At 37.7% G+C, this 132869-nt stretch overlaps 11 protein-coding genes and 2 long non-coding RNA genes across 31 annotated transcripts; 9 read left to right on the forward strand and 4 right to left on the reverse strand.

Moving 5' to 3' along the window:
- The first annotated feature begins 717 nt into the window (after positions 1–717).
- Positions 718–3127, forward strand: LOC149647250 (uncharacterized). 2 transcript variants are annotated; one of them, XM_089850130.1, is made up of 4 exons: positions 718–1092; positions 1159–1322; positions 1390–2461; positions 2534–3127. In XM_089850130.1, exons 1-4 carry the CDS (start codon positions 813–815, stop codon positions 2953–2955), a joined length of 1938 nt encoding a protein of 645 aa, XP_089706256.1. In that variant the 5' UTR covers positions 718–812; the 3' UTR covers positions 2956–3127. The 2 variants fall into 2 exon arrangements, with proteins under 2 accessions (XP_089706256.1, XP_089706255.1); XM_089850129.1 differs by having other exon boundaries at positions 1390–3127.
- LOC149647251 (uncharacterized) lies at positions 3080–5459 on the reverse strand. 6 transcript variants are annotated; one of them, XM_089850125.1, is made up of 4 exons: positions 5391–5459; positions 4910–5333; positions 3843–4847; positions 3080–3767 (listed from the first exon to the last, which is right to left on the reverse strand). In XM_089850125.1, the coding sequence occupies exons 1-4, from the start codon at positions 5429–5431 to the stop codon at positions 3225–3227; spliced, it is 2013 nt and encodes a 670-aa protein (XP_089706251.1). In that variant the 5' UTR covers positions 5432–5459; the 3' UTR covers positions 3080–3224. The 6 variants fall into 6 exon arrangements, with proteins under 6 accessions (XP_089706251.1, XP_089706252.1, XP_089706250.1 ...); XM_089850126.1 differs by having other exon boundaries at positions 3083–4690; positions 4784–4847; XM_089850124.1 differs by having other exon boundaries at positions 3083–4717; positions 4784–4847.
- A 7133-nt stretch (positions 5460–12592) lies between these two features.
- On the forward strand, positions 12593–19340 carry LOC149647252 (uncharacterized). Its single transcript, XM_089849612.1, has 5 exons — positions 12593–12733; positions 13282–13450; positions 15056–15276; positions 18137–18408; positions 18924–19340. The coding sequence occupies exons 1-5, from the start codon at positions 12593–12595 to the stop codon at positions 19195–19197; spliced, it is 1077 nt and encodes a 358-aa protein (XP_089705738.1). The 3' UTR covers positions 19198–19340.
- Positions 19341–25249: 5909 nt separating this feature from the next.
- On the reverse strand, positions 25250–31122 carry LOC149647253 (uncharacterized). Its single transcript, XM_089849613.1, has 5 exons — positions 31066–31122; positions 29707–29898; positions 28451–28850; positions 27656–27918; positions 25250–26265 (listed from the first exon to the last, which is right to left on the reverse strand). Exons 1-5 carry the CDS (start codon positions 31120–31122, stop codon positions 25351–25353), a joined length of 1827 nt encoding a protein of 608 aa, XP_089705739.1. The 3' UTR covers positions 25250–25350.
- A 5901-nt stretch (positions 31123–37023) lies between these two features.
- On the forward strand, positions 37024–37563 carry LOC149647254 (uncharacterized). The gene is made up of 3 exons (XR_016371804.1): positions 37024–37155; positions 37228–37345; positions 37415–37563. It is a non-coding gene; the product is annotated as an uncharacterized LOC149647254 (long non-coding RNA).
- Positions 37564–52407: 14844 nt separating this feature from the next.
- Positions 52408–63762, reverse strand: LOC149647255 (ATP-binding cassette sub-family C member 1-like). The gene is made up of 20 exons (XM_089850131.1): positions 63628–63762; positions 62939–63115; positions 62349–62462; positions 62133–62270; positions 61637–61774; positions 61488–61552; positions 60827–61105; positions 59850–60024; positions 59539–59793; positions 59175–59378; positions 58436–58582; positions 57995–58085; positions 57033–57400; positions 56735–56902; positions 56469–56644; positions 55942–56047; positions 54899–55423; positions 53972–54171; positions 53352–53478; positions 52408–53273 (listed from the first exon to the last, which is right to left on the reverse strand). Exons 1-20 carry the CDS (start codon positions 63670–63672, stop codon positions 52494–52496), a joined length of 4278 nt encoding a protein of 1425 aa, XP_089706257.1. The 5' UTR covers positions 63673–63762; the 3' UTR covers positions 52408–52493.
- LOC149647256 (uncharacterized) lies at positions 59835–64974 on the forward strand. Of its 2 annotated transcripts, XR_016371907.1 has the most exons (4): positions 59835–59963; positions 60838–61124; positions 62184–63124; positions 63586–64974. It is a non-coding gene; the product is annotated as an uncharacterized LOC149647256 (long non-coding RNA). The 2 variants fall into 2 exon arrangements; XR_016371906.1 differs by having other exon boundaries at positions 62184–64974.
- Positions 64975–67123: 2149 nt separating this feature from the next.
- On the forward strand, positions 67124–69129 carry LOC149647257 (uncharacterized). 3 transcript variants are annotated; one of them, XM_089849720.1, is made up of 4 exons: positions 67124–67838; positions 67903–68082; positions 68429–68651; positions 68691–69129. In XM_089849720.1, exons 2-4 carry the CDS (start codon positions 68068–68070, stop codon positions 68987–68989), a joined length of 537 nt encoding a protein of 178 aa, XP_089705846.1. In that variant the 5' UTR covers positions 67124–67838; positions 67903–68067; the 3' UTR covers positions 68990–69129. The 3 variants fall into 3 exon arrangements, with proteins under 3 accessions (XP_089705846.1, XP_089705847.1, XP_089705848.1); XM_089849721.1 differs by having other exon boundaries at positions 67124–67797; XM_089849722.1 differs by having other exon boundaries at positions 67146–68082; positions 68691–68762; positions 68805–69129.
- Positions 69130–72666: 3537 nt separating this feature from the next.
- LOC149647258 (uncharacterized) lies at positions 72667–76954 on the forward strand. Its single transcript, XM_089849614.1, has 5 exons — positions 72667–72739; positions 74015–74196; positions 74683–74983; positions 75718–75866; positions 76546–76954. The coding sequence occupies exons 1-5, from the start codon at positions 72667–72669 to the stop codon at positions 76888–76890; spliced, it is 1050 nt and encodes a 349-aa protein (XP_089705740.1). The 3' UTR covers positions 76891–76954.
- A 540-nt stretch (positions 76955–77494) lies between these two features.
- On the reverse strand, positions 77495–92844 carry LOC149647259 (putative glutamate receptor). Of its 2 annotated transcripts, XM_089850140.1 has the most exons (8): positions 91915–92844; positions 90534–90634; positions 90374–90461; positions 89851–90012; positions 81127–81283; positions 80143–80281; positions 78956–79236; positions 77495–78223 (listed from the first exon to the last, which is right to left on the reverse strand). In XM_089850140.1, exons 1-6 carry the CDS (start codon positions 91936–91938, stop codon positions 80274–80276), a joined length of 540 nt encoding a protein of 179 aa, XP_089706266.1. In that variant the 5' UTR covers positions 91939–92844; the 3' UTR covers positions 77495–78223; positions 78956–79236; positions 80143–80273. The 2 variants fall into 2 exon arrangements, with proteins under 2 accessions (XP_089706266.1, XP_089706265.1); XM_089850139.1 differs by lacking the exons at positions 81127–81283; positions 89851–90012; positions 90374–90461; positions 90534–90634; positions 91915–92844 and adding an exon at positions 80522–80805 and having other exon boundaries at positions 80143–80366.
- On the forward strand, positions 82598–89356 carry LOC149647260 (uncharacterized). Of its 7 annotated transcripts, none has more exons than XM_089850134.1 (9): positions 82598–82899; positions 82963–84474; positions 87093–87478; positions 87563–87778; positions 88011–88189; positions 88261–88486; positions 88567–88683; positions 88763–88864; positions 89010–89356. In XM_089850134.1, exons 2-9 carry the CDS (start codon positions 83556–83558, stop codon positions 89337–89339), a joined length of 2475 nt encoding a protein of 824 aa, XP_089706260.1. In that variant the 5' UTR covers positions 82598–82899; positions 82963–83555; the 3' UTR covers positions 89340–89356. The 7 variants fall into 7 exon arrangements, with proteins under 7 accessions (XP_089706260.1, XP_089706264.1, XP_089706263.1 ...); XM_089850138.1 differs by having other exon boundaries at positions 82963–83820; XM_089850137.1 differs by lacking the exons at positions 87093–87478; positions 87563–87778; positions 88011–88189; ... (2 more) ...; positions 88763–88864; positions 89010–89356 and having other exon boundaries at positions 82963–83820; positions 84193–86884.
- A 2416-nt stretch (positions 92845–95260) lies between the features above and the next one.
- LOC149647261 (uncharacterized) lies at positions 95261–117908 on the forward strand. Of its 3 annotated transcripts, XM_089850141.1 has the most exons (10): positions 95261–95308; positions 95388–95669; positions 95756–96885; positions 110711–110858; positions 111736–111960; positions 112039–112100; positions 114079–114191; positions 115072–115175; positions 115475–116182; positions 117536–117908. In XM_089850141.1, exons 3-10 carry the CDS (start codon positions 96865–96867, stop codon positions 117703–117705), a joined length of 1551 nt encoding a protein of 516 aa, XP_089706267.1. In that variant the 5' UTR covers positions 95261–95308; positions 95388–95669; positions 95756–96864; the 3' UTR covers positions 117706–117908. The 3 variants fall into 3 exon arrangements, with proteins under 3 accessions (XP_089706267.1, XP_089706268.1, XP_089706269.1); XM_089850142.1 differs by lacking the exons at positions 95261–95308; positions 95388–95669; positions 95756–96885 and adding an exon at positions 110351–110546; XM_089850143.1 differs by lacking the exons at positions 95261–95308; positions 95388–95669; positions 95756–96885 and adding an exon at positions 110354–110447.
- Positions 117909–121454: 3546 nt separating this feature from the next.
- On the forward strand, positions 121455–129786 carry LOC149647262 (uncharacterized). The gene is made up of 9 exons (XM_089850144.1): positions 121455–123279; positions 123351–123437; positions 123702–123775; positions 124648–124702; positions 125495–125677; positions 126198–126339; positions 127044–127255; positions 127321–127583; positions 128117–129786. Exons 2-9 carry the CDS (start codon positions 123390–123392, stop codon positions 128373–128375), a joined length of 1236 nt encoding a protein of 411 aa, XP_089706270.1. The 5' UTR covers positions 121455–123279; positions 123351–123389; the 3' UTR covers positions 128376–129786.
- Positions 129787–132869: the final 3083 nt, after the last annotated feature.

The following is a 132869-nucleotide window of genomic DNA, read 5'->3' on the forward strand; positions in this document are numbered from 1 at the left end:
CAACCAAGCCCCTTTCATTCCAGGAGGTACCCGTCGCTTTTCAAATAATGTTAACAAGCACCTTAATCACCGTCGGAGAGTTTGTACTTGAATTTATCATGGAATTGATGAAAAGACGTAACCAAAGGTCCCGAAAGCAAATACGTAGAAACTACGTCAAAAAGAAGTATTAGACTATCAGAAAGTATTTAACTCAGCGTTTGAAATATTGTCTAATGCTTGATGCTCCCTAAATCCAATATTTTCAAACATCAAAACTTTCTTTTGTTGGTTCAATAAAAAGAGTATAAAAAATCACGTTTTCCTGTTTTTACTAAGAAAACGTTCAGGGCTTCAGCTACAAATGGGACAGTTGTTGGTCGAAATATTTTTAGTCTATGGTTTATAATGTCCATGTTCAGTGCCCTTGTAACAGATACTGATTGCGCAGAGAGCGGAAACGTATTCGGGACGGAGTCGGACTATTACAGTAATGATCCATAAACCATGGTGCATTATTATTAATTTTTATTTATGATATTCTCTAATTTACAAAGTGCTTTTAGTAATTGAAACAGTAATAAAATATGCGAGATTGCCAGTTGGAATTAGCATCTTTATTGAATTGTCTGTGTTATAACTGGCCGAGATCCGTTATTGCCTGAACTTGACGCAGATACCTCTAAATCCGACATGATCTCCTCCATCGTTATTAGGGCACTTAATAAGAGATGAAAATATTATAGGGCGACAGCAGAAAGACATATGGTGACGTCACGCAATTTGAATTTTGCTTTCGCGCCACAGTTAGCAGCGCCGCGTCTAGTCTTTAAATGGCAGTTTTCTCGGCCACCATCTTTGTGGAGTTTAATTGGGTTGTTTTAAGGCGGTTTGTTCATAAAATGGTTAGGACCTGTTGTTTGAAGAGCTGTAAAAGTATTAGTACCAAGGAAAAGTTAAGTTTTTTTAGTATACCCGGTATTATAACAAACCAAGATGAGGCAACGCGAGAATTATCCTCTAAACGTCGTAAACTTTGGATGAAAAGGTTAAGCCTTGGCCCTGATGTCGTAACAAAAAATACTAGAGTTTGTTCTAAGCATTTTTTCTCTGGTAAGTGATAAGAATTTAATTCAAATTGATCCTGTTATTAACTATATAATCTATGTTTTATTTAAGCAAAACCTTCCGCGCTATTCGATAAAACTAACCCCGATTGGGCTCCAAATAAGAGTCTAAACCCACTAAGTGTTTCAAGTGATGCTTTTCTTCAAAAGTCGGTCGCAAGATATCAACGCAAAAAGAGACGTTCTGCACTAGGGTATATTACAAACAAGATACATGTATGTATTCATTTCCCTTTGTTTTTAATAAGCCTATCTCATAATGATTTGTATAAATCTTTATCAGAGCACAAACATTGGAAATAACTCTACTGCATGTATTATGGAAACGGAAGAGAGTCAAGCTTCAAGTACTTTCCTTGGTCATGAAAGTGACACAATTTTAAGAAGTTTCGAAGAGACAAACATAGAACATTGTACAACAGAAAATACAATTAATGAAGACGATATTGTCACTAATGAACTCTCTGCCATTATGGAACAAGAAGAAACACAACTCGTAGAAAATTCTCCGAAGATTGAGGATGACCAAAGTGCTCTTGTTTCTTCCAGCCCAGGGCCTTTAAAATTATTTGTTGATGGTAGTATGCAAACTACAATTAGGGTTTACGCTGATAAGGAGGTTCAAACTTATTCTGAATTTGATTTAATATCTGATTCAAAACCCAATGTAAAGGAAAGTGAAATGCAAACATTTCTAGAAAAAGTTGATTGTGAAACGCAAACTTATTTAGAAAAGTTTGATGGCGAAACTCAAACTTTATTTAGAGTGGTGGAACAGTTTGAATTAGAATATGTTGAGTATGAATTGGAAAAATCCCAAAAATTGTTTGAGGGTCTAAATGAGAAATATGAACAAGCTAATGAGCAAATAAGAAATTACATATCCGAAAACCGAAAGTTGCTTGGTAAAATTGATGCTTTGCAGTCAGAATTGGCAAATTCAAACTACAGTGAAACCTATTTTAAAGGCAATAACGATAAAATTAAATATTTTACGGGCCTAGAAAGTATGGGGGTGGTTTTGACAGTTTTAAAACGGATTCGACCGTTTCTTTTTAATAATTCTAAGCTCGATCATTTTCAACAACTAATATTAACCCTAATGAAAATGAGACTAGCGGTAACAAACTTGGATTTGGCCTATAGGTTTAACATCTCAGACCGAACCGTTGGTCGACTTTTTCACAACACTTTAAACATTTTGTATAAACTTTTCCAAAAAAGTATTATATGGCCTGAGAGAGATATCCTTCAGGCCACTATGCCGATGTGTTTCCAGGTGAATTTTGGGAAAAGGGTGGCTACAATCATTGACTGTTTCGAAATCTTTACTGAAAAGCCATCAAATGTATTAAGTAAGGCAGAAACCTGGTCAAGCTATAAACACAGTAACACTGTAAAATATTTAATTGCAATTACACCCCAAGGGACGATAAGTTTTGTGTCCAAAGGATGGGGAGGCCGCGTAAGCGATAAACACCTGACTGAAAATTGCGGATTTTTGAACAATCTCTTGCCTGGAGATGTTGTCTTAGCTGATAGGGGTTTTAATATTGCTGATTCTGTTAGCATGTTCTATGCGTCAGTAAAATTACCGGCTTTCACAAAAGGAAAGGCACAGTTAAATCCGGAAGAAATTGAAGATACCCGTAAAATAGCTAATGTTAGAATTCATGTTGAGAGGGTTATTGGTTTATTGCGCCAGAAGTATCAAATTCTACACACAAAAATACCAATTGAACTCTTGCATGAAGCTCCTGAAGATGAAACTATAGCTATAATTGATAAGATTGTTGTTTCCGCATGTGGATTAACAAATCTGACATCCCCCGTTATCCCAATAGAGTAAAAATATTTCAAAAAAACAGTGTTTTTATTTGTTCATTAAAATTATCGCAATTTTTATATGTTCATTAGAATTATCACAATTTTTATTTGTTCATTAAAATTATCACAATTTTTATTTGTTCATTAAAATTATCACAATTTTTATTTGCTCATTAAAATTATCACAAATCACAGTTTTTATCTGATCATTAAAATTATCACAATTTTTATTTGATCATTAAAATTATTTGGATTAAGCACAAATTGACAGTTTGACTAGGGTAAAATATTTTAAATTTTTTTTAATGGTTTCTTATTAACCTTATTTAAAATTTTGTCAGCACGAATGATCTTTTTGCAGTCGGGGCAAAACCATTTTCTTTTAGGAATCTGCCTCATTTTTAGACATTTTATGTGGAACCATTTGATGTTACAGTTTTCTTGTTCACAAAAAATCATTTTCCCTTTTTCTCCCTCTTTACAGTAGCACCATTTTTCACCATCATTCACTAGATTTAAATCTTCATTACTTTCATTGCTGTTTTTACTTGGCGATAGAATTTTAGAGACCACAATGGAATCACTTGTATCTAGTGTACCGGCTTTTGAAGTACACGAAACTTTGGGTCGTTTGCTTTCAGAAGTTACTTCTCTTGTGAAATACTTGGCAATTAATTCTGGCAATAATGCTGTTCTAAAAAACTCATTAGCTCTAGAATTGGCTGTATCCCACAGGGCTTCATCTGGCTCTATTCGTTCAATGTGGTGGTCTACAGGTGTCCATACACAGAAATCTGCGTAGCTCCTCTCAGACAAGAACATCTGCGCTTGGACCTGGTAGTAATATTCATGTTCTTTTTTCAATTTAAGACCATCAGGTGTGCTTTCTAGACAAAAAGTCTTGTTCACCTCCTTAACTGATTTGGTTCTCATTGAATAGGGACACTTTATTTCAATTACCCCTTTTCCACAGCATTGACATTCTACTAATCCATCTGGCGATGCCCCAAGGTGTGGATATTTAGGATTTAAAAAAAGGCCTGACTCTTCGAACTTCAAATTCTGATGTTTTTCTTTCATTACAGTTAGATAAACCTTTTTCATTGTACGTTCATGATTTATTCCCCAGTCAGTAGCCTCAGAACTGAATGACGTTTTTCCGGGGTAACATATTGTTTCAATTAAAGAAACCGAGGGCATTGAGGGATCTGTTTGACATGCTTTTCGTAAATTTGATGCAGTAATTCTGCCAGCTCTAAATCTATGCCAACTTTTAGATTTAGCTTGAGATTTTGTTTCCATCTGAACTCTTTTGGCTTGTTCTTGGGTGAATGATACTTCTACTACTTCTGAATGGATTAACAGTTCCCCAAATGATAATTTTGATAAATGTTCTTTATAAAGTTCCGTTAAAACTAATGGATATACTTCCTTGTTCATGTAGGTTGGAATACATTTTTCATGATACTTGGGAAGAACCCTAAAAATAGCCAAGTTCGGGGATTCGCTATAAATTTCATCCCAAAATTCACTCATTTCTTGCGCGCTGAAATCAGGAACCTCTTTTAGCGGCTTGCGAACGAGCGATTTGGGTTTTGACGGAGTAAGGCCCTCTACATTCGCATCTAACGCTTTTTTCTTTGCTTTCGCTGAACTCAAATCCATTTGGCAAACAGGCGAATACGATGGCTCTTTGGTTATAGGAACCATCCAGTAAGCTTTCTGGCCAGTAACAGTTACTTTTTCTCGGAATCTTACTGCGTATTCAACATAGAAAAGTAGCGCTGCAATGTGGGTACAGCATTCGTCTAAGCCGGCCATACATGTGCAATGTCCACAATGAATCGTACCTGAACTTCCTGCTATCACCCATGGTTCTAGCACTTTCTCTCTGAGTCTTTGCGAATGCATAACCTAAATTTAGATATTCATAAATAACTACTCGAGCAGAGTATCAAAGTAATATGTAAACTTACTTGGCATTTGATCAGCACTTTGTCGTCATTATCATCCCTAGGGAAGGTTTTGAGCCCTACGTTTCTTACGAAACCACAAACAAACTGATCGTAAGCCTCAAGTGCTTTATAATTTTTCAGTTGCATATGAGTGAAAGGGGACTGTCCAGAAATTAAATAAACATACATATCAGGAAAACTAACAGGTGGTAGCAAGTCAAACGAGTTGCTCGTTTCACCACCGGTGTCTTGGGCATTCAAAAACTTCAAATCTTTTTTTTTTATTAAATAAGGGTCTGTATCACCTATTAAACTTGTTTTTTCTCTATACCTTTTCTTAATATGTTCATTAAGAGTTTCAAAATATGTTAATTTAGGCTCCTTACTAGTTATTTTAGACGTATTCATTATTGAAGCCTTTGATCCCGCTCCCCAAATATGGCGGCTAGATAAAATTTTGAATCTTGTCAAAAAAACGAACTTTCTTTATACTGAGCCTTACTAGATGGCGCGACTGTATTCTGAAGCTGTGACGTATGCCATTTATTTTAATGCCCTTTCTGCTGTCGCCCTATAGGCCTGATTAAAAAGTGCGTGATCATAGTCGGTTTGGTTGCTGGAAGTTGAAACGTCAAAAAACACCGCTACCGATGAGCGGTTTTTCAATGTCACTCTCTTTAGATCTATGGTATAGTTAAGGGTTTCCCCTTATTTCAAACTAAGACTATTAAACACAGATTAACTGGAATGGAGATAGGGTGTGTGGTTCTTTTAGGGCAGCGCCACGCCAGGACCAATCTAGGAGGATATAGGGGTGAAGGAGTCTTCGACTGCCCGATTTCCCATTGAAACGCGCTTACAGATTATCGGCCGTGGTTTCCCCCCCCGTTCTCTCTCGTTCTGGGAGATTCATAGCCGCGCAACTAGTTCCGCGCAGATCGTCATCGGGCGTCGTCTTTTCTTTTGATTTCATTTTTGGTAAAGGCTGCATTTTTTAGTGCTTTAACGGAACATTTATCATTATTTAATATTTTATTAATTGTAAATTATTTGTTCTTTGATAAAACTATTTTAGAGGGAACGCTTTTTTACTCTATCCCTAAACCAAAAACTTAAGTAAAAAAGTGTTTAAGGTGGATTAAAGCCTGATGGTAGAGTAGAGTTAACACCCGATAACATTAAAAATATCATTCTTTCCCCAAATCTCTTACTTTTTTTACGCCGCCTACATAAAGGCGGTGTTGCTTCTAAGGCCTAAGATAGCATGAAAAACCCGCTCTTTTTTGAATTGGGATTTGCGTGGTCACGTGATGCGCGTAACCAAGGTCACTAGGTGCGCGTGAACGAATCTCCCATGGGAGAGGCCGAAACCTGAGCTCTAAGAACGGGCAGTCGAAGACTCCTTCACCCCTATATCCTCCTAGGACCAATATTGAAACCTTTTCCAATCAAAGAAAAAACAAGATGGCACCGGCCAGTTTACACTTTTGCGCTGCCTCTAGTGACTAGAATTAGTATTACTATATTCATTATAAGATGACCTCGGCAAATTTATAATTTTCGACTTTTTTCCATTGTTTATAAAAGAGCATTCCGATTATGAATAAAAGAATTTGGTTTACAGTTTAAGTGAATCACGGCCGTTGCCAGGCGACGATTATCTCTTCACGAAATACGCTTTACCAAATAATTGTAGTTTCTCAACATACTTCCATGGCTCAGCTTGATAAGTCATCAATCTGAGGAGAAAAGTGGGGATCCGCAGGGCGTGGGATCGGTTCCCGGTAGGGATGTAAATAATTTCTTAAATAAAAAATAATATTGATGTTGCAGAGTCACCTCAGGGTGGTTCTGTGAACTATTTGCAAATATCCGACCGTGTACGCGAAGAAAGGGGGAAATGGGGGATTGAAAAGGTGCTCAGCCTGCCAGCAAGGGTCGGAACAATACTTTCGCCAGCTCTAAAGAGCGCGAAAGTAAAAATCTTAAAACTTAACCGGACAATCATAAAAAACCACAGCTTTAGCCTATAAAATAATAAAAAATTAATAAACCTATTAAGGAGTATAAAGAGAAGACTTAAAATGTGTAATAATAAAACTGAACTAAAGGGGAAACGGTAAAAAAGGAACATTAACTATTGTATACTGATAATACTAAAAAAATGTACAACAAAAAACAAATTTAATACCTACAGAGAAGAGGGCGTTCTCTTGCTCACGAAGGAAAATTTATTTAAAAACAGTCAAGTTTTGAAATCCATGAAAACAACTACTACCTTTTAGAATTTTAGAAAAATAAAGACAAATTTTTGTTAAACGACTCGTAATCATTTTTAGTTCGCGAAATACGACAACGTAGTTAGCCTAAACCACTCGAATCCGCGGTGTTTCAGTCCGCCGAAACTAATTCTCCCAATCGGAAAACTCGGAACAACAACCCCACTCCAATTAAGACCGGACAAAACAAAATAGAATAGTCCATGTCAAAAAGACGGCTACAGATGAAAAGATTTTAGTCGTACCGAATTTTTATCGTTGGGGCTTATAACGTTTAAGCAAAATAAGCGAACACCAGCGTACGGGTCATGGTTATTCATTAATTCGGAGTTATCAACAAGAACTCGGCCACACTGGAGATTTGGTCTTATTACATATTGGTCCAGCTAAATCGAATAAGAAATTACAATCAACGTACGTTTGTAATTCGCATTGATCTGAAGACACTCGTAGAACGCTCTGAGTTCATCCTTCGTAGCCATTGAATCTGCAACAGGTTAGTATAAATCAATATTTTGTTTGTAATGCATTGTTCAAATTGCAAACTATTGAAAGACTTTAGTCTTGCCATACATAGACAAAAGTAAACCATAAACAAGAAGGAAAACAACATTGAGAGTAAAAACACATTACTATCAATCGTGTTTTTCAAAATGACGTTGGAAAAACGTCATAGATTCTTGTAAAGCGACGCCTGGTGAGGCGCTGTCAAAGGCTTAGGAAGAGTATAGGCAATTCTCGCGTCGGTCTCGAGCGTTACTAAGTATAGGTAGTGTCATGCTTATGGAACATATATTATAAACTTATGACAAGTTGGGAAACCAAAATTAGCCTCTCCGAGTCGAGACGCAATTAAGAGGTTTTTCTTGAAAATTTAAATAAGTATACTTAATTGATATTAATTGTAAAGAAGGCATCGGCGGTGGGTTAAATGATTTGAAACACGTCATAGGCCCGTGACTGAGGAAAAGCATGGTTCAAAGAAACTTAGTTCGTTTTATTTCGAAAACTACACCACTTCGTAGAATTGGCGCTGCAATCTCGCAGAAAAACTGGGGCTAGGTGTGCAGGGAACTCCATGTGGAGTCTTTGTATCTAGGAGTCACGTGGTGCTTGTGACGTATTTAATGCTTTTCTTTTTACCCCGGTCCTTTTAATAAAAATATTTTTTATTGAAAACTGTTCGGGGCATCATGTACAGGGTTTAGAATATTATGTTTATATGGTTTTAAATGTAACGTCTGCAGTTGCTTATAAAAAACACTTGGAGAGGTTAAATTTTGCTTTCCCAACTTGTTATGTTTTGAAACTTTCGCTTGAAACTACTTTTATCGAAGTATATAAAGAACCATGTCTCTCCAAATAAAAGAACAATAGTTACTAACAGACAAACCAAGTTCAAAATATAGAAAAAGCAAAAGCTTTTAATGAACAGTTTTCCAATCATGGTTTTTTCCGTTTACAGACAAACATTTTTATCGAGAAAACAATCTGTTTTTGTCAAAAATGATATTTCTAAATTTCTTCGCCAATAAAGCATAAAAATAGTTCAATTCCAAATAGATTATCGAATTTTAATAATGAGGGATATATCTTTCAAGTGTCGGTGTCAAGTTACTTCTAAATTTTAACAAATGCACTTCTAGAAAGAAAGTGTTTCTTCACTTATGGTACACTTTTACACCATAAGTTTTTAAGATATGTTCCATAAGTATGACACAACCTATATTTGGTAATGCTAGAGAATTACTGATCTCGAGCTAGTTCGAGAACGACAAGCGGGAATTGACAACACTCGGTTTTGCAGTCCATCATCCTATTTAGTCTGCATTAAGCCTTTGACAGGGCTTCACCTGGCGTCGTTTAACGAGAATCGGTGACCTACGTCACTTCATGACAAGCCAGTGACAAACTTATGGAACATATGGTCTGGCAAATGGCAAAGGTACTTCATTTACTTCTAAGCAATTGCATATGTATAATATCACCATACTTCAGTAAATGTTGTTAGACAATGTTTATCAAATTCCGAGCACTTGTCAGTGGCACTTTAAAGATACATATAATGCATAGAAAATTACTTTATAAGTACAAAATCATCGTAAACATAGACTAATGCTTTTCATCGTTAAAACATCGTATTTTGGTAATTGAATCGAGATGGGATTATTTCATTGGGTTTTAAAAGGGAGTTGGCGTTAGGTCTTTTCTTGACAAAGTCGGCTTCGTTCCCCATGAACGGTTAGCTTAAACGAAGTAACAATGAATATGTTACGAGTCGTTGTCATTAAGGTACTGTAACGTTAAATCTCATATATAACTGAGACTCTGGCTTCTTTGCTTGACTTTATGTTATATCATTATGTACCTTCAAAATTCCTAGGCGAATTTGACCCAAAACTAGGGTATCATTGGTTTGGTTTAGGTCCTCAATGCTGGGTCCGAAGAACGCCTGGCCATTAAGCCTGTAAACAACGTCATATTCTAGACGCGTAGGATTAAATCCTGATTAAGCATTGTGTTATGGAAAAATTGCGAAAAAACTTTGTTTCTTATAAAAACATAATCATGCAGATATTTGATCTGAGTCGCCGAAAAGGAGGGTTCGAAAAAAAACAGATCACCGGGTTTTTGGGCCTTTATCTATAGCAGTTGCGTGCATTGTATAATTTTTCATTCAAAAGTCACTGCTTAATTTAAAAAAATCTTAAAATGTTTCATTAAAGTAATTATTATTATTAAATATTAATTTTGAAGTTGAAACAATAAATATCTTAAATTATCTTTAAAATGAAATTATTCATCAAAATTGAAGATTTTAGTGATGGGTTTTATTAAGAGGGTTTTTGGGGGCAGGAGCTGGGTTTTTTAATTCGAACCCTCTCGAAAAGGGTGGTCGCCCGTTTCCGCACAGTTAAAATCACACGTTAAAATCTTATAGCCCCTTTCCGCACAATTTTTCATAACTCATTTCCGCACACTTTGCAAATAAAACATTTTTATTATCATGTTGATTACATTTTGAAACCCTGAAACTCATGCTGCTGGTCCGTTGGACCGAATATAGCCAAAATGTGAGGTTTTATCATCATGAATTTTTCGGCGCAATTTAACGAGATATATTTTTAATGCAGTTTTTACAAACGGAATTAAAGAATACATCTTTTGCTTTAATTTTTAACAAAAACACTCTTGTTTTAATTCTTATGTTTATGGTCAAATCACAAGTTTAATAGCAAGCCTCTTTTGTAGCATAGAATTACCTAACCCTCACCGAACCAAACCTAACCGAATGAACAAGAAAATAACAAGACTCCCCAAGGGCTCGTAATACTAGCCACATCGTACCGTACTACACGGAGTACAGAATATTTGAGTGATTAGCCCCCGATGCGTATTTTCAACAGTGGTAAAAAGAAATACCCTTAAAAGAAGTACAGAAAATCAGTGTGAATAGCCCCTCGCTGCCCTAACAAAAATAAGAAAAATATAACCCTTAATCCTTACTTCAATAAATTTACTTACGTTATAATTGTAATATCCACGGGGCCACAAGCTAGTATTTTCTTTTGCTTTTAAAATTCTTCTCGATTTGTGGTGAAATACACGTAACTTTCAATGATAAACACCGCCTTAAGCCCTCCAGTTCTTTAAATCACTCCAGCCAACGGGGTGATTTAGTGAACATTTAGTAGCATTTAAAATTTTTGCAAGAGGAGCTCTTATAAGAAAAAGTTCCTTTAAGTAATGGTTTTAAAATGTATCAATGAATTCCATTCCAATTGATTTTAGCGTATAAACATTCCAGCATCTCTTTTCGAGTGTTGCAGCGGAGCCTCCGGGATGAACTAGGCCCATGCATGTCAAATTTTATGTGGGGAAATATCCAGTTTGTTAGGAAAAATATTTTCACCATAGATGGTGCTTATTTTTCCGTTGTGACAGGGGTCTTCCTTAAATTATCGTTGATATTTTAGGGGTCAATCATAAAATTTTTATGATAGAGAAAAGTTTCATCCTAAAATTAACGTAAATGTTTTTGGGGCTATTCACTTTTTACTGAATCTTTCGGTTAGATGGTATTGATGACAACAAAATAAATTATTTCAATTAAAATAATTCAGTAAGAGTTATAAAAACGTATACTTACAATCCGCGACCTTGATCCAAATACTTAAGCAGTCACGGGGTTGAACTTTGTTTATTTTTCGGTCGTATCAGCGCCCCCAAACGGGAAAACACGGCGAACTAAATTAGTTAAAAAAAAATATTCTCGCTTCGCCACACGCATGGGCCTAGTTCATCCCGGAGGCTCCGGTTGCAGTCTGAAAAACAATAGTGCATATCTGAAATTCTGAATGTTTAACATAATTCGTAAAAATCAATTAGAGCGATTTCTTGTTTCACAACCTTAAAAATCTTGTCTTGTGACTAGATTTCTACATTATGAAATCTAAATTTTATGCTTGAACATGGACTGTTATTAAAATTCAACTACAATAAAAGTTAAAGAAAAATTATTTCAGTATGCGCCGTTTATCAATCTGACAACGGATGAGAATGGTAACTTGAAAGTGCTGGGCCGCATGAGCAACTACTATAATGTATTGACAAGAAATACAAACCGATTTAACCATTCAACGTGAGTTTTAATCTATTTTCTTGTATTTACGTCGTTATTCTCGCAGTTAATATAGAACTAGTGTTCAAATTTGCACAAGGTTCGTTTTAGAAACTTATTGAAAAACATGTGCTGTACCTACATGTTGCCAGAAAGGGGTAATAGAAGAAGTGTAACATGATTATTCCCAGCATGCTCACCCTTTTTGTTTCATTTCCCGCTCATGAAACTTCAGATGTGCATCGCACTAAAGTTGTATATAACTGTTAAAGAACTTACTTTTATAAGATATGTTTCGTAAGATTTTCACTGGTTACTGAGAACTTGTCATGACATATAGTGACGTATAAAACGTGATAGATTCTCATAAAGCGACGCCTGGTGAGGTGTTGTCAAAGCTTTAGTACAGACTAAATAGGAAGATGGACTGCATAACCAAGTGTAGTCAATTCTCGCGTCGGTCTCGAACTAGCTCTCAGTAAGTCTCTAGCATTAAGAAGTATAGGTAGTCTTATAGACTTTTAGTAGTTCCAAAGAGGAATGAAGGGTTTAAATTATCCTGGCTTACGTACTGTAGACAAGGAGTACTTAATTTTTCTAACCGACTGTTTTTAATGTTCAATCAAGCTGGCAAGTTAAACTGGTGCAGCCTCAAATCCTACGTAAAACCCTTGAAATGCTCAACAATGTACGTATTATTGGTTCAAAATACGAGGTAGTAGTAAAGCGCGGCTCCTCTACAACATTTTACACTTTGGAAATTATTTTTGTCAGAGTGCGGATCTAATTTTATTTCCATTGTCTATGACCCTTCCGAGGTTTAAGTGGATGGATTTCACCACTCCAATTGGATCGACTTACGTCACTGTTCTCTCCAAAATAATCTATAATGGCAAAGGAGTAAAATCGTCGTCCCTTTATTCCATGGACGCTGTACAGAACGAAGTAATTCGATTTCTAATTACAAAGACAAATAGAAATGATAGAACGTCGGAAGCTTTGTCCACATCAGGCTCGCGGTCGCGTGTTCGTATCTTCGCTGCAGATCAGATCACGAGAAACATTTGCTTTATACTATTCAGATACACGCAAATATTTTGCTTTTCCTATTCTGAGAGCCAATGAAATTTCAGCAATCATTGCGCTGTCTACCCTTGTCCATATTTATTAATAGTCACTCAACTGATTCGCTGAGCAGCTGCACTCTGCTTCCGCCATTTTGAAACTAATCGACGTCCTCCACAACAAACTCTTCCTCTCGTTTGTGAATGGTGCTTTTCTCGCGAAGGCGCGAAATTCTTGGCCTATAGTCCCGTGAAATTTGTATCTTCGCGAGGTGAGGACGCGAAGTAGCGAAAACTCTGTTGGCAGTAGTGCGATCGTGCAAACAAGAAAAGCGAAGATACGAACGCTCAAAATGTGTCAGTCGCCACTCTTTCATGTTAACCATATCGTCATTATTATTTCTCTAAAACAAGGAAATTTATGAATAGGTTTGGTTGGCGATGTTGCTATTCATGATGGGCATTTTCCTTATTTACTATTTCACTCGTAACGTTCAATCGGTGAATGTCAAGTTGCGCTTGAAACGCTTGAAACGCAAATCAAAAAGTCGACTCTTTGAATATTTTTTCGCTTTGTTTGTGACGTTATTCCTTCAAGGTATGTGCATTTACAAAATGTAAGGAAAAACTTTTTATAATTAGAGAGTCACAACATAAGTTGATAAGATATGTTCCATAAGTTTGTCACTGGTTAATGAAAGCTTGTCATGAAATGACGTAGGTTAAACCAGAAGAAAATAGGCGAAGTGGGTAGCCGTAGCCTTGAGCCATACAAGTCGTCCAGTGATTCTCACTTACAATGGTCGATTCCCCTACCACCCTTAAAATTTGAATCTGGCCAATCGGCGCGGAGCATAAAATAGTACCAGATTTCATTGCGAACGCCACCATGTAGCGAACTGTGGAACTAACTTGTGTAGTCTGCTTATATTTCTGCTGTGCTTCAGTTTGAGTTAGGGTTATGTCAGGCAACGGGTTAATGCGGATATTGGTTTAATTAAGGACGGAAATTCGGTTATTTAATAAAATGAATGTCGTTAAGAGTACGCAGTGTGATTTAACGTACAAGGAAACTACCGATAAGAAAACTCAGGCTGTGTTGAAAGGAAAAGTAAGATCTACCCAAAACAATCCCAATGTTAAAAATCAAACTACAACAACTTGGATACAACTTTATTACTTTGAACTCTTCCCTATCACAGTTTAAAACTTCGGACAAGTTAATTTTTTCCCTGGAACTTAGAAATACCATTGTATTTAAAAATAAAGACATATTTTAAAATAAGTTATGAATTTAGTACTTACCACTCGATTCGAGCCTCTGCCATTCTGCCTGAGTGCCTCACTGCCTCTAGCAGACGCCTCTAGTCAGTTGGAAGGCGTAGGACCGTACTGTCCACAGAATCACGTCACTCGTGTGTTAATGCGCGTAAAAATCCTATCTCTCTTCACCCCCACGGGGAGGGAAATGGCGCGAAAAATCCGTAAACGGGACGCCTCGCGAAGTTGCCCAAGCTACCCACTTCCCCTATTTTCTTCTGGTTAAACGTCATAGATTTTCGAGAAACGACACCTGATGAGACTCTGTCAAAAGGCTTAGTACAGGCTAAATACGACGATGGACTGCAAAACCGAGTGTAGTCAATAGACCCAACCAACAAATAAACAAGTTGGCTTGGTCTCGTCTCCATCTAAGGAATAGGATCACGTGACTAACGAAGTTGACTCTAGTACCATCTTTCGTTGAGCAACGCAAATAAGTCTCTTATTTTTCTGATTGGATTAGAGTCTGACTCTTGGGGTAAAACAGGTTCTGCGCATGGCAAAATCAAGCCAATCAGGTTATCCCTTTCTCGCCTCAAAACCCGCGAACGAGATCAGAGCCGCTATAAAAATTCAAACGATTTGTTGGTTGGGTCTATTCTCGCTTGTCGTTCTCTGCGACAATAAACGTCTCTGAGAGTACCTTAGAATTTACTGTGTCATTCAGTTTCTCAGTCAAATTTAAGGGGTCATCCATTAAACACTCCACTCATAACTTTAAAACAATGGCCCTTATAGAAAAATATCACTCAAAATCACTCAAAAAAACACACATCCTGCAACCCTATTTGGATCACTCTAAAGATAGGCCTAGATCACAAACCGTTCACAATTCAAAAGGTGTGAGTAATTAAGTAATATTAAGTTTATATTGTTTCAGGAATTTTTATTCAGAAACACTTTAAGGCGTTCGGTCACCGCTTTCTGTATTTTTCATGGATGTGCGGAGTGGTGCTCATTATTAGCGTCGTCTGCACCTCGACTATTTCTCGCTTAACCATATCTGATGAAGAACGTATTGAAAGCCTTACGGACATCGTGAAATATCCTCATCTGAAACCCATAATCACGAGAAATTCTAGCATTTTCAAGTATATACAAGTAAGCTTCTTTTCAACACCTGGAAATTTTTTCTTCGTAATACTGTTGTTATTAGTAGAAGCTTATTCTAGGAGAGCGATAGCTCTCTTAGATAAGACTTCATACTGCTCTTAATGTATAAGGAGAGTTTTTTGTTTGGATGTAACTTTTTTTGTATTGTTTCAACTGTTTTGAAAATATTCCACAGAACTACAATTCGGGCCCTCAATATGTGGTTAAAATTTCAAAAAGATCCATTAAATAGTTAATTTTATAAAAAATAATGTTGCTAAGGGTGGTTTTCATTTCAATAAAATTAGTCAGTGTTTTTGGTGAAAAAGTTAAATTTTCCCATAGAAATAACATGGAGTTTTTCTCAAATTTAGCCATTTTGTGGCCACCCTTTTGATATGAAATAATCGTTTGTTTCGTTAGGGAACGGTTTTATATCAAAATATAAACCTATTTCTAGGACCATTTTTAAGGTTTTTGAGAAAAATTAAGTTTAAGTGCTAAATTTCATGTTTTTTAATCATGCTTTGACTTACGTTGTTGCACCCTATATGTCATACTGTTGGACTTACGGCGTTTTACCGTGGATAAAGCCGAGGAGAAAGCCACTCTTGCACATACGCTGTTTTACCGCGGACTTTTATCTGATTTTTCTCTCTTTCGTTGCAAAAACTAAATGATTTTAGGTAATTAAGCTAGACTAACGATTACAGGTAATTAAGCTAGATTAACGATTACAGGTAATTAAGCTAGATTAACGATTACAGGTAATTAAGCTAGATTAACGATTACAGGTAATTAAGCTAGATTAACGATTACGGGTAATTAAGCTAGATTAACGATTACGGGTAATTAAGCTAGATTAACGATTACGGGTAATTAAGCTAAATTAACGATTACGGGTAATTAAGCTAGATTACCGATGGCGGGTAATTAAGCTAGATTACCGATGGCGGGTAATTAAGCTACACTGCCGATAAGCATATGACTTGTGTTGGTGCACAATTCTTGGACATCTGTTGGTGCTCAGATCTATGGAATGCTCAGGTCTACTTAATCTTTTTGTGGTATAACTACCGCTTGCTCTGTGATTTGCATGTGAAAATGACGGGAAAGCAATTTTAGTTTGACTGGACGTTGATTGTCAAGTCAAGCAGTGAGGTTTGAAGTTATGTAATAGATGCTTCGTCAGTTCAAAAGCTTTAACTAATGTAAGTGCAACGCCGTAAAACGTTTTCTCACCTAAGGTTTCTAAACTATTATAATTAATATTAAGACTGAAGTAACAGATATTAATAAAAACTGTCTTTGTAGACAAAGACGGAAAAAAGTAAGAGATAAGTGTAGAAAATTAAATGCCTGAAGTAACAGATATTAAATTTTCACTTTTGAACACATGATTATAAAACATCAATTATTTGAAAAAATTCTTAACTTAGTTTTTTTCACCAAAATTTCATATGCGGAAAATGTTTTTAACATTATTTACCCTAGTATTTTGTTCCCAATATTAGCTCTAGAAAAAGGCTTCTTCAAGAATTTTTTAAAGGATACTAGCTTGATACTACGTTTTACCAGGGAGGAGAGACTGACACGGTCTTTAAGAAGGTTCAAATACTTACATATCTGAAAAAATTGAGATTTACGAGTTTCATTTTTGTATTTTTAAATGAGAAATATTGCGAAGCGGAAAGTAACATAGGCAGTTTTATTGTGATGTTGATATTAGTGTGGAAAAGATCTGTAGATTGATCGTGATCTTTAGAGAGCTATACATTACGTCAATTTTTGAAACTTCGAAAACTTTGAAATTAACGAACACTTCTTGTTTTGATACGGTTTTTACTTTATCAGCTATTAATGTTTTTCTGTCCATTTTATTCTCCTTATAGGGCTGAACCTGATTGGAATATTTGAGAGAAAAAATGGAAAACGCGTATTATTTTAAAAATGATATATAAGTGTCATATTAAAATATTTTTACTAAAGTAATTTTGGTGAAAAAAACTAAGTTAAGAATTTTTTCAAATAATTGAGGTTTTATAATCATGTGTTCAAAAGTGAAAATTTAATATCTGTTACTTCAGGCATTTAATTTTCTACACTTATCTCTTACTTTTTCCCGTCTTTGTCTACAAAGACAGTTTTTATTAATAGGATCTATGTAAGCTTACATCGAAAGTCAGTCGAGCAAATGAAACTGAGAGACGCGTGGCTAATTTTAGAGTAGGAATAAATTGTGGGTGCTAGAGCGTTGGTGCTTAGTTTTTATTCACTTCGATCGTTTGACAGTCCATCTCTTCATTGGCTCAACTAGTTGTTTCTTGTCTTTGACGACGTAAACATTACCTTGGCCTAGTTCACGCCAAGAATTTTTCACTTATACATACGACCCCATCTTAGGCTGTAAAGTTTCTATAGGCACTGAGGCGAGTCGAGAGAAGAAGACAGAAACGAGCTTCATAAAATCCGCTGAAAAATGGGGAAATAGGCGGTAGTGAAAACAATTTTTGGTACGTTTAGTTTCAGGACGCATATTCTTAGCGCATGGGGGAGGAACCATAGTCTTTTCTCTGTCATCCCTACGTCAACTATGCGCGAGAAAGCTGCGCTCTGGCGCTGTGGCGTACCGTAGATTTACCCCCGTTCCCACCAAGTATGGACCACAGCTGCCTATACTGATTCTCTCTTCTCTTTGTCGAGAGGATGCTCTCGAGGGAGAGAATTTTACCCACAAACCCGTAATGCATATGATGTTGAACCCGTCAAGCTCTTTTATTACCTTGTAGCACAGATGATGATGTGCTGTTGGAGACAATAGTGACAAGTATGGTTTGATATTTGTTACAAACAATTATGGTATTTTTAGGGTTCAAGTGACGTGAGGCTAAAAGCCCTCTACAAGCAGATCAACGATAAGGGAGTAGTGGTTTCTGTGACAGACATTCGCAACATTTCCGGCGTTTTAGATGGTACTTCAGTCCTCATTTCTGGAAAAATTCCACTGAAAAATATGTTAATCGAAAACTGTAGGAAAGAAAAAGGACTTCATTTGGCAAGAAAAAAATTATTTAAAATCAATACCGCCATCGCTTTTCGGAAAACATTACCCAATCGCGTAAAACAAGAAATCAACCTGAGGTAAACAAGCCCCGGGGACTGTAAAGAAGTCGGCGAACCGTTGAATTGTTTTGTAATTCACCCCCCCCCAATCATTGACGTCATCAGCTGATGTAAAACGCGTCAAAAGTAAATATTTCGGGGTTGTTAAGTGGTTGTGAGCCCTCTTCAGGGCTACCCCAGTCCCCCTTCCCGAGGGTTCGAGACCCCCGCTGCGTTTGCTAAAACCGTCGACCATAGCAAAGGCGCCGATAAGGCTGAATAACATAAAAGTAGGAAAGTACCTAAATACCTTTTTCACGAGAAGAAGGAAAGACTTTCGTTTGCTTAACCCTCGGAGGGGGGCTGTGACGTCAATAACGGCTTTTTCAAAAAAACATTCAACGGTCCTCCGACCCCTTTACAGACCTTTTAAGAAGTGCAAAAGTATCCTAAACTCCGACCTAGGTTAAATGGGTATTTTTGAACTGCCACTTCAATGCATTGCAGTAGAATTGAACCAATTTGATTTAACACTAAGCTTTATCGTTATTTAGAACTTCGTGGTACTTTGAATCTGGATTAATGACTAAGGATTTGAAAGGGAAATCAATCTCAAAATATTGTGGCAGAGAGAAGGACTCAGATCAGGAACACGCAACCAAGCCCCTTTCATTCCATGAACTCTCTGTTGCTTTTCAAATAATGTTAACATGCACATCAATCACCGTCGGAGAACTTGTACTTGAATTTGTCATGGAATTGATGAAAAGACGAAAGCAAAGGCGCCGTAGGCAAATACGTAGAAACTACGTCAAAAAGAAGTATTAGACCAACAGAAAGAATAACAAACATCAGTATTGATCTCAGCTTTGAAATATTGTGTAATAGGTAGCTAGAACTTGATGCTCTCTAAACCTGTGTGGCCTTATGTGTAATATCATAATTCCTAAAGGGTAAGGAGAGTTGACAGTGTCTGAAGTGAAATGAATGCAACACCAATTAAGTTGATTAGCATCAATTGACTTGATTTAAAACCATAATTATGATATTAGTTCGCTTTAATGTGTCAATTTAAACCCTCATTTCTCTAAAATGTGTCTACCAAAATAATCCACTCCTCATTAATTTTCTCTTTCTTGTAACAAGTATAAGGAGCTTTCATGTTATCAGTAAGCGAAGCGATGTGTCTGTCCGAGATTAATAGTTACCCACTCGCAATGTGTTCAACCACATGAATCAAGAACGTCTGGCAAAAAACGAATTGCCAAGTCCTAGCATGGAAGAACTAAGCCTAGTCCTTCCACGGTGATAGTATACCATATAAGCTGATAAGACATGTTCCATAAGTTTGTCACTGGTTACTTTGAGCTGGTCATGAAGTGACGCAAGTGAAGCGTCATATATTCTAGTAAAGCGACGCCTGGTGAGGCGTTGTCAAAGGCTTATTTAGTACAGACTGAATATTAAGATGGACCACAAAATTAACCGAGTGTTCGTTATCGTTCTCGAACTAGCTCGAACTGTAAGTCTCTAGCATTACTAACTATAGGTAGTGTCATACTTATGGAACATATCTTGTAAACTTATGCTAGAATCTATAAATTTCTAGTTTAGCCTGTAACAAGAGTAACTTACGTACACCTAGCAATGTTGTACGTATTGAACTTGGAACCACTATTTATTCCTTTCTAGATCTAAAACAAAGTTACGTGTGTCTAAAAATCTATTTCATCCTTACAACACGTCTATGGAGTAAAGCTTTTCTTTTTTCGTGATGCTTTTTAATAAATTTTGAAACCTTAAACCTCGAGGGAAAGAAACGTTGCGGACCTGGTTATTTTAACGCCTTTTTCCTTTAAAAGCTTTCTTTTGTAAAATAATGGTCAACTACCTACGTGTAGCGAATACTTCGTAAGACATTTTGGAAATAAACCGAAAGCGAAATAAGCCGGCCTCTTATTGGGTCATATATTTTTGGGTAAAATTTAAAGAACGTTTCCGGAATACCAAAATCAAGGGTGAAACTAAAACTCATAGAGCTATAACAATGGAGATGTCTTCTTAGTGTGGCGTTATAATTTTCCCATTCTACTTGATGAATAACATTAAACCCCAGTTAATTTTCTTGGTTAAAGGTGTATTGTAGCGATTTTTACCTCTCCAAGTGACGATGACGTCACGGAGAGGTATTACACTGGACGTGTCTGTGTGTCTGTCACCGCTTTCGCAGTTGACAAATTGGAGCAAACGTATACGCAATTAGCAAATTGGAGTTAAAGTATTCGCAATACCCGAATCGCGTTCGAAGTTCACAGATGGCAACTTTGGCTTCTACTCCATTATCATCGTTAGGGTTAAGATGTACGCGGCGATCGGCTTGGGTTACGAGAAACGCTTAGCCTCCCAATGGCATGGTTTCCACCAAAGGGTCACGCAATTGCGGCTTTTCTTATCAATCATTGCAAATCAATCGCCTTATATCCCCTAATTTTCCAAAAAATGTTAAAGAGGCATACGCTAGAATTCAAACGTCAAAAATAGCTATGTTTAAAATTAGTTTAGGAATAACGTTTCCTAAATCGACTTAACTAGAATTAAGGTAGATTACTGACGATTAAAATAATTAATACCAATTATATTTATTTAATTATTGAAGAAAAACCTTTTAATTGGCGAGATAACCCTGGTCTCGACTCGGAGAGGTTCATTTTGGTTTCCCAACTTGTTTCTCACAAAAGTCCTACCACACTTCTCTGGCCAACCCCTGGTAGATGGAAACCATGGAAAAAATTCGCAATACATCGCCCTTATCATTGCTCTATTGCAAAAACGTGGGGTCGCCTTTTGTTAGGCTGTTCGAACCGGGACTTGAATCGAAAACGGTTATAATACGTGTATTGCTTGGAGAAAAGCTGCCATTCTTTCCAAGGAAAGAATGGGAGTGATTGCTTTATTCCATTTTCAATCGAATTCGAAAATAGCTACTTTTTTTATTACTTCTAAAAGTATGGGGTTTAAGAGACTTATTATATTTCTCTATTATATGTTAAGCTCCTGCAAGATTGTTTCTAACCGACTGCTAGGCCAGGAATTAAATTTTCCTCAAAGCACAACTAGACTTCAAGGATTTCTCTAAATGGATCAAACTATTTTCGACAGAATATAGGTGAAGATCAGTGTATTATAGGCACAAATATATTTTTGAAAAACTGGTGTTCATATTTTGCCATATTGATAAAAATTTCTCCTATTATAATGATTTGTAAAGTAGTTCAATAGACATACTCTGCTGCCACCTATTTGCAAGCTATTAAGTAAGATTAATACAAGGATAGACGAAGATAGATAAAAATTGTTCAAGAAATCTATACCTTATAAATGTTTTGACCAAATAGCATCGCATGATCTTCAACTTTGGCAGGAGAGAAAAATCACGGGTGATTTCCATTTTCATTTATAAATTAAGTGTAACCACATATAGGTTCTTGCAGAAGTGAGATGAGACTAGAAGTGAAGGGCTCTAGCATTGATAGTAGATCCTGGCACTAGTGAACAAATTTGAGGATTTTATGCCGCTTCCCACGCGCCTACACTACTGAAAAAAAATTGGTCGAGATCCAAAAACATTTCCTACCCCTTCCCCTCAACCGAAAACGGCGGAACACGGACGCGGGCGCTTGAATCTAGTTCGGCCGTCTACCGCCGCGAGCGTCTCACGTTTTGGAGGGGAAAATCTGAAACCGCTACTAGAAGGCCAACCGTTCTTGTGTTATCAAGAATATTCACTTTCGCCAACGTGAAGAATTTGGCTAGCTCAGTACTTCTGGTCTCATCTCACTTCTGGTTCTTGTGAAATGAAGTGCAAACGTCTGTTATCCATAATCCTACTACAGCTTAGCTATCTCAGGTCTTTTATCGAAAATGAACGGGAAGTTTTGAGCTAGATTGTTTAAGGCTATCACGCTTGTCTCAACAGTCCTATAAGCAATTAATAATAATTGGTTCTTAAGTTCTTTTGGATATTTTATTCCAGTATTGCTGACGTCAATGATGGCACCAGTTAAAGCATCGGTTCTAGCACTTGAAGTTAGTAAATCCCTACGTTGCTATTTCAATTTTTACGTTGGAGGGACTGGTATTAAAAATGATTCAGAAAAACCATAAGTTTATAAGATATGTTCCATAAGTATAACACTACCTATTCTTCATAATGCTAGAGAATAACGACGCGAGAAATGACTAAACTCGGTGGTTAATTTTGTAGGACTCCCATCTTCCTATTTAGTCTGTACAAAGCCTTTGACAGCACCTCACCAGGCGTCGCTTTACCCTGAATCTATAACGTTTCACCTACCTCACTTCGTGACAAGCTTTCAGTAACCATACTTTTCGAACATATCATTTGAAGTTATGGAAAATCAATCGGCTGCGATCCAGGTTGCTTTAGTGCAAGAAGTAGAGGAAATGAATGTTGTACGCAAAATAAAAACGTTTCGGCATAGTAAGTTTAGCTCAACCATAACCAACCAAGATAACGGATACAAACCATAGCAACAAAAGTAAATAGATATCAAAAAGTTAATAGCTTTAAGTCAATCATACCTTCCCGCCTGCATGCTATGTAAAATGAGTATCGAGTATCACGTGGCTTGCTTGTAACCAATAGGATGTTCGCATGACGTCATAGAAGCGACAAGAGATATTGGAAAGCAGTACAAATTACTGAGCATCATGGGAGTAAATTTAGGGCAATATCATTGGTAGCCGTAGTAGTGCGGGTAATTGCTGAATTATGGTAAATTATATTAAAATACTAAAGTCTAAAACTGTAATTAGTTTCATAATGCCGCGTAAAAAACGATTATAGTTTCGCCTTCGGTATCGACCCAGTGCAATTTTTATCTGAAACCTACGATTAATACCATAATACCGCATACTCTTCCATCATGTTGCAAACAAAAGTTTTCAAACGTCCTTGGCTCTCCCAACATTGTAGTATTGTTTTACGTTCATCTTTTTGTTTCACGAATTCGTCATAATCATATTCCTTATCCATTTTTCATATTACTATTTTATCACATTCATAGGCAATCACATGTAGTCTTCACAGATTTTGTACTAGGCCTAGACTATACTGTCACAGAATTACAGCAGACAGCTGATTGAAATTACCTTTAGAACGCATGCGCGTCGATTAAACCTTCAACAACCCGCACTACTTTGTCTGAGCGGCGCGACACTAGATACGTTAGGTACATGTCAAGTGGTTCGCTAGGTGCTACGCCATTTGTGCGCTGCCGCGGAATAGGAGCGGGAATCTCAACTTTCATAACGCGCCCATGCCGGGGAGATATTAACTTCTTGTTTATAATCTATTTACTTCTGATAGCAGTAGCTCTCTCTCAAACAAATAAGGCTGGGAGTGCGCAATCACTATGCGCAGTGTAAAACTCAAGCTGGAACTGATATCTTGCTGTGAATTTTATTAAGAATTTTATTAGTCCGAAGTTTCTGCATGACTGTGGTTTTATGTGTTCAAAAAGCAAACACAGTTGATAGTAATTTTTATTTTAATCTACTATAAAATTAAAATTATTTTATTAAATACATACAGTAGTTAAATTAATTTATTACGTAAAATTAGTCATTTTAAACGTTAATTAAAATTCATCGCTACGATATATTTCTATTCATCTAAATCAATATCGAAACTTTTATATATAAACTTAGCAATGAAAATATAACCATTTATATAAATTATAGCATAAGTTTATAAGACATGTTCCGTAAGTTTGTCACTGGTTACAAACTGGAGCTTGTTATGAAGTAACGTTGGTCATTGATTCTGGGTAAAGCGACGCCTGGTGACTGGGGCGCTGTCAAAGTCTTAGTAGAGACTAAACAGGACGATGGTCTGTAAAACCGAGTGTAGTCGATTCTCGCACATCCTTCTCGAACTGTCTCTTAGTAATTCTCTAGCATTAGCATTACGAAGTATAGGTAGTTTCATACTTATGGAACATACCTTATAAATTTATGGTTATAGTAATAAAAAATACGACTATATCACAGTATATTTTGCATACCAGTATAATTATCATAGAATATCATGATTCATTAGACGTAATTGATTTTAAAGTAATTATTATCACGAGACAAGGCCCATAAATGTTTATTTTTCAACATAATTTTTATTTACTGATTAATGGACCAAATCTTAGTTATCTTTTTACCCAATTTACGAATTTTTTCTTTACATTCGGTTTTCTTTTTTTATTTAAATTCTTAAATTGATTTTTTAAGTGACGTTTACATAGACTCCAATGTTGAAATTTTCATCAAAATTAAGGGTCTTATTTATCTTGTCAACAGAAAAATTCAATGTCTCATGACACATTGTCAAAAATATTTGAACTCACAAAAATTAAAATTCGAATAATTTCTACAAATCGAAGAAAATGAAGACCACTTGGGAAACCAAAATAAACCTCTCCGAGTCGAAACGCATTTAAGAGGGTTTTCTTAACAAATCAAGTAAATATAATTGATATTAATTATTATAATCGTCATTAATTTAGCTTAATTCTAGTTCAATCGTTTTAAGAAACGTTATTCCTAAAATTATTTTAAACATAGCTATTGTTGACGTTTGAATTCAAGAGTATGCCTCTTAAACAATTTTTGGAACTGCGAACACGGTGACAGACACACAGACATGTCCAGTATAATACCTCACCGTGACGTCATCATCACTCGGAAAGGTTAAAAATTGGTCGTAAGGGGTTAAAATTTACTAGCTTTCAACGATGGAGTAGTATTATGTTATTAATTTAACAATTATAACTAGTCTTGTTATAAGCTAGTACTTCGGGTTAGGAATATCAGTATTCTTCATTTTATCAACATCGTGTGATAAACATAAAGGATTGTCAAAGTTATCATGTACCCATAAATAAGGTTAAACCATTGACAATGCCTTATTCATACCATTGTAGCAGTTCTCGTTTTTGATACCCCACTTAACATTAAAGGCATGACGACCTTCTCCTCGGGGTATTCAATACTCATGACGCTTGATTTGATCTTCTCGTCGGCTTGGTACTTTGCTTTGAGACGCGAATTCATATTAGTTCGGTACCATATAACCACCATGACCAAAGACACCATAAAAAATCCTGTCCCAATGGCCGACATTGCCCAAATCTGAATATAATATAGACGGTTACAACCGAGATCGTCCTCGGTTGAATCAACTAAAAATACGCCCCTTAGAAAGGGCGGTTCGTAACACAAAACGTTCGTAAAGTCTGATTCTGATTGTTTATCTTGGAAATAAGTCATATTTAATTTTCTATAATAGTCCCTGAGAAAAAGTAAACTGCAATTGCATTCCAAGGGATTGTCTCTGACGTCGAATGTCTCGAGGCGATTCCATTCGAGCAGCTCTTGGGATATAGTAACCATTTTATTGCCACGAAGGCGAACTTCTTTGAGATTATTTAGACCGTGGAAAACCCCGGAATCCAAATGGGAAAGCACTTTGTTGTAATTAAGGGAGATTCTCTCTAACTGAGAGTTATCAGCGAAAGCCCCTTCATGAACGGAAGACAAGTACGGGGAGCCGTCAACCGATAGACTTCTTAACGAGTACAGTCCCCTGAGCGCCAGGACTTGAATTGCCTGAATCTTGTTTTCCCCAATACGCAAATGTAGCAGGTTCGATAAGGAACCCAACGCAACTGATGGTACTTCATTTAAAAGGTTATTTTGCAAGTGTAAATTTTTGAGCTTAATCATGTTTTTGAAGGATCCCCATCTAATAGTATGGATTTCGCATCCGTCCAGTCGCAATTCCTCCAGTTCAGTCAAGTGAAGAAAGGAGTGAGCCGATATAACCTTTTAGGGAGAGAGAGAAAAAGGGAAAAGTAAAGAATGTCTGATGGAATTAAATGGACCGAAAGGGAATCAAGTCTTCCCTTAATGGATATTCTAGAAAACAACATTAACAAATTTCATTAGAGAAACTAATAAAAGAAGTTACTATGCAAAGAGTTAAACCTAGGAAATATCAAGGAGGATGTATAAGAATGGAGACTCTTTCTGGAATGGAGGAGGTTAAAAAAAACGAGGCCGATACCGCATGCAGTGGTTGGTATAGGCGCGCGTCACGTGATCGTTGTTGTAAACAAGCTCGTGAGACTAGAGCAAAGAGGGTATGAAGAAGGGGAGTTGAAGCGTTCTGGAAAGGGGGAGGTTAAAAAAACGAGACAGATACCGCATGCAGTGGTGCGCAGCTTCGACGTGCAAGCCGTTGGGAAAGGCGCGCGTCACGTGATCGTGGTTGTAAACAAGCTCGTGAGGCTAGAGCACAGAGGGTATAAAGAAGGGGAGTTGAAGCGTTCTGGAAAGGGGGAGGTTAAAAAAACGAGACAGATACCGCATGAAGTGGTGCGCAGCTTCGACACGCAAGCCGTTGGGAAAGGCGCGCATCACGTGATCGTTGATGGAAACAAGCTAGCTCATAAGGCTAGAGCGAAGAGGGTTTAAAGAGGTGGAGTTGAAGCTAGCAGCTTTGGCAAGGCATTAAAGGGGTCCTTGCTTTTCTTTTTACTTATTTTCTTGTTATATTTTCTATCTAACATCCGGTTTACCGTATTGCTACAAATAAGAGGTCAGAGAAAGATGCGCGCGCACACCGGAAGCTTAAAGGAAAACTTTCAAAGCGAGAACACTTCAAACCAGTCTTCAAACCCCCCCCCTCTTTTTACCCTTGTTGGCTAGAGCAGGGAGGCTTGAACGCATGCGCAAGAACGTACGCTCTCTTGCCATGAGGGGCTAGCGGTAACCATTTCAACCGGGGAATGGCACAGTACCGTTTTAGGAACGGTGAACTACATGCAGTTTGTCTGAATCCGAGTCTCCCCTCTTATGCATTCTCCTTGGAAATATTGAAGTCAGTTGTTCATTCGACTAATTCACTTTTAATGGAGAATAACAACGCTTTTCAATAGCTTTAGATTGACTTGCCAGAAATTTTCCATTAATTTTAGGTATTTTCCATTATCGGATAGTTTTAGTAATCCTGAAAATTTTCGCTATTTGAATATTATCCGATATTACGATACTGATTTCGAGCCTTAGTAAAAAATCAATATTTGCACACCCCTTTGCTTAAAGTATGTTCACTGCTCTCTTCAATAAGTGTTAAAACTGCAACAGTAAAGCATATCTCCCCTCTTTTACATCCAACAATAAGCATTAAGAAACCCTTCCACGGTTACCGTACCTTTAGAGAATTGAATCCCAAATCTAGTAGTTTTAGCTTGGGAATGTCCTGGAATGACTTGGCCGGAATATGAGTTAACAGATTGTCTCGCAAAGTCAGGCTTTTTAAATTATCCAAGCCGAGAAAGGCATGATCTTCAACTCTTTGTAAACGGTTCTTTGATATGTCGAGATCTTCCAAGTTTTCTAAACTTCTTAGGGCACCGTTGTTAATCTCTTTTAGCAGGTTTTCCCGCAGATTTAGAATTCGAGCCTTATTTAAACCTAAAACAGAAACAGGACTGTTAACCTAAAACAATAAACTAAGGCGTTGTTAAACACTTAATCATAAAATAACACCTTTGATCTTTACTTTCAATTGATCAAGAGACGTTCAATATGAATCAAAGGTTTAATACAATTGAATTAACAGTTCTGTCATACGTTTATAAGATATGTTTAATATTATAAGTATGACACTGTCTATACTTCGTAATGCTAGAGATTTACTGAGAGCTAGATCGAGAACGACAAGCGAGAATTGAAGTCCTACACTCGGTGGTTAATTTTGCAGGACTTCCATTTTCCTATTTAGTCTGCATTACTAGCCTTTGACAGCGCCTCATGGGCGTCGCTTTACCCAGAATCTATGACCTACGTCACTTCATGTCAAGGCCTCAGTAACCAGTATCAAACTTATGAAACATATCTTATGAACTTATGATGTGATTTAATAAATATAATCCCACTTTTGAACATAATCAAAATGTAAACAAAAACGCAGGATCTTTTAAAAATTAGAGGATAAAATATTTACCAGCAAAAGAACCATTTTGAATTGAATCTATCATATTATGACTAATATGGAAAACTTCCATATTCTTTTGCATGATAAAGCTGTTAGCACCCAATGAAGATACTCGATTGTTCGACATGTCGAGGTATTTCAACTTTCTGTAGACGTTAAACGCTCCGAGAATATTCTTGATGTGGTTGTTCGTCAAAAAGAGTTTTTCGAGTTGAGGATTGAGCGTTATCGGAACGATGTCAATTCCAGCCCCATTGCACCAAACTGCAAGTTTCTTTTCGTTGCAAATGCACTTTAAGGGACATAGCGCGTTGCAAACTGACGAAAAGCAGAGCAGAATTAACACTAATAGGTCCACTAGGAGAAACGTAAAGGATGCAGCTTCCTTCGTCAGAAAAAGCAACATTCTCTAATTCGTAAAAAGAAACATTTCAAAGAAATTAGCAAATTATATCACAAGTTTATAAAAATATGTTCCATAAGTATGACTCTACCTATACTTCGTAATGCTAGAGACTTACAGCTCGAGCTAGTTCGAGAACAAGCGAGAATTGACTACACTCGGTTTGGCAGGACTTCCATCTTCCTATTTAGTCTGCACCAAGGCTTTGACAGCACCTCACCAGGCGTTGTTTTACTAGGATCTATGACCTACCTTATATTAAGTTCTCAGTAACCAGTGACAAACTTATGGAACATATCATATGAACTTATGATTATAGTTAAGTTTTTGTTCGGTAGTTTATGTTAATTTAGAGTTTTATGTAGTTCTTTGAATGTTAAAGAGTCTAATATAATTGATGGATAACTGGTAATACTTTCATAAGTTCATAACATAGTTCCAAAGGTTTTGCACTGGTTAAGGCCCGTTTTCAATCAAGATTTTCTAGTTGCTTTTTTTAGGAGCTTCGCTTCAACAGTAAATCGCGATTTGCCTGACAAAAACGCGATTCAAATGGTGAAGCAAAAGCGAAACTCTTCACCCGTTTTCAAATTCACTTCTCTCGCCTCTCCACGCTCGTCAGGACCCGTGTTTATATCAGTTGTCTTTTGTTCAATATTTAGGCTAGTTAAAAAATGCTCTTAAATATCCTTAAAATAGTTAAAAACACCATTAAAATGCTTCTAAATATCCTTAAAATAGTTAAAAACACCATTAATATGCTTCTAAATATCCTTAACACTCGATATTGTTTTTGAAAATTAGGCCTATTCTCACTTTAAAACACGCGGCGCAAAAAAATTGCTCGAGAGAAATAACATACCCACGTGACTACTAGGCCAAGCGCTTTTTCGGATAAAAGCGAAAGCAAATATCTACCCGAGGTAGATACCAGCTTTTCGATTATTTCACGCGAATCTGATTCAGAAGCGCCCAAAAAAGCGCGTTTGAAAACGGGTTCCGATTTCGCTTTAGCGTTTTGCTTCAGTTTTTGAAGCAAAAGCTTCATGAAAAGCTTGATTGAAAACGGGCCTTTACTGAGAGCTTGTTATAAAGTGATGTAAGTGAAACGTCATAGATTCTCGTAAAGCGACGCCTGGTGAGGCGCTGTCAAAAACTTAGCACAGATCAAATAGGAAGATGGTTTTCAAAACCGAGTGTAGGTCTTCAATTCTAGCCTGTCGTTCTCGAACTAGCTCGAGCTGTAAGTCTCTAGCATTACGAAGTATAGCAAGTGTCAGACTTATGGAACATAACTTATAAACTTATGTTATATTATAAAATTATTATAAAACAAATCTGAACGAAAATTCCAATCTCAGTTCATCCAACTTACAAATACATTAAGTATAATTAAACTAGATGATGTTTGGCGACATTTGCTTTCGCGAGTACTTTGTTTTGCTACGTGAGACCAGCGCGACAATATGGATTACTGTTATCTAATTCGGTATGCCTCTCTTGTGTATTGATTTCATTCTAATTAGGTCGTTGGCAAATTTAGATACGAGGAAAGCAAAATCCGATGAATTACAAATGAAAGAGATAGTAAATTCCCATACGAAGGGGGAGTGTATTGCATTGTCAAGAATCATGTTTCAATTTATTATACCGAGCGGTGAAACAGAGTTCGTTTCATCAAGGAGGATGTATAAGAAGGGAGACTCGATCTGGAAAGGGGAGAGGTTAAAAACTGAGGCAGATACCACGTTCAGTGGCGCGCAACGTCGATGCGCATGCGTGCTGTTGGAAACGAGGGATATTCAAAATTATAAACAAGCTCATGAGGATAGAGCAAGGAGGCTCGAACGCATGCGAGAGAAGGTACTTTCTCTTGCCGTGAGTAGGTAGCGGTAACCATGGTAACCGGGAACGGCACAGTACCGTTCTAGGAACGGGGGACAACTTTGTTCATTTTGTCTGACTCCGAGTCTCCCCTCTTGTACATTCTCCTTGGTTCTTTTTATGTTCAAAATGGAAATGAGACCGCTAATTTGCAATATTTACCGGCTTTTCTAATTCGTCTCCCTAATTGATGGGCGTTACGAGGAACAAGCAAAGTTAGAAATAACAAGACGGTCGATGAACTTCACTATAAAGTCACATCGATCCTACCATAAGTTTATAAGATATGTTGTCATAAGTATGACACTACATATACTTTGTCATGCTAGGGACTTACAGCTCGAGCTAATTCGAGAACGACGGAAGCGAGAATACACGTGGTTTTACTGTCCATCTTCCTATTTAGTCTGTATTAAGCCTTTGACAGCGTCTCACCAGGTGTCGCTTTACGAGAATCTATGACGTTTCACCTACATCGAGTCATTGTGACAAACTTATGGAACATATCTTATGATACATATATCCAAAATTTCATCCAAAATTCAATACACTATTCATATTCTACTATAGCTTCAAATATATTCGTGATGAACGATAATTTTGAATTTACTTTTTGGCACTTTTCATCACAAAAAAAGAAGGAATTTATGAACAAACACAAATTAGCTTTCCAACTTTAACCCAAGCCGTCAAGTCCCGAATAATAATGTATCAACTCGAACCATAAAAATATCCGAAGTTGATAAAAATGAACACAATTTGAATTCTTGCACCTTTTTTACATAAAAGCATAATGTAATTTCATTTGTCAAGGTTTATAAGATATGTTCCGTAAGTATGACACAAACTATACTTCGTAATGGCAGAGACAGCTCGAGCTAGTTCGAGAACGACAAGCGAGAATTGCAGACTACACTCCGTTAATTTTGCAGTCCATCTTCTCCTATTTAGCGCCTCACCAGAGAGTCTATGACGTTTCATCTACGTCTCTTCATGACAAGCTCTCAGTACCCAGCTACAAACTTATGGAACATATCTTATGAACTTGTGATAAATGAAATTACATTATGCCCCTAGAGAGATATGAAAGGCGGCAAGCAAAATCTTTCTATTCGGGAATATAAACTCACCAATATAGTAATTTTAGCACCCGTCTTTGCACGTGGATGCTTGTAATACTAAAAGTCTTTTGAAGATTTTTAAACTATTATTCCAAATAAGAAAATGAGCACCGTAGAGTACAACTCTCCAAGTGTTTTTAACAACGTGCGCGTAATATCGTGGAACATTCTGAAGAGAATGAAGAGATAACTTTGAGCTCTTAGAGAGGGAGAGCAGTTATAGAACTGTTTCGCCGGCTGGTCCAACTGCTACTGAAGCAAACTCCCACTATTCTCCCTTAACAACGGTGTTCTGTTCTGAGAAGTGAAATATTTGTAGTAGCGTCCGTTCCCAGTCTCTCTCTAGTTCTCTCTTTCTTTCGTGATCTGACCATCAGTCTGATCCATTTAGGAAATTTGGGGAGGGTTCCTTCGAAGTGCAATAATTCAACATTAATACCACCATTTTTGTTATTCTTTTAGTTCACACTATTGGGACTCCCTTCGAAAGAACATGAAACATTTTACTTGTCTCCATCTGTTTTTTTCTTCAAAATTTTACTGTTTGAAAATTTTTTATATATTGCTACAGAATTTTAGGTTGCTAACAGAAAATTTTTGGTAAGGTTTACGGATTATTTTGGGATGGGGAGGGGGCTAAGTTTGGAATTTGGGGAGGCTATAGCCCCCCCCCCAATAAAAGGCCTAGCGACGCCACTGAGGAAAATTCAAAGGTACATTGTAGTCTCCAATACAAAATCTTTATGAGTCTACTAGGCTTACACTACTGCATAATTCTTAATAAATGAAAAATTGCATTGTTTCAAAAGTCGCAATTATAATCGTAGTGAGACCAGGTTTTCACCGTTGACTATGTATGAGCTTGTCATGAAGTGACTTAGGTGGAACGTCATAGATACTCGTAATGCGATGGCAAAGGCTTAGTAATGCAGACTAAATAGGAAGATGGAAGTCCTGCAAAATTAACCACCGAGTCTAGGACTTCAATTCTCGAACTAGCTCGAGCTGTAAGTCTCTAGCATTACGAAATTTTGGAAGTGTCATATTTATTGAGCATATCTTATAAACTTATGGTTCTTGTAAACTATACACTAACACTTTCTTTATTTCCAAATCCTCTTATTCTTGAAAATCTCTAAATATTACAACACTGTCTGTGAAGTATTTCCTATATGTATTATGCTCGGTGAAAGATTAGACATATTGTTACAAAATAGTGGGCTGTCCTTCGCCCTCTTGACTAAATGAATATAAATTGTAAATCTATTTTTAGAGGACGATGAATCAATATTCTATTAAAAGGGCAAAAATGGTGAAACAATATTATATGCTTGATACTTCGAATATACGATTATAGGTAATTTTAATCGTAATGGTATACTCCCATAAAATTTCTATTTTTTTACAAGTTCGAATGTTTATAATCAATCAATTCAAACAAAAATATAACTCAACCAGAATTATTACTGATCATAGAAAATTTGAGTAAGTTTTAAGTACTAAAGCTATTTCAATATTCACTCAAAAATAGCAAAAGTTTATAAGGTATGTTCCGTAAGTATGACACTTCCTATACTTCGTAATGCTAGAGACATACTGGGAGCTATAGTTCGAGAACGACGGAAGCGAGAATTGAAGTCCCACACTCGCTTTTGCAGGCCATCTTCCAATTTAGTCTGTATACTAAGCCTTTGATAGCGCCTCATCAGGTGTCGCTTTACCCTGAATCTGTGACCTACCTCCCTCACTTCATGACAAGCTCCAGTTTCTAAGTTACCAGCGACAAACTTATGGAACATATCTTATGAACTCGCGATAATAGCTAGTCATCACATTATTGACTGGTATAAAAATTGTCATGCGGATGAGCCAGGCATCGGCATGCGTTAACACTCCCAATCCTCTTTTTCCAACAGAGGGAGAAGAATAAGAGAGTTTATCAATCCGGTCCTGGTTGGTCCCACCTAGGGCGGGCGACGTCCTGGGAGGAGATTACTTCCTGGCTTCATTTATTGTCAAAACAATGACAGATAGGCAGCTCCATTATCTACGGCACTCGACGCCCCCACAGTACTTTTTTTAAAGACCCCTCCTGAATCTTGTTCGCGAAAATTATCTGTCTCGACTTTTCCTTCACAAGCTATCGTTCAATAATTGCGGGGAAGTCTAGCGAAGCTTCCCTTTCATTTCTGACTTTGCTCAAACGCGGTTTTGTTCAAAAATTATTCTATAGACTCATTCAAGTTAAATCTCGACCATTATTAAGCTCCCCCTACACGCTCAATAATTCGGGCAAAAAACGTGGGGTCCGTTGTTTTAGTTACAAGTCCCTTATTCCCTCAAACTTTGTCGCCCAGAAACTTGGCTTGCAGGAGTGCGCCACACTCCCAACTAGTGGGAAATGGTTTTAGCTTCAGAGCTTGGAGCACTTCAACTGCGACTGAAAAATTTGAAACATTACGTTTGAATTCTAAGCTCAACCTGCACGCTCAATAATATGCTCAAAAAACGTGGGGCCCGTTGTTTTAGTTACAAAGTATAAAAAGACGTTATCCGGACTAACATTTGTGCAAAGTTCAAAAACAATGCCACAGTATTTTTTAGAGAATGGAACATTATTTTCGGTTAATTTTGGACAATATTTGCGTAAAAACTGAACATATATATTGAGTGAGATTTTATTGCTCAAATTGTTATTCAAATAATTGAACAATATTTCTTATTCGAATAACATTTTAGTCTGTGTTTTTGACGCATATTACACGTAATGTTTGAACAAAAAAATTGTTCGCGGTCTATACGCCGCCATTGATTTAGTGGCGTCTGCTAAATCAATCAATGGCGGCAGATTAGCCCTTGTTTTTAAGACTAATTAAACGCTAATTATTTTGTAATAAGAGATCATTTATTTTTTTTTTAATATTTTTCCTTTTATATTTAGAAAAAGGCCGTTCTTTTTAAGCTATAATGTTATGTTATCTGACCCTTTCCTTCAAGTAACTGTTGGTTTTATCTGGAAAGCAGACGACAGATAACCACGCTTGCGAGATTACTAAACTCGCCCCACGTGGCCATAAAAGCCTTGGCTAATACTAAGAGTAACTACACTGTTCCTTAGATTCAATCATACTTTATTAAACTAACTAATTAAATAATAATTAAATGCCACTTGCATTATATAATTAAAGAACTTAACATAATTACTATTAATGGATGATGAAGTCCAATCCTAGGGCAAAACCCTTCACTCGAGCGACTACTACATCTTAGTAGTAAAGGAGAACTGACTTAATGTCATAAGCAGACGATGCTTATATAGTACGGGGAAAGGTCAGAGGTAACTCGGCGTGTTAATCCTCTATGTAACCGTACACCCCTGGAGTGGAAACCCAGGAGGTCCCTTGATTATTACGGGAGGTTACATCCCCCCCAGACGACAAAGATTGGACTTCATCGGCAGAAAACTTAATTACATAAATTTTCCAATTTTAACAAAACAAAATAATAAGTAACTTTAAATAATGTAACAGATAGTTAAAAGATTCCAGTTAACTAGCATACTAGGTTAATCATTTAAAGTTATAAGGAAATTTGATGAAAGCAGGAACTGTAGCATCGGTTGGCTCGTCCTGTCTTTCTTCCTCCCATTTAGTCAGATCTGGAGCTGCCGCATCAGACGATGTAGTTGAGGAAGTCTCCGCAGGGGGTGGTCTGCAGTCCCACCGTCCGTTGAAGAACTTGACTCATGATCGTCCTCTGTAGGCGTAGATTGCTGACTGTAATTTCTTCTCGTTAGGGAATGTCCCGTTGAGATAAGCCAAGTAATTAAACTTGCTTCTGAAGAAGTTCAGTATGAGTTGAACATTGTGATCGTAGTGAATTGTTGTAAAGGAAGGTTTTGAGCTCTCCCCAGACTCAATAGTGCTTGTTACGGCTAGTCCAATCCGCAGTGCGGAACCGCAACGTTACTACCCTAACTTTACTCTAACAATTAATTACTACAAACTACGATTACACTAAGGCTTAGCATAGCCAAAGCAAAATCTAAATGGACCAGGATTCTTCGTGTCCTGGCGAGCTCGCCATTTATGTAACCACGCTTGCGAGATTACTAAACTCGCCCCACGTGGCCATAAAAGCCTTGGCTAATACTAAGAGTAACTACACTGTTCCTTAGATTCAATCATACTTTATTAAACTAACTAATTAAATAATAATTAAATGCCACTTGCATTATATAATTAAAGAACTTAACATAATTACTATTAATGGATGATGAAGTCCAATCCTAGGGCAAAACCCTTCACTCGAGCGACTACTACATCTTAGTAGTAAAGGAGAACTGACTTAATGTCATAAGCAGACGATGCTTATATAGTACGGGGAAAGGTCAGAGGTAACTCGGCGTGTTAATCCTCTATGTAACCGTACACCCCTGGAGTGGAAACCCAGGAGGTCCCTTGATTATTACGGGAGGTTACGAAAATTGGAACAGAATCTCATGCAGCACCGATGAAGAACAGATCAATATTTTGTGAAAAACATTTGTAAACGAACTTAAGGATACCTATACCCCTGCTAATGCTTTTAAGGGTTCCTCGGGGTAACCCTAAACTGAATTTTTCTATTCTATATTTTTTATTATAAACCAGTTCCTAAAGAGGGGGGGGGGATGTAACATGGCTGCCAGAATCTTTGGAGCTTCCACTCCTTGGTTCTGGCAGGGCATATCTAGCCTCCATGTTACAAGCCACTCCCCCTTCCACAGTTGTAATCTAGATTAAATTAGAATGCTGTTATCAGTTATCTGTTAATGGTTGAAGAGACCAGTTCTCTCCTTTGTTGAACTAAAGTAGTTTAAACGGAGTTTTTCTGTATTAACCAAGTTGGGTTACGGGATCGTTATCCCTTTGTTATTTCATTAATAAACTAAAGAAGAATTGTCTTCTTAAATTGGATAATTAAAGTAAGTTGTCTTGATTCTTTTTTATGGCCCTCGGGAGATACTCCCTTAGTTAAATTATTCTACGGAGGGTTACAGTTATGTTATCTGACCCTTTCCTTCAAGTAACTGTTGGTTTTATCTGGAAAGCAGACGACAGATAATTCTTTCCTGGAAAAAAATGAAATGACTTTCTTGTTGTTGCTCGCCTTTAGATAAGAAAGAATCCAACCGATGCTATTTTAAGAGAAATAAATGGAAGAGAAAAGAAATACAGTTAAGTAGTGGTCTTTGCCGCTACAGATAGAACAAGACAAAATCGTTAAATTGAGTAATATTACGAACTACGTGTTTCAGCATAGAAGTAAGAACAAATACAAATTCATAATGATAAACCTCAAAGAGATTTTGATATTAGGTAGTATTATTTTGATAGAAAATGATAACCATTAATAAAAGAAGGTATTTCAAATTTATGTCTGTGAGCATGCATCGTTCATATCGGCACAGGTTGTTCTTCAAATCAAGGGCTAACAATAGCTCTTAATCATTAAGTTAGTTTTATCATAAGTATATAAGATATGTGCCATTAGTATGACAATGCTTATACTTCGTAATTCTAGAGACTTACAGTTCGAGCCAGTTCGAGAATGACAAGCGAGAATCGACTACACTCGGTTTTGTGGTCCATCTTCCTATTTAGTCTGTACTAAGACTTTGACAGTGCCTCACCAGGCGTTGCTTTACGAGAATCTATGACAATTCAACTACGTCACTTCATGACAAGCTCCAGTTTGTAACCAGTGATAAACTTATGGAACATATCTTATAAACTTATGGATGTTCATGTTAGTGAATCAATTCATGATTCACGGCATGTCCATTACGAGCTTCAGACAAAAACGAATCATTAACCGCACATTCTAAGGGCCAAGCAAAACTCCGATCTTATAAGCGTCGTGTTACATAATAACATAGAGCTTAAAATAGGAGAGTTGAAACCACGTACATATACACGTACTTGCTGTACGGGGATGTCTGATAGCCGACAGTTTCTAATCCCAGAAAAGAGATATTAGCGCTAATGATCGTCGCTCTCTCTCTCTCTCTCTCTTAACGGCAAAATGTTTCCCAAATCGTTAAACGACAAAGATTCTGAAAGCGGATAAAATAGTTTTCATCTGTTGAAACGCGATCATCAATAAGCCACTACTTCAAGTAAGGCCCAACTTGGAACGCCATTATTTGGTTGTCAAGAGAAAAAAGTATTATGTGGTATCATATGTTCTTAAGACACGTTCTCCACAAGTTTGTCATTGGTTACTGAAAACTTGTCATGAAGTGAGTGAGGTAGGTCATACATAGATTCAGGGTAAAGCGACGCCTGGTCAGGCGCTGTCAAAGGCTTAGTAATGCAGACTAAATAGGACGATGGACTGCAAAACTAACCGAGTGTATTCAATTCTCGCTTCCGTTGTTCTCGACCTAGCTCGAGCTGTAAGTCTCTAGCATTACGAAGAATAGGAAGTGTTCTTCTTATGGAACATATCTCATAAACCTATGGTTGTATAAATGTTGATTTTTTTAGAAAAAACATTCTACTCATGGTGTACAATAAGAGTACGGTTCTTAAAGAGACTCTCTTTTTTGGCAACCCTTCTGCAGCGTATAACAACATCATTAGTTTTGATTTCTCTTAATAGCGGTGATAAAGCTTGACAAAATGTTTTGTCTAATTTCTTTTTCTAACTCTAAACGTTTTGAAAAAGAAGGGCGAAAGGGATAGTCGAGAAGTTTCATTCCACTGTTGAAAGAATTCACAGATTTAAAAGAAATTCAAATCCAGTTAGGTTTTGCTAATGACAGCCCAGATATTTTAAATTAGAACACTTATAACATAAGTTTGTCACTTTGAAATGCTAGAGACAACTCGAGCTAGTTCGAGAACGACGCCTGAATTGACTACACTCGGTTTTGCAGTCCATCTTGTTCCTATTAAGTCTGTACTAAGCCTTTGACAGCGCCTCACCACTGCCACCAGGCGTCGCTTTGCCTCGAATCTATGACCTTACGTCACTTCATGACAAGCTCCAGTTTGTAACCAGTGACAAACTTATGGTGAACATATCTTATGAGTGTGATTTTATTAAGCATTTTTCGAACTTTTATTACATGCGCGGATTTTGTTGAATTGAAAGGGATCTTTTAAGCTACACAACTATTGAAAGCAAAGAATAGAAATACCGAATAACATCAACTTATTTTGACTAGCACTTACGCAATTTAATAGTTTACCGTAACAAGTCTGGTTTCATTATTTAATACTCGTTTTAAATAAAATTTTCTTGTGCACGGAATATTTTCGTTGTTTTATCCTTTAAAAAATTCTTAACAGAAACATATTTTCATTATACCTCACTAGGAGAGGTAAAAACGTATCGCGGCAAAAAGCCTGCGATTTTTATTCATAACTGAATAAGAATGAGTTTTTCCATATGCATCGTGTTTTATCAGAAGCCGATTAGGCTTTACACATGAAGTACGTAACATGCGACTGGGGGAGCTACACGATATTCTCTAAGCTCCTAGGAAAGAACCTCCCCGTACGCGGAGGGAAATAGTTCAGTAACGCGGCTCTTTCGGATCCATCCGATCCTTCCGCCTAAAGAACCGATTTACCACGTACCTAAATTCGAGAACTACTATAAAGACTGAGTAGGGTGTCTAAAATATTCTTTAGATAAAACTATTCCAATACCAAAGATTATTTGGGAGTATACGTTATCAATCTGGGTAGCTTTTGCTTGGACTATTTAAGACGTCGTTCATCTGTTTTTTAACGAGGTATTTTTCTGTTCTCGCCGTTACGGCAAGCCCGGCCGCCGGCGGCTCGAGATGCGCCGCTCGGCCTCAGCCGCTGATATCTAGCCAAGGCTTAGTGTAGTTTTCGTGTCTAATTTTATTCGCAGAGCTATATTTCTGTTGAAATTTAAAGAAAATCTTATAATATTTAGTTGAAGACTTAGTAAATGTCTCAAAAATTTTCGAAACTTGAGCTTTAAAACGTTGAATATTTTATATCGCCTACCGAACGATACCGCAAATTCGCCTTCCGGCCTTCCCGGTTATGTCGACGGCGAGGTCGAGTCGAGGTCCCATCCCATCCCCATGCAAGAAAATAGTAATAGCCGTCGATGATTGGTCTGGCATTATGGTTAGGGGGCTCATGATTGGTTAAAAGCTTTTTTTGTTCGTCTGCTTAGTTTTTACTTCGGGAATATCATGAAATCCATGGCCAAAGCTGTGGAAAAGTGAGACTTACGTACTTTATGTGTGAAGCATAATCCGCTTTTGGTTTTATCAGTAGTTTATAGATAGAGCTCACCACTGAATGTCAAGTATATAAAGCATCAATCTTATTATCTGTGCCCGCCAAGTTATTCAATATTATTTTTTCTCACTGCTTCTGATTTTTTCACATCAATGAAATATCCTTTTTCACTTTGGGACACCATTATCTAACTCGTGAAGATCAATTCCATATATTGAAGGTTTTCCTTCGACGATGTTGAACTCTCTTTCGCTTTGGCTTGAAAAGTGTAAGTTCCATAATGAAATACACTGTCGAGAATAAGAATGCCAATACAAGGAACATCATGGGCAAGTAGATATGTTCAGTGTTTAACGCGGATACACTTCCCGTGGTGCGAGATTCTTTCTCGTTCAGAACTAAGCTACATTTAGGCTTATCTGCCGTCTGTAGTCGAATGTCTTCCACGAATATTCCTCCTTCGTTGTATCGCGTCACCCTATCAATAAATAAGAAATAACTCTGAGTAGGCCTAATGTTAATTTCCATTGCGTATTATAACACATGTTATCTTTATGGCAAATTCATACCCAACCCAATCTCACCATAAGTTTATAAGTTTTATTCCATAAGTATGGAGAGTTTGTCATGAAGTGACGAAGGACATAGATTCTCGTAAAGCGACGCCTGGAGAGGCGCTGTCAAAGGCTTAGTATAGACAGGGATAGATTTAATTTTAGAAGTAGGAATAGAGAACAGAGTATAATGTGGGCGCGTGTCAAAGTCCAGGACCCCCTTCCCCGGGACGGGGGTTATAAAAGAAGAGGCGGGGTCATAGCGACAGAGGTATAAAGGAATTACGTATTTTTCGCCGTCCCCGTCAGCAACGTCATCATAACGTAGTTTAAGTGAGCCATAAGATAATTTAAACGTTTCGTTACGTGTTGGAGGGAGGGGCTTTATACTGGGCTATGAGTTGGACTTAAGTAAATACTAATCGTTCTCCATTCCTACTTCTAAAATTAAACCCATCCCTGGTACAGACTAAATAGAAAGATGGACTGCAAAAGTAGTGTAGTCTGCGATACTCGCTTCTCTCTTGTCGTTCTCGAACTAGCTCGAGCTGTATGTCTCTAGCATTACGAAGCATAGGTGGTGTCATATTTTTGGAACATATCTTATAAACTTGTGGAATTACTACGAATTAGTACTACTTTTATGAAAAAGGAAATTATATACGAACAATTGCTTAAATGCATTTGCTAATTCTGGATTAAATCCCCTCCGAATCATAAAATGATAATGCTCCACAATAACGTCTTCCTTTGATAAGTGAAAATGCTGACCGGGCGTGCTGCATTCGTCCAAGAGATAGAGAAGCATTTTTATTGTTTCCAAGTCGCTTATGAACACTTGTTTCGAAGCTTGCATTTGAGCAAATTCTTCTGTAGGGTCAAGTTCCGCGTAATCGAAGAGTCCTTTGGTTTTCTCTATTTGTTTGTAAACGTTTTGATACAGCCGTAATGTCGTGTTCTGTGGAAAAAAAAGGTAAAACAAGTTGGTAAAGCGAAATAAACCTCTCCAAGTTGAGACGAGAGCTATCAGCACACTTAAGAGGTTTTTCTTAAATAAATAAATAAAAATGTTAATAATATGATTGCATTTTATACTTCCCATGAAAAAGTAGTGAATACTGGTATCTCTGGGCAATCTCGGGCTCACTTCGGGTTTTAATAGTATGTCTTCGAGGCGGTCGAAATATCGTAAGGTGTTCGGTAAAGTCAACTTTGATAGAAGGCTTCCTGAAAACATAGCTCCAATCGTGAAGAACGAAAAAAACCACATCATCCAAATCGTCCTTATTATCATCGATGACGAGACGTTTTTCAAATTGTATTCTAGAAATTTGTGCGCCAGAAAACGTTAGTTTTATCGAAGTTTTCATAAATTACTTTAGTGTTCGCATTTTTAAAACCAAGGTCAGTGAAAATTGTCATGCAAAGTTTTATAAAAAATGAAATACAACAATCAGCAAAAAGTACATTCTTTCAATTTTTATCAAGACTTACCTTGTAAAAAAGCAATACCCAAGACATCGATAAATTCCTTGAGAAAGTTGTTTCTCTTTGTTCTGAGGTGCATTAAGTAATTTCGCAAGTAAACGTATAACGCTACTAATAGCAATGCAAACAGGATTGCGATCCATGTCTAAAATAAAAAGAATCCCTATGGATTATTGCAACATTTGTTGGAAATTGAAATCGAGACGTGAAATAGGGAAGTTTCGGGAAAACTTTATGTTTCATTTGAATGGAAAGTATCGTCCAAATAAAACAATTGCAATATGGCAAGTGAGCTGAGGAAGTAAGTTTGTTAGTTGCCACATTTCTTATTTGGTAATGTTTCCCAATTTGGAGCCTGCAGGGGTCTCTTCTCATGGGAAACTATATCATTCATAAATTGTCTTCGATTGGCGAATTTTGAATTATTGAAATATTTTGGGGAAAAAAACCACGGAAAGACTTGAAAAAGAGTATATCTACTTGGAAACTTTAAGAGGCCATAGATTCCCTACTAATATCTGGTTGAAGATAAGGGGAAGGGCTTTAAATATTGTTACTGTTTCCTAGCGTTTCATTGGCTATTCACCCTACCAGAAGTGAGATGAGATCAGAAGTACTGAGCTAACCAAATTCTTCACTCGGCGAAAGTGAATATTCTTGATAACACAAGAACGGTTGGCCCTCTAGTAGCGGTTTCTGAATTTTCTCTCCAAAACGTGAGACGCTCGCGGTGGTAGACGGCCGAACTAGATTCAAGGAGACGCGTCCGTGTTCCGCCGCTTTAGGTTGAGGGGAAGGGGATAGGAAATGTTTTTGGAACTCGACCAATTTTTTTCTCAGTAGTGTAGGCGCGTGGGAAGCGGCATAAAATCCTCAAATTTGTTCACTAGTGCCAGGATCTATTACCAATGCTAGAGCTCTTCACTTCTAGTCTCATCTCACTTCTGACCCTACTCTTTCTCACAACGCGAAGGTAACTTGTTTACATTCGGCTTCGACTCGGAGCTACGTCAATGTCACTTAGCTTCTAAGTACAAATACTCTAGGTGTTGACGTCAGGGATTCACTGTTTCTACATCTCCTCTCCTTTAGTTCAAGCAGAAAAGCCCATAAAATGCCAAGTTAAAGATTGCAAGTAGATGAAATGATGAAGTATTGTCATAATTTAATGATAGAACTATTAAATGTTTCGCCATATATCCGATAACCTCAAAAGTAAATATTAAACCATTTTCAAGCACTCCACTTACACTAGAATGAAAAATGCGCAACGCTTCAAATGTATTAGTAATTTCCTCGATTGGTTGCATGCTGATTATCGTCCATATTGACCTGTAATTTGGAGTTGAGTATTGCACGTACTCAAAAGCCTGATAATCTGGTGGTGCGGTGTACAGACTTATGTCCGAAATCTACGCGTAACAACATCCTTGTAATCAATCAGGTATTCCATAATTCGTTGTTTTCCGCGTCATACTTACATTTTTAACTAGAAATCCAAGCATACCAGTTCCCTCGTTAGGACCCGTCACTCTACCATAATCTATGTCTTTCTCAGTCAAAGCCACGTCTTCGTAAAGAACACTATACATTTAGAAAAAGTATGTTAGAGTTACTGCCATAATTTTCGTCATCCACAAACTTAAAATACGAAAAAAATCCTTGAAAAATCTAGTTTATTATGATATGTTTACTTTTGTATTTGGTTTCGTAGAAATTTATAAAATTGCAATCAAAGTTTTGTGTTTGGAAAAGGCCTAGTTAAAATTTTGTTTCGTTTGATGACGTAGTAAGGAGAAATTTTCTCTCTTGATGTCGCTCACGTGACGCCTGTTAGTGTCTCAGCGCCGCGTTAAGCCTATTTTATTCAGATTCGCGCGGCATTAGTAGGCTTGGAAGTCTCGGGCAAACGCGCTTGGATTTTCCGCGAGATGCCGTGAGTGACGTAGCAAGGAGAAAAACCCTCCAAATATCTTCTCCGCAAATTTGCTTTTGCGCCCAAATTTCAAGTTTTCGAAGTGTTTTTTCTGTGTTTTCCCTCATATTTAAATATTTATTAAGCATATTTTTGGAATCAAAAGAGTTTAAACTCTCAAAAAAGTAAGGTTTTCTTTAGATTTGAGATAATTTTTAAATCAGTTCGGTATTCCTTTAACAATAGGAAACACAAAAACAAGTTGGCAAACCAAAAAATACCTCTCCGATATCTACCCATTTAAGACTTTTTTGTTAAATAATTAAATAAATATAATTGATATTAATTATTTTAACCGTCAGTAATTTACCTTAATTCTAGTTAAGTCAATTTAAGAAACGTTATTCCTAAAATCATTTTAATCATAGCTATTATTGACGTATGAATTTGAGCGTATGCCTGTTTAACAGTTTTTGGAAATTTGGGGTATATAACTTGGCCGATTCCCGAAACGGGATAAGAAAGAACGCAATTTCGTGAACATTTGGTGGAAGCCCTGACATTGGGAGGCTAGACGTTTCTCGTAACCTTAACTGATCACCGCGTACATCCTAACCCTAACGATGGAAATAGAGTACAAGCCAATATTGCTTTCTGTGAACTGCGAATACGTTTGCTCCGATTAGCCAATTGCGAACGGGGTGACAGATACACAGAAACGTCCAATGTAATATCTCTCCGTGACGTCATCGTCACTCGGAGAAGTAAAAATCTTTTTTGACATTTTAAAGATTAGAGGCGTTAAGCGGTCTCGCCATAATTTTGTAAAACGGCAGATCAAAGACAGCGACTAGATAATTTTACACTTACGTTAAATTACATCGTTCTATTATTGTGTGATAAACATTACGAAATGCACCCTCTATTTCGAGCAGACCTCCATTATCTTGTGGGGTGCACCAAAGCGGAATCTGAAAATTATATCAACTTTCAACTTATATAATATTGGCTAGATTTCGATAAGGCGAAACCATAACACTTTCAAAAACTTACTGCAGTTAGTGCAAATCGAACAGCCGGGGCTTGGTCCATTGTTATCTTTCGCTAGAAGAATTAGGTTATTCTACAACTGGTTAGATATTTGCCCAAGTGCACCTTATTCTTAAAAGAATGTGATTCTAGACAAGTTTGACTGAATTTAGTGCTCATTGTTATTTATTAGTGATAACAGAAGGGGATAATAGAAGAAGTATGACACTCTGTATCCTCTTAATACTTTAGTTATGTAACGTCATTCTTCCCAGGCTCACCATTTTTGTTTGCTTTCCCGCTCATCAAACTTCAGATGGGCATCGCTCCGTAAGGTGAATTCTATAAATGTTGGCACTAAATCCCCAGTAATCAACCCACAAACCTTGATTGTCTTGACGTGGGACAAAAATCCACCTTAGAAAATAGTTAAACAATAGAGTAATGACTAGGGAACTATTTATCGCGTATGTGATTCGGTTTAGTAACCTTGTATGTACATTCCAAATGTAAAATTATTTTGGGAGGAATGACGTTACACTGACCTCGCTTTGTGGTACACTTCTCTCGAAGAGACGTATTATATCCTTCTGGTGATAATGATGAACCCACCATGATGTTCTCAGGGCAAATTTGAGTTGAAAATATCCGGGCCACTGTTTTCAAGTTAAGATTGACCAGTGTATTTTGCTTGTGGCCAGTTAAAGTTAATTAAGAAACGGAAATACAATGCTTATATAACAAAGGGGTCATCCCTAAAACTCTTAAATCATAATTTGAAAACAGTGACCCTTTGTGGCAAAATGTCTAAAACATTTCTGCTCAAAATTGCCCTTAATTTATGCCAGACAAGTTTTATAAAAATCCCCCGTGATGTGACAATCAAGGCTTGAGAAGAAGGCAGGGCGTTACACGATTGGTCGTAGGTGCTAATTTCAAATTATCTATGAAATCTGAACCTAATTATAGTTTTAAAATCATTCGGAGCACAGTCCTGCCCGATCCGGGCTTTCCACTTTGGAAAATTTTATCGGGCCGGGCGGGTCATGGCTTTTCAAATTTTGGCGATTAAGGGGCCGGGCCGAACTTGATTCTCCTTTAATCCAAAATTCAAATGAAAGATAATTTAAATGAGTATAAGCTTCTAAGAACAAATGTGACGAACAATTATCAAAAGAAATGAATAATACACGACTCTAAAGCAAATATGAATTCAATTGATTAATGTTATGTAAAAAAAATATAAAAACTATAACTGCACTACGTGTAACGGGTTGGACCTGTTCAATTCATGCAATGTGTCGGGCCGGGCTTGGTTAATGCATGTAACGGGCCGGGCCGGGTCTGGCCGGAAAACCAACAATATACTCGGACCCGGGCCGGGTTTTGGACTTTTTCAAAATGCTAAATCCCAGACCGGGCTCGGATCGGGCCTAAAAAATTCGGCCCGTGAAGGTCTCTGATTCGGAGACTTTTCACTATGCAGCCCGGTCTTATAATTAGTAGAAGAATCCCTAAAAATGACATGATTTTCCACTTCGCCCTCCCTTTAAGAGTATAATTAAACCAGGGTAATACCACTCTATTGAAAGTCACTTTCTACATAATTTTAGTATTACAGCTTAACGGACAATGACCAAAAGATTAGACAAAATCTTAAACTTACACCTTTACCAAAGATAGGGAAAAAGGATTTGTGACGCTTCGCCCAATCTACTAAGCCAGCCTCCTAATGTACACCAAATTAGAAGCAATGGTCGTTTCAATATGATTTTTACTTAATAGGTTCCGACAGGCGACAATAGAGCTCAAATCACAAATATATACTCGATAATATGTAGGTTACACTTAGAAAATCGGCTTTTTTCATTAACCATAAGTGCATAAGATATCTTCCATAAGTTTGTCACTGGTTACAAACTGGAGCTTGTCATGAAGTGATGGAAGTAGGTCATAGATTCGAGGTAAAGAGACTGCTCTTGTGTCGCTGTCGAAGACTTAGTACGGACTAAATAGGAAGATGGAAGCCCTGCAAAATTAACCACCGAGTGTAGTTATTCAATTCTCGCTTCCGTCGTTCTCGAACTAGCTCGAGCTGTAAGTCTCCAGCATTACGAAGTATAGGAAGTGTCATACTTATGGAAGATATCTCACATACTTATGATTTAAGAAGTCGCGAGTTAGAAGGTATTCGTATTCAAGAGCTTTTCCCTGTTTATTATTGACTATCTTAAAGTAGAGGCCTAAAGAGTTTAAGTGGAGGTTCGTGTTTCGTGAGAGAACAAATGCTCTAATTTTTGATATAATTATATGGTTGCACGGCATTGCACACGCTAAGCTGAGGGCTACATGCCAAAGCACTACGAACACTCTTTTCTAGAAGTAAAAATAGGCCTATTAGACCTAGCGCTGTCGTAAGAACAAACCCCAAAAACCGAGGGGGCCGTCATTACTCATGAGAGCGTACGAGATTTGAAATCTTTCTCGATTTTGATGATTTCAAAGATTTAAGAATGATTTGACTGATTTGCTGATTTGGAGCCGATTTGAATGATTTAGGAGTGATTTTCACGATTTTACGATGATTTCGATTCGATTTATGTGATTTGAAGGATTTGGAAATGATTTGAACGATTTGTACGATTTGAATGACTGGTGACTTAACGAGGATTTGAATGATTTGTCGAGGATTTGAATGATTTGGTGCGATTTGAATGATTTGGTAGTGATTTGAATGATTTGGTGCGATTTGAATGATTTATCGAGGATTTCAATGATTTGTCAAGGATTTCAATGATTTGATGCGATTTGAATGATTTGGAAGTGATTTGAATGATTTGCTAGTGATTCGAATGATTTGGTAGTGATTCGAGTGATTTGGTGTTGATTTCATAGTGATTCTAATGATTTGATGATTTCTTGATTTGACTGCTTTGTATAGTGATTTGACTGATTTACGATTGATTTCACTGATTTGAATGATTTACTAGCGATTTCATTGATTTGTGCAGCGATTTGAAGGATTTGATTGATTTCATAGCGATTTTAGTGATTTTCTAGATTTGGGAAGTGATTTATGTGATTTGAGTGATTTAAAAAACCAGGTGTACGAGATTTGAAGGAGCGACGGCCCCCTCGCCAAAAACAATACCTACAATGAACGTGAGATCCTAACATAAACATTAACATGTAATTTCGCTTTGCTACTGCACCGTAAAACGTTCGCAGATTACACGTACGTTTCTTTATATAAAACCATAAGTTCATAAGATATGTTCCATAAGTTTATCACTGATTACTGATGAGAGCTTGTCATGAAGAGACGTAGGTGAAACGTCATAGATTCTTGTAAAGCGATGCCTGGTGAGGCACTGTCAAAGGCTTAAGAAGATAGAGTGCAAATCCGAATGCAGTCAATTCTCGCCAGTCGTTCTCGAACTAGCTCTCAGTAAGAATTATAGGTAGTGCCATATTTATGAAACATATCTTATAAACCTATGCTATCACATACGTTAAGTCACTAAAACAATTTACAGAATCGCGCCAATGTGCGAATAACTCATATTAAATCGATTTGCAATTATGATTTATAATATCATCTAAAATTGAAATATTTATTCACAACTTGTACATTTGCAATCTGTGAACACAAATCCATTATCTCGAACAGGGCAACCGGTTGAGCCCTCGGTGTTGGTCATGCAAGAGGAAGTCCCCATTTGATAATTGCAAACACTTTTGCAATCAGAATCCAGCGTGCAACCTTTAAGTTTAAATTAAAAAATAATTATTTAACATTAAAGAATTAGTAGCTTTAATTTCAACAGGGATAGATAGACTTTTTTAAGAAAGTCTATCTATCCCTGATTTCAACAACCAAAGCAGACGCCACTAAACCAATGGCGGATGGCGCAATAGTCTTTGATTGATTTTAAGACTAATTAAATTCTAATTATTTTGTAATAAGACATCATCTGTTCTTTTTAATATTTAATTCCTTTTATAGTTAGAAAAAGACCGTTCTTTTAAGGTATAATGTTATCTAACCTCTGACCTTTTCCTTTAAGTTAATCAAAACTTACCTGCTCCTACTTTAGCCGCTCGCGCTGTGTTAACTAATACCGCAATTAAAAATAGAAATTTAAATGTCTTAATATCCATTTTGATTTATAAAAAAAATATAAATTAAAATTAATAGCGTTTAGGTTTATTGAAACAAAACTTTACTACGATTTTTTGAATTCTAATACGATTTACTCGAAACTTTTGTGTGGAAGTTTGCGTCTCGCTATCAGTAAAAATAGGTACAGCTAGGCGCCGACATACTTAAAACCACGCACGTACATCTAGTTCATATTAACATCTGTTGCATTTTTACCTCTCCGAGTCACATTTGTCACGGAGAGGTAATAACACTGGGCGAATTTTAGTGTGTGTCTGTCTGTCACAGCCTTCGCAGTTAGCAAATGTGTTCGCAAATTCTGGACCGATTTCGCAAATCACAGATTTGGAAAACTCTACGTTTTCTATTTCACTTAAGCACCAATAATTACTTATCCATTGATTGAACACGTGCTAGTAATGTTCCAAAATTTCCATGAACTAGGTTTCCGTTAGTACCACATAGACACAGAGTTTAGTTATTGGCGTCTTACAAAAACGCCTCGAACCACCAGTCTCTTTGTTGACACCTAACAAAACCACCATCCACTGGTGTTCCGTCTATTCCTCATTACATAAGTTTATAAGATATGATCCATAAGTTTATCACTGGTAACTTAGAGCTGGTCTTGAAGTCATAGATTTTCGTAAAGCGACACCTGGTGAGGCGTTGTCAAGGGCTTAGGAAGATGCAAAACCGAGTGTAGGACTTCAATTCTCGCTTCCGTCGTTCTCAAACTAGCTCGAGTTGTAAGTCTCTAACATTACGAAGTAAATTAAATGTCATACTTATGGATCATATCTTATAAACTTATGCTCATAGAAACCAATTTGTAACATTTGCTTCTACTCCATTATCATCGAAATGGTTAATTCATAAACGGCGCAGGGTTACGATAAAAGCCTCCTAATGACGGGATTCGAAAAGGGTCACGCAATGCGCTTTTTCTTACTACTTATTGGGAACTGGCCGCCTTATATACTCCAATTTTCCAACCATGGTTTTTTTGTAACGCTTGAGTAATATATAATATTTATTTTGACGCCTGCAGTTGCTATTAGTATAGACATAAGTAACATAATAAACATAAGTATGACTCTTCCTATTGTAATAATGCAAATTTCAAAATGAAACCTATAATCAACACTGACACTCTCACTTACATCAGGCCAGGACTTGCAACTCCGTCGGGTACTTCATGCTGGTCTTTGGCGAATGACATAGTTCTACAATTTTAGCCAATCACAATAAACCATCTCCTTGAACGTATTTGTGTCGGAAATAGCTCGTCTGCTATTTATTGTACAAGCTCGCGCGGTCGCGGTGTTTGTATGTTCGACTTTAAGATTGCCATAAGTCGGATATTTCAGCACCAAAAATTATAAGCCTTTTGAAGTCTAAATATTCGGTAACTAAATTTACCCAGTGCAACTTTCAACTTCGTAATCTGGCCGCGCTAAAGTCGGTAAAAGTCAATACAAATCAACTATATAACCAAGGCTTAGGACCGTTGACTCAAATCTCAATGGCGTCTGTTTAAACCTCTGAACCGGATTTTCGATATGGGCGGAAGTCGCTTCATTTTCCACCGCTAGGGGTCTCTGTGCTGGGCGCGAACTTATGATGACGTAAAAGGTCCGAAAATAGGTTTTTAGTTAGTTTTGGCTAATTGTCATACTTATGGTTATTATGTTACTTATGGTATAGAGCAATAGTCGCATATTCTGGTTAATATGTGGGTAGTAATACTCTCTCGACTCGGAGAGGTAATTTTTGAGTTTCCCAACTTGTTGCAGTAGATAATCATGTACATAGTACATACGATTTACTTTTCAGGTCATATTCTCTCAAATTTTACGCAAATCATAAAACTGAACGAGAATTAAATATGCAAAAATTTCCGGGAATAATCTAGATTGTGTACCATTGGGTCGATTGCCATTGGATCGAATGTCTTGTTCGACCGAATCCCATTGTACCGTATACCGCAATTTGGGCGGATTTCCAATCATGAATTTTCCTTTCTGGGGGTTTTTTTTTTTTCAAATTGTTGTTTTTTTTAGTTAGTATTTATTCGTATGATCAGAACTAATGGTTTCATTTGTAATGCGAATATCTTAGTACAAAAATTAAGAAAAGTTCAATATTATTCATAAAAGAGTAATGTTATATCGAAAGTGAATATAAAATGTAATTTTTTAGAAAAGGCATATTAATTTGGAAAGTCAATGAAGATAAACTTCAATATTTTGGAAAGGCGTAACATTTTAGTTTTTTATAAAATATTACTAACCTAATCTTTGGAAAAGGCATATTAATTTGGAAAGTCAATGAAGATAAACTTCAATATTTTGGAAAAGGCGTAACATTTTACTATTTTATAAAATATTACTAACCTAATCTTTGGAAAAGGCATATTAATTTGGAAAGTCAATGAAGATAAACGTCAATATTTTGGAAAAGGCGTAACATTTTAGGTTTTTTTTTTTAAATATTACTAAGTTAACCTTTGGAAAAGGCATATTAATTTGTATAGTCAATGAAGATAAACTTCAATATTTTTTGAAAGGCGTAACATTTTAGTTTTTCTTATGAAATATTACTAACCTATCTCTAACCCAACCTTACCATTAAGAGATCTCCCTCCCATATTTTGACGGCGCTCGATGCTGCTTAACTTCTTCGATCATCCAACTCACTCTATTCATTGCGCTAATGGAGCTCGGCAACTCAAGGAAAACGCCATGATTTTATATGTGTAAACCCATCCCATTCAGTCGAAAGCTCTTCCATATAAATATTCCCATTCAGCAGAAAATCGCTCTTTGGGCTAAAAATTGTTTTAAATTTGGCTACAAATGTACAAATCTGAATTCGGTCCAACGGGATTCTATCCAATAGGAGTATACCATAATGATTTATCAATTTAAATCAGTTCTGACATTTATTTTGGTGGTTTTTTGTAACTATCAAGCACATATTATACAATATAATAGACGTTTTAACCTAGACTAGAAATTATCCCTATGAAGCGTAAAATGAAAGATAAATGATCTAGAGAAGTTTGGCATCTTTGGCCAAATCGTAGAACAATGATTGATCATTTTTCAAGAGAGCTTGTGGAGAGTCGAACTCCACAATTCGGCCCTTATCTAGAAACATCACCCTGCGAAGAGTTTAATGACAAATTAGGCCATCACTTTACAGCATTAGTTATTTCTCATTAAACGTACTTATCGTAGTCTAAGATGGTATTTATTCTGTGTGCTATGGTAATGACGGTGGAGTCCGCAAATTCCTTCCTGATGGTCTCTTGAATGAGCTTGTCGGTGTCCATATCGACAGAGGCAGTGGCTTCGTCCAAAATGAGGATCTTGGTGTTCCTCAACAAGGCACGAGCCAAACAGACCAACTGACGTTGTCCAACGCTGAGATTCTGTCCTCCTTCGGTCACGGAGTGATCCAGTCCCTGCTCGAGTGAGGCCACGAAGGACTTCAGGTGCGAGTGTTCCAAGGCTGCCCACAGTTGCGTGTCGTCTTGTTGACCGAAAGGATCTAGGTTGAGTCTGAGTGTGCCCGAGAAGAGGACAGGATCTTGTGGGATGATGGTCAACCTCGATCGCAAATCCGACAAACCCAGCCCCTCCACCTCCACGTCGTCTATCACGATCTGACCACTCACTCCCTCGATCAAACGGAACAGCGCCAGCGTCAGGGAAGACTTTCCCGCGCCTGTCCGTCCCACAACGCCCACTTTTTCTCCGGCCTCAATCGTGACATCTATGTCCTGCAAGACCAAATCCAATCCTTCACGATATCTGGTGCTGTAGTCTCGAAACACGATTTTTCCTCGCTGAGGCCAGCCAGCTGGAGGTTGAGATTCAGGGTTCTCCCATTTGGCCTCTGACTCCAGATGGCAATATTCGTTCACCCTTTCTATAGAGATGGTATTGGTTTCCATACCAGTAGTTGCAGCGACAAAGGTTTTAACTAATTGCAAAAGCTGAGAAGAAAAAAATATGACAGGGTTTGTAGAAAATCTAGTTATCAATAACTTGGTCATCATTTGTAGCATATTTACCCTATCAGCATTAGACAAGATCATTCCTACAAATTCAGTTGACAGGGATCCTTTGCTCAATGTAATGAAAAGTGCAGTGCAGAACATTAAGCAATTGCCCAAGAGATTGTATCGTACTGTGAGCCATCTAAATTGAAATTGAATTTTATTGACTTGGGAAATTGTTCTGTCGCCCAAAGAGGTTTGATCCAACTGCTCGAACAACAAGTTGCAATTCCTATTGTAATTCACTCTTTGTTCTGTGTTCGTTCATAAGATATGTTCCATAAGTTGTCATTGGTTACTGAGAACTTGTCATAAAGTGACGTAGGTTAATCCTCAAAATTTTCGAAAAGCGACGCCTGGTGAGGCGCTGTCAATGACTTAGTACAGACTAAATAGGAGAAGATGGACTGCAAAATTAACCAAGTGTAGTCAATTCTCGCTTGTCGTTCTCGAACTAGTAAGTCTTTAGCATTACGAAGTATACGTGGTGTCATACTTATGGAACATATCTTATGCTAAAGGTAAAAATGCAGTGTAGTAGCTGAAAAGCTGTCGTGACAGAAAGGAACCTTTCATAATGGAACTTAAAAGTGTTCGATAAATGAGCAAACCCCAAGTTTAAGTAAGTTCTAAACCTTTGTGCCATGTTCATCATATAATTAGCGGAAGTGCAATCGTCAATCAGTTTCAGAAAGTAAGCTTCGAAGTATTCTCTCGCGTGGCAAGTTTTTATGACAGTGCTGCCAGCCACTGATCCTCCCACGTGCGAAAACAAAAAGGAGTTCCTCAAACTTGTAATCCGCTTCAATTGACGATTACTCGACATCAAGAAACGCTGCAAGAGATATTGCAGGCAATATTATGAGCAAATTAGCCCTGAGGTGGGCAAATACTTTTTGGCATAAAATATTTCAATGTCGCGACTCTTTAAGCGGTTAAAATTTTATATATTTGTTAGTTTTTTATTTGTCGACGAAAGTTTCGGCTTGAAAATTTCGATAATCTTGCCCTATTTCAATTTTTTTTTTCCGAAGTTTTTAGGCATTAATTCTAATACGGTCTTTACACGTTCAATGTTTTGCACAAATTAAATGGGGACATCTATAAAATTCGTCATCTTATAGATTATTCCAAAGATTTTTCACTAATTGTGCAAATCAAAACCCATCTGAATGTTGAATGCCCAATATTTAGAAAAAAAACTTTACAATTTTATAGGACTTGCTCAATGTTAATTTTTTTACACAAATATTGTCCAAAATTGACTGCAAATGATTTTCCATTTAATAAAAAAACTTGAACTTTGCACAAATGTTAGTCTGGATTACGTTTTTTTAATATTTTGTAACTAAAACAACGGCCACACTTTTTTGCGCAAATTATTGAGCGTGTGGGTTGAGCTTAGAAGTCAAACGCAATGGTTAAAATTTTTGCCAAGCTCTGAAGCTAAAACCACTTGTCACGTGTTTTAAGACTAAATGAACAACCGCTGCGGCTACGTTAATGTAGGAAACGGAACAACCCTCACTAAATTTAGTGCATGGTACGGAGAGAGTAATTACCTGAAGTAAAAAGTATCCAACCACTACAGCAACGCAGGGAATTATGAACAGTGGTAAGAAAGTTGCATTTACCAACGTCAAAAGAACTAAATATATCAAACCCCGAACGGTTTGTCTTAACACTGGAGGCAATTGCTGATCGAGGGCGTCAATGTCTTGCGAGAAACGATTGAGTATCCTTCCAATGGGGGTTGTGTCAAAGAAAGACATCGGCGAACGAGATACGCTCTCAAGCATTTTCTCGTGTAAGCAGTTTGCCGCTCGCAGGCAAGGAAAAAAGTTGATTATTACTGTCGCAAATGCCGTCATGGCTTGGCTTAGACCAAGAATGAATAAGACAACTATGCGTGTTGTCTTTAATTCTGGGTTCGCTATCGCATCTTCTTTGGTGTCCGCGCACCATAGTGACAGCCAGTACACAGACGCCAAATTAAGGACTGCAGTACCGGTAGTTGTTACAGCCAAGATTACACACCATATTATCCCATAGGCTTTAAAGTATTTTCTAAATTGTGATGCGGATATCTGGAAATCAAGAAGAAATGTGAGAAGAATTAAGCTTTGTCCTGTTGTCCACATTGGGCTCGCACTCGCTTGTTCGCGCCTTCGTCTATTCGCATCTTCGCAAAGGATAACGAAAAACATTTGCGCTACTGTTCGTATACACGCAAATATTTTGCTTTTCCTCTTCTGAGAGCCAATGAAATTTGAGCATCGCTGCGCCATTTACTTTGTCCATATTTATTAATAGTGACTCGACTGTGTCACTGAGCTGCACGCTACTTCCGCCATTGTGTAAAAGTGACAAAAACTAAACTAATCTACTTCCTTCACAGCCGACCCTTCCTCTCGTCTGTGATTGGTGCTTTTCTCGCAAAGGCGCGAAGTTCTTGGCCTAGTCGCGGGAAATTTGAATCTTCGCAGGGTGTGGACGTGAAGTAGAGAAAACCCAATGTGGACAGTAGTGCCATCTTGCAAACAAGCGAGGCGTTGATGCGAACGCGCAAAATGTGTCAGTCTGGACAAGCCTTATAAGTGCGTACCTTTCCTTCTTTGAGCTTCTCTTTTGTTGTAAGTTTCGCGTCATCTTTGTCTGAGACTCTTCCTTTAGATGAAAGTTGAAATAGTTCAACTTCAGTCTTCAACTTACTGCAACAGGCATTACCAGTATTTTTAAATTAAAATGTCGTGTTCAACTTGGCAATCATATTGCTGGCAATATCACAACATGGAGGTAGTCCACAGAAGGACTCCACAAGTTTATAAGATATGTTCCATAAGTATGCTAGAGACTTTCTGAGAGATAGTATAGAAAGAAAAGCGAGAATTGACTACACTCGGTTTTGCAGCTAGTCCATATCCCTATTTAGTCTGCATTACTAAGCCTTTAACAACGCCTCACAAGGCGTCGCTCTACGAGAATCTATGACGTTTCACCTACGTCACTTCATGACAAGTATCAGTAACCAGTGACAAACTTATGGAACATATGTTATTATCAATAGCTTTACGGGATTCGTGAATTAAGAGCCCCATTATACTGCCTGTGGATAGATCCCCGTTTACTTACGACGGGTTTTCTTTGTCCTCATCGATCATGTGTTGTGCGAAATAATCTCTGGCCATTCCCTGACGGTTCATGATTTCGTCATAAGTTCCCCTCTCGACGATTCTGCCGTTGTTCATGAAGTAGATCTCGTCCACCTCTCGTATGAAGCTCAAGTTGTGTGTCACCAAAACTCTCGTCTGTGGAACAAAGAAGAAATTTCCCATTATCAATGCTCTATTAGTCACTCAAATCTCTAATATTTAAAGTATTTTACTGTCATTACTTACTTTATTTCTAAGTAAGCCTTTTGGCCCAATGACTTCGTTGAAAAGATGTTTGGCCACGTGTGAGTCAACCATACTCAATGGGTCATCCAAGAGATAGACATCGTCCTTGCGATAAATTGCTCTGGCTACGTTGACTCTTTGTTTTTGACCACCGCTCAAGTTGATACCCTTTATAAAGTTTAAAGTAGTAAGTGAATTAACATAGGCTAAAGGAGAGGGGCCTTCAATGAATGAAACTCTCTCGATTTGTGTTCAAAACTTTTGTTGCGTTCCACAACATTTTTCCATTGATACATACCCTTTCTCCGATCTCGGTTTCGCCATCAGCGGGTAGCTGGTCGAGATCCGGTTGCAGCGCGCATGCGCGTATGACGTTGTTGTATCTATCCTCCTCCAGGTCGTCAACGAAGAGTATATTCTTTTTAAGTGAGGTGTTCTGGATCCAGGGTTGTTGGGTGACGTATCCCACACTGCCGGCCATCCTCACTTGCCCCTCTACCTTCTCCATCTCGGAAGCCAAAGCTGACAAGAGCGAAGACTTGCCACAACCCACCGGACCCACCACGGCCACCAATGAGCCACGGGGCACTTTTATATTGATGTCCTTCAGAGATGCTTCTGGCTCTTCTAGGTTCCAATTAAATATTCCGTTGCTAATCTCGATTGCTGAAATTTACACAAAAATGTATTAATATATGTGTTAAGATAAGTGTGCCCTAAATTGGTTTGCTACTTAGTCGAATACATTAGAAGGGTATTTTTATACACATAGACCTGAATTACTGCTAATGGTTTAGAAGAAAAAAAACTATCTTTCTGTGCTATCAGATCTGAGCTTACATATCTTCACATAGACATCAGAAGTGAGATGAGACTAGAAGTGAAGGGCTCTAGCATTGAAAGTAGATCCTGGCACTAGTGAACAAATTTGAGGATTATATGCCGCTTCCCACGCGCCTACATTACTGAGAAAAAAAATTGGTCGAGTTCCAAAAACATTTCCTACCCCCTTCCTTCCCCTCAACCTAAAGCGGCCGAACACGGACGCGGGTGCTGGAATCTAGTTCGGCCGTCTACCACCGCGAGCGTCTCACGTTTTGGAGGGAAAATTCAGAAACCGCTACCAGAGGGCCAACCGTTGGTGTCTTATCAAGAATATTCACTTTCGCCAAGTGAAGAATTTGGTTAGCTCAGTACTTCTGGTCTCATCTCACTTCTGTAGAGATCTATCTCGCTTTGCAGTGTTACAATTTAAATTACCATATTTGGCGTCGCTAGGTGTCATCTCCACGTAATCCTTGGTTTCTCGAAGACTTAACAAGCTAGCAATTCTTCTCACTGAGACGTGCGTCTGTAAGGAATCATTACGTGGGTTTCAATCACTAAGATATGCTCTTACTAAAGGGAGGATCAACAATTCAATCGTCACTGATTCCTTTGTAAAACTGTTTGAAAATACGAAGCAACATTCTGTTATGATAATTACAAAACTAACGTTTAGAGTATCAAGTCGACAAATGGAATGATATATAATATTCAACATTATCACTGATGTCACCAGATGTTTAAATTTATTTTTTAAACTTCAGAGTTTTTGTTTCTGGAGAAAGATTTTATTAAACCTTTCAGATGAATCAAGTGACAATAAGTACTGGAGTTACTTTTTGACCCTCCCTTCATATTTCTCGAAATTGATCTTACCAAAACTAGCGTGTTTATTAAATCCGGAAAAGTAAACATTGACATGGATAACAATCGTATCAACTGCCAAGATACGAAAGCTTTCCTCATAGTGAGAACGTTATCTTCGTCAATTAATACGTACATAGCAAAACACGGTGAAGTAATCTGTATTTTTAGAAAATATCTGTGAGAACTTAAGTTAATACTAGAAATACTATATCTTTGATAGAGACGAATTAAGTTGTATAAACCAGATCCGTGTAAAATGGGTTTCCGTGATAATCATACTGTATAACACCGTGCATCCTTGTTTCATGAATGCTCTCAGTCGATTTACATCGTTATCACCTCACATGATGTCATGACGTTTTTCGTCACAGCGAAAGTTTATTGCATGAAGACGCGATGTGTGTCGACAAGGATGCACCCTGGTATCAGACGTATCATAAGTTTATAAGGTATGTTCCATAAGTATGACGTCACTTCCTATACTTCGTAATACTAGAGACTACAGCTCGAGCTAGTTCGAGAACGACAAGCGAGAATTGAATACACTCTGTTTTTCACTTCATCTTCCTAGCTATTTATTCTGTACTAATCCTTTGACAGCGTCTCACCAGGCGTCGCTTTAATCTATGACGTTTCACCTACATCACTTCCTGACAATCTCTCAGTAACCAGTGACGAAGTTATGGAACATATCTTATGAACTTACGGACGTATTAATAAACTTCCGGTTAAACGTTTATTTACGTACCAAAGCTGGTGTCACGCTGCTTATGAAAAAGGTTATTCCGTGGAAGAAGGATTGTTTTTTCATGATTGTGATTTCTTTGTCCCTTATGTCAAGGACGATCCGTTGGAATGATTTTTCCCAAGCGTACAACTTCAAGACCCGCATTCCGTTCAAGATTTCACTCATCATTTTCATCCTGTTGTCCTTTAGCTTCATCAGCTCAATCTAATAAACAAAATCATTGAAAACTATCTTTCAGAGAATTCCACAGTTGCTGGTTCTTTAATTTATGTTAATATACGCCCCCATAAGAGCAAAATGAAGTAGTTAAACAAGGCAACTCTTCGTTTTCAAGAAGTTAATTTTACTGTGAAATAACCTTTACCTGTAATAGTTTGTATTTTTTGGTGCAGATTGAGCTAAGAGGAACAAAAACGACAATAGGTACGATGCCTGCAAAGGCGGAATAGCCCAGTTCTTTATACATGAAGGCGAAACACAGAATCAGTTGTACTGGGACCGACCACAAGAGATTCAGTTGCGGCGACAGAATTTGGAATCTGTTCGTGTCGACGTACATCGTGTTAAGTATTTCACCCATTGTCAGGTTTCGCCGATCGCTGTTCGTCAACCGAAATGTCTGTTTCGACGAAAACTCATCAAATATCGTCTTGTTATCACGAAATATTAACTTACCTTTTTGTAAAGAACGTTCATTGTGGCAGATTTGAGTCTCAGTCCCAGCCTGATGTGGAAAATAGCGCTGCCTTCTTGCAATAGGGATTGCACAACACCGGCCATACCGTAAAGGCAAGTGTAGAAAATCCCCTTCCAGACAGGATCTTCGCTTGTAGAATAATCAATAATGCAACTGAAAACATGTGCCAGTAATGTTGTTAGCTCGGACTAGAGAAAGGTTTTTCACCAAAGTTAAAATAATTGGAGCTCAGATTAGTAACTGAGATTGCAGCGTCTTTGTCTGTCACCACGTTCGTATTTGGGAAATCGGAGCAAACGTGTTCACAGAAATTCGGAAAATTGTACTTTATTAAGTTTTCTATCTCACTCACTTGAGCGCCACTATAGCCATAATACTTTCATTGGCTATAATTAAATATCAAGAGACAATATTGTTCCTAGATTTTACTATCGCGAGAGGAAATCCTCTCTAGATATAACTATCGTAATAAGTTCAGTTCATAAGATATGTTCCTTAAGTTTGTTACTGGTTAGTGAGAACTTGACACGAAGTGATGTAGGTGAAACGTCATAGATAGAAAGCGACGCCTGGTGAGCCGCTGTCAAATGCATAGTACAGACTTAATGGGAAGATGGACTGCAAAATCGCGTGTTGTCAATCCTCTAGTCGTTCTCGAACTTGCTCTCAGTAAGACTCTAGCATTGCGAAGTATAAGTAGTGTCATACTTATAGGAACATATCTTATAAACTTACGATAGCAAATTGTCCCTTGAACTTATTGTTACGAGCCCTAATTCACATATAGGGCCTAGGTGAAATCAAATAAGTGAGATCATTGCCGAGACCAAATTGTCCTAACTGTGACTATATTGACTACTCAAGATTGTCAATGCAGTCAAGTTATTTTCCCTTCAAATTTCTTTAGTTCAACGTTATTCTTTCATTATATAAATAAAAAAGTTCAAATAATTACCCTATCAACAGCGGAGGGGCGAAAGACACTATGTCCGACAGAACTTGAATGGATACACCAGCAATCAAACAAGGCCCAATTGTTCTCAACAAGGGCCAAGTGATGGACTTGCTTCGGACTCTTGTTTCTCTTAGTTCATCATCGACGTCACTTTTGGTCTCAGCATAGGGTTTCCAGTGTTTTTCAAATATGCTCGAGACCGTCAGAGCTTGCTCTGAGTGATTTAGGTCGTACACGTCCTGTGGCTTCAGGTTTTTCTTCCAGCCTTTCCACAGGGCGCTGAAATTCGATTAAAAGTGTAAGTTGAAATATAAGCACCAAATGCAATCATTATGGCTTCATAACTTGACGAATGGCCAGTATATAAGAGATAGTTTTATAAGATAGTTTCCATAAGTATGACACTATCTATACTTCGTAATCCTAGAGACTTACAGCTAGAGCAAGTTCGAGAACGACGGAAGCGAGAATTGATTGGCTACACTGGTTTTTGCATTCCATCTTCCTATTTAGTCTGTAAGCCTTTGACAACGCCTCAATAGGAGTCGCTTTACGAGAATCTATGACGTTTCACCTACTTCACTTTATGGCAAGCTTTCAGTAACCAGCGACAAACTTATGGAACATACTTATGAACTTATGTTGAGAGTAATGGACATACCTTGTTAGCCATGAATGTACCAAGCGTGAGCAAAAGGACGCATCATGCTCTCTTGAATTCCTCAACTTTTAAAATAATTTACGTTAAAGACTTAATATTACCATTATCTTTTTTTTATAAAACTAATATTAAAAAGTTTAGATTTGTACCTTCTTGACATCCATTGCATGTTTATGATTTTCGTGGTTCGGAGCGGTGTCGGTCATTGTGTGTAGAACGAAGGTAACCACAACTAAAGGGTAAATTGTCGACTCAATAATCAATCCGAAATAATCATCTTGGTAATTCTGAAATAATTTACGCATTTTTATATCGTCTTCATATTACAAAAGTTCAAAAGATATGTTCCATAAGTTTGTCACTGGTTACTGAGAGCTTGTCATGAAGTGACGTAAGTAAAACATCATAGATTCGAGGTAAAGCGACATCTGGTCAGGCGCTGTCAAAGACTTAGTATTGCAGACTAAATAGGAAGATGGAAGTCTTGCAAATTAACCACCGAGTGTAGGACTTCAATTCTCGCTTCCGTCGTTCTCGAACTAGCTCGAGCTGTAAGTCTCTAGCATTACGAAGTGTCATACTTATGGAACGTATCTTATAAACCTATGATATTATTATAAATTGTTCAGAAAAACAATAACTAACTTGTAAATAGTATTTCATGACAATGGATCTCAATGTGATCGTTTTCGTTAGGGTTAAAATGAGCCAAAACGAAGTCAGGATTCCGGACAACAGTACACCACTTCCTCTACCGAAAATGACGAGAAATAATGCCAGGATCTGACACAAGCATGTTATTTTCATTTCATCAAATGCTACCTCGAAACATTGGGTATAAAATTTGACAAACTAACTTACGTAAGTTACGAATTGAAACACGACCTCCAATTGGTCAACGACTTCAAAATCCCAGTAATAAATCTGATTCCCAAATTTTATGAGGCTACTTGCTGCAAGTAATGAAACCATGAGCTGAAAAGACAAAGAAAGCATCAAGGAGTGCCCTTTTCCTTATATTAAGAACGTTGCACCATAAGTTCATAAGACATGTTCCATAAGTTTGTCACTGGTAAAACGTCATAGATTCTCGTAAAGCGACGCCTGGTGAGGCGCAGACAAAATAGAGAGATAGACTGCAAAACCGCGTGTGGCAAATTCTCGCGTTGTTCTCGAACTAGCTCGAGCTGTAAGTCTCTAGCATAACGAAGTATAGGCAGTGTCATACTTATCTTATAAACTTATGGTTGCACGAAGCCTCGACGTTTCACGAACAAATTAAAAGCACACACACACACACATACACGTCCAGTGTAATACTTCTCCGTAACGTTATCGTCACTCGGAGAGTTAGAAACCCATATTTGAAATTTTTCCCCAAAATTAATATAAATTGCTACAGCAAATGTATACGCAATTGGTGCTAATTTAAAATAGTTAGAAATACTTACACTTTTTGTAATGGTTAAATGGGAACAAGAAATATTTCTCCACTGCGACTTGGTAATCAGCAACAATTCCAAAGGTAGAAAAAACCATAATAGTGCGCATGGCACCCAGACTAGAATTGTCTTTTGAAAACATGGAGTGAAATCCGGGTTTTCAGTGTACCAAGTTAAATTAGCGTCCTATTAAAGGTAATTACAAATCCCATAACTGAACAAACTCGTAATTTCGCATCAGGTAATATAACATGATACCTTAAAAAACGGCCTTTTTCTAAATATAGAAGGAAAAATATTAAAAATGAAATAATGGATCTCTTATTACAATATGATAATTGGCATTTAATTAGTATTAAAAACGAGGCGTCTGCTAAATTAACCTCTTACCCCCTACCTTACCCTTATCTAGCTCAGCCTGTGAGAATTCAACCAATCCCGTAGGGGTTATATGGTTTCATTTATTAGACGCCACTAAACCAATGGCGGATGGTGCAGTAGTCCTCGTTTTAAACACTAATTAAATGCTAATTATTTTGTAATAAGAGATCATTTCTGTTTTAATATTTGATTCCTTTTATATTTTGAAAAAGGCCGTTCTTTTAAGGTATAATCAGCTATGTTACCTGAACTTTTAATTAAAATCTATCCCAAAGATACAGTCACAAACAAGCTAAAGTGATGAGCAAGTGACTTACCCAGAACACAGATTGACAAAAGTGGTCCATAATTATTGACGCCATTTGAAAATGAATGATGTTATACCAAATATAAATGAACTTGAACAATTATTACTGGCTTTTCATCGCGCTTCATTCGAACGACAAGCTTTGAATGTTTTCAAAATATTTTCAAAAACAGTATGGCTTTTCGCTAGTTGGTTTAATCATACAGATTAAGTCCTTGACACTTTACGAATTAACACATGTGGTTTTCTGTACGTGTTCATCTACATAGAGCTGAATAACAAAACGCCGTACTTGATGCGGAAAAAATATTTCGGGGGAGTTATATTTTTCTTAAAGAAATTTAATACTCACAATACTAGTAGATAATACATGCATAATTAAATCCCGGGAAAGCTGATAACAATACATAAATGTGAAATCGAGGGGCTGATCACTAACTATTAGGATTTGTTATAAAAAATGTAAAATTATTAGATCAGAATAATTACGGGTTAATCAAATCAAGATTTAAATTATCTGATCGAGATTTAAATTATCTGATCGAGATTTAAATTATCTGATCGACATTTAAATTATCTGATCGAGATTTAAATTTTATTATCGTGATTTAAACGATCTAATCGAGATTTAAATTTTATTATCGTGATTTAAATTTTATTATCGAGATTTAAACGATCTAATCGAGATTTATAATAATATATTCGAGATTTAAAAAAATGTGATCGAGATTTAATATAATTTATTCGAGATTTAAAAAATATAATCGACATTTAATTAAACAAAGAATTTAGATTAAAAGATTTAAAGATCAATCGAAGCAAATAATATTAAAAATATCAGAAAATATATAACCTTTCTAAACATTATTAGTTCAATATTCACATTTTTAAAATTTTAAAAGAATCTGAACTCTCAAAACCAAGATTTTATTAACCTAGACATGAATCAAATCGTTAGATTAAATGGGATAGTGAACCTCCTCTCAGAGACTTTGGGAATAGCAACTATAAAAAATCAATATTATCAAAATGCCATAAGATCGTTTATCAAATCTGTTTAAAAACCATTAAATTTAAGATTCAATATTTGGGCCTAAGATAATAATCTCGAGAGGCTATACAATTATAACAGTCGTCTTTTGATAAAACGCAATCGTTGAGAGATATTTTCGAGTAAATGTAGAACAAAAATTTGATTCTTAGTCAGATTGCCACTTTACCAGACTAAAAAAAATGGAACAAGTTGGGAAACAAAAAGAAACCTCTCCGAGTCGTGACAAGGGCTATCTACCCAATTAAGAGTTTTTTTCTTAACTAATTGAATAAATATAATTGATATTAATTCTTTTAAACGTCATTAATTTACCTTAATTCTAGTTAAGTCGTTTTAAGGAAAGCTATTCCTAAAATCATTTTAAACATAGCTATTGTTGCCGTTTGAATTCAAGCGTATGCCTCTGTAACAATTTTTGGAAATTTAGGGTTTATAAGGCGATTGATTCACAACAAATTATAAGAAAACCCTCAATTGCGTGAACCTTTGGTGGAAGCCCTGCCATTTGGAGGCTAGACATTTCTCGTAACCCTAGCCAATCGCCGCGTACCTTTTAATCCTAGCAATGGGAGGGAGTAGAAGCCAAAAATTGCTTTCTGGCTTTCTGCGAACACGTTTGCTCCGATTTTCCAACTGCGAACGTGGTGACAGACACTCAAACACACATACAGATACGTCGAGTGTAATACCTCTCCTTGACGGCATCGTCTCTAGGAGAGGTAACAAGCTGGGAAACCAAAATAAACCTCTCCAAGTCGAGACCAGGGCTATCTACCCAATTAATAGATTTTTCTTAAATAAATAAATAAATATAATTGATATTAATTATTTTAATCGTTAGTAATTTACCTTAATTTTTGTTAAATTGTTTTAAGAAACTTTATTCCTAAAAACATTGACGATTGAATTCAAGCGTATGCCTCTTTAACAATTTTTGGAAATTTTGGGTATATAAGGCGATTGATTCACGGTAAATGATAAGTAAATAAAGCCGCAATTGCAAGAACATTTGGTGGAAGCCTTGCCTTGAGAGGCTAGATTTAACAATCGCCTACCGAAGGGTATGGGCGTGCGCGAGGTACTTGGGGGAGTTTCGGTGCCCATCATCATTTCCAACCCATCTCACCTCATTTATCCCTGGCTTACCTAGTAATCGTAATCGGTAGTGGGAATTTTCCAAGTAATTGGATTATCCACCACGCCCACTTGCGCTCGAGTAGGGCGGTTTCAGTCCGCCAATACTTTTTAACAAGAGTTCGCTGAACTTTTTATAACTAGTTTTTCATATAACACCTTTCCCATCCAAAGCCTCTACCTAAAAAAAAATGTGCTGTTAAATTTTCCAAGCATTTACTACCTTAACACAGTCACCTACTGGTACGCTGGAAAAATGGGATCTGATAGAACGCCCTTGTGGATTTTGTGTTTCATAACATCAATATGTGTTACCACGGTAAGAAAAAAATCAACGTTAACGCGGGCCTTTGCAGTTTTTTCTCAAAACGGTCGTACAGTACCATACATTTTTCTTAGCCTGCTTACTACCAAGACTTTCAGACACAGGTATCAGAATATGGTGAATATTTTATTCTTATTTTTGAAAATATAAAAAAAGATGACCAAAAAGCTGGGCCTTAATACTAATTTTACACAGCTCACGGCCCCCCCCCTCCCCGTATAGTTGATCTCCCTAAAGTATTATTAAAATAAATCGTACAACTAAAAATCATTTCTGAAACACAATCGTCCCCTTAATTTCTAATAACGTCACATTTCAAATAATATTAATGAAACTAAATGGTGCAGCCCACTAAAGTATAATTTTTAAAAACCATACGAATCAAATAATGTATCTAAAACAAAATCCTGGATCCCCTAAACCAGAAAGCACTATGACCGCAAACAGTCCCCTCTATATTACAATACCGAACCTAACCATCCAGCATATTCTGACGTAGGGTGATACTAACTTACCTATTTATTTTGCTACCGATTTTTGCTAACCCGGCATAAAGGCCCGTTTTCAATCAACTTTTTCCAAGCTTTTCGCTGTGGCTTTTTTGGAATATTTTGACGGGCTTTCGAAGATAAAAAATGGGAAGTCAGAAAACCGGGGGTGAGCCCCCCCCCCCCACCGGCATTTTTTTTCGATGAATTTCAATTTTGTTTTTTGTTTTTACTAGTTAAACTATTGCGGTGGCTTACTAACTTACGTTTATTTAGTAAGCTAGTAAAAACAAAAAACAAAAATTGAAATTCATCGAAAAAAAATGGCCCACACTATTGCTATTTTACCGCGTTTGATGTGATTGGAAGGTTTCGGATTCCAAGCTTCTCTTTCACGAACGTTTTCACACTAAGTGCCATACTTATTTTGTTGTTGCGTTACTTCTACCTTGAAGGAGATAGGGATGGAGTGGTAACTTCCATACCTATAGCTAGTCGACATTACTCCTCCTTGTTGAAAATGACATTTCTCGCCCTTCTTCAGTTGAAAACAATTTTTTTGGACTTTTCTTTGTTAAAACCGAGATCTTTCATCTTCATTTTGCTATATACAGGTAACTTAGACACACGCTAGAGTTCGGCTACAATTTCCCATAGATACGGAGAGCTAGTTCCAGAACAACGCGAGAATTGACAACACTCGGTTTTGCAATCCGTATAGTTTCTAATAAATCTGTATTAAACATTTGACAGAGCCTCTCAGTAACCAGTGACATACTTATGGAACACATCTTATGAACTTATGATAACAAATAAACTAGAAGATATAGGTTGAAAATTTTAATTAAACCGGGCACTCAAATTGAGTTTATATTACTTGAAAACAATTAGGTCTAGCACTATAAAGAATAAAAAGTATCCTTTCTCCACATTATACTAAGTAATTCTTATTATCCCATAATTGAACCCTAATCTATGATGATTCCTTAAAGTTTCCATTGATATTGCGAGTCCAATCCTTCAAAACCTGTTTATAATTACAAAGCGTGTTACCACGAAAAGGTACTCCGCAACGATACGCAATCTTTATTCTTAGATATTTTCTTGAGACGTCAAGGGTTTAAGTGAGAGACGGGGAGAAAGGGAGGGAAGTTAACGAGTTTTCTTAGATTTTCAAGGGTAACTCATTAAAACCCCCTTAAACTTTGTTTTGAATATTCGTAGGTCTACCTGGAAATCGATTTATATTTTTTTACACTTCATTGTAAATTTTCATGTTTCTAGAAAAGGTTCGGACCAAAAGAAACTTGAAATTATAGTTAACGTTGGGATAGGTATAAGATTTTCGTATAAATACGGCTCCATTCTCAACTGGCATTATCACAAACTTCTCGATTCTTCAAGATTCACAAGCTAAAAGTTTTCTAAACTAGCAAAATATACCCGAAGATGGTTAAGATTTTGGTAAGTTGAAATTATTATATTGTTTTAGCAATTGCGAGTTGTGCAATTCAACTTCTATGTACAAAGGATTTAAAAGCTTAATTGTTAGTTCAGTTCGAAACCTGCAGAGATGCTCTGGCAAATTACTGGTAGCCCTGTTCACACTTTCTATACCTTTAACAAATAATCATAAGTTTAAAACTGTAAGTCAGCGCGCTTCATTGCTAAAATGGACTATTTATAAATAGCTGAGCCGTAGAGGTACTACCAAAAGTACATAGAAAACAACTTAACTTGAACTTATATTTTAACTATATAGAAAATAATTTTTTTTTTCTAAATAAACTTAATTCTTTGTTACTTGCAGATTGCTGCTTTGGCCGTATCTCTCTGCGTTGCTTTGAGCTTCGCCGATGATATTGAAAAGCGAGGTGGAAATCGAGGTGGATATGGAGGCGGTAGCCGTGGAACCATTGGTGGAGGTGGAATCCGAGGAGGTAGCGGTGGAGCATTAGGTGGAGGTGGTTATGGAGGCGGATCTGGAATCGGAGGTGGCCACGGAGGAATCGGAGGTGGTCCAATCAGAGGAGGTTCCTTCGGAGGATCTAGTGGTGGTCCAATCAGAGGAGGTTCCTTCGGAGGATCTAGTGGTGGTCCAATCAGAGGAGGTTCCTTCGGAGGATCTAGTGGTGGAATCGGAGGTGGTCACGGAGGATCTGGAATTGGTGGCCCAATCCGAGGAGGTGGTCACGGAGGATCTGGAATTGGTGGCCCAATCCGAGGAGGTGGTCACGGAGGATCTGGCATTGGTGGCCCAATCAGAGGAGGTTCTTATGGAGGATCTGGTGGCCCAATCCGAGGAGGTGGCTCTTTGGGCGGAGGATCTATTGGAGGAGGTTACGGAGGCAAGCCAGTTAAGAAATTCTAAATTTTCTTTAAAAAAAAATCCTAAATACGACAACAACATAGTGAGATCTTTAAAAATTAAACTTTACCCAATTCAATGAATGTATTGTGATAGGGCATTAACTATCAAAATGAAAATAAAGAAATTTTTAATGTTTTAAATATCGTTTTCATTAATTGCTTAAAACCTAAATACTTCTACGAAGAAATGCTATATTTAATAGGTTCCAATGAATTAAACATTTTCTTGGTATATAATTAACAATCTTTATTAAAAATAGAGTTTTACAGATACAACGATTGGCTTGTTCTTTTTATTTTTTTTTTTTAATTATTTATCTCCTTTCTTTTCAAGGTAAACTCCAAACTCTAATATATATTTTTTAAAAATATCCATTTGCTGAATAACTAATACAACGATTTTAAGACAGATATTAAGTTAAAATTGACTTAGTTAAAATTAAATACTTCAATATACCAAAGCGCGATGTACCATTTAAAAGAGCCACGACTTTCAGGTAAATAGTGCTTTCCACACCGGCTTTCTAGTGCGCTACCACCTGCGCTACGTCTTCTGCTGAACATCCTGAGTTATAAGTTGAACTTCAATGCATCATTTAAACAAGTTGGGAAAACCAAAATAAACCTCTCCGAGCCGAGACGAATTTACTTTCTAAATTCTAATCTAAACACAGGTCCACCAGCCAGTGAGAAAAACCGGAAATACGTAGTTCAAATTGTCGGGATATTGCGATGGTCATTTGTTTAATCGTTAACATTTCCCTGTGTATCCTCATAATTCTAATGAGGACCTAATATCTATCACTCAAAGTAACAGGCGGCTCCATTATCACCCCTAGCATGCTGGCTAATCTTCTGGACACGAATTTTACCTTACCAAAGGCAGGAACCAATCAGACCTAATGCACTAGGTCCCATTGGTTCCTGGCTTTGGTTTAACTAGCCTTTGCCAAGCTTAGCTAACGTGTAGCAGAAAAGGCATCTTTCAGAGGCATCAACGGAGCCCACCTTTGCTTAAAGTGTGTATTTAACTTTCGGCTCACTCTGAACCGTTAACACCTCTTGAAAGAGGACACGAAACAAGGTCAATTCTAGTTTAAATCTAGGGTTTCTTATTCCATAGACCCAATCGCTTCAACACTTATTGAGACGAAGTATTAAAATCCATATTACGTAGTGAAATTAAAAGTTGCGTTTACGCTATATATAAATGTAGTAAAGCTGAATTAAAAAGTAAACACCAAATTTGAAATGTTAATATAAAAGATGTTCTTGGAATATTGAGATGAAACAGAGCTTTATAGCTACACAACTACTAAAAGAATCGTAATGCCGAAAAATATTTAAAATATTTCCATTTAATATTCTGCAAAAAGGAAATGTTATCGTTTTGTAAGAGATCTTATCATCCTACTCGCTTCATATTAACTTTGATATGCGTGTAGTGTTTCGATTCGGATGCAATCTTCATTACTCGTTCTATATAAACTCTCACTTGTGTCATTACATAGAAATAAGTTTATCTTAAATAATTAAATAAATATAATTATTTTTAATTATTTTAATCTTCAATAATTAACATTAATAATAGTTAAATCGTTTAAAATAAAGTTATTCCTATTATCTTTTGAAACTTTTCTAATATTGACGTTTAAAGTGAAGGGTACCCCTCTTGCCCGCTTTCTTCAAATTTTGGGGTATATATACGATTCGTTTCCATTATAATAATAGATAAAAACGCATTCGCGTGAACCCTTGGTGGAAGCCCTGCCCTGGGGAGGCTAGACGTTTCTCGTAACCCTAGCCGATCGCCGCGTATATCTTAAAACCGAACGATAACGATGGAGAAGAAGCCGGAATGGACAAAGACCTGAAGCTGGTGTCAATGTGAGATTGATTAAGAACAGAAGATGGTGGTGCTTATAAGCTGGTGTCAATGTGGGATTGACGAAGAACAGAAGATGGTGGTGCTTACGAGCCAGCAAGTACAGGCTAGTGTCCATGTGGGATGGACAAAGACTAGCAGACTGTGGTCCTTAGAAGCCAGTTAGTAAAGACTGGTGTTGGCAGATGAATGGCCAAATTTCCGTGAACCGCGAACGCGTTCCGGAAATCGGGTATTTGTTTGCTCCGATTTGTAAACTGCGAACGCGGTCACGTGGGGTCTGACAGACAGACAGACAGACAGACACGTCCAGTGCAATACCTCTCCGTGACGTCATCGTCACTCGGAGAGGTAAAAAGGCCAGATTTTTAAATTAATATCATTTCCAACGGCGGGAGCCGAACTAAGGTCTGCGTAATGCATACCGACGACGCAAACAACTGCGCCACCACACCACTGGCATAAATAGCGTGGTAAATTGAACTTCAATATACCAAAGCGCGATGTACCATTTAAAAGAGCAACGACTTTCACATAATTAACACTTTCCACGCCGGGTTTCGAACCGGGCTTCGCGGTGTGGCTTAACTAGTACGCTCCCAACTTCGCTACGTCTTCCGCTGAACATCCTGAGCAAACGAGTAAAAACGCTTGGGAACGATTAAATATCAGTTATAAATTATATATATGAAGTTTTCTTTACCCAATCTTGGAAAAAATTAATTTTATGAACCGTTTTAATATTGTATTGAGATACCTTCCCTTCCCCTAAATGTCCCCTACCAGTACACTTCCCCCTCAAGCACTCAAAGAAAAAAAGGTTTACAAGAAGAAATTCGTTATACCAGCTCCTAATTTAACAAACAAACGAGTAAAAACGCTAGGGAACAATTAAGTAGAAATTAAAAATGGAATTTCTAATGTTTCCTGGTCATTTATCTGCGAAAAGTAGTTTTATGAAGTGTTTTGTAAGACCATCCTAATTTTGATTATGTATTTCTATAAATAATTTTATCGGTTTAGTCGCATTTTTACTTTAAATTTAATTTTAATTTGCTTTAATATATTGTGGGATGTCGCCTTTCTATTATTTTCTCTGCAACTTTTATTTTAATTGGCAATAAACGCTAATTCATATTCATTTATGTTTTTTCAAAGGCTTATCTTATAATAAGCAGACGCCGTTTAATTTTCTGAAAAATTCTGAGAGTTATTAGCGTTTTCCTTTGTGTCCTCGCGGAGCGCTCCCATGGAGGAATAAAACTAGGAGATCCTATTCTTCAAAAACAGTCTTTAACGAAGCTGGAAACTACTACTACCATTTTTATTGCTCCTTGGGAGCGCTCCGCGAGGACCCAAAGGAAAACGCTATAAGCCGGGTTAGCAAAAATCTGTAGCAAAAAAAATTAGGTAAACTAGTATCACCCTGATGTATCACGCGTACAAAGTGCACGAAAATTATCATCTTGTTTCCTTCACTCAAAAAGCCCGCGAAATTTAAACTACCTTTCTTTCCTCTCTCTCCTCTCCCTCTTCCCCCTCTCACTTATATGCCAGGCAGTTCTCTCTCTACGTCGCGAGCTTGCATTCGTTTCTCTCCGTGTACGCGTCCGGCACAGGGACAGGGACAGGCGCTTGGGCCCTTTCTTAAATTTGACCGGAATTAAAATTCCGTGTAAAATTAATGAAATACGTAATATCGTAACAAGTTGGGTATTTCAAAGTTTTACCCCCCCCCCCCAGTTCACCAATTTATATTCCTTGACTGTATGTGCATCTTTAATTGCTAGTTAATGATAAGCTACTCTCGTTTATATAATAATTATGAATTAGTCAAGCGTCATAAAAAGGATTATAACGAACTAGGTTTGCATTACGCAAAGTTATCAATACTTCCATTGTCTCAGCATCATTGCCTATTTTTGTTCATACTAGCATACGTTTATAAGATATGTTCCATAAGTGTGACACTTCCTATACTATTCGTAATATTAGAGACTTACAGCTCGAGCTAGTTCGAGAACGACAAGCGAGAATTGAAGTCCTACACTCGGTGGTTAATTTTTCAGGGCTTCCATCTTCCTATTTAGTCAGCATTACTTTGACAGCACCTCACCAGGCGTCGCTTTACCTCGAATCTATGACCTACCTCACTTCATGACAAGCTCTCAGTAACCAGTCACTAGCTTATGAAACATATCTTTGAACTTAGTGTGAATGATCTCAAGAAAGGAAAGCAGGGAGCATACCCATAGGAATGGAAGCTAGAGCCCGGCCGTCATGACTTTTTATGTATGGTGATCTACTTGAGGTTACGTTTCTGAGTTCGAGTGATGAAAACAAAATTCGTTTTGGTCTCGCACGGAACCCATAAACCCACTTTAAGAGGACAGATACGAAATTTTTATCAAGGGTCAAGTGAATTAAAATCACTGAAAAAGAGGCCTTAAAGGGTATGAGAAGCTTCGTTTGAAAAACCTCTGATTTATATAGCAAAAGATAGAATTAATTACTGTGAATTCAAAAATATCAAGCTTTTAATTCTCCGATTTCTAGTTATCTGGCAATATGCATTTGAAAATGCTTCATATGAAATTATTTAAAATCCACTTTTTAAGAAAGGCTACAACGTTTTCTTGTTTTTGACGTCACACACGCGAGATGGTGCCACTCTCTCCGCTATCAAAGCATGGACAGAACTCGCGCTCGCGCGTATAGGATTCCCGCGCTTTTTTCCTCAACGTCATAGTGATGTCATAAACCAGACGAACAAGCTGACAAGACAAAATGATTTATATATCGAAACTGAGTTTTCGCGATTTTCCAATGGATTTTAAAAATAGAAACTTTGGTTCAATTATATTAAAAACTTTATATTTTGAAAGTAGAGACTTGAAAGTGTAATATAATACCATAAGCCTATAAATTTTGTAGGTGGGGTTTTATAGGCTTATGATAATACCACTTTCGTGCTAAAATATGATATGAAATTGTAAATTCCCATACCCTTTAAGGATATGCGACAATCACTAGGGCTTTCATTAACTTTCCCGATGCCAAAATACTTTCTGTTATTCCTTTTCGGCTTTGGTGGAAATTGTAGTTGGAAATCTATACTTTATCTTTTTGACCATTTTTGAGTAACAGAACAGCAAGAAATTATCATTGACGCCGATTTCGCTCTTGACGATAGTTTGGCTCTTGTGCTCCTGTCCTTAGTACCTCATATTCAAATCAAGGCCCTGACGGTCGTATTTGGAATTTCCTCTGCGAGTGTAAGTGGAGCAAACGCACTGCGAACAGCCAATTTTCTTAATTTGAAGGCAAGTTTGAAAGTATTTTCTTAAAATTATATCCAAGAGATCATTCATTAAAGGAAATATTCAGGTAGCATAACATTATACCTTAAAAGAACGGCACTTTTCTAAATATAAGAGGAATTAAATATTAATATAAATAACTTATCTCTTATTAAAAATAATTAAAATTTAATTACTCTTTTAAAAACGAGGACTACTGCGCCATCCGCCATTGGTTTAGTGGCGTCTGCTAAACCGAACTTCTTACCCCTACCTCACTCAGCCTGAAAAAATTCAACCAATCCCTTTAGCAAACGCCACTAAAGCAATGGTGGCGTAGTAATCCCCGTTTTTAAGACTAATTAAATGGTAATTATTTTGTAATAAGAGATCATTTATTCAATTTTAAATATTTAATTCCTTCTATATTTTGAAAAAGGCCGTTCTTTTAAGGTATAACGTTACGTAACACTTTTTCCTTTAATTTGATACGCTCCCGATCGCCATTAGGTTCCAGTATTTTATGGTGCTGAAACCGCTATTGAACCCCCGTTTCAAGAAGTGCCACGTTTTGACCTTTATGGAGTGGACGGTATTGGCGGATCATCGGCCATTTACCCAATTGGTAATTATACCTACGATACGTCTATGAAGGCTCACGAAGCCATGGTCAAAATGGCCAACGACAATCCTGGAAAATTGACCATACTTGCTTTCGGACCTCTAACAAATTTGGGTTTGGCAATGCGCAACGATCCCGAATTTTTGAAAAAAATTAAAAATGTATTCGTTTTGGGTGGTAATATTTACGGTAGGTTCTATCTTAATACTCTTGCTGTAGTATTTTCGTACACTTAAGTTAAGTAACAACATAAGTTTATAAGATATGTTCCATAAGTATGACAATCTATACTTCGTAATGCTAGAGACACTGAGCGCTAGTTCGAAAACGACAAGCGAGAATTGACTACACTCTGTTTTGCAATCCATCTTTCAACTTAGTCTGCATTACTAAGACTTTGATAGCGTCTCACCAGGAGTCGCTTTCCGAGAGTCTGTGACGTTTAACCTACGTCACTTCACTCGGTTTTGCAGTAAATCTTCTTATTTAGTCTGCATCGCCAAGCCTTTGACAGCGCCTTACCAGGCGTCGCTTTACGAGAGTAAGTTTCACTGTGTCACTTCATAACAAGCTCTCAGTAATCAGTGACAAACTTACCGAACATATCTTATAAACTTATGGTAACAACAATTACAATACGCATTTCACGCAATTGAAGTTAAGTTTGGGAACAAAACATGATTTCCGCAGACCACTTAACTGCTATTTCTCAAAATTTGAATGCAATGGGTATATAAACACCGTCGAATAATGTATTTTTAGAGTTACCTCTACATTAATAGCGCATTTATCGTTATTATGTCACTTAAGTTTGTATTAATATTGCTAAGAACCATATAGAATTATTGTGAAAATAGTTTTCATCAATAATTTTATTCGACCAAAAATGATGTATAAACACCTAATAACGTTTTTGTCATTAGGTCGAGGGAATGTTTTTGACGACAGGCCATCCGGAGCCGAGTTTAACTTCGCAAGTGACCCCAAAGCAGCCGAAGTTGTATTATTGAGGAACCCGTTCATGACTGAAATTTATCCTTGGGAAACTTGTCTGAATAATGGAATACCGTTCGTACGTATGCATGCATGCGCATTTCATATTTGAACTTTTAACAATGGTAAACAGAGCACGTCATTGTGAATTGTAACGCAAAGAAATAGATATAACCAAAAGTGAGGCACTGTAGTGAATGAAGGTCATCCCTAGGATCTACTTGCATGTTTGTGACGCACTCCAAGTTTCACTTTCACCCTACCTCCTTCTTTGCTCAGCCAATCAGAACTATCCTTTAATTTGTGTCAGACCAAAATAGCCACTTCGACTTTAGGTGTATTTTTAGGATAGAATAGTTTTGGTCCTTGCAGACTATCGTTACAAAGTGAATTACACGATTGTATGCTTTGTCACTTTGTCTAATTTTTATTTGCCCTTGATAATACATAAGTTCATAAGATATGTACCCATAAGTATGACACTACCTATACTTCGTAATGCTCGAGACTTACAGCTCGAACTAGTTCGAGAACGACAAGCGAGAATTGAAGTCCTATACACTCGGTGGTTAATTTTGCAGGACTTCCATCTTCCTATTTAGTCTGCATTACTAAGCCTTTGACAGCGCCTGACCAAGCGTCGCTTTACCTCGAATCTATTACCTACATCACTTCATGACAAGCTCTCATCAGTAGCCAGTGACAAACTTACGGAACATATCTTACGAACTTATGGTATCACTTTATTAAATCTTTAGGACGTATATGATGAAGTCATAAAGTCTAAAACGAGATACGGCAAGATATTTAAGGATTACACTCGCCAAGGGGCAGAGGCCTTTCGAGCATTGAATACGGATGGTGTATCATTTTGTGACTTATTGGCCGCCTTCGCCTTCGCTTACCCTAAACAAATAATTGGCACCATGAGCAAATTTAACGCCACAGTTGAGACCAAAGGTATTTACACTAACGGAATGATGGTCCTGCAAGAAGTCCCCATCGATAAGGACAATAATGTCAAAACCATTGACACTGTTGACGTGAAAGAACAACAAGCTCTTTTGGAGTATTATTTTATACAATACCAGGATGTTATATAAATGTCCAAAAATAGTATTCTACCCGGTCATATAAATGCATATTTTGACCTCAATTTCTCGCACACTTATTTCCACTGTATGCTTAATCATCCTTTATTATACGCGAGATTATAATACATAAACTATTCCATCCAATCGTTAACGCTCTAAATACATGCTGACCTAAATATTATAATAAATCTTTAAAGGAATAGCGACGTGATTTAAAAATTATCTCAAATCTAAAGAAAACCTTACTTTTTTGAGAGTTTAAACTCTTCTGATTCCAAAAATATGCTGGAATAATATTTAATTATGAGGGAAAACACAGAAAAAACACTTTGAAAACTTGAAATTTGGGGGACAAAGGCAAATTTGCGGAGAAGATTTTTGGCGGGTTTTTCACCTTGCTACGTCATTCACGGCATCTCGCGGAAAAGCCAAGCGCGAGACTCCCGAGTTTACTAATGCGGCGCGCGCGCGAATCTGAATAAATTAGGCTTAACACTTAGGCTGAGACACTTATAGGCGTCACGTGCCAAGCGCGCGCGCCCGAGACTCCCGAGTCTACTAATGCTGCGCGCGCGCGCGAGCAAAGAAAATATAGAACTATCGTCTGCGCGCGAATCTGAATAAATTAGGCTTAACGCTGCGCGGCGACACTAACAGGCGCGTCACGTGAGCGACATCTAGAGTGAAAATTTCTCCTTACTACGTCATCAAACGAAAGAAAATCTCAACTAGGCCTTTTCCAAACACAAAACTTTGATTGCAATTTAATAAATTGCTACGAAACCAAATAAAAAAGTAAACATATCATAATAAACTAGATTTTTCAAGGATTTTTTTCGCATTTTAAGTTTGTGGGTGACGAAAATTATGTCACTAACACTTTAAATGAAAAAGAAACATGTAATCGAATAGACGTTTTCACGAAACTTTGAAAAATAATTAATAATTGTGAATATTTTAAGGGTTTTGATTATAATCTCTTTGTTTAGTTCACCCACGAAAAGGCTTGAGACGTTCAAATTTGGCTTATTCTACAGACAATGCATTTGGGCTTGTTTTCATCTGTACAAGAAACACGAAAATAATACATTCTCATGCACAATACCATTAACCGTAACAACGTAAGTTGCTGCATTAGAGTAAACCGCGTATAGTTTCAAAAAGTATGAAAAATATGGATATCGATAAACCGCTGAACCAAAGTCGAAAACCAAGCGCTATGTCTCGAAGGTTTAATGGTTTGTTTCCTTCTCCTACGGATGTTGTATCTTCGCAACTGATCTGAATACTTGGACCTTGCCAAGCCTTTTTCATCAAGGCTGTGTCAACGTACCTTTGAATTCTGTTGAATTTGTCAGGTGTTACTTAATTATTAATTATTAATTAAGTATAGTTAATCATCGTAGTTAACGATCGTAACCACTCAAGTTCATTGTTGCATAATGGATATGTATAATTATAAATATGAATGTATTATGGATTTCCATCTCTTACCTTACTTTTCCTATCAGCAGAAAAAAATTAGACTTCCAACCCACCCAACCTTATGAGGGATAGGAAAATTCATTGCGCATGGGCGAAATTTCAAACTCGCCACATAGGATTCTCCCAATATCTCCAACAACCTTGGGATTCTCCAGAGAGCTATATTTCCTCAAGAAGGATGTGTAAGAGAGGAGACTCGTTCTATAAAGAGGGGAGGTAAACAAAAACGAGGCAGATACCGCATACAGAGGCGCGCAACTTCAACGCGCAAGCCGTCGGTAAAACAAGCTCATGAAGCTAGAGCAAGGGGGCTTGAACGCAAGGTGGTAGCGGTAACTATGGTAACCAGGGAACGGCACAGTAACGTTTTAAGAACGGGGGAACAACGTGCATTTTGTCTGACTCAGAGTCTTCCCTCCCATACATTCTCCTTGAGTCCCTTTAGCCCACGAGAGTGTATCGCGTATTTGGTGGCCAGCTTTTTGGCCTTGTTTTGAATCCATAATTCGTAGCGTTTATACATATCCATGTTTGCCTGCATGCGTATATCATTTGTTCCTCGCCTTCTTAACTATTTCGGATCTTTTACCTCAGATTTAAGTTTTCTCTGAAGTTTGATGATAGTTTCCTATTAACGACTAAGGCTATAAGAACTTTAAGAAAATTTTCTTTCGCAACATAAAATTTTGAATCATTAGTGCAAAAAGCGTTCATAATTTCAGCAATTCTTTCTTCGCTTGAAATGACAACCAATTTTCGTTTTAGAACGTCTTCGATGTGACTTTGTGAACTCATGGTTTGGACAGGGATTTCTCCCTTTCGTTTAATGATCTGTTGCCAAACTTCTCCTGTTGTCGCGTCTTTTGAACTCTGAAATGTCGGTGGTTTTGGAGATCAAATTTAAAATGTTGAGATTTTAAGATTTCCAGGCAAAAATTTAAAATTGGCTTCAGAGACAAAATTAACGTAATATTTTGCTCAGAAACGTCTAGGCCTAGTGGAAATTCATAAAGTCATTATTCGGCCTACAGATAATTGTTTATTGTAACTGTTACTAGGAGTCTAGTGACCATATAGAAAATAAACAAGAGAAAATAGAAGAGAGTATTAATATACTATAGGAGGTTAGGTATTATGTTTTTGAAAAGCCGCTCCTCGTCCGCCGCCTCTAAGCCCGTAGTCTGTATGCTTTGCGGGAACAATAATCTAAAAGCTGTGAAGAGGCTATCCTGGGATAGGGGGTCGTGAGGCTAGAGCGGTAGAAATCTAACCCCTCAAAAGAGGTGTGGCATGTGCATACAGAAGTATTATACTCTCTTGTATTTGCTCTTGATATAAAATCATATTTTCAACAAACATTTCGGTCCTTAATTGAAAAAGAATTACATCATTGTGTCAGATCATGGATAGATTTAATTTTTGAAGTAGGAATGGAGAACAGAGTAATCTGGGCACGCGTCAAAGTCCCGGACCCCCTTCCCCGGGACGGGGGGGGGGGTGTGAAAGAAGAGGCGGGTCATAGCGATAGAGGTAAAAAGGAATTACGTATTTTTCGCCGTCCCCGTCAGCAACGTCATCAAAACGTACTTTAAATGAGCCAATAAGATAATTTAAACTTTTCGTTGCGTGTTCGAGAGAGGGGTTTTATACTGGGCTATGAGTCGGACTGAAGTAATTACTAACCGTTCTCCATTCCTACTTATAAAATTAAATCTATCCCTGGTCAGATATTACAAACTTAGTAGTAAGATTGTAAAAAAATTTATATAATTTTACCTGAATATAACGGGCGATAAATGATCCTTTTCTGACCAACGGTCGAATTTCCTTATATTTAATAATATCGGTAAGTTTATCAATTTTGTGGTCGTCACTTGTTACTGCTAAACGTGATACGATTGAACTGCTTACAACGCTGACAAATAAAACAAAGCCAAACATCCAAGTAAATAAGAGTAACCGTCGTCCGAGTGTACGCGCTCTCTTTGTAAGTGGTATTGCTAAAATACAAAATGTACTAGTATATTAACAAGTTGGGAAACCGAAATAAACCTCTCCGAGTCAAGGAGAAGGCTATCTACCCAATTAAGAGGTTTTTCTTAAATAATTAAATAAATATAATTGATATTAATTATTTTAAACGTCTGTAATTTACCTTATACATGCAGCTATTGTTTCCGTTTGAATTCTAGCGAACACCGTTTTTCACAACTTTTGTAAATTTAGGGTATATAAGGCGATTGATTGACAGTAAATGATAAGAAATGCCGTAATTGCGTGAATCATTAGTTGAAGCCTTGCCATTTTAAGATTACACGTTTTTCGTAACCCTAGTGGATCTCCGCTTACATCTTAACCCTAACGATGGTAACGGAGTAGAAGCCAATATTGTTTTCTGTGAACTGCAAACGCGGTCTGGATATTGCATATACCACGTGGTATATGCAATATCCGGACCGCGTTTGCTATACGATTTGCCAACTGCGAACGAGGTGACAAACACAGACATAGACGACCATTGTAATACCTCTCCATGGCGTCATGGTCACTCGGAAAGGTAATTATATAGCTTTGTAAAGAACTGAATACATTCAAATAAAAATCCATTAAGTATTTTGGGTGAAATCCTTTATCAGAATTTAACGTAGGCCCACTTTCTTGAGAGAATTTAAGGGGTATATGTTAGGCCTAATCCATAATTTATTTCCCAATGAAATATTATTGGGATGTAATTTGACAAAGAAGAAAGTTATTTTTAACCTTTTAAAATGAAGACGTTAGAAAAAGCAAATATGTATTTCCACCATCTGAATCGTTGTAACTTTGTTTTGGTTTTATTTAAAGCATTTTCAATATTGTCCGTATAATAGAAAATCATCGAAACAAGAGCCAATAAACTGAATGCTATCAGCCAAACCTATTAAAATAAGAAAAATACATCATGGTTTTATCTGAATATTAGTACAGCTGGAATATTTGTGTTAGTTCCCTGAGAATAGCGCGCACATTACAAACTTATCACTGTTTTAGTCAAGTATTAGTTGAAATAAAACTACTACACTGCAAAATTAAAATTCACTTTGACATCAGTTTTGAACATATGAAGATCATTTTTGGTGAACCAAAGGTGATCTTGAAACGTTCGTGAGTGCTCTATAAACGTTAAAATACAATCTAATATTTTTAGAAAGTGATCTTTATGTGAAGGTTGGTGATCCTTAAGCGTCCTTTAGCAGTCACACATAAAGGTATGCGCTTGAACACTGACAGATCACTTCCTACATTAATTTTTGTACCCTTTATAACAGTTAGAGATCAGCAAATCCCGTGTCTTGAGATCACTGTTAGTGATCTCAAGGCACATTATAATTAGTTCTCCCTGCAGTAAACCCATTCGCGTTTATCTGAGAAAGAGGCAGCGTGTAAATTTTATAATTGGCCGCAGAGTAGAATTTATGTTTTGAATTTTTATTTCCGTTATGTTAAATACTTTCGGTTTTTCTGCATTAATAGTAAAAATCAGAAGTACATTTAATTCTGGTATAATCAGGAATTCGGTATAATTTATATTAATTTGAAGGGCGTTGCAAAATTTTTCTGGCAAGAATACAGCAGCATTATCTGTTTCTAAGTTCGGTCTGTTATTTCCTTTTCGTGATGTTCGATGTGAGAGTGACGTCATGTAAATACTACAGATTCGCGTTTCCTCGCTAATGCCTTTTTATTTATTTATTTATTTATTTATTTATTTAATTATTTTATTTATTTATTTATTGGCTGGGTGCTATTTTTTGCCACCATATGGAGTAGTATTTTTGGAAGTTAGGCATATTTAATTATCACTCCATTAAAATTACTCCACGCAAAAATACCAATGGAAAACGGCCCAAGAAGCAAAACCCTCCCAACTCTTTTGCGACAAAAAGCTGTTTTTTTTTAAGAATTTTAAAGGGGTCGGACATTGCCTATAGCGATATATGTACCGCAACTAAATATCAACTTAAAAAGACGAATATTACAATATGTTTTCACCCTTTTTTATGGTGACTGACTGACACTAATAAATATACAGAAAAACGCTATCGTTGGAGCGTTAAGGCTGCAAATTTCTTCGATTTAAATCATAAATGTCCAACCTCTCTTTTTTGCAGTATAAGATCTCTTTATTGTAAAGATACCAGACCCAGTTTTTACTCAAATAGTGGAAATTTTGTAAGGGCGTGGTCTTAAAAGCACCTGTGGAGTGTGGACTATAGGGAAGCGGCAGCTCCCTGCCTTTGGCTTTATTAGCGTCTATAGGAAGATAACATGGAGTGCCAACTCCCTATAGGGGTTAAGAAAAAACTCTTTTTGTTCTCGGAAGCGCCTAGGACTCTAGGAATAGGGTAAAGGGGACATCATTTTCGGTGATTTATTGCTCGGAACGGTACAGTCGTCCGCGCGGTGGCCAAGGCCATTATTTCAGTATTTTTTATTAGGCTTAGTCTCTTAGAAGATTTGAGGAAGCACAGCAAGCATTTCCGTTCTGGATATGTGAGATTAATAATTATAATAATAATAAGGTGATAAAGTTCTAACTATTTGGTATTTAATTAGTTATAATTGTATAACGACGGCGATTGTTAAGTTAGTGTGATCATAAAAGACTTTCTCCGTGTTGGAGTAAGCCTCGTCCGCTGCCCAGTATCTCAGTATTTTTTGATTATACTTAGAAGATTTCATCTTCGTCCTTAATTGTTAATAAAAACGTTTTGTGGAAACAGCCGTGCAACTCGAATATTTCATTTCGGGGTAAGTAATTCATTTATTAAATAAAAACCAACCACGTGTGGCACGCCGCCATTCTCCTTATGCCAAGAGCCACCGCTAGAGGCAGTGCGTATTGGCTGGCCTCCCGCGTGTTGTGAATTCTAGTTCAGCATGGCGTTTGGTTTTTTGACCCAAGGGGTTGTTACCGAGAATGACGGCTTGCTCCATGCGGTTGGTTTTGAATTCGTCTATTGTTAATAATAAGGTTATAAAGTTCTAAATATTTGTTATTTAGTTATGATTGTAACGACGGCATGCATACCTTAAACAATAAATTTTAAGAGCAATGCCGCGTCGATAAGTTATGGTGTAATGAATAAAAATTAATTAATTAGCCTAGTTATTTTTTGAAGGCCAAAAGTTTTGTAGTGGCGTTAAAAATGCCTGGAAATCGTGACAAATTTGCTTGCCAAATGTGTAGTTTCAGAACGGTTAGTGTAGCAAAATTAAATCAACATACAATTAAGCAACATAAGAATGAAAGCATGTTTAGTATTTCCTGTAGAGTTTGTCCTTATAAAACAAACAGTTATGGAGCTTTTAAGGTGCATTGCCGTCGTTATCACCGAAATATTTTGGATATTAATCATGTGGACGAAGCTGTGCCTGAAATGGCAGCTGAGGATGAAATGGAACTTGATGATGGTAATTACTCTGACCATTCAAATGAGAGTCCACCTAATAGACCTAATCCTAACCCAATAATTGACGAGGATTTAAATCCAGGTTCTAAGTCCAAATCCATACAAGCGTCATTGGCTTATTTTTTCTTGAGATTAGAAGGCAAACACGGGCTTAGCAAAAATGTTATTAACAGCATAGCTCAAGAAATTCTACAATTATTTAATGACATTTCGGAAAATTTAAGAGATGAGATTTCTCGAGTTATGGAAAGCGTAGATAACAAAGATATTAAGGATAGCAAATTTGATGCATTATTTGACTTTTCAACCACATTAAACAGAATGTTATATGATGCTGGTAGACAAAAATATTTTAGGGAAAATTTCCATTTAGGAGATGTGATGCCTTTGTATCTTGGCACGAGAAGGACTAAGGTTAAAGGGAGATTTGTACCTAAGAATGTTTATGCGTACTGCGTTCCTTTCTTGAATAGTATCAAAGCTTTACTAAGAACTCCTGATGTTAAATTTTGGGTTGAAAATTCTCACGACAGTGATTCAACCGTTATGAAAGATTGGTGCGATGGTTTATATTACAAAGAGAACGCTATTTCAAGGTCAAATTGCCTCCAAACTGTACTTCATGTCGATGATATTGAAACAGTTAACCCCATAGGTGTTCATAGGAAAACTCATAAGTTGACAATTTTTTCTTACGAGCTTGCGAATATACCTCCCCAGTTCAGGTCTAAATTGCACACTAAGCAACTCTTAGCTATTGTAAAGTCTGCGGATGCTAAGGAATTTGGTCTGAAACTAGTGCTTTCCGATTTTATTGAAAGCATGAACAATTTAGCCACTGGTATTGATTTGCTTGAAGATGGAAACGTTTTTACTGGAATGATTGTTGGTACGCCTGCAGACACTCCAGCATCAAACCAATTATGGGGTTTCAAAGAGGGAGTTGCCTTTGCTAAGAAATGCTGTCGAACTTGTCTAGGCGAGAGACCTGATATTTTTGAAAATTTCCGAGAGACTGATTTTCAGCGGCGGGAAACTGGTGATCACCTAGAAATGTGCGAAATTCTTTCTGAGTGTGAAACTGAAGCTGCTAGAAAGCACTGGAGTAAAGAATATGGGATCAATAGTCTCTCCCCCCTATTTTCAATTAAAAATGTGTCATTAGAGCTAGCCGTCCACGATCCAATGCATGTGCTTTTAGAAGGAATAGTGTTAGTCACATTGAAAGTTATGCTTGCTAATTTCGTTAATGAGGAGAGTTTTTTTGATATAGCTTGGTTGAACGCCCAAATTGAGAGATATGATTACTCCTATCTAGAGAAAAAGAATAAACCCACTAGAATAGAATCTTCAAACTTGTCGCATGAAGGGCACATATCGCTCTCGGCATCTGCAGTTTTAACTATTCTAGAAGTACTACCGTTTATTTTAGCATCTAAAGTAGCACCTGACAACCCGAAATTAAAAAATTTTGTGTTATTGGCGAAAATAACTTTTTTGAGTACATCCCCTTATTGTTTAGAGGAGAGTGCCGAACAATTAGAAAATGCCATTCAGCTTTATAATGAGACATTTTTGATCGAATATCCAAATATTAACCTAAAACCAAAGTTTCACTACCTTGTACATTTTCCTAAACAAATGAGGCTTTTCGGTCCATTAAGACACCAGTGGTGTATGAGATTTGAAGCGCATTTTAACGTTTTTAAAGGTCGAAAGTGGGGTTCTTTTAAAAACATTGCTCTTAGCATGAGTCGCTTTCATCTCTTGCGAAACTGTTTCTTTCAAAACAGTGTAAGTGGGGCTCCAAATAAAAATTTTTTGTACGGCTCTGATGAGGTAAACATAGATAGTGTAATTCTGCTCGGTGATCTCAGTGATGAAATTAGACATCTGATAACTCCTTTCTTGGATGTTGATGATTTACAAATTTATGTTATAAAAGAATTTGGGGTTCATGGTCATGTTTATAAACCAGGAACAGCACTGTCCTTGTCCTCTCTAACTAGCGAGATAAGAGAATTTGCTGTAATTCATGGTATAGTTGCAACGAAAAGAAAACAATTATTCATTGGCAAATCAACACAAGTCATTGGTTATCAGTCTCATTTACATGCTTATGAAGTAAGAGTAAATGATGATGAAATTGTTATACAAAGAGATCAATTAGAAAATCCATGGCCACTAACCCTTAGAGTACTAAATTTTAAGCATTTTATAGTAGATAAATATTCATGTTTAATTGAATAAATCTATCAACATTTTAAGCGGCAATCAAAAGTAAAATTAAAGGGATAATGAAATAGAAAAACAAATTTTTCATTTATTTAGGGTGTTAAAATACGCTTAAAAACATCAATGTAATTTATCAAAACTTTCTCTTTAATTCGTAATCAATTTTGAAAGTTGTGATTTCAGCTCACTAAGCCTAATTCAATTTTGCTACAAATTCTTAAGGTGTAAATTTCTTTAAAAGAAAGGAATGTACTTAAGTCAATGACCTGAACTCACTCTTTTCTCCGGTCAAATCCCGCTTCAACGATGGTCAAACTCAATTTCAGCGTTATTATTGGAATCAATTTATGCAATCCGATTAAATCTTGCTCCAAATATAGGTTTCTAAAGGATATCCAACCCTTTTGTAAAGCTAAAAACAACTTTATAAGCTTTAGAAACCTATTTGGAGCAAGATTTAATCAGATTTCATAAATTAAGTAAAATAATAGCGCTGAAATTGAGTTTAACGAGCGTTGAAGCAGGCTAAACCTTGACCGGAGAAAAGAGTGAGTTCAAGTCATTTTTGTCGCCCCCCTGATTGGCCACAGCAAATTCCTTTTTTTTATGCAATACATTTTGTATCAAAGTTTGGCTTAGTGAGCTAAAATCACAACTTTAAAAATTTATAATAAATTAACGAGAGTTTTGATAAGTTATAGGGTATTGATGATTTTATGCGTAATTTAACACCCTTAATAAAAAACTTGTTTTTCTATTCCATTATCCCTTTAAAGACTACATTATTACCTTGGCAATTTAGCTCTATTTGCTAGTACCCTGCACCATACCTGGAAATGCTAGATAGCCGAGGCTGTAACCGTGGCGCTTGTAAAGAATGCGTTGGAGAATGCCTTGAGTATGAAAAACCAAGCACGACTGAAAATAATGGGTGTTTGTATTGTGCCTGCCCCCCAACCAAGCATGAGAATGGTAATTCTTATTAATTTGATTCTGGATTATCATTTTTATTTAATTAATCTTCAAAATATTTTACAGCTTCACTGAAAATTGCTACACGTGAAACTGAAAATATAACTATGGAAAAAGTCAACGTTACAAAAGATCTATCTACGAAAAATGACCCTTTAAAAACAGCAAATAAGCAATATAATGATGGAAAACACTCATTTAAGGAAAGTGACGAAGAAACGTCACAGAACACGGAAAAAAGTGTTGAAAATAATCGTCATGATGATCAAACTGAAATTTCAGCTAAAAATAGTCCAGATAAAGGTGAAATTGTTCAACCAAATGAACCAAGTTTTTCCAATGAGGAAAAAAATCCGAAAAAACGTAATATCGACGATGCAAATCACCAGAATGAAGCAGTTTCTGGAGACAGTATTGTTCAAGTGTCAGGGAAATCCGCTACCAGATATTCGGTAAATAAAAATTTCATATAAAATTCATGGAAAGGCTTGTGTTAACATTTTAGATTATAATACTTATTGTTTTTTTAACCAAAGGAATTGGATTTCCCGAAATTTTCGCCTTTGATTTTAAGTGCTTTGGAAACAGGCGTTCTCAACATTAATCATGACTATTGGAGTGCTTTTATCCAAGAATGCAGTGCTCACTATGTACGTGAACCAAATGTGTCGAATCAAATTGTTTACGCCAAAATTGGGATGCAAATGACAGCGCAATATCCGTGTATAAAAGCTCCAGGAACAAAAGCTTGGGTAAACCTAATTATATTGAAAATATCAAGAAAAAATAGAAGCGACACGTGGAATATTTAGACTGCGGGAGAGAAACAAAACTGAATCGCTTCTATTTTTTCCTCTTTATATCAGTCATAACTCATATGAGATTTTAAGTACAAAATTAGTTAGTCTCTTGCGGTTCGTATAACCGTTGGAAAAATACCGAAATAGGCTCAGATTTTTAAAATTTCAATCTAAATAATTTCAGAGTACTTTTACTTCCGCTTTAAGTTTGAGAATGAGAAAAGAAAGATGCAAACTAAAAGTTAATAGTAGAGCAGCTAAAGACCCCAAGGGTTTTCTTAAAATAGCAAATGTTGAAGTAAATGGGGATTTATTATCAAGACCAACTGAACATGCTAGTAAAAAGAGAACCATAAGTCACTGGTATGAAAGAGTCTTTTTTAACTGACATTTATCAGTTACGCTGGTTGTGCAATAAATTTTTTTAATCATAGTTATACAAGAGATAACTTCAAAGGGGACATTCTATCAGGAGAAAAATATGATGAAGCTATAAGTAACATGAAAAAGGAGTATCAAAAGCCAAAAGTTGATTGGGGTTCAATGAGGGCATTGTTGCGTCAAACATTTGCAAATCGGTCTGGATACTTAAAAAGCATGAAAAACCTTGATATGAAGGAATTATTAAGACAGTATCCATGCTTCGAAAATTCTAAAACAGTAAGAATTAAATATAAATCTGCGCTTCCAAATATTTGCTTCATTTCTTTGATTTTTTTTTTACTTTCTATCATCTCTAGCTTTTGATTGAACTTCGTTTAACATTAGGAACAGAATTATATGAAAAATGTTTCAAAAACCTGGATGTGTTTGTGAAAGTTTTGCTTGAAATCACCAAGTCGGATCTCAGCTCAAAGGTGCGTCTTTTGAAAAATCCGATAATTATGTCTAGAGCATATGTCGACTGAATTATTTCTCCCCTCTTTTCGTCTTTAGTTGGACCGTAAGCCATTTGAAGCCTGGCAAATTTTTGAAAATAAGGTTGCGGTGACAAATACTAAAGGACCGAAATCAATCCCAATTATCAAAGAAGTCTCGGTAAGAACAGATTATTTTTCTGAACCCATCATTTAATGGGATAATGGGCAGAAAATTATTGCTTCACGAACTCTTTATCTTAAATTCAAAAGAAAATTTCCTCAAGCTCTAAGTAATACAAATATAAAGATCATGTATATTACAGCCAGAAAAGTTTGAAGAAGAAGCATCTGATATGAGCCATGGGCAAGTAATGGCTCTTGTCAGTTTTGAAGGAAATATTCCGAAGCAAGGTGCTATTGTGGGACTAGGAAACATCGTCCAAATTACGGAAAAATATGTTGAACTGAGAAATATTCTACACTTAATAATTGCATACCATTATGCTTTCGAAATTGACTACCCAAAGCAATTTGTACAGGCAATGGGCCTAATGGGAAAATTTGTTTTGTCTCATAATTTTTATAAGCTTGGTACCAAAGCCATTAAGTTGGAATTAGAAATTTCGAAAATTTGGAAAAATATTGATAAATAAATGGTGTTTAAAATTAAGTCATCTTAATTATTTTAGTCCCATAACCCAAATAATTTTTATAGCGTACCAGAAGCGTTCTTATGTGTGTGAGTGATCTAAAATTAAGACAAATGCGATCTTTGCGGTCACTTGCAGCACACTGTCACATCGCTCTCAGTTGATCACTTAGCAACGTAAAAAGTACACTCTTTTACGCTTCCAGATTGCTATTGATACACTGTCACATCGCTCTCAGTTGATCACTTAGTAACGTAAAAAGAACACTTTTACGCTTCCAGATTGCTATTGATACACATATTATAAGTGATCCCAACACGATCTAGTGATCTCAAATTGAGACAGAATTGACTAATCCGATAGTGATCCTTTTGCGATCTCTTAGTGAAAATTTATTTTGCAGTGTATAGCAAACATCTCTTGTCTCACCAGTGGTAACAGTACCAGAAGATTTGATGAAACTAGACAATAGAAGAGTGGCACTTTTATCCTATTATTAGGTTTATTTACTTACTCCGCGATTGACTGTTTTTATTGAAAAAAATTGCGTTGCTTCGCCTTCTTTGTTTCTGCTAGATAGTACAGTATAATGAGTCGTTGCTAGCAATGATGAAAATTCCCCCACTTCGAAACGTTCACGATTAAGAACAACGGCTTGAAATATAACATCCGTTTCCTTTACAAAAATCAGTTGTTAAAATCCAAATAACTTAAGAATTAACTCTTATTTAATATTAAGTATCAAATTTTACCATAGGTTTATAAAATATGTTCCATAAGTTTGACACTTCCTATACTCGATCGTAATGCTAGAGACTTACAGCTCGAGCTAGTTCGAGAACGACAAGCGAGAATTGAAGTCCTACACTCGGTTAATTTTGCAGTCCATCTTCCTGTATAATCTGCATTACTAAGCCTTTGACAGCGCCTCACCAGGCGAGAATCGATGACCTACGTCACTTCATGACAAGCTCTCAGTAACCAGTGACTATTTATGGAACATATCTTAATTTATGTTATGATTTAAGTGTTTTTACATTTCGAAGCATCATTCCTAAGGCCCCAGTCCAATTGCCATCTTTTTGCGAGCCTGTTTTCCCATCTCGAGATGCCACTAATGTGACGCTTGAATGAATCATACTAATCAGTTGGCTCCATTAATGAATACTAAATACTGAATAGTGTTTAAATACTTACCTCAGGTTCAATGAGTGGACAATGTAGTCATAAAGTTCCCTTAGATAACCGGTAAACACCACTGTTGCATCGAATTTCTTTATTATTATCCAAGGAGGATTCTAGATAATTATGGAAAAGGGGAAAAGTAGGGCTTGAAGTTTGCTGATTCCAAAATTGATTTTGCTTTTCAAAGGAATAGTGGTGTTTTATAAAAAGTAGTACATGATGCTGGCGATACAAACGTTGATTTTTGGTACTTGAGCTAGCATCTGATACTTCATGAGCCTATTCACGGCTTGTTCTCTGTACCACGGTCTAGAAGGTGACCATACACCAGAGAGGGGTCGACACTATTTTGGCATAAAGGAGTTGGGGCTTCTCATATTACACGGCGCGAGCAACTTTCAACGAAGTGTTTTTTCGGTTTTATCTATATGCTTTTGATCTTACCCTAGCTCTTTCACCCTACCAGTTAAAGCAACGTCATAGTGTTATTCTCGATAACCGATTCAGAGCTCCTGGGACTGCGTGAGTGATTAAGAATTCAATTAAAAATGTGGGATAGTTACAGGAGAAAATCAATGCTAAGACCCGAGGTCAAAATATATATAGTTGTAGCTTTGTTGGAAATCAATTACTCCAAGGCTTAGAGTAGATTTATAACAAATCTATAAATTAAGCATTTTAAGTGTTGAACTCCAATGAGCGGATAATCATCTATTACGGATAACTAGTAATCGTTTAGCATTGACAAGGGCAGAAGAGTACATGTCATGAACCAGCTGATTAAACATAGTCGCCTTTCAGTTTGATGATAAGTTTATAAGATATGGCACTACTTCCACTTCATAATGCAAAAGACTTACTGAGAGCTAGTTCGAGAAGGACAAGAGAGAATTGACTACACTCGGTTTTGCAGTCCATCTATCTACTTAGTCTGTGCTAAGCCTTTGACAGTGCCTCACCAGGCGTCGCTTTACGAAAATCTATGACGTTTCACCTACGTCAATTCATGGCACGCTCTCACTGACCAGTGAAAAACTTATGGAACATGTCTTATGAACTTATGTTTATCTCATAAAGCTGTTTTAAGAACCGCTCAACCAACCGATTACGCAACACTTTGCTAAACCGCTGTTGTCAAAAGCCGATATTTTGGGTAATAGCGCTGAATATTTTTTTGAAACATTTTAAGACTTTTTCACTAAGCATTGACTTTTGAATGACAATTTTTATAATGCAATCAACTGCTGAATATAACAAACCCCCAAAAAACCATTAAAACCCAGAAAACCCTATGAAATCAGGTGGGCTGGCCGGCTGGGTTTTTTGTTTTAATAAACCCGGGTTTTTTCGAGCCCTGGTTCTTTGACAAAATGTCTTTCACATAAACACTTACGTTTAAAACAACGAAACGAACCATTCTTAACACACTTTTAAACTTGAGTGTGAAAATAGCGTCAAGTTCTATTCTTGATGAAATAGAAGAAAGTTCACTTTGGGTACATGAAATTTGTTAGAACGTCCATTTTTTGAACTATCGTGATAATAAAACTGACATACTTAAAAGTAAAAGGTGTTGCCTATAACAAAGAGATATACAAAATGAGAGCGATTCCGGTTGCCTTTCAGCTAACGACGAAAAATGTTTAATTCCTCAGGCGATATCCTTGGAAAAATTTAGTCAATAAACCATGGAAGGTGAATTATATAGAGGACTGGAATTAACTAGCCTTAAAGAGTACTTTACTGTCTTTACCCTTGCCGTTCAAGGGAAAAAATTGTCGTCGTCCAGGGTCGTGGGTACCAAACGATCTTTGGAATTTTTCGTGCTTTCCACAACCCTTTACTTCTTATAGAAGCCCCAGCATTATGATACTTCTACGGTGGCCTTTTACAATAATAGACCCTTTCGATGTAATCAGGGATCCATGTAATTTTAAGGTAATCTGGGCCCGCGTCTAAGTTCACGTCCCCCTTATCCGGGACGGGGTTAGGAAAGAAGAGGCGGGTCATAGCGACAGAGGTAAAAAAGAATTGAGTATTTTTCGCCGTCCCCGTCAGCAACGTCATCAAAACGTAGTTTAAGTGAGCCTATAAGATAATTTAATATTTTCGTTACGTGTTGAAGGGAGGGACTCTATACTGGACTATGAGTCGGACTGAAGTAAAGGCTAACCGTTCTCCATTCCTGCTTCTAAAATTACATGGATCCCTGATGTAAGTAAGAGTAAAATGCTGCCTTTCATCTCGCTTTTTGACGCCTGCGCTGTAGTCATTTTGTATCGTGAGAGTTGCGCAGAGACGGCATTGTACAAACCACATTGTATGTCCCGAACACTGGTTTAATACCCCCTCCTTTTGCGTAATTTAACTAAGAGGGAAAGACACAGGGGTAAAACTTTGCCTTCCATCTCACGTTTGGGTTCAGAGAGTGCGCAGAGACGGCTCAGATGGGTCAACCTCCTTGTGTGTCCCGATACTGAGGGTTGCCTACCCCTTTTATACATCGAAAAGGCTTATTGCCTGCTTGGCTATACATTGGTAAAAATTCGCTAACTTTTTCGGCCTCTCTAAACTTCAACGTCCGTGATATAATAGCGAATATGCTGGGAAACCTGTACTAATTACCAGATTTGCGAGAAAAAGAAACATAAATATTGGAACACGCCGAAAGCGTCAACAGTCAATTAGTTTTCGTGGGAAAGAGAAAATTAACGACCCCAAACAGAATGTTCGTGCAAAGAAACCTCTAAAGGCCTTTTCAGACGATAGAACTTTATAACTCATTTAGATGAGTCGACTTGAGTTGAGTAAACTAGTTGGGTCGTGTGAACAGAAGCTGGACAAGTTGAATCACCACCAAATTATAAATTAATCACTGAACAATTTTTGCTGACTCAACATTTTGACCCATCTAGTTGAGTCAAAAAATGTCTCGTCTGAAAAGGCGTTAATAGAACTTGGGTTCAACTTTGACTAGTAATCCGTAGTTCCACTAAAAGAATTTTCCATTAACAGTTTCTTGGTGGTATATTAGTCCAAGTTTTCTGAATTTAAACATGGCTTGGACACGCTTCACCGCAAATAATGAGAAATACCTAGTCGTTCCCAATAGTTGGTCCAAAAAAGCTCGCGAACGCATTAAGGCGGTTGACCACAAGAATCGCTCGAAATATCGCGTTCGCTTAAAGGGACTGTAAAGTTGTCGGCGAAGCGATGAATTATTATTATTTTTTTTTAATTCACACCCCCCTATAAACATTGACGTCAGCTGCTGATGTAAAACGCGTCAAAGAGGAATTATTTCTTGGTTGTAAAGCGGTTCCTTACATCCATTTAATCTCTCTTGTGATTGGTTGTGAGCCGCCCAGCTCCGGGGTTTCCCTACTCAATAAAGGCACTGTAATTGGTCCGATTTTATCAACTGCCGGATAAGGCTGAATAACACAAAAATAGGAAAATTCCTTTACACTATTTTCCCGGAAAGAAGGAAAGACTTTCGTTTTGCTTTCCCCAGGGGGGTTGTGACGTCAATAACGACTTTATTTAAAAAAAAATTCAACGATCCGCTGAAACTTTAGAGACCCTTAAAAAACCCGTCATAGCGGATATACTTAAAGGGACATTATTGACAAAATTAAGTATTTTTTTTTTCTATTTCCTTTTGTTGAAATTTGCCGTCTTGAATTTTTCGGAATTTTTGAAGAGCTAATTATTGTATGAAACAATAATTAAAATGCATTTTAATTTTGGTAAACTGACCTACCGGCCAATCAGCGCCCGCGAAATATAAAAGGGAAGAGGTTTTCTCAGCTAGGCGGCCTAGGCCGGCCTCATTTATGCAGTCAGCAAGCATTAGGTTCGGAAATTGATATTCTAGTTTCTAACAGTCTGGGAAATAAAAACATTTTTTAAACTAGTAATTTGGGAGTCGGGACCATAGTGTCCGAAATGGGATTGGTCCGTTTCCCTGACTTTTCTTTACTCCAGCCGTCTTTTTTACCCCCCAAAATCCTAGGTGACCGTTATCCCGACTGTCCGTTACTACGACTGTCCTTTTCCCCGTCTGGTACGATACGGCCTCTGATTGGCTTAAGAGCTCTACGTGGAAACCCCCCCCCCCATTTGACTGGAGAATTTATTGGACATTGTCCACTGGCGTGTGCATAAATAGTGTCGCATCTTCATAGTCAAGCTATCAAAACTTCGGGAAAAATTATAGGTCAAAATGTCCAGTTACCCCCTTAGTTTTTTAAAAAAATTATGGGACATTTTAAAATTTTATTTGACAATGTCCAGTGCCCTGTGCTTATTTCTGCCCCTGGACAGGTCTACCCATTCCAAAGACATATAAGTAGACACTCTGATATACAACAACAACAACAACATAATACAACACGCCACATTTTAATATAATAAGATTAGGAGAGATTTGAGTTTAAGAGCAACGTTAAAGCATAAAGACAAGACCTGTCCGGAGGCCAGTTTATTTGGGGGGGGGGTCACTGGACACATGTCCTATAAATGATTTCTGACCCTGTCTATTCGGTGTTCTGTGCATAAATGAGCGCTAGATCGAGTGGGCTATGATCAAAGCTAGCTTATTTACAGCCCGAATATGAGAACAGTGAGCACAAAAATAGAGGAGAGTCGGAGAGACCAAATTCTCAGTCAGCCCCCCTTTCCAAAACGTTACCAGTGCCAGTGGCTCTCCAGGAGCGTGGCGCACATGCGCAATCGGCGCAATCGAGAGAAAAAAAAAATATATCGTGCGTGCTTATAGTGCCTCGGTAATTATCAAATTTATTTCTTGTTTTTAATCTACTGACCCTTTCCAGTGTTTTATTTTTAACTTCTCAATTTTCACAGAAAAATATGGTTATGATAAAGTATTGTTGTTACCGTGGCTGTCGCAATAATTCGAGGGATTTAGATCCCTCTGTTGTTCAAGGGGCAACTTTTTACCCTTTCCCAAAGCCCAAAACTAAACTAGAAAAATGTAAAAAGTGGTTAAGAGCTATAGGAAGAGAAGATTTAAATAATGTGGATCAGATAAAGGATCACCATTATGTATGCAATTACCATTTCGAGGATGGTCAGGGACCTACAGATAGAAACCCAGATCCGATTCCATATGGAGGGAGCGTTAATGTGAGTATTATCAAAAGCTCAAGTATAATCTATTAGCTTTGTTTTTGGTTATTAAAATAATTACATTGTCTATTATTATGTCAAAGGAGGCTAGAACAATTTCACGTGTCTTACTCGGTCACGAATCTGTACAAGATATGGATGTACAAGAAAACAATGAGGTTCACCAGGGTGAAGTTACAGAGCCTGATAATAATAAAACCAGCAATGTAAGGAACAGTGAATCGTCAACAAATATTACACACATTCAGCAGAAGCAAGGAAATTTGAATGATCTAATGTTAAAATTTTATAACCATCTTGACACGAAAATCAAATTAAATTTCCAATTAAACCTTTAAATTAATAACGAAGTGCCTTAAATTACCCCTATATAGATAATATTAGCCCTTTAAACTTAAACCTATCCCTTTAAAACAAATTGAAAAGAAATTCACGGTTTCCAAAAATAACTACAATGAAAGAGGAAATAGCCCATCAAAATAGACAGCGAACTTTCTAGAACTATCCTATACCACAGTATCCACAGTGCAAAATGAAACACCTAGCAACGAAAACTTTTTCCAAGAAACCAGAGAAATACTAGCTTATCTAGACCCCCAAGCAACAAGACCTTGAGTCACTATCCTGGTACCTGGCCCGAGAAACTTCTAGAACATTTTTTTTAACCCTTAAACTGACCAATCCGTATTTGGTCCCAAAACAAAAAGTTTTGCCCATTCGCTGTTAACATGAATACGCCCGGCTACGTCATAAATATGGTCCACTATTCGCCAAACCGAAGTCAATCAACAAACGTCATTATCCCAGAAATCCTTGCGAGAAACTAGAAGTTATATATACGAAGTCCCTCCTGTCCCATCGTCAGTCGATACCTGAAATGTCTAAACGAGACCCTGTCGGCTCACCCCCAAGAAATCTCTAAACGGACGGAGATTAATTTTTAAATAGAAACCTTTATTTTTATTCGATGTTTTTATTTTTATTCATTTGATACCTTTATTTTTCATCAAGTTGAATCGGAGAATATTTTAACCCCTAGAAGAAGAGAGCGCGCGAACCCTTAAATCGAGAAAGAAGAAAAAAAAACATAATTAACCCTTAAATCGCGTACTCAGAGAAAAAAAGATCCTGAAGAAAAACCCTTAAATCGAGAAAGAAGAAAAAAAAAAGATCCTGAACCCCTATAAAGAATATGGAAGAGGAGCTACTTGGCGTAAGAAATTAAAAAAATACTTGAAACTATTGATTAACTGGCTTGAAACTATTGTTAAAGAACCTGGATTATGGTTGACGGCTTGATTCATTTTAAAAAATCTTAACTTTCTATTTTTGAACATCATTTTTTTAGTGCATAATTGCACGCTTTTAACCTAACAAACCCCTAAATTTAATTTTTAAAATCTTAAAGGCTGTAGGAGGTAATCCTATTGAGGAGCCATTTCAAAGAGGTTATAAATTGCAAACCTCACTTAGATGTAAGTTTAATTGTCTTGTTTAATTTCTTTATTTTGACCCCTATAAAAGTGTGTGAACATTTATGAACAAGATTGAATATTATGTTGAATATTAAAAATTGGATTAGAATCTATTTTGACTCTCACTTGACATATCCCAACAAACGCGGTCACTTTTGATTCAGAAATTTTATAAGCCCCTCGTTTCCGCTAAAAAGGCCTTAACTCCCCACAACTGACTGCATTCTAACATCTAGTCTAGCGTTTGCGAGGATGAATCATAAGTGAAAATAGGTAGGTGTTTATCTTATACTTTAACCCCTCTAATAAGACGTCGAACACTCCACCTTACCCCCATAAATTCTTAAAGAGCATAAAGAAAAGGCTTATAATTTTTGCAATACCAAGTTCAAAATTCGGAAAAGCAACTAATGTGGGGTGTTGTCAAAAATTATGATTCTGATTCCCTGCTTTTCAATTAAAATAACGCCTGCATTATTTTACTGGTAATTGGGAGAGCTAGATGTTGTTCGTAATAAGACCAGGTTAGTACGACATTTGAACAAAACGAAAATTTTAGAAACTTTATTTGCGGTTAGGCAGGTCCTTCTCGCTACAAAACTTTTCTCGAACTGGTTATATTTTACAGAATTTCAGAAACCTTTTTGAACGTAAAAGAAAAAAGGGGTTGAACCAACCCCCACGACTCGAGCATTTCACCGCACCTTCTGGGGGGTTTTCTCCGGGTTATCACAGAGCTCTTATCAATGAAAATGCTCGCGTCGAGAAGGGATTATTTTGGGTGGCCAAAAAAGAAGTAAATTATCCAAGTAACAAAATAAAAGTGAATTAATTCTAAATTTGACATAAAGTTCCAACATCCTCCCCACCATGTACAATATAATGTTATTGTGCATCAACACCATCGGGGCATCTATATCAAATTTAGAAATTAAGCAAACAAAACCAAAAAAATTATTTCAATTCCAAAGGGGCCAAAAGGTTGACGGGTCTCTTTACAATGTTTCCATTTGTAAGTTTAATGTCACAAGATCTAATTTGTCCGTCTCTACCCTTGTAAACTTCTTGCACTCGCGCTAATTTCCACTTATGTCGAGGGGTGTCCGCGTCATTCAGAAGAACTACGTCGTCCTTCATGATTGGGTTGACAGATTCGCGGCTAGCTAATTTATGGGCGGATTGTAGCTCTAGGATGTACTCCTTTTTCCATCTATTCCAATATCTGGTCAAAACATTTTGTTGGTACGTTAGCCGTTGTCCAGCGCTCGCTCGATTTAATTGAGGTAGTTCCTCTGATTTCCTCCCCGTAGGAAGCGCAGTAAATTTTTCTCCGATTAGGAAATGAGCGGGAGTCAATGGTGAAGGGTCATTTGGAGCAGAATAGGTATAGGTCAGAGGGCGCGAGTTGATGACTGCTTCGGCTTGAGCTATGACAGAATATAGCTCCTCATAAGAAAGAAATGCTTTTCCCATGATTTTTTTCATCGATACCTTGACGGATCTCACGAGGCGCTCCCAAAATCCTCCCCACCATGGGCCGCGCTCCACAATGTATTTCCATTCAATTCTCATTTTCCCGAAATACTCTTTTGCTTCGTCCGATCGGGTGCTTCTCCACAACGCATTTAGCTCTTTTTCGGCACGTTTGAATGTCTTCGCGTTATCCGAATAAATTTTACGGGGAATTCCACGACGCGAAATAAAATTGGAGAAAGCCATAAGAAAGTAACGCGTTGTTAAAGTTGTAATCAACTCGAGATGGATCGCCCGAGTGGTGGCGCACGTAATTAAAGTTACGTAACATTTCTTTTTTCCCGATCCATCTTTTAAGAAAAGAGGTCCTGCAAAGTCTATACCGACTATTTCAAATGGTCTAGACGCTGTGATTCTATCCGTGGGAAGTGGCGCTGTTTTGGGAATGCTTGGTTTTGCGTTCCATTTCCGACAAAAGATACACCTGCTAACGCAATTCTTCGCTAATTGGCGACCTTTAAGAATCCAATAAGTGTCCCTAACTTGTACCAAGGTTGCGGGAGCTCCGCTGTGTTTAACTTGCTCATGCGCTCTTTGCATTTGCAGTTCCGAATATCGATGTTTATAAGGGAGTATTATTGGGTGCTTGGTTGCGTAACTAAATGATGACCTCTGTAATCGGCCTCCTAATCTCATTAGTCCGTTTTTGTCAAGTACAGGATCAACCTCGGCGATTTTGGAATTTCTTGAACGACCTGTCTTGGCTATTTCCTTCAATTCGCTGGAAAAGGACTCCCATTGTACCGTTTGATTCCAGTACAATTCTGCTTCTTCTAGTTCTCTAGCTGATAATGGTCCGGTTGCTTTGTCTTGCGGATTTCTTTTGTTGTAAAAGATTCTCTTTATCCACGCTGTGATTCGAATTACCTTCTCAAGGCTGCTATACTTGTTTAAAGCGAGGATGGCCTCTGGCTTCATATCTATTAGAGCGCTACGTAAACAGTTATTTGGGGTGTCCTCAGGTTCTATTGGTTCGTCAGCTATGACGTTTGCGACGAGATTGGGTTCGAGTTTCGGGAATTTGTCCTCTGTCAGTCGAAGCCATGGTGGTCCCTTCCACCATATATCCTTTGTCTTCAGTTCTTCTGAGGATAATCCTCGCGAAAGGTGGTCAGCTGGGTTGCTAGACCCCGGACAGTAATTCCAAGTATGAGGTTCAGTTTTCTCTTGAATCTCGCTTACTCTGTTTGCAACGAATTCTCTTTTATCGCGAGCGCTCCTCTTTATCCAGTGGTATGCCGTAGAGGAATCAGTCCAAAATACCATCTTGTTTGTCGAACTTTTGAAAATGTTGGCTAATCTTGTCCCTAGTCTCGCTCCAATAAGACACGCCAGTAGTTCCAACTTAGGGATAGTCATTTTCTTTATGGGAGCAACCCTTGCTCTAGCTGTTATGAATGATGTTTGTACTTCTCCGACATTGGTATGGAATCTGTAGTACGCTACTGCTCCGTAGGCGGCTTTACTTGAATCACAAAATATGTGTATTACACCCTGTCGCTTGTCATTTTCTGTCGATCCAAAGTAGTCTCTTTCTATGCGGATATCTGCTAAGGTTGGAATTTGGGAAATCCATTCTGTCCAGCTTTTCTCTAATTCTTCGGGTAATGCATCATCCCAATCTTTTCCACTTAGCCATAAGCTTTGGAGGAGAATTTTTACTGTTATAGTAAACGGTGTGAGAAATCCCAGTGGATCGAATATCCGTGCTGCCATCTTAAGAACGCTTCTTTTCGTCATGGGTAGGGAATTCGCTACCTGTTCTAGATCTTCTGTTTTAAACGAAAACTGGTCACTTTCAGGATTCCAAGCCAAACCCAAAACCTTGTTAACAGGTGACGGAAATACCGTTTCTTGGGAGGATTCTCCAATTTCTTGTAATTGTTTTCTTACAAAAGGTGAGCTTGATTGGAACTTGCGAAGCGTCATGTTCGCTTCCGCCATCACTTCTTTAGCTTGATTGACCAGTTTCATGGCGGAAAATTCGTCTTCGGCTCCCGACGTCAGGTCGTCGACAAACATATCTCCGATTAATTTTTGACAAGTCTCGGGATAAATGTCCATGTACTTCTTAACATGGTATCTTATCGTCGCAGCCAAAAGATAGGGGCTACTTGTCACCCCAAACAATACTCGGGTAAATCTCCATTCTTCTATCTCGATCGGTTTTACTGAGATAGGCTGCTTAATCCAAAGAAATCTGACGAAATCTCTTTCGTCAGGATTGATTGCAATTTGAAGAAACGCTTGCTGGATGTCAGCGGTGACGGCTATTTTATGCTTCCGGAAGTTGATTAAAACGTCGTAAAGGTCGGGGTTGATGTTCGGCCCCGCCTCTAGGCAGTCATTTAAAGACGACCCGTTTTTGGTTTTCGCAGAACCATCGAAAACTATTCTGACTTTCGTTGTTGTCTTGTCTTCCCGGATAACCGGGTGATGGGGCAAATAAAAGGCTTCATTAACTTCCCGCTCTTGCGTCACCTTTTCTATTATGCCCTTCTGAGCGTAGTCTCTGATGATGTCATCATATTCCTTGAATAGTTTCTCGTCCGATTCTAACCGTCGAAGTAATGAAGATAGTCTTCTAACCGACATGGAGTAATTGTTAGGTAAATTCTCTCTGTTCTCCTTCCAAGGGAGAGCTACTTCGTAGCGACCATCGACGGTGGCTATCCGTTCTTCAAAGGTTTTCTCAACTTCCGTCTTTCTATTTTCTTCAAGTTGGCTTTCTTTGGCTTCATTAATACCTATTGACTCTAGGTCCCAAAACTTCCTTAAATCGTCTCCAATGGTCTCAATTTCTTGGGTTGTCACCTTGTTTACCGTTATGGCGGCGCATTGTACTGCGAGGTGTGAACCTGGCTGGGACGAGGGCCCTTGAATTAGCCACCCAAAAATACTTTTTTGAGCTACTAAAGCTCCTTCTAGGCGGATAGTATCTGTCAGACTAACGGCGTTCCAATAGTAGTCCGCGCCCAGTAGAACTCCAAGTTCCAACTTGGTATTCGGCTCGTCCGTTGAGGGGCTGTCTCCCAAAACTAGTCCTAATTGCTCAATGTGTCTTCTAATTTCGCCATTAGGAGATTCTAATTGGATGCCGTTAATCTCTGGTATTTCCAAGGCCTTAACCGTTAAACTCTGATTATCGTGAACGCTTCGCAGTGTCACTTTAACTCTCTTGCAAGATATAATTGTGGGATTCTCTTGCATAAATGCGTGGACTAATATGTTTTCTTCGCCGTCCATTTCAAGGCCTAATTGTTGGGAAAGATCCCTTCTGATAAATGTTCTTTGACTTCCGTTGTCAAGTAAACATCGCAATGTCATGCTACCTTCAGTCCCTTTAATTTGAACGCGAGTTGTTTGTATATAAACCGTATTGGAGGGAGTCGTTGGGGCTAGGTTTATGGAAACTCCATTTTTTTCTTGGGTGTGGGGCACTCCCTCGTTGTTCTCGGTCTTTTCTTCACCCCCTTCCTTTCTTTCCCCCTTCCAACATAGTACGGTCAAGTGACGCTTTTCGCAAATTTCGCATACGGGCTTGGCTCTACAATCCCTCGCGTAGTGGGATGATTTTAGGCAGATATAACAGAGTCCCTTGGTTTGAATGATTTCCCTCTTTTTGGTTGCCCCCACGCAATAACAGCTCTCAGCCTTGTGGTTCGATCTTCTACAGAAAATACACCTTTGTTGTGCATTTGTAAATCTCTCGGTTGCAACGTTGAAATTCGCGGCTGACGACTGCGGGGGTCCCTTCCCCCTCGCATTATATTGTGAAAAGCGGAATTTTCCGTGCGATGTTTGCTCGCTCTTCGCGGTATCGCTGCCTTCGCTAGTGCTTCTCGAGTATACGCTCGCTCTTTCTCTTGTTAAGACTTCCGTTCCCACAAAGGTTAAAAGCTCCTCAACATTCCAACTTCTGTCATCTTCCCTTTTTCTACTAAATTCCAAGGTTATCTCCATTGGCAGTTTTTTCAGTATGACCGGGCAAAGGATCGTTCCATAGGAGTTAAAATCCTCACCCAAAGATTTAAGAGCTCCTACTTCAACTTCGCAGGAGTCATAAAATTTCCTTAATCCAACGATGTCGTTGGCCTTTGTTACAGGACTTAGTTCGAAAATATTAGCCATGTGAATGCTAACAATGTTGTCATCCCTTCCAAAACGATTCTTTAATAGGGTCTTTGCTTTTTCGTAATTGGCATCGAGTAAGGGTAAATTTTTGATGGAGCTTAAGGCTGTGCCTTTAACGTATTGTTTCAAATATACTAATTTCTCTGCTGGTCGCATTTGTGGGGCGTCGTCAATACAAATTTTAAATCTTGACCAAAAGTCGGTCCATTCGGAAGTTTCTCCGGAAAAAGTCATAGGCTCCAGTTGGGGTACCCTTATAGATAACTGCTGGGGTGGCGCCATTGGTACTGTGGCTGTCGCCGCGTTCAGTGCAACAGTGGGGGCCGTCCCTACATTTGTTGCTGATCCTTGGTTTAGTCCATTTATGGCTCTTTCTACTCTTCTTTTAGCCTTTAATATCTTCACGCGATATTCGTCGTACTTTATCATATCAGCATCTAGCTGAGCTGGGGTAGCTCCCACTTGCGCGAATTCAATATTTAATCTTTCTAAAACATTTTGCTTACTGTCCAAGTCCACCACGAAATCTTCCAAATCCTCGATATCAAACTGAGTTTGGTTTACGAGGTAGTCCTCTATTTGATTAGTTAGCATCGTAGTTAAACGTCTCATTGTTGTTTTCTGCTGATTCAAAGCATCAGCAGCCGCGTTCGGCTGTCCGGTTACCGCCGAGTCTGGCATTGTTTTTCGTAATCGTACCTTTAGGGTAGGTCCCGAATGTTCTTACACTTAACGTCCTTTAGGGTAGGTCCCGAATGTTCTTACACTTAACGTCCTTTAGGGTAAGTCCCGTATGTTTTACACTTAACGTCCTTTAGGGTAAGTCCCGAACGTACTTTATCGAGTGAATTGTTCCGACTTCGTAAACTTTAGGGAAGGTCCCGACTCTTCTATAACTGTCGCGTTAGGAAAGTTCCTGGCGTCCTTTAGGGTAAGTCCCGACTAATTTTGTTCAATTTGCGCGCACTAATTGGTCCCGGGTTTCGGCACCACTAAAATAACGCCTGCATTATTTTACTGGTAATTGGGAGAGCTAGATGTTGTTCGTAATAAGACCAGGTTAGTACGACATTTGAACAAAACGAAAATTTTAGAAACTTTATTTGCGGTTAGGCAGGTCCTTCTCGCTACAAAACTTTTCTCGAACTGGTTATATTTTACAGAATTTCAGAAACCTTTTTGAACGTAAAAGAAAAAAGGGGTTGAACCAACCCCCACGACTCGAGCATTTCACCGCACCTTCTGGGGGGGTTTTCTCCGGGTTAACACAGAGCTTTTATAAATGGAAATGCTCGAGTCGAGAAGGGATTATTTTGGGTGGCCAAAAAAGAAGTAAATTATCCAAGTAACAAAATAAAAGTGAATTAATTCTAAATTTGATATCAAGTTCCAACAATGCTAAGCTATGCTAAGCTATGCTAAGCTATGCTATGCTAAGCTAAGCTAAGCTAAGCTAAGCTAAGCTAAGCTAAGCTAAGCTAAGCTATGCTAAGCTATGCTAAGCTAAGCTAAGCTATGCTATGCTAAGCTATGCTAAGCTTTGCTATGCTAAGCTAAGCTATGCTATGCTAAGCTAAGCTATGCTAAGCTAAGCTAAGCTATGCTAAGCTATGCTAAGCTATGCTAAGCTAAGCTAAGCTAAGCTATGCTATGCTAAGCTAAGCTAAGCTATGCTATGCTAAGCTATGCTAAGCTAAGCTAAGCTATGCTAAGCTAAGCTAAGCTATGCTATGCTAAGCTATGCTAAGCTATGCTAAGCTATGCTAAGCTAAGCTAAGCTATGCTATGCTATGCTATGCTATGCTAAGCTATGCTACGCTAAGCTATGCTATGCTATGCTATGCTAAGCTAAGCTAAGCTATGCTAAGCTATGCTATGCTATGCTATGCTAAGCTAAGCTAAGCTAAGCTATGCTATGCTATGCTAAGCTAAGCTATGCTATGCTATGCTATAATAAGCTAAGCTATGCTATGCTATGCTAAGCTAAGCTATGCAAAGCTAAGCTAAGCTATGCTATGCTATGCTAAGCTAAGCTAAGCTATGCTATGCTATGCTAAGCTAAGCTAAGCTAAGCTAAGCTATGCTAAGCTATGCTAAGCTAAGCTAAGCTATGCTAAGCTAAGCTATGCTATGCTAAGCTAAGCTAAGCTATGCTATGCTATGCTAAGCTATGCTATGCTATGGTAAGCTATGCTAAGCTATGCTATGCTAAGCTAAGCTAAGCTATGCTATGCTATGCTATGCTAAGCTAAGCTAAGCTAAGCTAAGCTAAGCTATGCTATGCTATGCTATGATATGCTAAGCTAAGCTAAGCTAAGCTATGCTATGCTATGCTAAGTTAAGCTAAGCTAAGCTATGCTATGCTAAGTTAAGCTAAGCTATGCTATGCTATGCTATGCTAAGCTAAGCTAAGCTAAGCTAAGCTATGCTAAGCTATGCTAAGCTAAGCTAAGCTATGCTATGCTATGCTAAGCTAAGCTAAGCTAAGCTAAGCTAAGCTATGCTATGCTAAGCTAAGCTAAGCTAAGCTATGCTATGCTGTGCTAAGCTATGCTATGCTAAGCTATGCTATGCTATGCTATGCTATGCTAAGCTATGCTATGCTAAGCTATGCTATGCTATGCTATGCTATGCTATGCTAAGTTAAGCTAAGCTATGCTATGCTATGCTATGCTATGCTATGCTAAGCTAAGCTATGCTAAGCTATGCTATGCTAAGCTAAGCAATGCTATGCTATGCTAAGCTAAGCTAAGCTATGCTATGCTAAGCTATGCTAAGCTATGCTAAGCTAAGCTAAGCTATGCTATGCTATGCTATGCTATGCTAAGCTATGCTATGCTAAGCTATGCTATGCTATGCTATGCTAAGCTAAGCTATGCTATGCTATGCTATGCTATAATAAGCTAAGCTATGCTATGCTAAGCTAAGCTAAGCTATGCTATGCTATGCTAAGCTAAGCTAAGCTATGCTATGCTATGCTAAGCTAAGCTAAGCTAAGCTAAGCTAAGCTATGCTAAGCTGTGCTAAGCTATGCTAAGCTAAGCTAAGCTAAGCTTAGCTGTGCTAAGCTATGCTAAGCTAAGCTAAGCTATGCTATGCTAAGCTAAGCTAAGCTATGCTATGCTATGCTAAGCTAAGCTAAGCTAAGCTATGCTATGCTATGCTATGCTATGCTATGCTATGCTATGCTATGCTATGCTATGCTATGCTATGCTAAGCTAAGCTAAGCTAAGCTATGCTATGCTATGCTAACCTAAGCTAAGCTATGCTATGCTATGCTAAGCTAAGCTAAGCTAAGCTATGCTATGCTATGCTAAGCTATGCTAAGCTAAGCTAAGCTAAGCTATGCTATGCTATGCTAAGCTAAGCTAAGCTAAGCAATGCTATGCTATGCTAAGCTAAGCCACAGCCCATTCGATCACGCAAGTTGCACGCGCTATAGAAGCCCATCCAAAGAATTCAAAACCCATGTATTTTCGAGAATCGAGAGGGTGTAGTGGAAAAGCTGGTAAAAACATGAACGAGTCTCGATTTTTGAGACAAAAAGCACTGAAATGTTAGGGGGAATTGTCGAGTTGATGAACAAACTTTAATAGGAAAGTGAAAAATGTAAGCTCTAGCTTCCTGATATTTTTACTATTTCTAAATTAAAGTACACTAAAAATTTAGAAAGTATTTTGAAAGGCTTAGGACTGATAGTTATTTTTCTAAAAATTATCAAACTTTCAGTTCGTGGTTTTTTCAACTCTGGATGACTTCTAGCCATTTAAAACGCGCTGGGCAAATTATTCAAGTAAATAATTTTTCCCCCAATACTTGTAGCAAAAGCGCATAGATAACCAGAAAGTGAAGAACGAGAAGCCTAAACCGCAACGTGAAAAATGAGTTCCCCCCATAGTCCGTTCAAGATTTCCGTCCCCCTTACAGAGCGACGGGAAGAGTTGGTCTTATGCCGCGGCGGAGAGTTACTTTCGCGTAGTTTTACACAAGGTACATGCGTAAGTTGGCTCGAAAATATAGTTCACTTATTTCTTTATTTTCATGTCGTCTGCTATAGTTTTATTCCAAGGCTTAATATAATCTAGTCATTTAGGTAGTCGGGATTCAGCACATTTGTCAAAATGTCAGATTTGAATTTAGCAAACATTTTAGAAAGCTACGAAAAGGATGACTTTTTCCTGATCGATAAAGACGGAAAACTTAAAGGTGCAATAGAATGCATGAAAAACAATATCAAAATTCAACTTAACGACACTTGAAAATTCCACGACGATTGAACCGAAAGAGCGCTAAAGAACAACCGTTAAGGCTAGTTAAGCAGCCGATTTCTCAATAGCATTCCCCACTATCCCCAGGAGTCGCTACCATCGCGAACTACTTTCCGCTTGTCACGTGACATTAACGATGACCTAATATATCTCTGATTCGATTGGTAGTTGAAAACGAGGCTCACCAACCACCCATTTGTGTCCCCCCTTGCTTCTCATTTTACACGAATACCGTTGCTAAAGGCTGGAAAGGTTTAATGTTCTTCACTTTCTGATCTATGCGCTTTTGCTTGTAGTACTTGGTTTTCACATATTTGCCAATTAGCTTTAACGACTAGTTAATTGTAATAATAAATAAAATATAAGCCCTTAAATACAGTATTTTGATGAAGAACATTATCAGCGGGATTGTTTGGGCCTAGTGTTTATTTTTTAACTCAAAAACTATTCACGCTTGAAATTTCAAAATTTGTAGGACTTTAGAAAACGTTACTACGCACCTCTCCTTAAAATTTCACGACATTTGATCCACAAAAAGCGAAATTACGCCCATTTTACCCCAAAAACGGCATTTTCCCATAGACATAATGCTAATTCTTAGACTGCTTTGACGAACGTTTTCGGTTCGGCCTAGTGTTTATTTTTTAACTGAAAAACTATTCACTCTTGAAACTTCAAAATTTGTAGGACTTTAGAAAACGTTACTACGCGCCTCTTCTTAAAATTTCACGACATTTGATCCACAAAAAGCGAAATTACACCCATTTTACTTCAAAAAAAGGCATTTTCCCCATAGACATAATGCTAATTCTTAGACTCGTTTGACCAAGGAGTACTAATCGGTCATATTCTTGACTTTTGCCTGTTTGAAGGGGCTTCTATAGCGTGTGCAACTTGCGTGATCGAGTGGGCTGTGGCTAAGCTAAGCTAAGCTATGCTATGCTAAGCTAAGCTATGCTAAGCTAAGCTAAGCTATGCTAAGCTAAGCTAAGCTATGCTAAGCTATGCTAAGCTAAGCTAAGCTATGCTATGCTATGCTAAGCTAAGCTATGCTAAGCTAAGCTATGCTATGCTAAGCTATGCTATGCTATGCTATGCTATGCTATGCTATGCTATGCTAAGCTATGCTAAGCTAAGCTATGCTAAGCTATGCTATGCTATGCTAAGCTATGCTATGCTATGCTATGCTAAGCTAAGCTATGCTAAGTTATGCTATGCTATGCTAAGCTAAGCTAAGCTAAGCTAAGCTATGCTAAGCTAAGCTATGCTAAGCTAAGCTATGCTAAGCTAAGCTATGCTATGCTAAGCTAAGCTATGCTAAGCTAAGCTATGCTATGCTAAGCTAAGCTAAGTGGTTTAGAGTGGTTTAGAGTTGCTTAGAGTGGTTTAGAGTGGTTTAGAGTGGCTTAGAGTGGCTAGAGTGGCTTAGAGTGGTTTAGAGTGGTTTAGAGTGGCTTAGAGTGGCTAGAGTGGTTTAGAGTGGTTTAGAGTGGTTTAGAGTGGCTAGAGTGGCTTAGAGTGGTTTAGAGTGGTTTAGAGTGGTTTAGAGTGGCTTAGAGTGGTTTAGAGTGGTTTAGAGTGGCTTAGAGTGGTTTAGAGTGGCTTAGAGTGGTTTAGAGTTGTTTAGAGTGGTTTAGAGTGGCTTAGAGTGGTTTAGAGTGGTTTAGAGTGGCTTAGAGTGGCTTAGAGTGGCTAGAGTGGCTAGAGTGGTTTAGAGTGGTTTAGAGTGGTTTAGAGTGGCTTAGGGTGGCTAGAGTGGTTTAGAGTGGTTTAGAGTCACTTAGAGTGGCTAGAGTGGTTTAGAGTGGTTTAGAGTGGTTTAGAGCGGCTTAGAGTGGTTTAGAGTGGTTTAGATTGGCTTAGAGTGGCTAGGGTGGTTTAGAGTGGTTTAGAGTGGCTTAGAGTGGCTAGAGTGGTTTAGAGTGGCTAGAATGGTTTAGAGTGGCTTAGATTGGCTAGAGTGGTATAGAGTAGTTTAGAGTGGTTAGAGTGGCTAGAGTGGTTTAGAGTGGCTTAGAGTGGCTAGAGTGGTTTAGAGTGGCTTAGAGTTGCTTAGAGTGGTTTAGAGTGGCTTAGAGTGGTTTAGAGAGGTTTATAGTGGTTTAGAGTGGCTAGGTTGGTTTAGAGTGGTTTAGATTGGCTTAGAGTGGCTAGGGTGGTTTAGAGTGGTTTAGAGTGGCTAGAGTGGTTTAGAGTGGCTTAGAGTGGCTAGAGTGGTTTTGAGTGGTTTAGAGTGGCTTTGAGTGGCGAGAGTGGTTTAGAGTGGTTTAGAGTGGCTTAGAGTGGTTTTGAGTGGTTTTGAGTGGTTTAGAGTGGCTTAGAGTGGCTAGAGTGGTTTTGAGTGGTTTAGAGTGGCTTAGAGTGGCTAGAGTGGTTTAGAGTGGCTTAGAGTGGCTAGAGTGGTTTTGAGTGGTTTAGAGTGGTTTAGAGTGGTTTAGAGTGGTTTAGATTGGCTTAGAGTGACTAGGGTGGTTTAGAGTGGTTTAGAGTGGCTTAGAGTGGTTTAGAGTGGTTTAGAGTGGCTAGAGTGGTTTAGAGTGGTTTTGAGTGGTTTAGAGTGGCTTTGTGTGGCGAGAGTGGTTTAGAGTGGCTTAGAGTGGTTTAGAGTGGTTTAGAGTGGCTTAGAGTGGCTAAGTATACATATTTTATTCCTGTTCGTTATTATGCCATGTTCCCATTATACTTTATTCCACCATCCCTTGTTAAACATTATGCATGTCAAAAATCTCTGTTAAAAAACTTAATGTTAATAAAATTTAATTGTGAAATGGTAATATTAATTCGAAATGGAAATTTGAAATTAATGTTGTAATTAACTTAATAGATTTCCTTGAAAAAACCATGAGTTTCATCGAGTTTTCTTGTTTTATACTTTTTATGCAAAATAAATTTGGTTTGAAACCTGTGAAACCCTTGATATTATGTTATAAAATTAATCGCTAAATTATGAGCGTAAATAACTTAATAGGTTTCCTTGAAAAAAACCATGAGTTTCATCGAGTTTTCGGTAAATTTATGCAAATTAGTATTCTTGTAGCAAACTTTTGAAATTAGCGGCCTAATGCATGGGGAAGTTTGCTGGTTAATTTTATGTAAACTAGTATATTGGCTGCAAACTATTGAAAATACTGGCCTTATGCAAGATAAAGTTTGTAGAATTTATGCAAATTAGTATTTTGGAAGCAAACTTTTGAAAATGGCGGCCTTATGCAAAAAAATTGGTTTGCTGTAAACTTATGCAAATTAGTAGCGTCCAGAAAAAAAACCCTCAGTATCTGTAGTCTGCTTGTTCTTCTTCTCAAGTTCCAAATTCGGATTTCGGATTCGGGTCTTCTTCGGTCCATTGAAATGCGATTCACTGAAATGTAATTATAAATCTAAGATAGTTTTGAAAAAGTCGTATAGAAATAAACTTTATAGAAGATATTTAATCGTTAAATTAATTTTCGGCAACAATTGTAAAGGTAATTTTGATCTCTGCCTTCTTTAATTGTAGACTTGGCATTATGGTAAAGGCAGATCACTACCTTTGACTGTATTAGTTTCTAATAATTACGCGTATTTTGAAGTTGACCAATATATTATTGGTTAAACTGTTAGTTATAAAATTGTTTCCATTCTATTCTAGTTAAAAAAGACGCCCAGCATGGCTTCAAATTCACGCTGGAACAATTCAAATCTTGCCCACGTCAACTCGACACCACCTTCAACTTCCGGAAGGAAATCTAGTTCCAAACTTTCCCGAATTACTGCAAAATCTACTCAGCAAAACAGTGGTAAGTCTTGTATATTTCTTTTGGTCTATGAAACCATGCTACGCTAAATATTGGCCAAGAAGTGATTCATGCCTGTGCGTTGTAGCCATTTTCCATTCTCTAAAGTGACATTTTAGTTTGCCATTGTTTCCCGCTAGAGGGGGGTGCGGCGCTGTTTATCCCAAAATTCCGCGAAATTACGTCATTTTAATTTTTAAGAGCTATTGTGCAATGATAAAGCATATGGGAAAGGATGGCCGTTTTCGAAATACATAAGGAAAAAATAAATATTATCTCTTATTATAAAATAATTAGCATTTAAGTAGTCTTAGAAATGAGGGCTACTGCGCCATCCGCCATTGCTTTAGTGGCGTCTGCTACCCCGAACCTCTAACTCCTAAAGGGATTGGTTTATTTCTCACAAGCTGAGAGAGGTAAGGGGAAGGTAGGGCATAGCCCACTCGATCACGCGCGTAACGGGTTCGGATTAGCAGACGCTACTAAAGCAATGGCGGTTGGCGCAGTAGTCCTTGATTATTTTTAAGACTAATTAAATGGTAATTATTTAGTAATAAGAGATCATTTAGTTTTATTTAATATTTAATTCCTTTTATATTTAGAAAACGGGCGTTCTTTTAAGGTATTCCCGTCCATCTTCGTTTACTAGTCTTAGGAGATAGGGGGCGTGGTTCTTTCAGGGCAGCGCCTCTATAGCGCCACACCGCGACCAATATTGAAACTTTTTCAGCTCAAACCATAGCCATAACAATAAGGTTTATGAGTCGAAAACTTTCGGGACTCTCCCGCTAGGGGCGCTGCTGACAGGCGATGCCATTTGAAGAACCCGGGGGTTTTTAGCTTATAATTTTTCCAGTCCATCTATGTTTATTGGTCTTAGGTTACTCTCTATTGAAACGAGGAGTTTTTATCTCCCTAGAAGACGTCACCAGTCCCCTTGGCGCTTTTGCAAGCACCTCGAAGCAAGATGTAAACCCTTCTTCGTCTCAAGCCGGAGATAGTCCGCAATCTCCGACAAACCCTGTTCATGATTGGTTCCTATCTCAAGATCCCTCCCGAGAAATATTTTGGGACTACAGGCCATTGTCGCCATTAACTCAATCGGGTAATCCAATCAAGCACCCCCCCAAAAAAGAGAGATAATTTGCCTAATTAATACTTCTTTCAAAAATTTATCACGTAGCTGGTAACGGAGGTGGGGATCTGATGACAAATTTATGTAAAACTTGGAAAAACCGGCCACAGGTAACGTAGTATATTAGATGTCTATGGCGCGATTGCTGTATGCGTACGTGTTTTACTTTGGGGAAAAATTAGTGTGGGCAAATGTGGATGAGAAGGAAAGTATGACAATGGCCATAGAGCCTGTGTTAAAAAACGCGGACATCAAACTCAAAGTTTCGCCAATAACTATTTAGTCTACTAGTGACTGATGGACTTGCAAACTCGCGACTGAATAAAAGTAGTTCAGACATTTATGCTCCTTGGTTTAACCATAGCCCACTCGATCACGCGCATCACGATGCAAGCTGCTCGCGCCGACCGAGATTTGTTTTAAACGTATCTGCTCTTCTATTGCTTCGATAACTTTACTTAAATCTATATTATACCTTCAAATACCTTTTAAAACATTACCAGCTACCCTGTCCTGACTACAAACACAAATCGAGGAAGTTCTAGCATACACAATAGCAGACGACAGTAACCGCGTAACCGCGAATTAACACAAGACCTATTTTAAGGGAGTGAACAGGCCCAGTATAGCTACGCCACTAAAACGGTCAACTACGGCGAAACTCTGATGACTCGCGACTTTTGGCCATTTTCATACTTTTCCTCTCATCCACTTTTGGCCATTTTCATACTTTTCCTCTCATCCACTTTTGATGACACTAATTATCGAGGGGTGGAGTTAACTGAAGGCTAGTTTTAGCTCCGCCTTGTAGACGAATTCTGATTGGTTTCTGCCTTTGGCAAGGTAAAATTGGTGTATTAGGGGCGCGCCACAGGAGCCGACATTTGTTTTAAGGATTCTTTTGAAGGCATTTTAAAATAAAAAATGCTAATTTGCCGTAGACAATGTTCCATTCCATCTTAGTGATAAGGAGCGGAGATTGTAGATTTGTGAATTACGTTCCTGATATGACAAAGGCTTAGTGATAAGGAGCGGGTATTGCAGATTTGTGAATTACGTTCCTGATATGACAAAGGCTTAGTGATAAGGAGCGGAGGTTGCAGATTTGTGAATTATGTTCCTGATATGACAAAGGGTTAAGGATTGAAGTTAAATTCTGGGGTAGCAAACTCTATTGCACTAACACGAGAGCTAATTCCTTTGTGTGAACGTCGCCCCTAGTTTTAGGATGCGCGTAAGCTTTGGGTGCCACCTGGTTACAGCAACAAGAACTTACGCGTGACTTTGCTACGTTAAAAAGAAAATATCTCCACCAAGAGGTGGCTGCAATGGTTGATGCCCCTCCATAAATGCATTCTGGCCCGGGATATTTATAGAGCCAAAGATGTACTCGACCTAAAGTTCAGAGGTCCCTCACCAGATGACACTTGCTATATTTAAAAACTAGCTGTTACCCGCGGCGTCGCTCGCGTGTAATAAGAACTTCCACACGAATTGATATAAAGAATAGGTATATTTTACTGAGTCGACTAATATTTTTGTAGCACCCTAGGAGCGAAGGCACTCGGCGTTGCCCGTCAGCCCCTAGGGATGCATTTTTACTACTTTTCACGCGGACATTATTCCATAAAGAAGGGTTTTAAGTTTTTGGCCGCCATGTAAAAAGATGACAACAAATCGAACCCAAAAGACCATTCAGCCCGTCTATAGGTTAAAGGAAACCAGTGTACTAAATATTTGTGAAATCGGTTGAAATGCGCGGACTTTGTTGCGTAGAGAAGAATTTTTACATTTCTGGGCGCCATTTTTTAAGATGGCGGCGGATTGGGGGGGGGAATCTTTCTTAGTACGCGCCTACTACTTATGAGTAATGTTCCTGCAAATTTTCAGCCTTCTAGGGCAAGCGGTTTGGGCTGGGCCTTGATTATCAGTCAGTCTATCAGTCAGTCAGGACTTTGATTTATATAGATATAGATGTGTGTTTCCAGGCCTCGTAAAAATTATATTGAATTTAATTTGGTCCATGTGTTATACAGCAATTTAGCCATTGTTAGTTAGATATTTTGAAACAATTGATTCTTGTTTAAGAATTCATCGCCACTTGGTCCAGACTCCCTTCTTAAGCAATGGACAAAGCCTCAAGGAACCCCCGTTAAAGGTACACAAAGACTCAGGCCACGTAGAGCGAAAGCTGCAGAAACGTGAGTGAACCAACCAGTCAATATACAGCGTGTTCCATAGAAGGGGTTGTAGGACCAATGTCCAGTGGGCTCTATCATCGATTTTCAGTTAGAATAGGGACTTGGCAGTACTACGTCATGCAACGCCAGGCTACCTTCCACTAGTGTTAAAAAAAAACATACCAGGAGGAGGGGCTTATATAGCTTTCATTCTGTTAAAAAAAAAAACATACCATAATGGCGCTGGGGGCGGAGTTAAGCCCGAATTGCCAAGTCCCTATAACCCTTTAATTTAATTAAAGGGCTCCTTCGGACCCTTAGACACATGGCCCCGCGGATTTCCATCCCCTCTTCATAGACGATCTTCCTCAACACTTTGCCCCACCGATTTCCGACCCCTAAGTAGTTCCCTCCTTGTTAAAGGGCTCCTTTGGACCCTTAGACACATGGCCCCGTGGATTTCCGAGCCCCCTACCTAACCAGAGGGAGGGAGTGAAAGAAGGGGGATATTAACAAGGAGGGAACTACTTAGGGGTCGGAAATCGGTGGGGCAAAGTGTTGAGGAAGATCGTCTATGAAGAGGGGATGGAAATACGCGGGGCCATGTGTCTAAGGGTCCGAAGGAGCCCTTTAATATTCCCCTTCTTTCACTCCCTCCCTCTGGTTAGGTAGGGGGGGCTCGGAAATCCGCGGGGCCATGTGTCTAAGGGTCCGAAGGAGCCCTTTAAGGGATCATCCTGATTGCAAAATGTTATTAAAGGTTTTTAACTGAAAATTGCTTAGAGAACAAAGTGTACTCGGTTCCTACCACTCTTTAGGGAACACTGTGTATCTTAAGGGTGTAGGAAACTTGGCTCGAAGGTGGATTTATGGGTCAATTTCTTCTTCATTATGTAATTAGCGCGAAACCCAAAGATCCCCATGAAGTTGCTGATAGGTTAACGAAGGAGTTGCAAAAGTTTAATGAAATGATTCTAAAGAGCAATTCACGACTCAAAGATACTGGTAAGCAAAGATTGCGACTACTCTTAAGACTTTCGAAGTTAAGCAAGTAGTCCACTAAGCCTTGTGAAACCGTATCTTTAACGTAACGTCACGTATCCAAATACGAACAGAACGCCATCTGATAACGCTTCTTAAACGATGCTTTCGGACTTAGGTAATGGGCGCCCTCTTTCCGATGATTTACGAACTTAAAACGGTAACGATACGGTTTCCCAAGGCTTAGTGGAATACTTGCTTTAGACGCAAGGGATTTTCAAAACACCTCATAGCAATTAGGGACTGTGTTATCTCCCTGACAGAGGACGCCGAAGACGTTTCCGCTTCTCGCGTTAAAGCCGAAGCCGAAGACGTTTCCACTTCTTGTCCTAAAGCCGAAGCCGAAGACATCGCTTCGAAGCAGCAAACTCCGAAGAGACAAAATTTAGTTATAGTTAAAGACGCGCGAGCTCTTAGCACCGGTAAAAACAAACTACTCGATGATTCCGTAGACATTTTTGGTGATAAAATTCTAGCACCGAACAGTTGCGAAACAAATTCCGACGAAGATTTATGGGGTGATGACGCGGACGATAGTTTCATTCAAAAACTCTCGCAAGCCGAATTCGATCGGGCCTTTTACGAACAACCAACTCAGGTTATTCCAAGTACCTTATCTAGTGACGAATGTGACATGGAGTTAGCGGAACCGCCCAAAAATGTGCCATCACAGTCACACAACCGTGAAATTATAACCCTTGACGAAACTAATTTCGCACCCAAGCCAAAGAACGTTAGTCCGAACACGATTGTGCCAAACTCTGGCAGTGGGAATAAACCAATATTAGACCACGTGATAAAAGAGCCCGTTTTAGTGGTTCTCAGTGATGGTGATGAGGACGAATTTGCAGACATTTTTAACGACGATGATTTTTGTCTTTCGCAAGAAATTATTTCCTTAATTGATCAAAAAACTTGTAACGGGACTCCGGTACAACCAACTCGAGAACCTCCAGCCGCGCCACAACCTAGTAAGTGTAGTTTTGATATTATTTAGTCATGGGTCCGTTTTTTAATTAAACCATAAGATTATAACAGGGTTCGTGCAGAACCTGGATAAGTCAGGGATTTGGAAAATGGGGTGAAAGGTCAGGGATAGGTCAGGGATTTCGTTTGGTATATCAAATCATGATTGCTTCGAGCAATGCTAAATATGGGCTGCAGGGGTCACCATAAAGTGGACTCTGCGGGTAAACACGTACTTAAAATGGTCCCAGGGACATGGGCAAAATTGGCTCAGGGATAAGCTGGAGAAGTCAGGGATTTTGGGATTTAAGGTTTCTTCCTAAAAAGTCAGGGATTTTGTTTGGTATATCAAACCATGATTCCTTTGAGCAATGATAAATATGGGCTGCAAGTGTCATTATGAAGTGGACTCTGCGGGTAAACACGTACTTAAAATGGTCCCAGGGATATTGGTGTCAAAATTTGGTCAGGGATAAGCTGGAGAAGTCAGGGATTTTCAATATAAAAATTTAGTCCATACCCTGTATAAGATGTTCCATAAATATGACACTACTTGCTAGAGACTTAAAGGGACTATAAAGAAGGCATCAGCGGGTGGGTAAAAAATATTTGAAATGCGTCATAGCTAAGACCATTAAACACAGTGTTTAATGGTCTTAGGTCATAGGCACGTGACTGTGGAAAGGCGTGGTTCAAAGAAACGTAGACGTAGTTCGTTTAATTTCGAAAACTACCACCTCCGAAAATTGGCGCTGCAATCTCGCGAAAAACAAGGACAAGGCGTCCAGTTTCACTCCATGTGAAGTCTTTGCATCTTGGCGTCACGTGGTGCCTGTGAAGTCTTTGCATCTTGGCGTCACGTGGTGCCTGTAACGTATTTGCATCTTGGCGTCACATGGTGCCTGTGACGTATTTGCGTCTTGGCGTCACGTGGTGCCCGTGACGTATTTGCATCTTGGCGTCACGTGGTGCCTGTGACGTATTTCAAACCCACGTTTTTACCCACCCGACGATGCCTTCTTTACAGTCCCTTTAACAGCTCGAGCTAGTTCGAGGGAGAACGACGGAAGCGATAATTGAAGTCCTACACTCGGTGGTGGTTAATTTTGTAGGATCAGGTTCCATCTAGGTCCTATTTAGTCTGCATTACTAAGCCTTTGACAGCAGCGCCTTATCAGGCGTATATCACTTTACCCTGAATCTATGACTCACTTCATGACAAGCTCCAGTTTCTAAGTTACCAGTGCGACAAACTTACGCTAGAACATATCTTATGAACTTATGGTTCTAGGCTAGTTTTGATTGAATTGGTGAACAGCGACTAAATTAGATCATAATTTGTTGTTAATTAATGTCAGGCGAACCGTCACTCAGTCAGAAACGTAAGGCTACAGCCGCTGAAATTGCGAGGAAGCGTGAAGAAGCTTTGAAACTGCGGCAGTCCAAGATGAAGAAGTCGACTTCCTTCGCATGCTCTAATATTAAAAAACCTTTCATTAGGACATTTTCCGAGAACCCGAGAAGATGAAACTTTTTGACTTTAATTTAAATCGTAGTAAAGTGGGCTGTGAAATTGAAATGCTGCTTGTATTCGCGCAGTAATTCCTATAACATATTGCTTATCCTAATTCACAATGTAATAAATAATATTTTAGAATTCTATTTCTCTACTTTTTTGTAAAAGTCATTTTTTTATGAAATAAATTACTTGCAAATTAATTAACAAAGATATCATCACTGTCTTATTTTTATTGCATACATATATTTAGTCCCGTAAGTTAGGCAATGAAATCCTTTGGCGCCCCTTATAGTCTGCTACCACGATCTTTCTCGTGACGTCACACCACGGAGCTGTATTGTAGAAGGAGTAGAGACTCGTAGCTTCCCCTCTATTAAAAAAAAGCAAGACCTTATTTGTCCATAAAAAGGGGGTATGAATTTTGACCCTCCCTCCAAACCTAGGCGAGCCAATGTAAACAATAAAGATGGCCGCGAGCTACGAACGTTCAGGAGGGTTAAGCCTCGGTCTTTTGTGTATTGAGTCCGGGTGACGTGAGTTTCTCAAGCGTTTGCAAATCTTATTTAAATTTTTATTTTTACTATTATTTCTATTTATATTAACTATAATATGGAAAATATTCAAAGAATTAAGCCGGGAAAGAAGAAAACGACGCCTTCTTTAAAACACATGACGTCAGAGATTGTTTACATTGGCTCGGTATGCGCGAAAATTGTGCGTGGAGCACTAGTACGCTTTTGTCTAGGCCCTAGAGGCCTAGTCTCTACTCCTTCTACAATACAGCTCCGTGGTCACACCATCCTATCTCTTACCTCGGTTTTTGGCGACCATATTGGAAGTCCTCATCTCGGGTCATGGTCTCATGGGTCCCTAATTTTATTAACATATATTTAGTCCCGTAAGCTAGACAATGAAATAAATTAAAACAATTGTTGGCTCCTTTGGCGCCCCTTATAGTCTGCTACCACGATCTTTCTCGTGACGTCACACCCTCCTATCTCTTACCTCGGTTTTTGGCGACCATATTGGACGAAGTCGTCTCAGGTCATGGTCTCATGGATCCCTAATTTTATTAACATATATTTAGTCCCATAAGTTAGACAATGAAATAAATTAAAGCAATTGTTGGCTCCTTTGGCGCCCCTTATAGTCTGCTACCACGATCTTTCTCGTGACGTCACACCCTCCTATCTCTTACCTCGGTTTTTGGCGACCATATTGGACGAAGTCGTCTCAGGTCATGGTCTCATGGATCCCTAATTTTATTAACATATATTTAGTCCCATAAGTTAGACAATGAAATAAATTAAAGCAATTGTTGGCTCCTTTGGCGCCCCTTATAGTCTGCTACCACGATCTTTCTCGTGACGTCACACCCTCCTATCTCTTACCTCGGTTTTTGGCGACCATATTGGACGAAGTCGTCCCAGGTCATGGTCTCATGGATCCCTAATTTTATTAACATATATTTAGTCCCATAAGTTAGACAATGAAATAAATTAAAGCAATTGTTGGCTCCTTTGGCGCCCCTTATAGTCTGCTACCACGATCTTTCTCGTGACGTCACACCCTCCTATCTCTTACCTCGGTTTTTGGCGACCATATTGGACGAAGTCGTCTCAGGTCATGGTCTCATGGATCCCTAATTTTATTAACATATATTTAGTCCCATAAGTTAGACAATGAAATAAATTAAAGCAATTGTTGGCTCCTTTGGCACCCCTTATAGTCTGCTACCACGAACATTCTCGTGACGTCACACCATCCTATCTCTTACCTCGGTTTTTGGCGACCATATTGGACGTCTTCATCTCGGGTCATGGATCCCCGATTTTATTAAAAAGATTAATATTGATGATAATAAAAATATGTTTATAAACGTGTTACTTCTGTGCGTCATGGGTTGTTAGAATGGAAAAGCAGGGTATTTGGTTGGAAAAACGTAGCATTAATCAATGATCAATCAGGGCTGATACTAAGTCACTTTTTTTCACTAAAAGTTACTTTTTTCAAATTCGGTTACTAAAAGTCACTTTTCCATAATTAGTTACTAATTGTCACTTTTCCAAAAATTAGTTACTAATTGTCACTTTTTTTTTGGATTTTTCAAATCGAAAAATACGCCCTAAGAGAATTGATAGTAAAAGGGGCTGGCCGGAGCTATTGGGGTGAAGTGGGGGGTCAAACTGTTGGTTAGCATATTGCTTACCCGCCCACCGCGACGGTGGCACCATTCCTTATGGCCAAAGAGCCGCGCGTTTTCCCCCTGAACTAAGGGCGGTCTCCCCCCAACAGCGCCGGTGAGCCCCTTTAAACTGAGTTTTCCAAGTGACTTTAAAGTCGATTATCCGAATGATTTCAGTTACTTTTCCATCTGATTCCATTTGGTTTTCCAAGTGATTGTAATGGATATGCCGCCCCATTTCAAGGAAGCCTAAATCTTACTTCATTTAAGAGAAGACAACGAAGACCACCCATCTGGTTCGATTCCCACCGCTGGAACTGATATTTATTTAGATATCTGGCCTCTTTCGAATGATACATTGAAGTTCAGAGTATAACAGAGGCTACACGCCAGAAGACGTAGCGCAGTATCTAGCGTGCCAGTAAGCCACACAGCGAACCCCGGTTCGAAACCCGGCCAGGAAGGTACTTATTTAAAATCGTGCCTCTTTTAAATGGTGCATCGCGGTTTGTTATATTCAAGTTGAATTTATCACGCTATTTACGCAAGTGGTGTGGTGGCGCAGTTGCTTGAGTCGTTGTTGTACACACGACGGGCCCGGGGTCGAGCCCCGGTGGCTGAAATGAGTTGGGGTCATCTTGTAATCCTGCCTGAACATGGAAGTCAGCAAACATACACCACCCTACTAATACGTTAGCTAGAAAAAACAAAAATGAAATTTTTTGTTTCCTTGAAGAGCCTTCGAACCCGGCTCCGTAGCGTGTATATTGACGACGCAACCTACTGCGGCCACCACACCACTGGCATAACTACAGTGATAAATTCAACCTTAATATAACAAAGTACCGTTTAAAAGAGCCACGATTTCTACTTAAAAGCATTTTTTACGCCGGGATTCGAACCGGGGTTCGCGGTGAGGCTTAAAGAAATGGGCGGCTCCGTTGATGCCCCTTAAAGATTCCTTTTCTGCCACACGTTGGCTAAGCTTGGCAAAGGCTAGTTAAACCAAAGGCAGGAACCAATGGAACCTAGTGCATTAGGTCTGATTGGTTCCTGCCTTTGGCAAGGTAAAATTCGTGTCCAGAAGATTAGCCAGCATGCTAGGGGTGATAATGGAGCCGCCTGTTACTTTAAACTTCAATGCAGATTTAAATATAATAATCAGTTCCACCGGTGGGAACCGAACTACGTTCAACGGAACGCTTCTTGACGACGCAAGCCACTGAGCCACAACACTACTTGTACCATTAGCTTAGTAAATTGAACAACAATATAACAAAGCGCGAGGTACCATTTAAAAGAGCCACGATTTTAAATAAGTACCTTCTTCCTCGCCGGCATTCGATCCGGGGTACACGGTGTGGCTTACAGGCACGCTACCTAACACGCCACCTCTTTCGTTGCATAACCTCCTTTATAAATTGAACTTCAATGCATCATCAAAAGAGGTCAGATTTTTGCATAATTATAATTCAACCGTCGGGATTCGAAACGGGGTCCGCGGGTATAGTGAGCAGAGACGCTACCTAACGCGTCGCCTCGTAAGTGATCTCAACCGCGTTATAAATTGAACCAGGAGGGGCTGGAATGGCTAAGGGGGCTCTCGTTGTACCCTTGATGGTGGGAACATAAGGCGAGTCCTTTTTTATAGAAGTGTAGCTCCTCCCCCTACGTCTGTTTAGCTGTCTACCGAAGGCGAAAAATGTCATGACTCGTTAAAAAAGGCATGGCAGAAGTGACCTTTTAGATTTTTTAAAGTTAAATGCGCTGATTCGCCGCCGTTCGCGTTCATATTCGATTCTCTCAGCCTAGGCAGAGGACCTAGGGTAGAGGGTGGAGAATTATAGCAAACAAGTTTTTTTGGCAGCCAATGAATGAATGAAAATAATTTAAGTGGTAAATACGATTTTTACGTCAGGCTATGACGTCACTGGCGTAAATTAAGCCACGCCAGTTGTTACTAAGATCATTTCACCAGAGAGACTTTATAATAGGGAGTGAAGCTCTTGCCCTTGACAGTGCTAAATACAATGTAGCTCAAACAAATAGGCTGCGACGCTAAAACGGGCCAGGTAAATTTCCGGTCACATGACTCTCCTTTAATTTTAAAGTTTGCCCTCCATACCCAAGTTTGTACAATTACCCAATAAGGGTTCACGATTTCGAGTGCGACTGGCGCCATTTTTGCCCATTTGGAGTTATTTTAAGTCAGACGTTTCCCTTTCCCTAAAAAGGTAGTGTCCATCTCCCCTAGACCCTCCCGCAACATTCTAGACCCATCCTAGAGGGAGGGGCCACAAAAAATTATACCGGAAATGGACCTGGCCAGTTTTGTTGATCACGTGATTTTTGAGCTACATAATATTCCTCAGTTTCGTCTCCCTATGATAAATTCTCTCTGATTTCACGCCGATTAGGATTTGACCTTAGCCATTCCAACCCCTCGTCCCCTCCATACATTCCTGATCGAACTTCAATAATAATGCCAAATGAACCGTTTAAACTTTACGGCATGCTAGCTATTTTTCCTAATATTGAACCATCATTACCAAAGCCATTATTGCAGCTTTTCGCCAGTAAACCGAGATTATATCCCTGTCTTTAAATTAAGGGCCATTTTCAGTCAACTTTTTCCGAGCTTTTTGCTTTGGCCTTTTCTTTCGAACTTTTAACGCGCTTCCGAACCCAAAAAAACAAACAAAATCGAAAAGCCGCAACTCGGATCGTTTTCAAACAAGCATCAAATGAAAAAGATTGACTAAAGAAGGCGTAACTCAATTACTTTTTCTTTAAGCGGCTAAAATTTAAAGAAAAGGAGAAACAAATATCAAACTCATTTAAATATCCGTTTCTCGAACTGAATTTGAAGCTTGTTTGAATACCATCTACAATTTGTGTTCCTGCCTTTGTCTTTGACTGAACATTACTTTAGACGCAAAGGCTTACTTTTTGATCGACAAAATCTTGATTGAAAATGGGCCTTTAAAAATGAACATTTAACTTGATGGCGTCGTAACGCTGTCGAGTTTTAAGTTTTGATTTCGCAAATGTGCGTGCAAAACAAAGCGGACTCTAAAACGACTTTAATAACACTCCGTGATTGCTTCTCGCGTATGCCATCATTTCAAAAAGTAATTATTCCAACTTGCCGTCGAGGGCCCAGCCACTGAGTGTAATCAGTGAGCCTCGCTTGTACAAAAATGATTACGCGTGGAGCGGAAATCTGAGGGTGATGAGCTCCTCGTTTGGCGCTGTTAATCCAAGTCTGTTTCCGTGATTAGAAATGAACGTTTTAACTAAATGGTGTCGAAACACTATTAAGGCTCTGTTTTGAGAGGATAATTATGACAACGAAATGAGCGTGCGGACATAATTGGACTCTTCGGTCGATTCTGGCGGTAAAACTCGATTTGACTTCTCTTGGTGAAGATACGCTGTAGATCCGATCATTTTGAGTATTCAAATTTAGCATAAATTTGCTGTTGGACAAGGCTTATCTTTGTTTAACATGGAAGAAGTGGTCTATAACGTAAGCGTACTCAGTATCAATGAAAAGGTAAGTTATCAATATCTGAAAACGTTTTAGTTGTGAATACTCTTAAAGATAGTGTTCGTTGTCACGCTAACTTGATTGTAAGATTGTCGAAATAGTGCGTCGGAGTTTTTTGAGTTAAATTTGAAGAAATTGCGCATTGAGATTCCGTGTTACAGACTATAGTTCTGAACTTTATGATAACATATTAAATTTAATCCTCTTAATTGAATAAAATTTAAATTTGTTAAGTAAAATTTAATTGCGTAATAAATTTTAATTTCCTAGCCGCTTTGGGATTTTCCTAAATACTCAGTTCACAGAATGATTTATAACGTATTTGAAAACAATAAACATCTCCGGTAAAGTATGCCTTGTATTCGTTACCCAAGAGCAAATACAGGTGGAGTACAATTCTCAACTGTTAAAAATTGCCTTGAACACGCGTCTAAGCAAAAACAAATTTCATCTTGTCCGTACACTCTAAGAAATTACCGTAAAATTAACGGAAGCGAAACGATACCAAAACGCTACTAGCTGGAATTAATTTTACTGCTTTAACATATTTAAGTCTATGATTAAATGCTATTAATTATTATTGAATAATTGCCATAAAATTAACGGTTTGCTGCGTATGAAATTTACGGTAACGTCTTCTCCAAAATAAACAGTTATCATGGACTTAATATTTATAAAGGCTGTGTTGCTGTTATTTATTATAGTTGTCGTTGACCCTTCAATCAGTTTTTAATTACGAGTGTAAACGACATTTCAGATTATGATCTGTTTGTGGTTTGTGTGTGGAGGTTGGATGGACGAAAAGACCTTTTTAGCTAGGCGTGGTAAGAACTTAAAGTACCCCAATGTTGGGTAATCTCGAATATTACCTTAGAGAAAGAGAAAACACGTACAATGTACAACATTAGCTCATACGAAATTAACACTCCCCACCCTCAACCACACGTAGCTAGTACGGAAATTGAATTTGCGTGACTTGTCTTCATAACGGTTTCTATTTTACCCTCGCTTCAAAAAACATTTCAACGTTATCTCTATGGGAAAATTTAGTGTTTCTCACCAAAAAGTCGGATTCATTTTATGGATTCTAAAACCATGCCCCTTAGCAAACTTGATTTTCGATAAAAGTTGTTCAAGGTTCTATAGTTTGGTACTCTTGCTTGGTTTGTTGTTGGTGTTGTAAACGACACTTTCCTAATTGATCTTATATTTTAAGGTACATACACGTAAAATTTGATCCCTCATACTGCACTCACAGCGCTGACGATTTGGTATGTAACTATAAATAAATTATTTTAGCTCCAAGTTTGAAATAAGTGCCCCACCCTCGGTTTCATTGAGAAGCTTCGTTCGAAAAACCTCTGATTTATATAGGAAAAGATAGAATTAATTTCTGTGAATTCAAAAATATCAAGCTTTTAATTCTCCGATTTCTGCTTATTTGGCAATATTGCAAGCATCTTCTAATTGCAAGCATCTTCCTAGCCGCGCCCCCTCCACACACACACTCACCCTTATATTACCTTTCTAACCCTAAGAAGACCACCGGGCCTCCGTTATTTTTCCATGACATCACTCTCTTGGACAAACACGTTTTATCCCAAATAACAACCCTTTTTCTCTCCCTCTCGACGAACATGCTTCAAATGAAATCCACTTTTTATGAAAGGGTAAAACGTTTTCCGTAGTCCGACGTCACAGATATATTTTTCACGTGAGATGGTGCCACTCTCTCTGCTATATCAGACCCAGAGTTTAGACTGGCGAGAAGCTCGAGACGCTTATAGGATTCCGCGATTTTTTTTCTCACGTCATAGTGATGTCATAAAACGGGCAAACAAGCTCGACAAGACAAAATTGTTGAAATATCGAAACTGAGTTTTCGTGATTTTTCAATGGATTTTTTTCGTGGTAAAATATGATATGGAATTGTAAATTCGCATACCCTTTAACTTTTTTTTCATTTCACTGTATAATTTTAAAGCGAATGAGTTCAACTTGTTTCAACCCTTTATGCTCCCATTAAGGCCGAACTAAATACAAACTGTTTTTCACATACACAGTACCAGGAAGCGGACCTGTCAGCAATACCAATCAGTTACGAATTTGCAATGCGAGTAAATAAGTCCTTAACATTGACAGTGCCATTCATGTACTCCCATCAAAGATTACTGTCTGTCAAAAATCTCACGTTCAACGCTGCTCCAGTCGGAGCCTTCGACGATTTAAAAACTATTTCCATTGGTGTAAGTATAGAGATGTGGGTCCGTAAATTACCGGCAATTTTACAAAAGTAATTCACTGGTGCATTACGTAAATTACCCCGGTAATAAGCCTGTTATAGAATAAATATACCATACGGTTATTTTTGTTTTTCCATATTTTTAATCGCTAACTTACAGGTAATTTGTACAGATGTTTTGGAAAAAAATCCCATGTAATTTCTATGGGAAATATCGAGGTTTTCGTAAAAAGGGCCGATTAATTTTAAGCAAATGAAAACCACCCTTAGCAACTTTATTTTTATAAATTAAACTATTATGTGGATCACTTTGAAATTTTAACCACATATTGAGAACCCGAATTGTAGTTTTGAGGAATTTTTTCAAAACATTTAATACAATACGAAAAAAGTTACATCCACAGAAAAAACCATCCTTATACATTAAAGCAAAAATAAATAGATTAAAGTCAGTATGAAATCTTATCACTCTAGAATTTGCAAAGTAATTCATAATCTCTGCTTCTCTGAAAACATTTTTCCAGATTTGGAACGGGTTGCTTTGCGTCATGGGAGTGTTAACGATGATTGATATCATTCACAAGCGAGTGAAGGGAATTCCAGAATCAATGATGTCCGTCGCTGCTCAAAAACTCTTTCTTTACTTCGGAGCCATTTTGGGAAAAGGTAGAGTTTCCAGAGTCGAAAAATCGGGCTTTTAAAATTTTGGACATTAAGGGGCAGTTAGTTACAAAATTTTAAAGGGCGCGCCCTGATTCCTATGCCAAGCAGAGCCGCGGTGGTCTAGTGTGACGTCACACAAGCGAATTGTTGGAGAGAAAAGATTCCGATGAGAGCGTGAGCCCCCCCCCCCTTGTCTGTCTCGCACCGTCGCACGCGTAAATACTAAATCTATAAATTTTGCACGCCATCTATGATGGACGCGCAAAATTAAAAATACATCCAATCAAAAGAAATGAAAACAAAATAACCCCTTACAGCTTGGCATTTTCTATCCATTTTCCACAAATTAGTGGATAAACGATTATTTATAAACAAAGTTGAGGACATAATACGATTTAACAAGCAAGTTCTGAGGATAATGGCGTTGACAATGGAGAGATAATGCGGATTTCCTACAAACCGTCCTTATACATTAAAGTTAGGTAGTGAAATGCAATTTCCCGAACTTTCCTGAACTATATTAATGAGGTATTGAGTTTGGGAACACGTTTGCTTCGATTTGCAAACTGCGATCGCGGTCCCCTTGGTTGTAAGAATGCAGCACAAAGACACACCCACACGTCCAGTACTGTGAATGGTCTTAGTCAAGCAAAATGAACAGTGCCTTCAACCACTCAATCTTGTTCTTTTGATTTGTGTCGGTTCAGGCTTCGATATTCCTTCGTCACTGGCGATTCGCTTCAGCGTTGGAGTTTACCTCTTGATAGTAGTGGTTTTCGTCAATTTGTTCAACGGAGTCTTGAAAGCCAATTTCTCGTCTCAGAAGATAGAGAACATTTACGGAATTCCCGATTTATTGAAAGTACCCGACGTCCAAGTTTACATTTCTCCGGCTATACAGGACATTGTCAAAAAATCGGTGGAGATTTTTAAATACTTTAATCTCATTCCTAAAGTCCATTAATAAAATTTCAATCCTAACAGACTGACGATGAAATGAAAACTTTCTGGCATCAGCAAGGCCCCAAAAACACCTCATTAACAAAGAGATACTTATCGTCAGGAAAGCAAATATTGTTTGGAGACTTATCTTTTTTACAACTGGCCTTGTTATATTTCTTCGGTGAGTCAGAGCTGAAAGTATTGCATTTTCATCTTGGTTCGGCCACGTACTTGCAACAAACGCTAGTGCTCCCAGTTAACAATGCAACAATGAATCCCAAAGCTCTGAAGTACATCAACCAAAGGTTAGTTAACTTTCTTAATGCAAGAATAGCCTGTGTTTTCGTCTTTCTCATTAGCACATTGACGATGATCTTTAACATGAAACGTAGCTTCTTGAGTTTTCTTTAATAATTCTATACCTTTAAATGGAAATTTCAAGCAGTTTCATTTACACCTGCCGATAGCCTATTTTCATACAACTGCTAAATTTTGACAGCGCTCATTTGATAATCGGCTGTTTAAACCAAACTCCCCAAGCGATCCAATCCCGAAACACGGTTAAAATAAACATCACGAAATTGTTAAATGTATATTTTGCTACAGATCCATGAAATCCACCCGAATTCAATAAAGTACTCGCGTATTTTAATCGAAATCGGTATAATTATCGTGAACCATTCATAATGTCACTTGAAATCTTAGAAGCGTATAATTTTTCAATTCCCGACCAAAAACTATCAAATAAAGTCAGCTTTAATCATGCGGACAAATTTTGAAACGTGATTTAAGTTACTGAATTGAAAAATTAGAGTGTCTCACCATTTCATGATTGCAGATTGCGGTCTTTCATGGAAAACGGCCAAATCACAGCATTTCACCGCTTGTACGAGAGAGACTTTCACATCGAACTGGAACCACAACATTCGACGGCTGAGAACGAAGTACACGTACTCAGATTCAAAGACATTGAAGCCAAGTTCAGATTTTGGGCGGCAATGCTTGGAGTCGCTTCATTCATCTTCACCGTCGAGCTACTGACAAGATTCCAGTTTCGAGAACCACTGCACATCATTAGGCTTAAACGAAGATTGTAGGAATGAAACCTCTTGTAACCGGAAAGTGATTTAAAACGATTCTGATCCGAACAAACACATCGCTCTGAGTAGGTTCCGTCTATTTGCACGAAGCATAGATACCTTCATGGTTATATCACACATGCAAAATTGTACACTACCAGCAAGCAAAGACGAAGTAATCCAGCACAGATAATAGCAGATTACAAATTTATACATAAATTGAAGCGAGGCCGCATTCGACCGAATGAAATTTAGCATACACAATAGCAGACGACGGTAACCGCGAACTAGCACAAGACTACTTTAAGGGAGTGAATAATCCTAATATAACTACGCCGGTACAGCGGCCAATTACGGCAAAACTCTGATGTCTCGCGACTTTTGTCCATTTTCACACTTTTCCCTCGACCACTTTTGGTGATACCAAGAAGTGATATCTAGTTCACTAGGGAGAAGGTATAAATTCGCCACCATTTCTAGCTCTTTTATCTCCAGTCCAAACGTAGCCTGTCCGAAGTTACTCCCCGCCTCTAAATTACAATTAGCATCTCATTGGTTCTTGAAACTAACGTCAGGGCGACGCGAATGACGACAATTACTGACGACTGAGGAGAGGCGAAATAGCCCGGCCTCCTTGTATTTTGAAAGGAGGACTGGGACTATGTCGCGCGAATACTTAGGCATCCTATACCTTCTCCCTTGTAAACTAGATATCGCTTCTTGGTGATACTAAGCTACTATATTTCTTATTGTCGTTCTCGTATGAAACCGAGTTTATTTAAACGGATGAAACTTGAGAATGACCATAAGCTGAAGTATCAATAATGGCGTGTAAATAGCAAACGCAATCTTCGAAAAATACTCAACTAACCAAAGTACTAAGTGAAACAAAATAGAAGTTCTTACAATAATTGTAACCGCAAGCAAATTCTTCTGTCAGGCGTGTCAGTGAATGAAACCAGTCTTTTTCAAAATTCATAAAAAATGGAATTATCTAGTGAGGAATACAAAGTTAATAGTATATAGGCATACTACTTTATTACTTTGAATATTGAAATTACTAATTCGAGATAACTCTTAAAACGAAAATACGCGTAGGAATTTGTTTACGAGATATATAAATTACTACATAGATATTTATATTGGACATTTCTAGAATGTCTTTGGAATATCCCCAGAATGTTATAAAAGTAATTCGTACAAAACCAAATGAACACAGGATGTTCAACGGAGGTAATTGGGTTAAAATGGACATTCTTAGAATGTCCATGTTAGGTCCTATGAACATCTTCATGTATATATTTACAACGTCTTATTGATCAACATAATGGTGACATTTGGTTATCCATGGAACATCTAATATAAATCAAGTCAGGTTATTTGGATATCTATTGGATGTATTGAATATCCATAAGAGATATATCCTGAATGTCCTGGGGACCTTTTGTGTTTGCTGGGTATTGATGTATTCTAAGAAATAAATGGAAAATAAATAATTACTAAATGTATTTGTGGGAAAATAAATAATTACTAAATGTTTTTGTGGGAAAATAAATAATTACTAAATGTATTTGTGGGAAAATAAATAATTACTCAATGTATTTGTGGGAAAATAAATAATTACTAAATGTATTTGTGGGAAAATAAATAATTACTAAATGTATTTGTGGAAAAATAAATAATTACTAAATGTATTTGTGGGAAAATAAATAATTACTAAATGTATTTGTGGGAAAATAAATAATTACTAAATGTATTTGTGGGAAAATAAATAATTACTAAATGTATTTGTGGGAAAATAAATAATTACTCAATGTATTTGTGGGAAAATAAATAATTACTAAATGTATTTGTGGAAAAATAAATAATTACTAAATGTATTTGTGGGAAAATAAATAATTACTAAATGTATTTGTGGGAAAATAAATAATTACTAAATGTATTTGTGGGAAAATAAATAATTACTAAATGTATTTGTGGGAAAATAAATAATTACTCAATGTATTTGTGGGAAAATAAATAATTACTAAATGTATTTGTGGGAAAATAAATAATTACTAAATGCATTTGTGGGAAAATAAATAATTACTAAATGTATTTGTGGGAAAATAAATAATTACTAAATGTATTTGTGGGAAAATAAATAATTACTAAATGCATTTGTGGGAAAATAAATAATTACTAAATGTATTTGTGGGAAAATAAATAATTACTCAATGTATTTGTGGGAAAATAAATAATTACTAAATGTATTTGTGGAAAAATAAATAATTACTAAATGTATTTGTGGGAAAATAAATAATTACTAAATGTATTTGTGGGAAAATAAATAATTACTAAATGTATTTGTGGGAAAATAAATAATTACTAAATGTATTTGTGGGAAAATAAATAATTACTAAATGTATTTGTGGGAAAATAAATAATTACTAAATGTATTTGTGGGAAAATAAATAATTACTAAATGTATTTGTGGGAAAATAAATAATTACTAAATGTATTTGTGGGAAAATAAATAATTACTCAATGTATTTGTGGGAAAATAAATAATTACTCAATGTATTTGTGGGAAAATAAATAATTACTAAATGTATTTGTGGGAAAATAAATAATTACTAAATGTATTTGTGGGAAAATAAATAATTACTCAATGTATTTGTGGGAAAATAAATAATTACTCAATGTATTTGTGGAAAAATAAATAATTACTAAATGTATTTGTGGGAAAATAAATAATTACTAAATGTATTTGTGGGAAAATAAATAATTACTAAATGTATTTGTGGGAAAATAAATAATTACTAAATGTATTTGTGGGAAAATAAATAATTACTAAATGTATTTGTGGGAAAATAAATAATTACTAAATGTATTTGTGGGAAAATAAATAATTACTAAATGTATTTGTGGGAAAATAAATAATTACTCAATGTATTTGTGGGTAAATAAATAATTACTCAATGTATTTGTGGGAAAATAAATAATTACTAAATGTATTTGTGGGAAAATAAATAATTACTAAATGTATTTGTGGGAAAATAAATAATTACTAAATGCATTTGTGGGAAAATAAATAATTACTAAATGTATTTGTGGGAAAATAAATAATTACTAAATGTATTTGTGGGAAAATAAATAATTACTAAATGTATTTGTGGGAAAATAAATAATTACTAAATGTAAATGTATTTTGATAGGGGGTGGATATATTTTTTTTTTTTTTTCATTTTTATTTGCTCTTGTTACTAGCGAACCTTGATTTATCATAAGTCTATTATGTAAGGTCCCCATAAGTCAGAAACAAAGTCAATTTAAGTCATTAGCAAATGCCCCTAATGAAGGAAGCAGGTAAGGAAATTTCATCGCCCCCTGTCGGACTCTGGAGGTACCACAAAGCGGAGCTGACATAATCGAATTTCTTATTGCGCATATCTTAGTCTTAAAGATTGAATCGTAGGCAGGTTTAAAAATGGCGCCGGCCAGGAATGGAGCTGGGAGGTATTAGCCTAAACTAAAGTAGTATTTAAATGAAGAAGTGCATAAAGAGGTAGAATGTATTCAAGGTTAGTAGAAAACAATTTGCACGAAAAGTATCTAGTGTTACTATAAGATTATCTTCTTAACACCGTTGAAGATGTTCAATCTGAAGTTAAGCCTTGCCATTTAAAGTCTTATTAAGGCAAACTGCCAGATTCATTACTTCAGTCAGTTAACTGAAAGTGTAGCTTGTTTTCATCTTGTAACTTAACTTTATCCTCCACGTAAAGATGACAATGACCGCTTTCATTTGTCTCCGCCGCTATATTTAAAGTATGTGACATGATTTTACCAAATAAACAGCGATGTAAACGGTACCCGACGCCATTCCCCAATTGGTGAAAAAGTAGAAAGTCCTATCCTAACTTCCGGTATAAGCAAACAGCCTAGGAATTATAGATGGCGCTTTTATCGTACCCGCCAAATTTTCAAAATGTTAATACGAGTACAATGCCGGTAGTATAGGACCTAATTGTCCCCCCCCCCCAGGCATTTTTTATCGATGAATTTCAATTTAGTTTTTACTAACTAGCTTCTTTTACCATTCTATTTGACCCCGTATTTTAATAACATGGCGACAAACGTTAAAATATTATTATTGCCTATATTATAATAGACCAAGAAAAATATTCGCCTATTAGTTGTTTTTACCGCAATACACACCGTCTCGAGAGGCTCAAAAGTGTGGACCTTCATTATTGGTCAGAATATGTGGGCAACTTAGTAGAGCATTTTATACTTATAAAGCTATGACAAGTTGGCCGTCAAAAACAACGTTTTCCGACCAGGCAGGGAAATAAGGTTTTAAATATTTTTCTGGATAAAGCAGAAGTATCACGACTCTTCTCGTAGTTAGTATTATAATATACTCGTGAGTCTTGTAGAGCTGTAGGCCGGTGTGACCGAGCCTTAGCCTCTTATTTGAAACAAAAAGCTCAACGCGACATCTTGTTTGGGCGTCATCACGTTTAATAG

The sequence above is a fragment of the Phalangium opilio genome, unplaced genomic scaffold, assembly GCF_054372755.1.
Source record: "Phalangium opilio isolate 3A_F unplaced genomic scaffold, DU_Popi_V2 ptg000089l_1, whole genome shotgun sequence".
Lineage (NCBI taxonomy): Eukaryota > Metazoa > Arthropoda > Arachnida > Opiliones > Phalangiidae > Phalangium > Phalangium opilio.

Excerpts from the sequence above, each read along its gene's own strand:
- LOC149647250 (XM_089850129.1), top strand. The coding sequence starts at position 813 with ATGGCAGTTTTCTCGGCCACCATCTTTGTGGAGTTTAATTGGGTTGTT. Across the intron at positions 1,093-1,158 it reads TTCTAAGCATTTTTTCTCTG|CAAAACCTTCCGCGCTATTC; the intron begins GTAAGTGATAAG and ends GTTTTATTTAAG. Across the intron at positions 1,323-1,389 it reads ATATTACAAACAAGATACAT|AGCACAAACATTGGAAATAA; the intron begins GTATGTATTCAT and ends AATCTTTATCAG.
- LOC149647251 (XM_089850123.1), bottom strand. The coding sequence starts at position 5,431 with ATGGCATACGTCACAGCTTCAGAATACAGTCGCGCCATCTA. Across the intron at positions 5,334-5,390 it reads GAATACAGTCGCGCCATCTA|CCGCCATATTTGGGGAGCGG; the intron begins GTAAGGCTCAGT and ends AATTTTATCTAG. Across the intron at positions 4,848-4,909 it reads AAGTGCTGATCAAATGCCAA|GTTATGCATTCGCAAAGACT; the intron begins GTAAGTTTACAT and ends ATCTAAATTTAG.
- LOC149647252 (XM_089849612.1), top strand. The coding sequence starts at position 12,593 with ATGACCCTTCCGAGGTTTAAGTGGATGGATTTCACCACTCCAATTGGA. Across the intron at positions 13,451-15,055 it reads TGTGACGTTATTCCTTCAAG|GAATTTTTATTCAGAAACAC; the intron begins GTATGTGCATTT and ends ATATTGTTTCAG. Across the intron at positions 18,409-18,923 it reads AAACAAGAAATCAACCTGAG|AACTTCGTGGTACTTTGAAT; the intron begins GTAAACAAGCCC and ends ATCGTTATTTAG.
- LOC149647253 (XM_089849613.1), bottom strand. The coding sequence starts at position 31,122 with ATGGACAGTAAAACCACGTGTATTCTCGCTTCCGTCGTTCTCGAATTA. Across the intron at positions 29,899-31,065 it reads TTCTCGAATTAGCTCGAGCT|CTTTTCATGAAGCTTTTGCT; the intron begins GTAAGTCCCTAG and ends TTTTCAATCAAG. Across the intron at positions 28,851-29,706 it reads TTGGCCTAGTAGTCACGTGG|AGAATGTTGCTTTTTCTGAC; the intron begins GTATGTTATTTC and ends TTTACGAATTAG.
- LOC149647255 (XM_089850131.1), bottom strand. The coding sequence starts at position 63,672 with ATGGCGTCAATAATTATGGACCACTTTTGTCAATCTGTGTTCTGG. Across the intron at positions 58,086-58,435 it reads TAATAAACACGCTAGTTTTG|ACGCACGTCTCAGTGAGAAG; the intron begins GTAAGATCAATT and ends GATTCCTTACAG. Across the intron at positions 56,645-56,734 it reads AAGGCTTACTTAGAAATAAA|ACGAGAGTTTTGGTGACACA; the intron begins GTAAGTAATGAC and ends TTTGTTCCACAG.
- LOC149647257 (XM_089849720.1), top strand. Across the intron at positions 68,652-68,690 it reads AGGTGGTCCAATCAGAGGAG|GTTCCTTCGGAGGATCTAGT; the intron begins GTTCCTTCGGAG and ends CAATCAGAGGAG.
- LOC149647258 (XM_089849614.1), top strand. The coding sequence starts at position 72,667 with ATGATAAGCTACTCTCGTTTATATAATAATTATGAATTAGTCAAGCGT. Across the intron at positions 74,197-74,682 it reads CCAATTTTCTTAATTTGAAG|GTTCCAGTATTTTATGGTGC; the intron begins GCAAGTTTGAAA and ends GATCGCCATTAG. Across the intron at positions 75,867-76,545 it reads TGAATAATGGAATACCGTTC|GACGTATATGATGAAGTCAT; the intron begins GTACGTATGCAT and ends TTAAATCTTTAG.
- LOC149647259 (XM_089850139.1), bottom strand. The coding sequence starts at position 80,307 with ATGTTTGGCTTTGTTTTATTTGTCAGCGTTGTAAGCAGTTCAATCGTA. Across the intron at positions 79,237-80,142 it reads TTATCGCCCGTTATATTCAG|AGTTCAAAAGACGCGACAAC; the intron begins GTAAAATTATAT and ends CCGACATTTCAG. Across the intron at positions 78,224-78,955 it reads AGAGAAAACTTAAATCTGAG|AATTCAAAGGTACGTTGACA; the intron begins GTAAAAGATCCG and ends CAAATTCAACAG.
- LOC149647260 (XM_089850133.1), top strand. The coding sequence starts at position 83,556 with ATGCCTGGAAATCGTGACAAATTTGCTTGCCAAATGTGTAGTTTCAGA.
- LOC149647261 (XM_089850141.1), top strand. The coding sequence starts at position 96,865 with ATGGAAGAGGAGCTACTTGGC. Across the intron at positions 114,192-115,071 it reads AGAGCGAAAGCTGCAGAAAC|CGCGAAACCCAAAGATCCCC; the intron begins GTGAGTGAACCA and ends TTATGTAATTAG. Across the intron at positions 115,176-115,474 it reads TTCACGACTCAAAGATACTG|AGGACGCCGAAGACGTTTCC; the intron begins GTAAGCAAAGAT and ends TCTCCCTGACAG.
- LOC149647262 (XM_089850144.1), top strand. The coding sequence starts at position 123,390 with ATGGAAGAAGTGGTCTATAACGTAAGCGTACTCAGTATCAATGAAAAG. Across the intron at positions 125,678-126,197 it reads TAAAAACTATTTCCATTGGT|ATTTGGAACGGGTTGCTTTG; the intron begins GTAAGTATAGAG and ends ACATTTTTCCAG. Across the intron at positions 126,340-127,043 it reads CGGAGCCATTTTGGGAAAAG|GCTTCGATATTCCTTCGTCA; the intron begins GTAGAGTTTCCA and ends GTGTCGGTTCAG.